General features: G+C 41.7%; 3 protein-coding genes across 14 annotated transcripts; 1 reads left to right on the top strand and 2 right to left on the bottom strand.

Moving 5' to 3' along the window:
• Positions 1 to 38,043: 38,043 nt before the first annotated feature.
• Positions 38,044 to 126,982, bottom strand: WDR89 (WD repeat domain 89). 12 transcript variants are annotated; one of them, XM_050952680.1, is made up of 4 exons: positions 72,774 to 72,906; positions 71,446 to 71,575; positions 69,047 to 69,152; positions 38,044 to 39,795 (listed from the first exon to the last, which is right to left on the bottom strand). In XM_050952680.1, the coding sequence occupies exon 4, from the start codon at positions 39,753 to 39,755 to the stop codon at positions 38,598 to 38,600; it is 1,158 nt and encodes a 385-aa protein (XP_050808637.1). In that variant the 5' UTR covers positions 39,756 to 39,795; positions 69,047 to 69,152; positions 71,446 to 71,575; positions 72,774 to 72,906; the 3' UTR covers positions 38,044 to 38,597. The 12 variants fall into 12 exon arrangements, 9 of the variants coding, with proteins under 9 accessions (XP_050808637.1, XP_050808639.1, XP_050808642.1 ...); XM_050952682.1 differs by lacking the exon at positions 71,446 to 71,575 and adding an exon at positions 69,467 to 69,610; XM_050952685.1 differs by lacking the exons at positions 71,446 to 71,575; positions 72,774 to 72,906 and adding an exon at positions 75,459 to 75,503.
• LOC127050980 (histone H4-like) lies at positions 45,759 to 47,541 on the top strand. The gene has a single exon (XM_050952770.1). It carries the CDS (start codon positions 47,230 to 47,232, stop codon positions 47,539 to 47,541), a length of 312 nt encoding a protein of 103 aa, XP_050808727.1. The 5' UTR covers positions 45,759 to 47,229.
• SGPP1 (sphingosine-1-phosphate phosphatase 1) lies at positions 95,797 to 127,846 on the bottom strand. Its single transcript, XM_050952666.1, has 3 exons — positions 126,914 to 127,846; positions 105,249 to 105,338; positions 95,797 to 102,595 (listed from the first exon to the last, which is right to left on the bottom strand). Exons 1-3 carry the CDS (start codon positions 127,601 to 127,603, stop codon positions 102,044 to 102,046), a joined length of 1,332 nt encoding a protein of 443 aa, XP_050808623.1. The 5' UTR covers positions 127,604 to 127,846; the 3' UTR covers positions 95,797 to 102,043.
• Between the last annotated feature and the right edge of the window lie 16,333 nt (positions 127,847 to 144,179).

The following is a 144,179-nucleotide window of genomic DNA, read 5'->3' as shown; positions in this document are numbered from 1 at the left end:
ACTTGCCCTTTAAATGCCCCAGGAATTTTTAAAATCCCCTTCCTGTTTGCTCAGCCAGGTGTGGAGTGTAATCAATGAATCTTTCCAGGTGACCATGCCTCCACGTGCCAAACGAGCCCCAGCATGGAGCAATGGCAAGTTGCTGGACCTTATCAGTGTTTGCTGGGAGGAAGCTGTACAGTCACAGCTGTGCTCCAGCTGTAGGAATTACGATACCTATGGGCAGATATCAAGGGCCATGCTGGAAGGGGGCCATGACCGGGACGCGGTGCAGTGCAGGATTAAAGTGAAGGAGCTACGGAGTGCCTATTGCAAAGCCTGTGAGAGAAACCACTGCTCTGGTGCTGCCCCCACGACCTGCCATTTTTACAAAGAGCTGGATGCGATACTTGGGGGTGACCCCACCGCCAATCCGAGGACCACGATGGACACTTCAGAGCAGGGGGGGCAGGTGGAGGCGGGGGGGGAGGAGGAAACCATGAGTGAGGGTACTGGGGTTGGGGGAGACTCCCAGGAGGCATGCAGCCAGGAGCTCTTCTCAAGCCAGGAGGAAGGCAGCCAGTCGCAGCAGCCGGTACTTGGTGAAGGACAAGCAGAGGAGCGGGTTCCCGGTAAGCGGCTTTTATTTTCTGGATGGAAATGTTTCGGGAGAGGAGGGAGCATTAGGGCTGCATGCATGCATGCCTAGATGTGGAATAGCCCATTGATGTGGTCTGTCATGTCGCGGTAATTGGCCTCAGTAATCTCTTCAGAAGATTCAGCCAGAGCGGGGGCAATGCACTTCCGCAAGTTTATAGGGAGAGCCACTGTGGTCCTTGTCCCAGTCAGGCTAACGCGTCCACGCCACTGTGCCACGAGGGGTGGGGGGACCATTGCTGCACACAGGCAAGCTGCACAGGGGCCAGGGCGGAATCCGCATTGCTGTAGAAGACCCTCCCACTCTTCCCAAGTGACCCGCAGCAGCGAGATAGCTTCAGGATTAACTCCTGTGGAAAATGTTGGAAGTGTGTTCACTGTAGGTGCCCCCTGCAGCAGTTTGCTTTCCATAATGCACAGAAACCCCTGCACAGCCCTGAAGCAATCAGTGCCCCTTACTCACCATTTCGGGGCTCCTGTGGGTTATGTGCACTCTCTGTGGTATGGGAAAATTATGCTAAAGTGAAGACTGTAAACTCCTTCACTGTCTGGGAATAACTGTCTGAGATATAAACAATGCTGCCTCTGTTAACTGTAGCCTTTTTTTCCTTTCCACAAGCGATCTTGAGTTCTCAGCTGCCCGTGTTAACAGCAGCTCAGAGACTCCAAAACCTGCGGAAGAAGCCGCGAAAAAGCAAAGACGACCTGCTGCAAACAGTTATGGATCACTCTGCCAGAGAGAATAAAAAACTGCAGGACTGGAGGGAAAGGGAAAGCAGGATCCACCAGAGAATTTTCCTGTGGCTGTGTCATAGGAGTGACACCTTTTTCAGAGGAGCGTTTTTCCTGTGCACATTTATTTCAGCATTTTCCTATGTACCTTTTGCACCTCTTTTCTTAGGCAGCTCCTTGTGGTATTCTCCAGATTTCCCCAACAGCAGTTCAGGGATTACAATTCTTGAGTTACAGTTGACAAGAAATGTTAGAAACAAAAAGAGGTTCTACAAATATGTCAGGGTTTGGCTACACTTGCAGCTGTACAGTGCTGGGAGTTAAAGCTGTCTTTGTACAGCTGTGTAGGGAAAGCACTGCAGTGTGCCTACACTGACAGCAACCAGTGCTGCAGTGTGGCCACATTTGCCGCATTTGCAGCGGTGTAGGGAGTGGTGCATTATGAGCAGCTATCCCAGCTTTCAAGTGGCTGCAACGTGCTTTTCAAAATGGGGGGGTGGAGTGTGACAGGGAGTGTGGGTGAGACAGAGGGAGTGGATTTTTTGGAGCTGACACTCTGTCAGCTCCCTGGCGTGTAAGTTCTGATCCTTTCCCCCACCCTTCTCTCACTAAATGCAAATAGCCTTCTTTGTTTTTTTCCTCACAGACCAGATAAGCAACTGTTCCAAAACGGACTCCCCCGCGCCCGCAGTGCTGCTTCTCTCCTCAGGCAAACACTAGCTGTGGACATTCCAAAGGGATCCCCCTGCCTCTGCTCATTCACTGCAAACAGTAGCTGTGTTTGTTTTTCAGATAAGCAGAGAGTTCACAACAAAACAAAGAGTGTTATCTTCACTTAAAAGCATTATGGGAAGGTTCCGGAGGTCAGTTACAGCGTAGTAAGATTAATCACTATTTACACTGGCACCCCAGTGCTGCAAGAGCAGCACTGTTCTCTTTATTCCTCTCGTCGAGGTGGAGTACATGCAGCGCTGTAGCCAGGGAGATATAGGGCTGTATGTGCCTTGCCAGTGTGGACGGGGAATAAGTTACAGCGCTGTAAAGCCACCACCAGCACTGTAACTCTCAAGTATAGCCAAGCCTTTAGACAAAAAAGAAAGATCAGGGATGGTCCATTGAGCAGTGGATCCACACAAGGTGAGCTGGTAACAGAAGATGATAGGAAGGCAGAGCTCCTCGGGGCCGACTTTGCTTCAGTCTTCTCACAAAAAATAATGTGGCTGGATGACTAGTGAAGTCACCATAGACAATAAAGGGGAAGGGATGCCAATCAAGATAAGTAAATTGTCAGAGATCTTCTGACAAATTTGAGTGAATTCAAGTCAAGAGGGCCTGATGCTGTTCACCCCAGGATGCTGAAGGAATTAACTGAAGAAATCTCAGAGCCTCTAGCAATCATATTTTCAAACTCATGGATGACAGTAGAGGTCCCAGAAGATGGAGAAGGACTAACATGTAGTGCCCATCTTTAAAAAGGGAATAGAGGAGGAGCCAGGGAACTATAGAGCAGTCAGCCAAACCTCGATACCTAGTAAACTATTAGAGCAAGGTATAAAACATTCAATTTGCGAATACCTGGAAGATGAAGGGGTAATCTCTAGCAGTCAGCATGGATTTACTAAGACCAAATCATGCCAAACCAGCTGATTTCCTTCTTTGACAAGGTAACTGGTTTGGTGGATGGGGGAATGCAGTGGACATAATATACCTGGACTTTAGCAAGGCTTTTGACATAGTCCCACATGACATTCTGCTAAGTGAGCTGAAAAAATGCAGGCTTGGCGGAACTATCATTAAGTGGATATATGGATATATAATTGGTTAAACAATTGCAGACAAAAAGTAGCTATTAATGGAATGTCAGATTGGAAGGAGGTCTCAAATGGAGTTCCACAAGGATCTGTTTTGGGTCCAGTGTTATTTAACATCTTTATTAATGACCTGGATGTAGGAATAGAGAGCATACTCATCAAATTTGCAGATGACATGAAGCGGGAGGGGGTTGCAAACACTTTTGGGGGATAGACCTAAAATTCAAAGGGATCTTGATAAATTGGAGAACTGAGTTCTAGACAACAAAATGAAATTCGACAGACACACACTTAGGGAAGAAAAAACAAATGCACAAATACAGAATGGGGGATAACTGGCTTGGCAGCAGCACTGCTAAGAAGGATGTGGGAGTTGTGGTGGATCACAGCCTCAACATGAGTCAGCAATGTGACGCTCTTGCAAAAAAAGCAAATGCAATTATGGGTTGTTTTAACAGGCATAGAGGCAAGTCACAGGAGGTGATAGTACCACTCTATTCAGTGCTGGTTAGGCCTCAACTGGAGTAGTGTGTCTAGTTTTGGTCATCAATGTATAGAAAGGATGTAGATAAACTGGAAAGGATCCAGAGGTGAGTGACAAAGATGATCAAAGGGATGGAATGCGAGTCATGTGAGCAAAGGCTGAAGGAACTGGGTATGTTTAGAGTGGAAAAGAGAAGATTAAGGGGAAACATGATAGTGGTCTTCAAATACTTGAAAGGCTGCCATAAAAAAGATGGAGAAAGGTTGTTCTCTCTTGCCACAGAGGGCAGGACAAGAGGCAATGGGTCCCAACTACAGCATAGCAGATTAGATTAAATCTCAGGAAAAACCTCCTAACTGTAAGAACAGTAGGACAATGGAATAGACCACCTCGGGAGGTCGTGGAAGCTTCTTCACTGGAGATTTTCAAAAAGAGGCTGGATAGTCATCTGTCTTGGACGGTTTAGACACAACAAATCCTGCATCTTGGTATGGGTTTAGACTAGATGACTCTTGCGGTGCCTTCTAACCCTATGGTTCTATGATTCTATACCTCTACAACCTGCTGCTGTGGAGACATAACAGGTACATGGGTGTGTGTCTGCAAGGTGTCGGTATTCCTTTGGCTCCTTGTCTTACTCAAAGGACAGAACTCCTGTTTACAGTTGTGCATTTCTGTTGTAAAAACTACTAGAGCATCAAGATGGTATAACTTGTTATACCATTTTCACCAATAGAACTGCAGCTCCAGCACTGACTACAAGTCACCTGAATCAAGCCCATTGTCTCTTAAAATTTAGATCTAATTTGAATGCCAGCATTTCTAAGGGTCAAAATAATACATTAATTCAAAAAGCAGATGGTTTTAGTAATAGTTTCACATAAATAATGCTTGAATTAAAGAAATCCCTAAATTAAAGAGAGCCTAGGATTTGGGGTACCGGAGAGGATGAGTGTCCTATTATAGAATTATTAAACTAAATGTCTGATTATGGGAATTTCAGTGTTTTGTGGAAAATCTCACTAAAATCACAGCTCTCCTAGATTTGCATGGTGAGTGCATGATGTAGCAAGGTAAGTTCATGAAGAGAAATTGAAACCAGCGGTGGTTATATTGGAAGTGTTTAAATGTGATGCTGTGGTAGTTGCTGAGAAGTTGTCAACCGTTTGGCCATTTGGGGGTTGTGTATACTTGTTACGCTAGTTGTCCTATATTTGCACGTGACTTGTCATAGCAAACCGATTACAGCCCTTCTCCAGTCAATCTAGGCTTTTATACTGTGCTCATCACTATTGTATCTGATTGCCCTAAAGATTCCTGTTTCAGGCAGGTGTTATATTTTTAAAATGTGGTCAGCCTTTTAGGCTGCTGTTCTTAGGGTGGGGATGCAGAGAGTTATGCAAATATCCCAGCTCAGTCTCTCTCTACAAAGTGTCTGCTGAGGATCAGCCACACTACCAACGGTGTTGTTTATAGCCAGAACATTCCTTTTAATTTATTTACTCTCCTCCAAAGAATAAAAAAGGAACTACGCATAATAAGTGGTGGCTTAAAAGCCCTTATGGAGTGCTTACAGCTCAGACATGAATTGTTGGGCAAAAGTCGACATGGTTTCTGTAAAGGGAAATCATGTCTTACTAATCTATTAGAGTTCTTTGAAGGGGTCAACAAACGTGGACAAGGGGGATCCAGTAGACATAGTGTACTTAGATTTAAAGAAAGCCTTTCCCAAGTCCCTCACCAAAGGCTGTTACGTAAATTAAGTTGTCATAGAATAAGAGGAAAGATCCTTTCATGGATTGAGAGCTGGTTAAAAGACAGGGAACAATGGGTAGGAATAAATGGTAAATTTTCAGAATGGAGACGGGTAACTAGTGGTGTTCCCCAAGAGTCAATCCTAGGACCAATCCTATTCAACTTATTCATAAATGGTCTGGAGAAAGGGGTAAACAGTGAGGTGGCAAAGTTTGCAGATGATACTAAACTGCTCAGGATAGTTAAGATCAAAGCAGACTGTGAAGAACTTCAAAAAGATCTCACAAAACTAAGTGATTGGGCAACAAAATGGCAAATGAAATTTAATGTGGATAAATGTAAAGTAATGCACATTGGAAAAAATAACCCCAACTATACATACAATATGATGAGGGCTAATTTAGCTACAACTAATCAGGAAAGAGATCTTGGAGTCATCGTGGATAGTTCTCTGAAGATGTCCACGCAGTGTGTAGCGGCAGTCAAAAAAGCAAACAGGATGTTAGGAATCATTAAAAAAAAGGATAGAGAATAAGATGGAGAATATCTTATTGCCCTTATATAAATCCATGGTATGCCCACATCTTGAATACTGTGTACAGATGTGGTCTTACCTCCAAAAAGATATGCTGGCATTAGAAAAGGTTCAGAGAAGGGCAACTAAAATAATTAGGGGTTTGGATTGGGTCCCATATGGGGAGAGATTAAAGAGGCTAGGACTTTTCAGCTTGGAAAAGAGGAGATATGATAGAGGTATATAAAATCATGAGTGGTGTGGAGAAAGTGAATAAGGAAAAGTTATTTACTTGTTCCCATAATATAAGAACTAAGGACTACCAAATTAAATTAATGGGCAGCAGGTTTAAAACAAAAGGAAGTTCTTCGCACAGTCAACCTGTGGAACTCCTTGTCTGAGGAGGTTGTGAAGGCTAGGACTATACCAGGATTTAAAAGAGAACTAGATAAATTCATGGAGGTTAAGTCCACTAATGGCTGTTAGCCAAGATGGGTGAGGAATGGTGTCCCTAGCCTCTGTTTGTCAGAAGGTGGAGATGGATGGCAGGAGCAAGATCAGTTGATCGTTAGGTTCACTCCCTCTGGGACACCTGACATTGGTCACTGTTGGTAGGCAGGATACTGGGTTGGATGGACCTTTGGTCTGACCCAGTATGGCCATTCTTATGTTGATTTAAAGTTAACTCCTACTAGGTAGTTTAGAAAGACTACACTAAGAACTATTCAGTACCTATTAATTCACTGTAACCTGTGCTAAGGACAATCTCCAGTGAACAGCCCAGCTTTCTAACATTTCCCCAGAGTTTGCAGTGCTATAGTGTTTAACCTTTAATTGAAGACCACCTCAGTTGGGTACTTGATCTGTGTTGTTCTTTTGGGTGGTTGCTTACAATAAATTCCACTATATTTCAGGTTGATAATTATGCTTCAAACATAGGATTACAGGAATGCTTCTGTAATGGTCATAGTAGAATTCTAGCACATTCCAAAATAACTTGAGTGTTAATATCTTTCTATAAAGTCTCAATTTTCAGTTGCATTAACTTTTTTACTCTTTTGCTTGAAGGTGTGGCAAGCCTCTACCGGTGCGGTTACATATTTCCATCAGTTTTCAGGAGATACATGAGCTAATCAATTCCCATTATTCTGGGACAGTGTAAGAGAACACTAGAGAAAGATAACATCATGTAGTTTCTCCCAGTTTTAGGCCAGGTCAGATGCGTCTTGCAAGTTGAAAAGAGAAATAAACTGTGACTAAAGCATAGGCCAAGGACGCAGGGGAGCTGGTATCTGTTCCTGGCTCTGCCACAGAGATTCTGTGCCACTTCAGGCACGTTGCTTAAGCGATCTTTAAAACAAGGCTAATATTTCCCTCCAAACAAAGATGTTGTGTGAGCTAATTAGTTAGCCCCAGATACTCAGAGGTAGTTAGATTCATAATGTCCATTGAAATCGATGGAAGTTAGGAGCCTAAATACCTTAAGAGAACCTGGGCCTTAGTGTTTGAAAGGCACCTTGAGAGTCTCAGATGCACAGTTTCATAGAGTTGCAAAGTAGAAGTAAGAAATTGAGTTTATAAATGATTATTATTCACTTGGGGCCTGGTTTACAGTGGTGTGTGTATGTATATATATATATATATATATATATAGCTGAAATGGAGATGAGTGTTCTTTCCCCTTCATAAGTTCTATTCTCCTAATTTATTACATTTTAATGCATTCATTTTTAAATGGTGGGGTCGGGGTTTGCACTGATTTTGTTACAGAATAAAATTCTATTATTTGAAACATAATTAATCTTTGTCATTTCATACCATATGCTGGCTGGTGCTCAACAGTTCTGAAAGTGACCATTTACCTGTTACTACATGGTGTCACATAACACAAGATCATTCACAAACAAAATTCCAGTCTTGTGAGTAAAAAATGCCAGTGTGCCTTCAAATGACCAAAGGCACATTCAACTGTCATTCTGCACCCGCTGAGCCGGTAGTTGAAGTGCTCCCTTGGTGCTGTTAAGGTGCCCAGTTTACAACTTCATGAGCAAGGGGTAGACCTAGTTCCCCGTTGTCAGTACTGGCCTTTCAACATTGCCAATGGTAATATGCCAGTTGGGAAAGAGAGTCCCTGCTCGCAGTTTTCTGAACAGTCCTGTGTTCTTAAAGATGTGGGTGTCATGCCTACACTGATGTCGCTGAAGCATCCCTGGTGAGCCACCAGCGCTTGCATAACTACAGAAAAGTAGCCTTTTATGTTGATGTGGTCTATGGCAAGTGGTCTGATGCCAAAATATGGACACACATGCCATCTATCACTCTCCCCGCATTTCAGGAACACCCATGGTTGAAAATCCATCCACTATGTCCTGCCCATTGCCAAGAGTTACAATCCTGCATATCAGGAGGCGATTAATGGCCCGGCACACTTGCATGATAATGGCCCCTGCGATGGATTTCCCGACTCCAAATGGATTCTTTGGCATTGCAGATTTCCACAGTGCTATTACCACTTATTTGTCAGTGCACCTTTAATTTTGGGGTCCTTGGGCTGGAGGTCTGTGGTGAGGTTGGCACACAGATCCAGGAACATGACCTTGTGCATCCAAAAGTTCTACAGCCACTGCACTTCATCTCAAACCTGCATGATGATTTGATTCCACCAGTCAGTGCTTTATTCTTGGGCCCAGAAATGGCACCTCACCATCTGCAGCTGCTTAGTGAATTCCACCAACAACTTTGAATTGGTTTTCACTATATCCCTCAGCAGGCTGTCCTTCAAGGAATCATCATGGTTCCCATTCCTCTGCACATACTCCAGGATCACGCATCTTGTGCTTGCAACACTCATGCCAATAGTGCAGAGCTGTGCAGGCTCCCTGCTTCTGTCATAGATGATGGACAGTAAGGAGGGTCATGCAGGTTTGGGATTTTGAAAAAAAGGTGTGAAAATTATGGGATATAGATAACATTATGGGAAGGAGACAGTTGCAAACTGGGAAGTTGACTCCATGCTCCCAGTCAATGCTGCACAACTCATTTCAGCCTCATCACGCATTGCCAAAACATCCCAAAAGACAGAGCACTGGATGATGACAAGTTGCATACCTAACCATTGTGCACTGCACTCTGCATCATTACCAGCACTCCTGGTGAGTACATGCCCCACTGACACAAGGCGCCAAATATGCATGCACATAGCGATGAACAAACTGCAGCAGCTATATGCAATGTAGACATGGCCTTACTTTAGAAGTTACTATTTTTCATTGCTCTGGGAAGATTTGAAACTTTCTGGAATACTAGTGGCCTTGAAGTGCTCTCTTAGAAGAGGCAGGTAAAACAAATCCATGGAGCTGGACTGGCAACAGGCAAGTGAAGAAAAGTAACATCCACTTAAGAAACTGTTCTCCCTTCTTTCTCACTCTTTTAAAGAAAAATCCCTTCTTTATGTTAGTATTTTCATACGATGGTGGATTGCTGCCACTTTGGATTTGATGCATCATGTGGTTCCACATTGGGCAATGTTGCCAAACCAAGTAATCATGTTAAACTTTTAAAAGTTGCATGTATTTTATATAATAATTTAGGAATAACCACATGGCTGGAGAAATGAGGAGAGGTTTTAGAGTTAAGAAGGCTTTGGGTAAAACCTGGGCCCCAGTAGCAAAAGTCCTATTGACTTCAGGGGGGCCAGATTTCACTCTTAATTTCTAATCCTCATTCACCACTGACTTATTGTGTGACCTTGAGAAAATCTCTTCATCTCTCTGCTTAGTTTCCCCTCTAACACAGGGTAACAGTACGAGTTTACCTCATAGGACTGCTGTTAGAATTCAATAGCTGATGTTTGTAGTGCTTTGAACATGCCAGTTGCTGAGTATTATTGGTTTTGCCAATCCATGGGAGAAGCAGTAAATGGACACTGTCCAAATCACTCCATTTGTGGAGCAAACACTCCACATTTCTTGATGTTTTCAGTTAGCTGTATTTGGAGTGGAATATCTAAAGCTTATAGCGAATAGGAAAGGTTGATCAAACACTCAGAGATGTATTCGGGACTTTGAATTTTGTATGATTGTTTCATAACTGAAGAACAGTGTTCTGCTCTCTGAATGGTGGCATTCACTGCTGTGGTACTTGGAATATTGGCAGCTGACTGTGCACGCAGCCCTGTCACGATCTGAAGGAAGGCTCAAGCTGTTGATTTTGTATTTAGAAATTACACATTTAGGACTCAACTTTCAAATGTGCCTAACCTAAATTCAGCCCTTCTGAAAGGTAGGGGGCAAAGGTGGTGTTATGACCCCTCTCCATCTCCTTTAATCCTGGGGCTGCCCAGGGGCCAATGTGAGCCCTGGCCTAAATTAGAGCAGCCTCCGGCTATTGAAATATGTGTAAATAGAAATAAAATTTGAATAAAACAGTTCTACAAGTATTTCATTCCATAGTAGGTGGGCACGTATAAACACAAAATGCTTCTATGCTCTAATATGTAATGAACCCTATTTTTTGCAACATTTGTGACCTGTGTAAGGAAAAAAGGACAATTATGGGACCTTGCTCATAGGAGTAGTTCTTCTGTCACTGAACACAGTAGACTATTTGCCTGCATAAGGGTGGCAGGATCAGGTGCCTAAATCCTTGAACTGTTACCATTTTACCAAGAATATTGGCATCTAGTGGTGTTCCACAGAAACCCCTGTTAAATACACGATGAGATTACTGAAATCTGTGTCTACGCATCCAATACAGTAAAATATAGGAATTCGGAATGATATAAACTTAATCTTTATATGGGACATAGTATTAAAGCACATTAAAATATGTAGCAAAATGACACTGAGTTAGCCGTAAGGTTGGGTTTGTTGTGCACAGTTCTAGGTTACCAATACAGACTATGTTGCTATGTGCAGAGCTCACGGTAAGTAGGAATTTACAGGCTGCAGCGGGTTAGTGTTATCAGCTGTTATTGTTTGTTTCCTTCCCTAGAAGATGCCAGACCCCAACATTTAAAGAAAGAGGAATGAAATAACAATTGTAAAATAGAGATGAAAGGAAGAAGTGAAAGGAAGAATTCTTAGGGCGTGTATTCATAACTATTTGGCAGTGTAAATATACTCATAGATTCCGTCTTCTGGTGCTGTGTCCTAGTCTACAGCACAAACCTACAGAAAGCTATAAGAAGAAAAAAATAAGTTGTGTAATTGTCAATTATGGGTAAACCCCAAATCTAGTTATAGTTGGTTTTGGGGAGGTTTTTTTTCTTTTCAGTCAGCAGTTTAAAGGAAAGGTCCACTAATTAGATATGTCACTTAGGTTCAATAAAAGTATTTACTAAATTAGAATATTATAATGTTCCAAATTTGCTGTAGAAGAACTTGTAATTGTTTCAATATCTCAGGTGAATAAAGGGTGTTTGTGTGTCATTGTGGGGTCTTCAGTCTTTATGCCAATCTTCCCCAACTCTTTTTACTTCTAAGAAGGCCCCTTTGCTACTAGGATAGGACTGAAAAAATCTATTTCACCAGGCACTGAACATAAACAAGGTTCAAAGTTGGTGTGTGGTAGTGGAAGACAGAATTCTACAGAGTGCTGAGGAACACCACCACCCATCTCGATAGATGAATGCCCCTTGGGCACAGCTGTCCGGGTGGGTGGGGTGTAATGGTGGTGTGCTAGTGGGTGAAGCTCACAGATTTTACCCATGACAACCTTTCAAAGGCTGGTGCACCCACCACAAAAATCACCAGAAACATTTTATTTCAGAACAAAATTCAGGGACAGTTTTACACAGCAGCAAGCGTACAGGAAATTGTAAGCGCAGTAGTTCTCCAAACTATTTCAGAGTCCTACACATTGAGGTCTCTGATTATCTACAGATATTCTCCCACAACTGTCCCCCAAAATAAGTATTTTCTTTGCTGATACCGCCGATGTAACTTTGCAGGACTGAGGCATTTGTTTATCGGTTTTTGGAAGTAGCAGAAGTACTCAATGTTTTGCTTGTTTCAGGAGTTAAGTTTTAAAAAAATAGAGAACCTACATATGTTTGCATATGTAGGAACTTTAGGTTTTCCTCATTGCCACTAATATCTACTGCAGAATCTCTCTCCAGACTTCCTTTAATGGGTGTCATAGGCCATCACAGCCTTTCAGTACTAATCCATTGTTTCTAAGAGGACTATTTTTCAAGGGTTGTCATTGGCTTTAACGCGTGAAATAAAACATAGTTAAACTCCTATTGACCCAAACTGACCTGGGGGTGGAGGGCTTCCATGGTTTTGTCAAGCTTCAATAAAATGAAACATGAACCTGTCTTCTTACTTCTGCTTCTTTGTACATAGCTTACAATAGCAACAAGCACAGTCTTGCTTCTGTGTACCTTCATCTGCATTTTCTCACTCACTTACTCCAAGTGTGACTTGTATTAACATATTTAGAAATGTTAAAATATTTCATGAATCTATACAGAGTTATTAGGTTTGTAGCAGCCACGCTAAAGGGAATGTGTCTGCCAAAATGGCCAGGAGTAATTTCTTTCCTCGATAATCAAAACACTCAGTGAATAAAAGGATATGTCAATTTAGTGTGGAGACATTTTTTTACTGAAGAAAATGCTTAACGTCACACTAAAGTGGTTGGTAGACCACTAAATAAATACAAGTGCATAAACAGAATTTTTAAAACTTTTCTAAAAAAGCCAATCATTTTAATTTCTACACAGAATCATAGAACTGTAGGAGCTGCAAGGAACCTCAAGAGATCATCTAACACACACACGTGCAACCACCCTGAAGCAGGATGGCCCTAGTCTCCCTCAAGGAACACTCATTTTACTGCCACTTCCCAGTGGGAAGCCTCATTTGCTGAGATAGGACCTAATCCTGCAAGATGCTGAACACACTAGAAGTTGCAGGTGCAAAAAAAAAGCGGAGGGGGAGGGGCATGCTTTTTCCATATCTTCCTTTCCCAAACACATGGTTCCATGCTCTCCAGAGGTCATCTATCCAAACCTGTTTCCTATGCTATGCTGCTGAGTCTGGACAGGCCAAAAATTCATGTGCCATATTTTATACATGGGTTGGATAAACTGAACTTCAAAAGCTACCTATGGCAATACTGGAGAGAGATTTGGAAGAGGCATGTATATGTGTGTGTGTGTGTGCGTCTGTCCATCCAGAAAGCTGTGAGATGGAAGAAGAATCTTCCATAGTAGTTTTAGTGTCTGAGCTGTGAACACAGTTGTAAGGATTTGAGCATTCTTATGCTTTGCTAGCAAGAGGGGTGAAAAGTTTTTACTTCTGTTAACTCTCCATACTTTTAGTATATCATAGATTGTGCCTAATGCTAAAATTTATAAGAGACATGGATCATTTCAGTAGAATCACAGAAGTAAGTTTTGCATATTCCTCAATCCTAAAAGTTAATTTTATCTGTATAGCTTTTATGATTATGAACTACATGCTGCAAGTGTGGAACTTTCATTTCCAAAATATTATGAAGTTTCTGAGGGTTTTTTAACTTTAAAAAAAATGTCTATAATTCTGGTCTCCAGAATTCTGTATAAAACTAGTCTACAATTCCCCAGATCCTCTTTGTTCCCCTTTTTAAAGATAGATATTTTCCTGCATTTTATGTCCCTTGCTGGGTGTAGCTCATTTTGTGCCTTAGCCTTTCTGATTTTGTAACTACATTTTTGTTCTATTTTTGTGTACTCCTCCTTAGTAATTTGTCCATGTTTTCACTTTTTGTAGGATTCCTTTTTATTTTCAGGTCATTAAAGAGCTCCTGATGGAGCCATGTTGGAATCTTACTATCTGTTCTGTCTTTCCTTTGCATCATCAGGATAGTTTGCAGTTGTTTCTTTAATAATGTCTACCTGAGAAACTGCCAGCTTTCCTGAACAGAGGTTTTCTTCCCCATGGAACCTTACCTACCAGTTCTCTGAGTTGGTTAAAGTCTGCTTTTTTGAAGTCCGTTATACTTATTCTGTTGCTCTCATTTCCCTCTTTTCTTAGAATCATGAAATCTGTCATTTCATGATCACTTTCATCTAAATTGCCTTCCAGTTTTAGATTTGCTACCAGTTGCTCCCTGTTGGTCAGAATCAACTCTAAAATGCCTATCCCCCTGGTTGCTTCCTCCACTTTCTGGAACAAAAATACATGCCAAGAACTTATTGGAAATTTGGTGTTTTGCTGTGTTATTTTTCCAGCGGAAGTCCGGGTGGTTAAAGTCTCCCATTACTACCAAGTCTTCTGTTTTGGATATTTCTGTTTTGTTCTAGAAATGCCTCATCTACCTCCCCTTCCTGATTTGATGGTTTATATGGTAGACCCTATCAGGAAATCACCCTATTTTTTTAGCCCTCTTATCTTTATCCAGAGACTTTCAACTAATCTGCCCCCTACCTCCTGCTGGACCTCAGAACAATTGCATATATTCTTGATTTACCCTACCTGTCATTCCTGAGCAAGCCATTTCCCTCTACACCAATATTCCATTTAAGAGCCATATCCCACCAAGTGTCTGTGATGCCAGTTAAGTTATAATTTCGCTTATGGACTAATACTTATAGTTCTTACTGTTTATTCCCTATAGTCATTGCATTTATGTGTCGACATCTGAGATGCTGAGCAGATTCCCCCATTTATTTCCCTTTTGTTGCTCCTTTGACCCTATTGTAAATGTCTATGTCTACCCCCACAACATCCAGCAATCTGTTGAGGTCACCTTTTTTTTATGCTTATCTGTGGGCTTTTGTCCCCTGCCCTATTTGAACCTAGGTTAAGGCCCTCCTCATTATTAGCGTGCACAAAGGTGCTCTTCCCCTTCTTGGTCGGGTGGACCTCATCTCTTCCCAAAGCTTAGCTCAGCAAAGACAAGGTTAAGGGATGACTTGATTACAGTCTGTAAGTATCTACATGGGGAATAAATATTTAATAATGGGCTCTTCAGTTTAGCTGAGAAAGGTGTAACACAATCCAGTGGCTGGAAGTTGAGGCTAGAGCACTGCCCAATGGCCAGAGTCAATAGGAGAGGGATTGATGGGCCACCTCCCAAAGCGGGCAGCTGAGGTAGGGAGCCCATGCCCTCCCTACTTCACTGGGTCCCAGCCCAGGGCCCTGTCACCACTAAGTTGACAGGGAATCTGCCTGCAACACGCCGACTGCTGCAGGGACACTCGCTAGTCCTTTCCTGGGCTACTTCCTACCATGACTCCTGTAGTTGAAGTCAGAGTGTCTTCAGAGTCTCTGGGCTCCTCAAGCGATGACTGCAATCTCCCAGGGGCATCCACAGACACCTGGGTGCCTGCCTGGGCCTCGGCGTCTCCTGCTCCCATGATCCAGAATCCTAGCTGCTCCTTGGCTGGAGCCAGCAAGGTACATCCTTCCTCCTCAGCAGTCAGCCCAGACTGAGCTAGGCTGCTCCCTTTTATACTGCAGCAGCAGTTGGAGCATGCCCATCAGGGTCGAGGGAGCATGGCTTCCGCTGCTAAGAGTGCAGCCTTAGCACCTTCCACTCCAGTGCGGGGCAAGTACACCCCATCACACACCCTCCCCCTCAAGAGGCCACCTGTTAGTGTCCTTCCTTCTCCTCCTCCCTACCCCACCTCGAAATCTGCATTGGCTTAAACCCAGTCGGCGAAAGACACGGAAACCGTACAGCTGTAGGAAGAGGTACCAACACATGGTCCAGGCGTTGATTCTTTCATGTTATTGAGCCAGTGGCGGGGCATGTGGTCTGTAATTAGCTGGAAGGGGTTCCCCAGTAACTAATAACACAAGGCCTCCACTAGCTACTTCACAGCTAGTGCCTCTTTCTCAATGGTCAGTTCAGTGGTGAGCAGCATTTTCAGTGAGTGGGGAACCCTGCTTGAGACCTGTTTGCCTCAGAGGAAAACAAGAAGTGCAACATATACTGCTCCAGGGGAGCTCAAGGACAGTACTTCCGTGGCGATGCTCTCCTACTGCCTTAGACAGATCACTTAAGCTATGTCTTCCCTCCCATTCCACTACTACTTCAGATTCTAAGGAAGATCAGACTGGACAGGGCACAAGTCATCCTTGTTGTTACCATCAAATGGCCAAGGCAATTCTAGCTTCCAAGTCTACTACAAATGTCTACCCATCTACCTGTCAGTATTCAGTCTTTCCCAGATCTCTTGACCCGGGAGAGTGGCAGACTAAGGGTATGTCTATACTACCTACCAGATCAGCAGGTAGTATTCGATGACTGGCCTGCCACCCAAGGCCTGTGAAAGTGGGATCATTGTCCAGGATGAGTTGTAGATCCCTGAGGATGCGTTGGAGGGGTTTTAGCTGGGGACTGTATGTGATGGCCAGTGAAGTCCTGTTGGTTTCTTTCTTGGGTTTGTCTTGCAGTAGGAGCCTTCTGGGTACACGTCTGGCTCTGTTGATTTGTTTCCTTATTTTCTCGTGCGGGTATTGTAGTTTTGAGAATGCTTGGTGGAGATTTTGTAGGTGTTGGTCTCTGTCTGAGGGGTTAGAGCAGATGCGGTTGTACCTCAGTGCTTGGCTGTGGACAATGGATCGTGTGATGTGCCCAGGATGGAAGCTGGAGGCATGAAGGTAGGCATAGCAGTTGGTAGGTTTTCGGTATAGAGTGGTGTTAATGTGACCATCACTTATTTGCACCGTGGTGTCTAGGAAGTGGACCTCCCGTGTAGATTGGTCCAGGCTGAGGTTGATGGTGGGGTGGAAGCTGTTGAAATCGTGGTGGAATTTTTCCAGAGTCTCCTTCCCATGGGTCCAGATGATGAAGATGTCATCAATGTAACGTAGGTAGAGAAGGGGCGTGAGTGGACGAGAGCTGAGGAAGTGTTGTTCCAGGTCGGCCATAAAAATATTGGCATATTGTGGGGCCATGCGGGTGCCCATAGCGGTGCTACTGATCTGGAGATATATATTGTCATCAAATTTGAAATAGTTGTGTGTGAGGATAAAGGCACAGAGCTCAGCAGCCAGTTGTGCTGTGGCATCATCAGGGATACTGTTCCTGACAGCTTGTAATCCATCTGTGTGTGGGATGTTTGTGTAAAGAGCCTCTACATCCATGGTGGCTAGGATGGTGTTTTCTGGAAGGTCACCAATGCATTGTAGTTTCCTCAGGAAATCAGTGGTGTAACGGACATAGCTGGGAGTGCTGGTGGCATAGGGTCTGAGTAGAGAGTCCACATATCCAGACAGTCCTTCAGGGAGAGTGCCAATGCCCGAGATGATGGGGCGTCCAGGATTTCCGGGTTTGTGGATCTTGGGTAGTAGATAGAATAACCCTGGTCGGGGCTCTAAGGGCATGTTGATTTGTTCCAGTGTTGGTGTAGGGAGTGTCCTGAGTAGATGGTGCAGTTTCTTAGTGTATTCCTCAGTGGGATCTGAGGGAAGTGGCCTGTAGAATTTGGTATTGGAGAGTTGCCTGGCAGCTTCCTTTTGGTAGTCAGACCTGTTCATGATGACAACAGCACCTCCTTTATCAGCCTCTTTGATGATAATGTCAGGGTGGTTTCTGAAGCCGTGGATGGCGTTGCGTTCTGCACGACTTAGGTTATGAGGCAAGTGATGTTGTTTTTCCACAATTTCTGCCTGTGCACGTCGGCAGAAGCATTCAAATGTGTAGGTCCAGACTGTCATTTCGACCCTCGGGAGGAGTCCATGTGGAGTTCTTCTTCTTGTGCTGTTGGTGGGAGGGTACCTGTGTATCAGTGCGCTGTTCAGTGTTGTCCTGAAAGTATTGTTTTGAGTCAGAGACGGCAAAAGTAGGCTTCCAGATCGCCGCAGAACTGTATCATGTTGGTGGGGGTGGCAGGGCAGAAAGAGAGTCCCTGAGATATGACAGATTTTCTTCTGGGCTGAATGTGTAGTTGGATAGATTGACGATATTGCTGGGTGGGTTAGGGGTACCACAGTTGTGGCCCCATGAGGCAGGTAGGAGTTTAGACAGCTTACAGACCTTTTTCCTTTGTAGAGAGGTGAAGTGAATAATGTAAATCTCCTGTCTTATTTTAGTGAAGTCCGTTTGTATGCAAGTTTGGTTATTAATGCGAGTCTCCAAGTTGGAGAGCTCTTTTTTGATGTTTTCCTGTTTGCTGTATAGGATGCTGATCAGGTGGTTCCTCAGTTTCTTTGATAGAGTATGGCATAATCTCTCACTGTGGTCTGTGTAGTATGTAGATAGCAGTGGATTTTTTACCTTTAGTCCATTTGGTATGATGTCCGTCCGTTTGCATTGGAAAGGAAGATGATATCAGTCTGTTTTTGTGCAAGTTTCTTCATAAGGTTGATGGATTTCCACTCTATACAGCTAAATGCAGTGCCTTGCATGGTGTCAAGTATCAGAGGGGTAGCTGTGTTAGTCTGGATCTGTAAAAGCAGCAAAGAGTCCTGTGGCACCTTATAGACTAACAGACGTTTTGGAGCCTGAGCTTTCGTGGGTGAATACCCACTTTGTCAGATGCATGTAGTGGAAATTTCCAGGGGCAGGTATATATATGCAAGCAAGCTAGAGATAATGAGGTTAGTTCAATCAGGGAGGATGAGGCCCTGTTCTAGCAGTTGAGGTGTGAAAACCAAGGGAGGAGAAACTGGTTTTGTAGTTGGCAAGCCATTCACAGTCTTTGTTTAATCCTGAGCTGATGGTGTCAAATTTGCAGATGAACTGAAGCTCAGCAGTTTCTCTTTGAAGTCTGGTCCTAACGTTTTTTTGCTGCAGGATGGCCACCTTAAATATACAAAAACCTGTAGGAGAACACTTCAACCTCCCTGGCCACACTATAGCAGACCTTAAGGTGGCCATCCTGCAGCAAAAAAAATGTTAGGACCAGACTTCAAAGAGAAACTGCTGAGCTTCAGTTCATTGTTGTGTTTAAATGGAAGACTGCATTTACCTCAGTTAAGTTAAAAAGTTGTGATGTGGTTTTGTCTCTTTACAGGAGCAACGAATCTTCTTATTTCACTGAACTGTCCAGCTGAGGTCTGGACTCTTCAAGGAACATGGTTTTGAGGAAATTCAGGACTGGAATTGTGTTTGGGTCATCTGGCTGCTTGTAACCAAGGCCAGAGTGGGGCTGTAGACAGGCTCCTGTCTAATTGTGCAGATCCAAAGACCCTTGCCCTGCCCCCAGCTCACCCCTTCTCCAAGTCCCATCCCATGCCACCCTTCTCCAAGGCCCCACCCCTGCTCACTCCATCCATCCCTCCCTCCCTCCATCACTCACTCTCCCTCTCCTTTCCTCAATTTCACCAGGCTGGGGCAGGGGGCTGCGATGCGAGGGGCTGTGGGCTCTGGGAGGGAGTTTGGGTGCGGGCTCTGGGCTGTGGCAGAGGGTTGGAGTACTGAAAGGGGTGCCGGGTGTGGGCTCTGGGAGGGAGTCAGGGTGTAGGAAGGGGTGTTAGGCTGGGCTTGGCGGGTATTTGGGTGCAGGCTCGGCTGGGGCAGGGGGTTGGGTGCAGGAGGTGTTGCAAAGTGCAGGCTCTAGGAGGGAATTTGGGTGCAGGGGGTGGGCTCTGGGAGGGAATTTGGGTGTGGGGTGCAGGCTCTAGGCTGGGGAAGGGGGTTGGGTTGCAAGAGGGGGTCGGCACTTACCTTGGGTGGCTCCTGAAAGTGACCAGCACATCCCTGTGGCCGCAGCTCCTAAGCAGGGGGACCAAGGGGTCTCTGCGCACTGCTGCCCACAGGCACTGCCCCACATCTCCCATTTAGGCGCAGTTCACAGCCAATAGGAGCTGCGGAGTCAGTGCTCAGGGGAGGGGCAGCACACGGAGACCCCCTGCCTTTCCCCCAGGGGCTGCAGGGACAGTGCCAGCCGCTTCTGGGAGCAGGGCTACAGCAGGCAGGAAGCCTGCCTTAGTCCCAGTACATCAGACTCTTAGCACCCAAAATTTTAAGGCTTGGCTGAAGTAGTCTCCGGGAGATAGAGCATGATTCCAGGAGACTCATGACGAAACCAGGAGGGTTGGCAACCCTACTCCTCAGATCAGAGCTGCTAAACAAGGGCTGTCAAGAATACAGACACTCAGGGTGTGACTTGCATGCTTCTTACAGACTGAGAACATCCCAGGCTGGGAGCTACAGAAGCAAGGCATTGTAAGGCACCCAGAGTTGCAGGGCAAGTGGTGAAAACCCCTCACTGGTCTGCATTGTCTCCTGAACCAGAACAACCACAACAGAGGGCAAACAGACATCCTTTAAAAATTGGAAGTCAGATCCTACTGAGGAAAATAGTAGAATAAACTCTGACAAGTCAAGTGTAAAAAGTATAATTAGGCAGGTCAAAAAAGAATATGAAGAGCAACTAGCAAAAGACACAAAAACAGCAAAAAAAAAATTAAAAATACATCAGAAGCAGGAAGCCTGCCAAACCATCGGTAGGGCCGCTGGATGATTGAGTTGCTAAAGGAGCATTCAAGGCAGGCAGGCATTATGGAAAAGCTAAATTAATTATTTGCATCCGTCTTCACAGCTGAGGATATGAAGTCGATTCCCACACCTTCGCCATTCTTTTTAGGTGGTAAATCTGAGGAACTGTCCCAAATTGAGGTATCAGTAGAGGAGGTCAATGAAGAATAGCCACACTATCATCACACACACCAGAGTGCAAGGATTGGCATAGCTGATGAATGACCACAGAGTTATGGCTCGGTATCAGCATGCAGGCACTCTGGCTAAATAAATGCTAAACAAAATAATACATAATGGCCTGAGCTTTCAAAAAGATTTTAATTACAGGAAGACCACCACCATTCCTTTATTGCCATAATACTCTTTGTACGCCCTTCAGCAATTAGGCCAAATTCATTTTGAACACATTAACTGTAAGAATTCAAATTATAACACAGCAATCAGTTTAATTCAATATACATGCAGGCAGACTGACAATCTTAAGAGATTCGGTACCTCCTCGTTATTGGTGTACTATCAAAAAGTATTCCCTCATAAGGACCATTCTGTGATCTTCTGACAAAAGAAAGTTGAATTCAAGCAAGTATTTTCCACTGGCATTTCTGATCAATAAACAGTCTGGTAGTTGGTCAATTAGGCCCGACCAGATTTTAGTTACTAAGGGCTTGTCTCCATTTACTGATGGATCGATACTGCCACGATCAATCCACTGGGGGGTCAATTTAGTGGGTCTAGTGAAGACCCGCTAAATCAACCGCCGATCGCTCTCCCGTCGACTTTGGTATTCCACCAGAACGAGAAACATAAGATAAGTCAATGGGAGAGTTTCTCCCGTCGACCCAATGCAGTGTAGACACCGCAATAAGTCACCCTAAGGTACATCAGCTCCAGCTATGTTATTCACGTAGCTGAAGTTGCGTAACTTAGGTCAACTTAACCCCGTAGTGTAGTCCTGCCCTGAGGCTCATGAGCAATTGAAGAGATTTAGAATGGAAATCTCTTCCCATCTTTAGCTATAGCATTCAACACTGCAGATATCAAGGGCCTGATCAGCAGCATTTACATGAGCAATCCTTACTCTCACAGGTAGTCCCAATTAAGTCAATGTACCTTTGACTTCAATAGGACTGTTTTAATGAGCAATGAATATTCCCATAAGGTTTGTGAGATCTGGCCTTATAATTGCTAATAGCCTGTTTATATCACTGAATAATCTTATTTCAAAATGACTTTATGGACCTTTCACTGCCATAGGATTTATTGTTCTTTCAGCTAATTAATAAAAGCAGCAATTTAACATGACATCAGATTTAGCTCAGGCCCTGTTTTGAAGTAGAGATCTCTGTTAAACTTAAACAAATCAAATCTCAGACTGTCTGACTGTAGAGTAATTTTATTTTCTATGTCCTGTTGAGCAGAGTGTTTCCTAGAGATTCTAAAACATAATTTGCAACAAACACACAGTATGGTGCATAGCAACTGACCATTTGCAAGCAACTTACTGACTATCTACGGTTTCATGGTTTCTGATGTGGAAAAATTCATTGTACCAATAAGGGTTACATAGTTTGATCCCCTCAGGTCACTGCATTCTCAAGAGTACCATGCATCAATCCTCAATTCTCTGGAATTTAGTGCAGGCGAGCACTTCAATCTGTCATCATCCAAGAATCAAAGAACTGAAGACAAGGCTCTCTCCCCACCCCTACGTTTTAAAAACACCTGGTGAGTATTTTAAGTCTCTGATTTTCATAAGAGTCACCCACATGTAACTGCTTCAGACCTCATTTGGGATCATTTGCTCACATAATTGATCAGATTTGCATGTGGTAGTACGATATTTGCAGGCACAACGGATGTGAGTGTGTTTGTATAAGTGTACTTATCACACTCTGCTTGGCACAAACACATGTCCAGAAGTGAAAGTATTGGGGGAAATAGTGTACTTTATAGCAAGGGACTATCTCACTCCTCATTCTCTGGAGAATTCATGAGACCTTCATCCCTCAGTCTGACCTTGTTGTGTCCTTCCACAAGAGTCATCTTTCCAATGAATTCTAGAAGCTTTCCTCTCCAGGGCTCATATCCAGCTCCCCTCCATCCCAATTAAAGTCAGGGAACTCTGGGTACGTCTACACTACAGGATTATTCCAATTTTACATAAACTGGTTTTGTAAAACAGATTGTATAAAGTCGAGTGCATGCAGCCACACTAACCACATTAATTCAATGGTGTGCGTCCATGGTCCAAGGCTAGCATCGATTTCTGGAGCGTTGCACTGTGAGTAGCTATCCCATAGTTCCCGCAGTCTCCCCCGCCCCTTGGAATTCTGGGTTGAGATCCCAGTGCCTGATGGGGCAAAAATCATTGTCGCGGGTGGTTCTGGGTACAGCCTCACCCCTCCCTTCGTGAAAGCAGCAGACAACCATTTTGTGCCTTTTTTCCTGGGTGAACTGTGCAAACGCCATAGCACAGCAAGCATGGACCCTGCTCAGATCAATACCGCAATCGTGGACCTTGTAAACACCTCACGCATTCTTGTGCAGTCTATGCTGAACCGGGACCTGCAGAGCCAGGCGAGGAGGCGGCGGTGGCTACGGCAGCGCGGCAACGAGAGTGATGAGGACATGGACATAGAATTATCTCAAACCGCGGGCCCCTGCACTTTGGAGATCCTGCTGGTAATGGGGCAGGTTCTAGCCATTGAATGCCGATTTTCGGCCCGGGAAACAAGCACAGACTGGTGGGACCGCATAGTTTTGCGGGTTTGGAATGATTCCCAGTGGCTGCGAAACTTTCGCATGCGTAAGGGCACTTTCATGGAACTTTGTGATTTGCTTTCCCCTGCCCTGAAACGCCATAATACCAAGATGAGAGCATCCCTCACAGTGGAGAAGCGAGTGGCAATAGCCCTCTGGAAGCTTGCAACGCCAGACAGCTACCGGTCAGTTGGGAATCAATTTGGAGTGGGAAAATCTACTGTGGGGACTGCTGTGATGCAAGTAGCCAAAGCAATCATTAAGCTGCTGCTACGAAAGGTTGTGACTCTAGGAAACGTGCAGGTCATAGTGGATGGCTTTGCTGCAATGGGATTCCCTAACTGTGGGGGGGGGGCGATAGATGGAACCCATATCCCTATCTTGGCACCGGAGCACCAGGGCACCCAGTACATAAACCGCAAGGGGTACTTTTCAATGGTGCTGCAAGCACTGGTGGATCACAAGGGACGTTTCACCAACATCCACGTGGGATGGCCAGGAAGGGTTCATGACGCTCGCATCTTCAGAAGCACTGCTCTGTTTAAACTGCTGCAGCAAGGGAATTACTTCCCAGACCAGAAAATAACAGTTAGAGATGTTGAAATGCCTATAGTTATCCTGGGTGACCCAGCCTATTCCTTGATGCAATGGCTCATGAAGCCATACACAGGCAGCCTAGACAGTGGTCAGGAGCTGTTCAACTACAGGCTGAGCAAGTGCAGGATGGTGGTAGAATGTGCATTTGGCCGTTTAAAGGCGCGCTGGGGCACATTACTGACTCGCTCAGACCTCAGCCAAACCAATGTCCCCTTTGTTATTGCTGCTTGCTGTGTGCTCCACAGTCTCTGTGAGAGTAAGGGGAAGACCTTTATGGTGGGGTGGGAGGCTGAGGCAAATCACCTGGCCGCTGATTACATGCAGCCAGACACCAGGGCGATTAGAAGAGCACACCAGGAAGCGGTGCGCATCAGAGAAGCTTTGAAAACTAGTTTCATCACAGGCCAGGGTACGGTGTGACTGCTGTGTTTGTTTCCCCCTTCATGAACCCCCCCCTTTATTGACTCCTTCCCTGTAAGCAACCCACCCTCCCCCTTCGATTACAGCTTGCTTAAGGAAATAAAGTCACTATCGTTTAAAAATCATGTATTCATTATTAAAAAGTCATTATAAAAAGAGGGAGAGAACTGACAAGGTATCCCAGGTGTGGTTTGGGAGGAGGATAGGAGGGAAGGAAAAGGCCATTAAACACATTTCAATGTAATGACAGCCTTTTGGTTGGACTGTCCACAGGGGTGGAGTGGACGGGTGCACGAAGCCTTCCCCCACACGTTCTTACACATCTGGGTGAGGAAGATATGAAACATGGTGAGTGCTGAGGGTGGTTACACAGGGGCTGCAGCAGCACTATGTGACCCCGCTGCTCTTCCTGAAGCTCCACTAGACGTCGGAGGATATCAGTTCGATCATGCAGCAGCTCCAGCATTGCATCCTGCCGCCGCTGATCTTCCTGCCTACACCTCTGATTTTCCTGCCGCCACCTCTCATCTCGAGCATCCCTCCTATCCTCACGTTCGTCCCTCCTATCCTCACATTGGTCCCTCCTGTCCTCACGTTCACTGGCATCTTTCCTGTACTTTGCTACCAAGTCCTTCCACTCATTCAGATAAGCTCTTTCATTGCGGGTTACTTCCATGATTTCCGAGAACATTTCGTCTCGCGTCTTCTTTTTCCTCCGCCTTATCTGAGATAGCCTTCGGGATGGAGTAGGGAGACTTGAAAAATGTGCAGCTGCATGAGGGAGGGAAAAAAGGGAGAGAAGTATTTAAAAAGATACATTTTACAGAACAATGGTTATACTCTTTCACAGTGAACAACACTATTCACCTTGCATAGCACATGTGATTTCACTACAGTGTCGCATTTTGCATCTTAATATTGAGTGCCTGCGGCTCTGGTGTTACAGATCTCACAGATGCAGGTCCGGGCATCAGAATTCAGCTTGCATGCGGCCATGGTAAGCCATTGTCTTTCGGCTTCTCCAGCCTTCATATACACAGTGCCCTCTGATGCTTCTTTCCTGTTAACATGCAGCAGCAGAAGCCAACCCCCTCCCGCATCCAATTCTCTAGGATGATTGCTTTACCCCTCCCCCCACTGCATGGCTGGTATCATGGAAGATCACTGCTAATCACCCCCCTTTCCGCCCCCCACTGCGTGGCTGGTAGCTGGGAAGATTCCTGCTAGCCAAACGCAAAAAAGCTCAGCGCTAGCCTTCCTCCCCTCCCCCCCGCTTGGCTACGTGCAAGGAAGGATTTCTTTTAAGCAACAGCCCAGTAGGAAAATGGCCATCTCTGTCCCCTTAATTAAATTCCTGAATTTCAACCAGGTTACCATGAACGATATCACTCTGCTGAGGATAACAGAGCGAGATAAAGAACGGATGTTTCTTGAATGCCAGCAATCACCGGGACCATACGCAGCTATGCTTTGTCATGCAATGATACCCGATTACTTGCTACATGCATGGCATGGTAAAGTGTCCTACCATGGTGGACGGAACAAGGCTGCCTTGCCCAGAAACCTTCTGCAAAGGCTTTTGGAGTACCTCTAGGAGCGCTTCATGGAGATGTCCCTGGAGGATTTCCGCTCCATCCCCAGACATGTTAACAAACTTTTCCAGTAACTTTAGTGGCCGCGAATGCATCCCAAGCCCTCATGGCAAATCAATCATTAAAAAACGCTTGCTTTTAAACCATGTTTTATATTTACAAAGGTACACTCACCAGAGGTCGCTTCCATGGCTTCACTGTCTGGGCTAGTGGCTTGGGAGGGCAGGGAGGGTAATTCCGTCTGGGTCACAAAAAGCTCCTGGCTGTTGGGGCTAACGGAGTGCTGTGTGTTTGCTGCAAGGTCGTCCTCCTCTTCCTCCTCCTCCTCCTCATCTTCCCCCTCCGCAGAATCCTCAGCCATGGTTGAGATTACAACCCCCACCTCGGAATCCATGGACAGGGGTGGGGTAGTGGTGGCGCAGCCCCCTAAAATTGCATGCAGCTCAGCTTAAAGGCGGCATATTTTCGGCCCTGACCCGGACCTTCCGTTTGCTTCTTTGGTTTTCTGGTAGGCTTGTCTGAGCTTCTTAACTTTCACTCTGCACTGCACTGAGTCCCTGGTGTGGCCTTTTTCCATCATAGCCTTGGAAATTTTTTCAAATATTTTTTCATTTCGTCTTTTGGAACGGAGTTCTGTTAGCACTGAATCCTCTCCCCATATAGCCATCAGATCCAGTACCTCCCGTGCGGTCCATGCTGGAGCTCTTTTTCGATTCTCAGGAGACTGCATTGCTACCTGTGCTGATGAGCTCTGTGTGGTCACCTGTGCTGATCAGAGCTCCACGCTGGCCAAACAGGAAATGAAATTCAAAAGTTCGCGGGGCTTTTCCTGTATACCTGGCCAGTGCATCCGAGTTCATACTGCTGTCCAGAGCAGTCACAGTGGTGCACTGTGGGATACCACCCGGAGGCCAATACCGTCGATTTGCGGTCACACTAACCCTAATCGGATATGGTAATACCAATTTTAGTGCTACTCCTCTCATCGGGGAGGAGTACAGAAACCGATGTAAAGAGCCCTTTATATTGATATAAAGGGCCTCGTAGTGTGGACGGGTGCGGAGTTAAATCGGTTTAACGCTGCTAAAATCGGTTTAAACGCGTAGTGTAGACTAGGCCTCTGATAATGAGACTCCATCCCCACTCAAGAGGAGTGGGACCTTGAAGGGGAGGACTCAGAAAGAAGTTTCTAGAGGGTTCCAAGCTCTGCACAAGGCAAGCCACAGAAAACTGTGCTCTGGCCACATCCAGACAGTAACAACTGCAAAGCATGCCAAAAAGTAAAAAAAAGAAAAAAGAAAGAAAAGAAAAAGTGCAAAACAATCCCAAAGGTACTTGTCCTCTGACTCAAACTTCACCTCCTCTGTTGAGAAAGGAGAACTTTCAGGATCCAAATCTGAGCAGGACTTGAAAAAAATGCAACAATATTATATCCCCCTCGAGAAGTTTGAGGTCATCTGCAAAAAGATTGTGGTCACCATCCAGATCCAACCTGAGCAGGCTCTTGCAGATGAGCCCCCAAACAAACACCTTTCCTCAAAATCCTTCCCAAAGGCAGCAATTCTTCAGCACTCCTTTGAGGATGTGATCAGAGAGGAACTGGAAAAACCTGATAAGAGATAAACGTATTAACAAGCACGACCACAGATGCAAGAAACAAATAAGGACAGAGATCACCCACACATCAGCTGCATACTTAAGGAAATTTCCCTGGCAACAGCATTCTTGGCTGACGCTGTAGTGGACACAATAAGATTCTTACCTGGGGCTATGGCATGCAGCTCAGCAGCCAGGAGGCATATATGATATATGACTTTGCCCCCAGAAGATAGACACTCATTCCAAGCAAGACTATGTTCCTCTAATTCACAGAATCTTTCCTCTTTGGAGAAAAGTTATATAAGATAGTGGCAGAAAACTCTGCAAAATTAAAGCAGGCCCTCCCATCTCTCCAAGAAGGGAGTATAAGCCCACTTTCTGGCAGCCACTCTCCTTTCACCCATCCTCTTCACAGAAGTACCAGAGAAAAGATACTAGATACATCAAGGGCAAATCTTGGAACTGAGGCTTGAGCAGAAAGCCCAGAGCTGGTCCCACAGCTCTCAAGAGCCCAGAAAACTATCCCACTACATAAGAAAGATGGGAAGTATGGTAAGAGGCCACTCTAGCTTAACCAGGAGATCTTCAGTGCTCTGAAACTCAAAATAGAGTCCTACAGAAAGTGGAAACTAGTCAAATTACAAATGATGAATATTAACAAACACCACAAGTGTGTAAAGACAAAATTAAACTAGCTAGAGATATTGAGGGTAACAAGAAAATATTATACAAGTACATGAAAAGCAAGAGGAAGACCAAGGACAGGATAGGGAAGGGAGAAAGACAATAACAGAAATTGTGGAAATGCCAGAAATCCTAAACAACTATTTTGTTTCAGTTTTCACCAAAAAGTTTAGTAGTGATTGGAAGTCTAATATAGTGAATGCCAGTGAAAATGAGGTAGGATCTCTGGCTAAAATAGGAAAAGAACAAGTTACAAATTACTTAAGACAAGTTTTAAAAAGTGGAAGTCAAATCCTAGTGAGGTAAATGGAAAGGAGCATAAACACTGCCAAATTAAGTGTAAAACTGTAATAAGAAAAGCCAAAAAAGAGTTTGAAGAACAGCTAGCCAAAAACTCAAAAGGTAATAACAAAATGTTTTTTAAGTATATCAGAAGCAGGAAGACTGCTAAACAACCAGTGGGGCCCCTTGATGATTGAGATACAAAAGGAGCGCTTAAAGACAATGAAGTCATTGCAGAGAAACTAAATTAATTCTTTGCTTCAGTCTTCACAGCTGAGGATGTTAGGGAAATTCCCAAACCTGAGCCATCCTTTGTAGGTGACAAATCTGAGGAACTGTCACAGATTGAAGTGTCACTAGAGGAGGTTTTGGAATTAATTGATAAACTTAACAGTAACAAATCACCAGGACCAGATGGCATTCACTCAAGAGTTCTGAAAGAACTCAAATGTGAAATTGCAGAACTATTAACTATAGTTTGTAACCTGTCCTTTAAAATGGCTTCTGTACCCCATGACTGGAAGATAGCTAATTAAATGCCAATATTTAAAAAGGGCTCTAGAGGTGAAGCCGGCAATTACAGACCAGTAAGTCTAACATCAGTACCGGGCAAATTAGTTGAAACAATAGTAAAAAATAAAATTGTCAGACACATAGAAGAACATAAATTGTTGGGAAAAAGTCAACATGGTTTCTGTAAAGGGAAATTGTGTCTTACTAATCTACTAGTGTTCTTTGAAGGGGCAACAAACATGTGGACAAGGGGGATTCAGTGGACATAGTGTACTTAGATTTCAAGAAAGCCTTTCACAAGGTCCCTCACCAAAGGCTCTTAGGTAAATTAAATTGTCATGGAATAAGAGGGAAGATCCTTTCATGGATTGAGAACTAGTTAAAAGACAGGGAACAAAGGGTAGGAATAAATGGTAAATTTTCAGAATGGAGACGGGTAACTAGTGGTGTTCCCCAAGGGTCAGTCCTAGGACCAGTCCTATTCAACTTATTCATAAATGGTCTGGAGAAAGGGGTAAACAGTGAGGTGGCAAAGTTTGCAGATGATACTAAACTGCTCAAGATAGTTAAGACCAAAGCAGACTGTGAAAAACTTCAAAAAGATCTCACAAAATTAAGTGATTGGTCAACAAAATGGCAAATGAAATTTAATGTGGATAAATGTAAAGTAATGCATATTGGAAAAAATAACCCCAACTATACATACAATATGATGCAGGCTAATTTAGCTACAACTAATCAGGAAAAAGATCTTGGAGTCATCGTGGATAGTTCTCTGAAGCTGTCCATGCAGTGTGCAGTGGCAGATAAAAAAGCAAACAGGATGTTAGGAATCATTTAAAAAAAGGATAGCGAATAAGACAGAAAATATCTTATTGCCCTTATATAAATCCATGATACGCCCACATCTTGAATGCTGCATACAGATGTGGTCCCTCATCTCCAAAAAGATATGCTGGCATTAGAAAAGTTTCAGAGAACGGCAACTAAAATGATTAAGAGTTTGGAACGGTCCCATATGAGGAGAGATTAAATAGGTTAGGACTTTTCAGCTTGGAAAAAAGAAGACTAAGGGGGGATATGATAGAGGTATATAAAATCATGAATGGTGTGGAGAAAGTGAATAAGGAAAAGTTATTTACTTGTTCCCATAATATAAGAACTAGGGGCCACCAAATGAAATTAATGGGCAGCAGGTTTAAAACAAATAAAAGGAAGTTCTTCTTCACACAGCGCACAGTCAACCTATGGAACTCCTTGCCTGAGGAGGTTTTGAAGGCTGGGACTATAACAGGGTTTAAAAGAGAACTAGATACATTCATGGAGGTTAAGTCCATTAATGACTATTAGCCATAACGGGTAAGCAATGGTGTTCTTAGCCTCTGTTTGTCAGAGGGTGGAAATGGATGGCAGGATAGTGATCACTTGATCATTACCTGTTAGGTTCACTCCCTCTGGGACACCTGGCATTGGTCACTGTTGGTAGACAGGATACTAGGCTGGATGGACCTTTGGTCTGACCCAGTATGGACATTCTTACGTTCATGTGTTCTTATATGTCTTCAAGTCGCAGGGCAGGAGTAGGCAACCTATGGCACGCATGCCAAAGGCAGCATGCGAGCTGATTTTCAGTGGCACTCACACTGCCCGGGTCCTGGACACCAGTCTGGGGGGCTCTGCATTTTAATTTAATTTTAAATGAAGTTTCTTAAACATTTTAAAAACCTTATTTACTTTACATACAATAGTTCAGTTATATAGTATAGACATAGAAAGATCTTCTAAAAATATTAAAATGTATTACTGGCATGCGAAACCTTAAATTAGAGTGAATACATGAAGACTCGGCACACCACTTCTGAAAGGTTGCCAACCCCTGCGCCAGGGCCTGATCAAAAACATCCTAGAATACTCAAGGAGCTGACTGAGGAGATATCTGAGCCATTAGCGATTATCTTCAAAACTCATGGAAGAGGGGAAAGATGCCAGAAGACTGCAAAAGGGCAAATATATCTTGTTAATCTAGAAAAAGAGAAATAAAGACAACCCAGGGAATTACAGACTAATCAGCTTAACTTCAGTAGGGGAAAGATAATGGGCAAATAATCAAGCAATCAATTTGCAAACACCTAGAAGATAAGGTAAGGCTGCAATTTAGTCACAGAGGTCGTAGAAGTCACGGAATCTGTGACTTCCAGTGGCCTCTGTGACTTAAACCTATGGTGGTCAGGAACTGCTGGGTACTTCCCCCAGCTTCCTGCAGCCACAGCAGGGGACCCCCCTAGGTCTTGGAGGGTGGTGGCAGAGAACCCCAAGCTCCCTGCCACTAGGGACAGCACTGCAGGGGAACCCCAAACTCCCAGCAGGTGGTGGCAGGGGAACCCGAGTTCCAGGCCACCAGGGATGGCTGGGAAACCTCGAGCTCCTGGCCACTGCGGTCGCTGGGGGTGGTGGGCAGCTCTGGGCTGCTGCAGAGGAACCCAAGCTCCTGGCTTCTGTGGGTGGTGGGGAACCCCAGAGCGCTCAGCTCCCACAAGCAGCAGGGGACATCCGGAGCTGCAGGCAGCAGGGGACATCCGGAGCTGCAGGCAGCAGGGGTACCCTGCAGCCTCCAGCTGCTACAGGCAGCCCCATGTCCCTATAGCTGCCCCACTTGAAGTAGTGTGGCAATCCACAGATCCCCATTTTGTCAGGGATAGTTTTAGTAAAAGTTAGGGACAGGTCACGGCTTCTGTGAATTTTTCTGTTTTGCCTGTGACCTGTCTGTGACTTTGACTAAAAATATCCATGACAAAATCTCAGCCTTAGTGATAAGTAATAGTCAGCATGTATTTGTCAAGAACAAATCATGTCAAACCAACCTAATAGCCTTTTTTGACAGTGGAACAAGCCTTGTGGATAGTGGGGAAACAGCAGATGTGGTATATCTTGACTTTAATAAGGCTTTTGATACCATCTCACATGGCCTTCTCATAAACAAACTAAGGAAATACAACCTAGATGGAGCTACTGTGAGGTGGGGCATAACTGGTTGGAAGACTGTTCCCAGAGAGTAATCAGTGGTTCACAGTCAAGCTGGAAGGGCACAGCAAGCAGAGTCCTGCAGGGATCGGTCCTGGGTCCGGTTCTGTTCAATATCTTTATCAGTGATTTAGATAATGGCATCGAGCAGCGGTTCTCAAACTTTAGCAACCCGAGGACCCCCATTTTGATTTAAATTTTTTCATGGACCCCCAAGTCTCCCACACTCAGCCCCAGATTCTGCCCCCACCCCGTCCCTTCCCCCACCCCTGCCCCTCTTCTTCCCATCCCCCTCCCAATGTGCCTCATTCCTTCTCCTCCCCCTACCCCACCCTCCCAGTGCCTCCTATACACCAGAAAACAGCTGGAGCACTGGGAGGGAACAGGAGAAGTTGATCAGTGGGACCAGCAGCCCCAGACATGATCCCTCCCTTGAGCGTGCCATGTCCCCACTCTTCCCATGGACCCCAGTTTGAGAAACGCTGGCATAGTCAGTACACTTCTAAAGTTTGCAGATGATACCAAGCGGGGAGGGGTTGCAAGTGCTTTGGAGGACAGGATTAAAATTCAAAATGATCTGGACAAACTGAAAAAATGGTCTGAAGTAAATGGAATGAAATTCATTAAGGACAAATGCAATGTACACCAATTAGGAAGGAACAATCAACTGCACACATACAAAACTGGGAAATGACTGCCTAGGAAGGTGTACTGCAGAAGTGGGATCTGGAGGTTATAATGGATGACAAGCTAAATGTGAATCAACAGGGCAACACTGTTGCCAAAAAAAAAAGGCAAATATTCTGGGATGTATTAGCAGGAGTGTTGAAAGAAAGACATGAGAAGTGATTCATCCGCTCTTCTCCGTGCTGATAAAGTCTCAAATGGAGTATTGTGTCCAGTTCACGGTGCCACATTTCAGGAAAGATGTGGACAATTGGCAAAAGTCCAGAGGAGAGCAACAAAAGTAATTAAAGGTCTAGAAAACACGACCTATTTGGAAAGATTGAAAAAGTTGGGTTTGTTTAGTCTGAAGAAGAGAAGATTGGGGGGGGAGGGCGCATCTTAACAGTCTTCAGATACGTAAAAGGTTGTTACAAGAAGAAGAGTGAACAATTGTTCTTGTTAACCTCTGAGGATAGGTCAAGAAGCAATGGGCTGAAATTGTAGCAAGGGAGGTTTAGGTTGGGCATTAGGAAAAACATCCTAATTGTCAGGGTAGTTAAGCACTGGAATACATTGCCTAGGGAGGTTGTGGAATCTCCATCATTGGAGGTTTTTAAGAATAGGTTAGACAAACACCTGTCAGGAATGGTCTAGTTGTTACATAGTCTTGCCTTGAGTGCAAGAGACTGGACTAGATGGCTGCTTGAGATCCCTTCCAGTCTTACACTTCTATGATTCTGTGACAACAAGCAAATGTACCTCTGCCCAGACCTGACTGTAGATGACAGAATTTTCCACTTTTCGGAGGAATGGTCCATGTGGACCACAGACATGTGGATAAGTGTTAACTTGAATTTTAGAGGGCTGGCTTATTATAGGCTTGCCAATGATTTGACCAGAAGATAATTAGCTTCTTATTCCAAAATCAGGCTACAGAATTAGAGAATGTAGAGAGTTCAATACTTCGTACAGACCCTCGGGGTGTGCAAGGACATTCACACTGAGGACAAAGCCAAGCTTTAGAGAGATTTATTAAAATAAAGGAAAAAGTTTTCAAAGTTTCAAACCACAATAAAAAAGAAGTAATACGGTTCTATAGGGACTTCTGGTACCATCCCTTACAACAGCTACTTAGATTAGCATATTCACACCCTTCTTTGGGGACCTGGTAGTGGGAGACAAAGGACCAGCCTCGTCTATGACATGCCAACTGAGACCGATGGTCCAGGTTCCTCAGTCTCAAGATCAGGGTCAAGTGTTGAGTAACTCAGCTATATTGCAAAAACTGAGCTAACAGCTAAACAAAAGAGAACTTGAAGCTAAAAGAAGGTAGCTCCATATGTTGGTTTACCCTCTAATAGGGTCTTGGCACTATCCTAAATATTCATGTCAGTGCCCATCTTCCATGTCCAAATCTTATTTCCTCAGCCACATAAATCTTAGGGTACACTTACTCTATAGGCTAGTATATTCTTACATTTTAATAACATCTATACATATTAATGCCAATTATCTCATTCTTGAAACTATCACCTTTGCCTGAACCGTTACTTCCATGTTCTTGTGATGTACCTTGTGGTTACTGGTATCCCAGAATTTTAGTAAACACATTCCATTCCCCAAAATCAAAAAGGGTAACCTGTAGGCCATTTATCTATGCCAAAGGTTAATCCATTTACAATAACTTGCTCTAGCTAATCTTACAGGATACAAGCCTATAGGTTTTCTGCATTACAGCCATATATAATGAAATAATGTCTGCTGAAATTACTCAATACAAAAATATAAGCCAAAATAATATAATCGATCAAGCCAATAGAGAAAAACAAATATAATATAGCAGGCTAGCCCCGTGGGTTACAAGTGAGCAAACCACAGGCTTCACTCCATCCCTTCTTCATCCAGACTCCTTTATATAGTGATTCTGCCCAGCACAAACTGATCTGGAATGAGATCTCCCAGCTCATGGACATAGGAACAATGGAAGGAGTTCCCTTAGAAAAAAGGTTTTCAGGATTCTACTCCACCTATTTGTTGTTCAACCTATTTGTTGAGTCAGAGCCATCCTCAACCTGATGAAGCGGATGAAGACGACAGAATTCCAGATGGAGATCCTAGCTTTGACGGTATCATCCCTATCCCAATGGGAACCTCCTAACTTTAGTGAATCTGGCAGAGGCATATCTCCATATTCACATATGTCCATACCACTACAAGCTTCTGAGGTTTACTTAACAGCACAGATCAATACCAGTACTGAACTTTCCAATTTCAGAGCCACCCAGAGGGAAATCACATCCTGTTCAGTTAGACAACACAAAATGAGGCTAAAGTACCATTTGTTGAAAAATCCTTATTATCTTGAAAACATTAGCAATATTTAATTTAGCTTCATCCAGTGGGGAGTTTTAACTCCAGAAAAAGCGTATTTTCTCAGTAACTGACAACTGTAAGAAAATAAAAATATTTCAGTGGAATTTTGAAAACAGAATTATTTTTTGAGATTTATATCATACAGTAGACAGACTTTTTTTTTAAAAAAAGCAGGACTGTAGTTTGTAGCACAGAGCTAAAGTGAAATATATTCACTTCCATTGTGGCTTTTACCTGCATAATTTTGTCACTGCCACAGTTCTCTCTCAAGTGTTTATGATTACAGTGGAGTAAACCATTGCTTACACGTCTTTTCTTGGAACCAGAAAAATAATCAAAATAAGAAGCTAGACTAATGCTAGGGCTTCTGCATAAACTAAAACAAACAATGTCAAGTGATCCAGCCTTAACATTTGACTTGCTTTAAAAGAATTCCAATTCTGATGAGGAATATTTTCTAGACTCTGAAAATATTCTCAAGTTAACTATTGTTCTTAGGCAATGCAGGGTGGGAAAATGACTCTGAAATACTTTACTCTGCTCTTACAGATTAGACTAGCTAATAAATAGAGCACAGGTTAGTTGCATTAACATTAACCCCATTTCAAGAACAATTTTGAAAGTATTCGTATCCCTTTTTAAAGTATAAAATTTTGACTTCTTCAGAAATTTTAATTATTGGTATCTTGTAAGAATCACCACTAAAATTCATATTAAGGAATAGCGAAGAGTCCTGTGGCACCTTATAGACTAACAGACGTATTGGAGCATGAGCTTTCCGACGAAGTGGGTATTCACCCACAAAAGCTCATGCTCCAATACGTCTGTTAGTCTATAAGGCCACAGGACTCTGCTGCTTTTACAGATCCAGACTAACACGGCTACCCCTCTGATATTAAGGAATGTGTCAGAAGAAAGCCATTTAAATGAAGTACAAAATGTATTTCTAAAAACCAGTGGATACATTAAGAAACTGATACTAATGATAAATTAGTTTCAAAAAGTGTATGTTAGTAGGGAGCCACTGGAATGGGACAGTGACCGTTAAATGGGAAAACAGGTGTTCTGGTAGGAACCTACATTTAGGCATACAGAAACCTACATTTCATTACCTGAAATGATCAGGTAAGAACTTTTCCATTTTGGTAGCAGCAACTACCACAATTCTGTTATGTCTGGACTGCTCCCCTCCATTCTGCAGTGTCCAGAGGCGGTTCAAAGCTGTGACACAGCGTGTGCTGGCTGTGCCTCCTCCTCCCACTTGCCACCAGATGAGTCATTCCAAAGCTGTGTAAAACTCATAGAAAGATATTAACAACAAATGCCAACTCAGGCAACTGTCTGCATAGTAACTGTCCAAATAAAAAGCTGAGCCCTTGGCTAACAAGCCATCCAGGATGGGTAAATGGTGGGGGAAACTACTAGCAGAAAGAAGCATGATATTGATGTTGAAAGTGTCCTTCAAATGAACAGTTAGTGCTAATAAATGCAATGTAATCACATCTTCATCATGACCAAAGGACAGATATGAAGTGAGCATAAAGCTAAATATCCCCTGAGAAGGAAACTTGATGCATGTGTATTTGGAGAGGACTCATTTCCACAGGAAATTAATCCAGGTATGTTTGTAACATCTAGTAACCACACATTGTGGTACAGCTGAAAATAAATTACCCATGATGCATAGTGAATTAAACACCATTTTTACTTCAAACTACAGGGTATTTTCAAGTTTAGATGCAGTCTGTAAATATTGTCAAAGTACTTATGTATTAAATTTACAATCATTTTGATTTCCATGCTCTCTCTATCCTGTAAAATACCAATTCTTACATTTGTTTACGCTTCACTGAAGCATAGTCCTTATCTGTTAAATCTAGAGTAATTACTTACTGATACATTTGATATGAATGTTACTACAACCTTAGGGAGGGCAGAATACAATAAAGGCAACTTTCAGAGTCAGAGGCACAGAGGTTCAAAAGTGCCAGTGCAGCAGAATGAGACAAACACCTTAGGAGGTACAAGGTAATTTTTACACCACCCAACAGCAGTTTGGTGAGATTCCTGAAATCTCATTGCCAGGGCCGCCCAGAGGGGGGGGCAAGAGGGGCAATTTGGCCCAGGCCCCGGGCTCTGCAGGGGCCCCCACGAGAGTTTTTCGGGGCACCTGGAGCGGGGTCCTTCACTCGCTCGAGGGCACCAGAAAACTCTTGCGGGGCCGGGCCCCGGAGCTTCTTCCGCTCCTGGTCTTCGCTGGCGGGGGAGTCCTTTCACTCCGGGGCGGAAGGACCCCCCGCCATTGCATTACCGCAGAAGCGGGACCTGCCGCCGAAGTGCAACCCGGTCTTCGGCGGTAATTTGGCAGCGGGGGGCCCTTCCATTCAGGGACCTGCCGCCGAAGTGCCCCAAAGACCCGCGGCGGGGGCCCCCTGCCACCGAATTACTGCCGAAAAGCGGGCTGCACTTTGGCAGCGGGTCCCGCTTCGGCGGTAATTCGCCGACGGGGGGCCTCCGCCGCGGGTCTTCGGGGCACTTCGGCGGCGGGTCCCAGAACAAAGAGCCCCCCGCCACCGAACAGGGCCAGCTCTAGACATTTTGCCGCGTGGGGGGCCCCCTGCCTGCACGGCTCTGGTGGACCTCCCGGAATCCCAGGCCCCCGGAATCCTCTGGGCGGCCCTGCTCATTGCTTCACTGCTCCTAGAGAGGTGTCCAGAGAGTAGTATTTGTGCTGTAAAGAGCCTAGTTACTTAATGTGCATATATTGCAGGGCAGAAGCTAAAGGGGGTTAAAAAGAAACTCTCTATAGGCAGGTTATTCCATAACTATATTCTGAAAGTTTTTCTGAATCTTCCTATGAGGCATGTGGGATGGCATGTCAAAAATAGGTAGTGGACTAGATGGAGCATTCGGGAGATCATGTGCATCAATTTCTATGACCCACTGAGACTGACATACCTCCTTAGTCTTTATAAGTCTTCCAGGTCAGTATTAAGATATATTACCAGGATAGCGTGGGGTAGCTTGCAATTTTCATTAGATTGGAGATTTTTTTTCTAATCAAAACACCCAAATATTGTCAATTATAAACACTTTTCATAAGCCTAAAAAAGGCTACAGGTACTTCAGATATAGTAAGTATTACTATTTTCTAGGACAAACACACACACCTGCTATAAAGTGTGTTTTGTGAACTACTGTTTATATACTTGTAATTAAACAGTGAGATAATCATGCAAAACAACACCCTTTCTCTATTTCATCAATAAGTACTTCCTCTAAGAATTAGTAAGTAGAACTAAGTCTTTAATATATTTAGCAATTTCATTCATTAAATTATCTGTAAGAAAAAGATGGCTACAAATCTGAAATCTTTTAAAATATGTCCAAAACATTTCACTGTGGGCAATAATATAAAGTATATAAGTTGCAGGCTTTTATTCTAATCCAAGATCTCTGTGCCAATATTTTTTATTTGATATAATCAATGATATAAAAATATACAATATTTAAAGACATACTTCGTTCAATGAATACAAAGTAAATGTTTACCCTTTTAATAAGTATCAGTTGCTTTTTTTAAAAAAGTTATTCACATGATAAAGTGAGGGTTATTTCTAGGTAAAATTTACATACTAAATTATATTTGCCACATAGTGCTAATAAATCATCACCCCAAATATATTGCTCGGAACAGTGAATAACTCTACAAATTTAAGAGTCCCCTTTTCATAATTTTACTTTTTCTTGCTTTTGAGAGAGTTTCTGTGAACTCTCACTCGCTGCTGAACAGAGGAAACAATTTTCATAGATGCCTTCTTTACAAGGGACCTTTCCATAGCTCCAGGTTTCCATAGCAACAGCTGTGCATCCTCTCCACCAGTCAACAAAGATTCATCTGTCATGTTCCAGTAGAATGAGCGAACTGTAGCAGAATGCCCTCCATGAAGGGTGCCCGCAAGGCTCAGTCCATCAATGCCACAGTTTATTAGGTGAATGTTTCCCATAGCTGTTCCACCGACAACAAACAATTTGTCTGCCTTTTCATGGTACAAGCCACCTATCAGATAGTTTAAGTTGCTATTTTCAGTGAAGACTACTTCTCTGACATCTGGAATCTGCAACAATGTCATTGGTTCCTCACTATCTATTTGAGTAAGATCCCACCAACAAAAGCCTTCCGTATGAGTCATGCAATATACCTGTTTATAATCTTTCCCAGACCAACCAATAAAACTTACTGATGAATTTGAATTACAAGTTGCAATCAAAGCATCATCTTCATTTTCCTTGTTAATATCAAACACATTAACCAATCCGTCAGTTGATCCAGACACTACCAAATTGGGTTTGTTAGGATGGAAGCATATTTTAGTGATATCATCATCGTGAGTCTCTGAATAGGTTCCTAAGGGCTCTTTAGCAGTGCATGCATAGTTTGTATTACTTCTTGCATCCCAAAACACCATGAATGTGTCTTCAACTTTTTCTGTCCCAGCACAAACTATAAGATCACTGCAATTAATGTCAAAGCTGATGAAAACATTTGAAGGATAACCACTGAATAATTGTATAGTTTTCTGAGTAGCTAAGCGAGTATCCCAACATTTTATTGTGCCATCACTGCATGCTGAAAACAACATATTCTCACTTGTATGAGCAAATCTGACTCCATTAAGTAACCCAGGATGGCCACTATACTCCCTTAGCAAGTGTAATGTTTCTCTATCATATACTTTAATTGATTTATTGGAACATGAAACAGCAACTAAGTGGTTGCTTTCTGCTAGAACAGATTTTGAAACATCTATATCCAGTAAGTAAGTGGAGTCTTCAGTTAGTGCACAACGTTTTGCTATGCACAGATTAGCAAACTGTTCTTCAATCTTCTCCATAGTGGTTGTCAGAAAGACTGTACCCAAAGCTGGTAGGAATCTGCAATACATCAAATCCCAAATATATTATTTGAATTAAACAAGTTTCAGTTATGCAGAAATTCCAGCTCTTACAAATCTCCGAAACAGCATCTTTCACAACAGATCTCACTCATAAAAGTAGGTTTAAATTATTCTTACACCACAACTACTGGCATTTGATACATACGCAAGAGGACAAAACAGAAGTAAGTATGAATACAGCAGCCTGCTCCATCAGGAAACCATTTTGGTAAAAAGTGTTTTAAGATAAGTATTTAAACTAAGCCTATAAAATCTTGAACAATTGTTCTCTTTGTGAATCATCTGCAAGTTGTTCTAGCCAAATTTGCTTAATAATACTCCTAAGTAGGAAAGCAATGTTCTTGACAAGTGAAAAGACACTCGAGTCAACACCCTAACTTGCGGAGCTATATTAATATTACCTGAAATGCTACTTGGAAGTATGATTGTCAGCTGGGGTCAGATTTGCCTAAGGATGGCAATATACGTGCCCTGTGGAGTTAACAGAAAAGCTTAAACAGGGTAGATGCCTAACTCCCATTGGTACCTAGTTAATGGGAATTAGGCACTTAACCTGCTTCGGTGCTTTCCTAAATCCCATGAGGCTTTATCTGCATTTTTACACACCTAAATATATTTGTACATCTGGCCCTTAGTGCAAAGGATAAAATAAAGAATTAAAATACAATGAACACTACAGTACATTTTTGTTTAAAGTAATCCAAGGTAGGATAAATTAGGAGTCATGGGATGAAACTGAGCAACAGAGAACAGCTTTTAGATTGTGGAAATGTCACTGAAGATCAATGGTGAATGACCTATATCAAACCATTTTTAAAATAGATTGTACAAAGCACTTAATACACTGTGGATAAAAACCTTACATTCAGATGCAACTTTTTCTGTGACATTATTGAACTGTCCTGTAAATCTAAGATATTTCAGTAAAGTGTACAGGTCCTAAAATGTGCAGATTACACATAAAAAAATAATTTCCTAACATGAAAAAAATCCTATTCTAAAATATATGAGGTGCCCTACAGGAGATCTCTTTTTACCAAGCATATCCTGTTTTCTACACTATAAAGTAGTAAGAAATTGTGCAACTGCAGTAGAGGGTTGATGCCAATTCTGAATCAGAAAACTTAACACAGCCTTTAACTTGAGATAATGTGCCATAATGCCCCATTTCTAAGTTTCTGTCCTTTTACAGACTTTGGCCATTATAAAGGAACAAAAGTTTCTGAAATTTCCTTTGGTTACGGAAACTTAACAGAAGTCAGACCATGTGACTGGCAAAGTTTACAGGATGGATTGAGCTTTTCTTTTTAAATAGAAATCAGCAATAATTTCAATAAAAAATTATCTAATTGAAAAACCATATACCAAGTTCTATGTGCCCAATTCTCCCTCCAGTGCCCTTCATCTTGTATAGATATTTATGCCACTGTAAATTGAGTGTAAAACATTATTACAATAACTCCCACAGACTTCACTCGCAGCTTTTGAAGACCCAAAAGACAGCAACTACTTGTGTTAACTGACCATTTTGCATGGGCGGGGGATTTGTGCAGAGGAAAGGGAATGACTGTCAGGAGGGAAGTGTGTGCATGGATTACAAGGGAGAGCAAGGGAGGGCTATATTACTTGTTTTAGTTAAACCTTTTAAAATTTCCATGAAAAAAAAATTATTAGCTAACATGGGTTACCATAGAATGTTCTATAATATATCTGGAGTTTATATTGTTACGGGTTTGTGTGTAGTGCTTGGAAACAGATAGTTTGGGGGTGGGGAGGTGTTCATAATGTGTAAAATATTCATCTTATGGTGAAACAATCAGGACCAAATTCACACCAAACATCAGTTTAAGTACACACTTACACTCACAAAAGCTTAATTCCCAAATGACAAATAATCTCACAAAACTATTTGCTTCAGTAATATCCTGTGACAATAAGGTCCCCAGGTTAATATTCTACATCAAAGCAACCCTACAGAATACATCTGCAAGTGCATTTTTTGCTACGAAATGCAGACATCCTGTGGAAACTCTCTTTCTCCCCAGAGAAAGTACAATATTCTGTCTGGCACAATGGTGTGCACAAGCTTAATCATCACAGTTTACTTCTTCCAAACCTTTCTGGATAGGTCTTCCAGATTAGGAAAGTGTTCAGCAATGCAATTACATAAACACCAGTCAGTTCATAAGCACTGTTCAGTAGACTGTAAGTTCTTCAGAGCAGGGACTGCAACTTACTCTGGGTTCGTTAAGCTATACCTACCTAGATAGTGCTTTTTCAAAAATAATTATGTCCTTCCTCTTCCTTGACATACTAATAGAGTGAAAAATACTCACCAGATAGTTTTATAACAGTACTTCAAAGATGAGGCAATGGATTAAAAAAAAGACAAAAGACACAAACTATAGTTTTGAGAGGGAAAAAAAGTGGCTTAATTATTTAACAATGCTCAGATAAATCTGTGATCTGCTTTTTTTTTTAATTAAGGGAAAAACATGAATAATTTTATTAGTATTGGAAAGTAGAAATGGATCATGGCATATTTAATCAAGATCACTGAAGAATTACAACAGAAACTTATGTTTTAAAGGAGTATTTCCAAATTTGTGCCTGCCTGTGGACACAGGAGGGAAGGGGTCTGCAGAACCTGGGGTAATCTCTGAACTGTGATGATTGCAGAACATGTATATAGTGGGTCCCAGCCAGATTCTGTTTGTAAGAAAGAGGTAATTTTCCATGCTGACTTAAATTTCGACCTCAAAATAATCAAACCTTTTTAGACCAGAAAGGTCAAGTAAACTCAGACAGACATTCTCCTGACAAATATCAGCCATTTGGAAAGTAACCTGTGATTGTTTAATATTACTGACTTTGATAAAATATATTATTCCATGTGCAATTTCTGCAACACTCATCTTGTGTGTCAAAAATTTTACTAACACAGGGAAATGTCAAATTATAGCCTACAGTGTGCACAGTCTGCAAGTTCCTACTTCAACTTAACATATTGGGGTTCTCTAGAAAACAGAATGGCCTGGGGGCTCTTCTAGTTGTTTACTCCAAATTTTACAGTTGCAGTTGCTCTGAAATACTGGGGGGAAATGTTTTCATGTTTTCCAGAGAGATGTAATTTATATGTACTGGAAGGTGAGGGGGTATGGTCTTTCAATTCTATTTTCAATGAAATGGCTGAAAGGGGTTTATGCTGCACTTGACAGCTAGCATGTCACCAAAACCTGTTATACTAATATGCAACAAAATCTTTGTCTGGTGAAAAATACTTTAGTCTATTATGAATTCCTGATCGAAGGTTACATAAACAATTCATGCTAACTTCAGGGTGTAGCTGCCAGCCCTTCCTTTTCAGAAAGGGAAGTCACTGTTGTATTTTGGTGGGAGAGTTTAAATAGGAGGAATAGGATGTGTGTTAAATTTATGAGATAAATAGGAAATAATGATCTTCCAAGCAAAACAGAAGATAACTAACTGTTGGAATGATGCCATTTACAAGACTATATAAGGCAAATGATGCTATGTACTCAAGATTATAGTCTGTGATGCAGTGTTAGCACACCCTCCATCTGCCAAGCCTGCCACAACTTTGCTACTGTTTCAACAGGTTTACTAATGTTTTGATCTTAGATACAGTAAAGCACCTATGAGATTAGCAACCAGGTGCTATCCTTGGAAAAGAGGGTGCACAGTTTGTAAATTAGGTTTAAAATTAACATGAAAGGAAATTTCCAACTGTTGTAATTTGTAATTTTTTTTATAAAGTGTTTTTTATCTGAATTGTAGAAATGTGGGGATGGAAGGGACCTCAAGAAGTCATCTAGTCCATTCCCCTGCACTGAGGCAGGATGAAGGTATGTTAGCAACAAGAAGGTGGTCAGGGAAAGTGTGGGCCCTTTACTGAATGGGGAAGGCAACCTGGTGATAGAAGACGTGGAAAAAGGTAATTTACTCAATGCTTTTTTTGCCTCTGTCTTCATGAACAAGGTCAGCTTCCAGACTGCTCCACTGGGCAGCACAGTATGGGGAGGAGGTGACCAGCCCTCTGTGGAGAAAGAAGTGGTTCAGGACTATTTTAAAAAGCTGGACAAGCACAAGTCCATGGGGCCGGATGAACTGCATCCGAGGGTGCTAAAGGAGTTAGTGGATGTGATTGCAGAGCCATTGGACATTATCTATGAAAACGCGTGAGGATTGGGGGAGGTCCCGGATGACTGGAAAAAGGCTAATGTAGTGCCCATCTTTAAAAAAGCGAAGGAGAAGGATCTGGGGAACTACAGGTCAGTCAGCGTTACCTCAGTCCCTGGAAAAATCATGGAGCAGGTCCTCAAGGAATCAATTTTGAAGCACTTAGAGGAGAGGAAAGTGATCAGGAACAGTCAGCATGGTTCACCAAGGGCAAGTTATGCCTGACTAACCTAACTGCCTTCTATGGTGAGATAACTGGCTCTGAGGATGAGGGGAAAGCAGTGGACATGTTATTCCTTGACTTTAGCAAAGCTCTTGATATGGTCTCCCACAGTATTCTTGCCAGCAAGTTAAAGAAGTATGGTCTGGATGAATGGACTATAAGGTGAATAGAAAGCTGGCTCAATCGTCGGGCCCAATGGGTAGTGATCAATGGCTCCATATCTAGTTGGCAGCTGGTATCATGCGGTGTGCCCCAAGAGTCAGTCCTGGGGCCGATTTTGTTCAATATCTTCATTAATGATCTGGAGGATGGCGTGGACTGTACTCTCAGCAGATTTGCAGACGACACTAAACTGGGAGGCGTGGTAGATACACTGGAAGGTAGGGACAGGATACAGAGGGACCTAGACAAATTAGAGGATTGGGCCAAAAGAAACCTGATGAAGTTCAACAAGGACAAGTGCAGAGTCCTGCACTTAGGATGGAAGAATCCCATTCACTGTTACAGACTAGGGACCAAATGGCTAGGCAGCAGTTCTGCAGAAAAAGACCTAGGGGTTACAGTGGACAAGAAGCTGGATATGAGTCAATTGTGTGCCCTTGTTGCCAAGAAGGCTAATGGTATTTTGGGCTGTATAAGTAGGAGCACTGCCAGCAGATCGAGGGACATGATTGTTCCCCTCGATTTGGCATTGGTGAGGCCTCATCTAGAGTACTGTGTCAAGTTTTGGACCCCACACTACAAGAAGGATGTGGAAAAATTGGAAAGAGTCCAGCGGAGGGCAACAAAAATGTTTAGGGGGCTGGGGCACATGACTTATGAGGAGAGGCTGAGGGAACCAGGATTGTTTAGTCTACAGAAGAGAAGAATGAGGGGGGATTTGATAGCTGCTTTCAACTACCGGAAAGGGGGTTCCAAAGAGGATGGATCTAGACTGCTCTCAGCGGTACCAGATGACAGAACAAGGAGTAATGGTCTCAAGTTGCAGTGGGGTAGGTTTAGGTTAGATATTAGGGAAAACTTTTTCACTAGGAGGGTGGTGAAGCACTGGAATGGGTTACCTATGGGACTGCTGGAATCTCCTTCCTTAGAGGTTTTTAAGTTCAGGCTTGACAAAGCCCTGGCTGGAATTATTTAGTTGGGGATTGGTCCTGCTTTGAGCAGGGGGTTGGGCTAGGTCCCTTCCAACCCTGATATTCTATGATTCTAACTAATCCTAGACTAGGGGTAGGCAACCTATGGCACGTGTGCCGAAGGCAGCATGCAAGCTGATTTTCAGTGGCACTCACACTGCCTGGGTCCTGGCCACCAGTCAGGGGGCTCTGCATTTTAATTTAATTTTAAATGAAGCTTCTTAAACATTTTTAAAACCTTACTTACTTTACATACAACAACAGTTTAGTTATATATTATAGACTTATAGAAAGAGACTTTCTAAAAACATTAAAATGTATCACTGGCACGCGAAACCTTAAATTAGAGTGAATAAATGAAGACTTGGCACACCACTTCTGAAAGGTTGCCGACCTCTGTCCTAGACCATCTCTGACAGGTGTTTTTCCAACCTGCTCTTAAAAACCTCCAATGACAGGGATTCCACAACTTTCCTTGGTAACCTGTTCCAGTGCTTAACTATTCTTATGGTTAGCACATTTTTCCTAATATCTAACCTACTCTCCCTTGCTGCAAACTAAGATGATTAATTCTTGCCACACCCTTGGTGGACTTGGAGAACAAATGATCACAGTCCTCTTTACAATAGGCTTTTATATATTTCAAGGCCATGATGTCCCCCCTCAACCTTCTCTTCTCTAGACTAAACATGCCCAATTCTTTCAACCTTTCCTCACAAGTCACATTTTCTAAGCCTTTTATCATTTTTGTCCTTCTTCTCTGGACTCTCTCCAGTTTGTCGTTTGTTTACATCTTTACTGGCACCATTATGGTTTTCAAAATATGCAGCTGGTTGACCAACCCCACGAACGCACACAGCAACATACTGGGTGGATCAGTCTTATTGTTTAATCTGGTTGCTCACTCCCCAAACCTACAAGGCTCGTAAACAGAGCTCACAACCATTACAAAGAAATATGGCACAGGTGGTTTCATTTTTATTTATAATGCTGAAAGCCTCTCCAATTAAGTAAAGGGGAAAGACTAATTTATTAATTCCTGATTTACACCTTCATCATCTATCTCTAGAATTTATATATATAAAAGCCTCATCTTGTACTGAGAACACCAAGTAGAAAAAAATATTCCCTATACATTGTCAATTTGGACCAAATTTTTCATTTCTGTGGAAGCAGGCCAATATCTTGGGGAAAACAAATGCTATATCATCACTACTTGAATTTTAACCAGTAGAGCTCTTGGAAGGACTAGCAAAACCTCATGATACAACCAATGCATTAGATCCATGTCCTTCTTGCAGGTGGAAGTTAGTAGGGAAGTACAGGGCCCAGTACTGAGTGATTGTAAGTGCCGTTGTAATAACTGGGCCAACAAATTTACCATAATTGTAAGCTCAGTTGTAAAAATTATAACATTCTTTACTGAAAGCAAACAGGTGCATGAGAACCAGACAAAGAGACTAATTTAGTCCAAACATAATAGGAAACACTGATATAATTCAAGGACTGTGTTGAAATCATGCTTGGTTTAAAATAAAAATAAAAAAATAAAATAAAAAAAAGAGGGTGCAGAGGGAGAGATGTGGAATCAGAAATTAATTGACCAAAATTGGTGTGTCGGATATTAGGCCTAACTGATGGATAAAATAATGAGGGGGAGAGCTGTTCTTCCCATCACTCCCTTTCTGGATACTTGAAGAAAGACTTTGGGACACCTGGGACACCAGATCTTCTTCATGCTAATGTTAAGTGATGTCCTGATCAGACTGGGCCAGAGACAGGTACCCAGATAACATCACCACTTCTACCGGCTCCACTGAATCCAAACACACAGCTTTGTTTGTAACTAGCAAATATGTCTGGTCGTGGTAAGGGAGGCAAGGGTCTCGAGAAAGAAGGCGTTAAGCGTCATAGGAAGGTGTTCAGGGATAATATCCAGGGCATTACGAAACCCGCTATTTGCCGTTTGGCTCGTCGTGGGGGAGTGAAGCGTATTTCAGGGCTCATTTACGAGGAGACTCGCGGGGTGCTGAAAGTGTTTCTGGAGAACGTGATCCGAGATGCCGTTACTTACATCGAGCATGCGAAGCGGAAGACTGTTACTGCTATGGACGCTGTTTATGCATTGAAGCGCCAGGGTCATACTGTGTATGGATTTGGAGGCTAAGCTGTGCCACTAATTCTCTGAATCCAAACCACCACCTGAGACAAAACAAGATCAGACTTTACCATCAGCAGCAGCAGCAACAGCAGCTCCAGGCCATCTCCGCTAAGTTCTTCTCTTTTCCCCAATAGGACAATTATTACCGTCTTTGACACCATCTAAGAGACTGTCAAACAAGGGGGTTGGGGAGGAGGGGTTCCTTCAAAAAACTCTCTCCAGCAAACAGGAACAGGGGATGTTGTAAAAATGAAAGCCTTACTTAATATTTTACATTTCAAATGCTTTAACTGTTTTTACTTCTTTTCAGTCTCTCTTAATACAAGGGTAAAGGATTTTAAATGGTGTTTGCCATGGTGCTAAGTAGTCTGAGGTCTCTGTATACCAAACCATGAACCATATTTAGCACTGTTTAAAGTTGGACAGTGACTGGGTTATGTTAACATCTCTGGCCCGTTTATTCCATCTATATTAATACAACAGTGCTTCCCATAAAGATGGCAGCTGCCAGCTTCTCTTTAGAAAGCACGAGTATGGGCTATGTTCAGGACGCCATGTTTTGACCGTGACAATATGGCTAATCACTGCTCTGTATCTAATCTTCCCTTTGTAGGTAAGATTATTGAAAAGTTGTGTTATAACAGCCCTCACAGTATCCAGTTACGTCAGAGATCCTTGACTGCTGTGAATATGGGTATGCATAATGACTATCTGTGGTGATCAATGAGAAACAAGTGTCCAAGCCAGTATTATAAAGTGAACTGTCTTTGACGCAGTTGATTACAAAGTGCAAACCGTGCAGGGAGCAGACAGGGCTGTGCTTCTACAGCTTTGTTCCTATCTCCAGGGAAATCCTAGATGTAGTCTTGGGCAATTACCCCTCTTCACCCAGTATACTCTCATGCAGGGTTCTGGATTGAATACAAGGCCATTAGAAGGAGAACAAGGAAGCACTGGTTGTCCTGCCTGCAGGATGAAACCCAGCTTTATGCTTCTCTCTCTTCCAACTCAGGCGGTGTGGAAGAATGCCTTTTCCAGTGACTGGGTGAGATGGAACACCAACGTTTAGTAAAGACACAGGCAACGTTGATTAACTGAGGAGAGCAAATGGAAGATCTGACTGAAGGGATTTGGCCACCATTTGTAACTTGTATTTCCTACCTCAGAATCTGATTGAATTCCCAGTTATTGTTAAAGTGATCAAGTTACAGCAGTTTTATTTTTGGCTAACCAAGAAGTTGTGACCTTGTATTTTGGATGTGGACTTGGCCACTTATCTATGGCTTTGTCAACTCACTATCAGACTGTTACAAAGTGTTCCCTACTTGAAGTTAACTCTTACATCCATTCAGAAGCTGAAGCGAGTACAGAATTCAGCAGCCTACTTTTTAAGCAGAGTATCTCACTTTAAGTACATTTCACCAGTGCTTCATTATCTTCACAGGCTGGCTCTGGGTTTCTGGGAACACTTTAAGGTATTAATTTTGACCTATAAAGCCCTATTAAATGGCCTGGGGTCTGCTCACCTGAGAGACCCACACCCTTATGCCATACTGCAACAACTGAGATCAGCAGAGGCATCCAAGTTGCAGCTTCCTTGATTGAGAGAGAAGCAGTTTTTTGCAGGGCACTTTCTGTGAAAACATGCCAACTTTCAAGCTTTTACACATACCAATCTGAAACAACCTAAATCTGTGGCCCTTGGGGGTACGATGAAAAGCTTTTGGGGGCAGGGGAGAGTAGAGAGAGGATGGAATAGTCCCCTGAAGGGGAATACTGGAAGGGAGGAGGAGAGGGTGATATCTTTTTGATGTATAGGATAGCTGTTTATTTCTGATTTATGGTGGAGTTTGCTTCTGATTTTCCCTTACATTTTTAAAGACTCAAGGGAGCCAAGTGTCTGGGTTAGGTAAATTAGAATTCTAAAGAAACAAAAAATATCTGTCAATTTTGCAGGGCTAATATGTAGTGTTATCAGAGCATATATTGTAATGTTCTATGGTTGGCATGATAGTTATAAACAGCATTTCCCCAGCTAAAGAAGACAGATCAATGAGTCATTTTAATCCAACAAGGTTTTCAAAAAATAACCCGGTGATTCATAAAGTAGATTCTGTCTCTTTTTAGAATGGCTCATGGGAGTTGTAAGATTCCGCAGTTCTTCCCTTGCTCCCAAAAAGGAACGTCAGTGCAACAATGTATACAAATTAAATCACCTCTCTGAAATACACAGTGGAAAGTGGGAAAAATGAGCTGTTTGTCTTAGAAAGGTTTAATCAGTATGTAAGAGTAACTTATCAATAGGCGAATAGAAGCATTTATTAAAAATGAAAACAACCTACAGATTTGGCAGCCTGCTCACTGCAGGTCAAAAACCAAACATGGCAAGTGGTTTGAACAACTGCATGTGGAATCATGCTCAGTTCTTTCCCATTCTCAGCAATGAAAATAAATCCTCACTCACTCCCTTTCACAATTATTAGACATTAAAGAAAAAAAATGAAAATGAACAAGCAATCACTGGCCAATGTAAAGCAGTCCACACAGCCGCAGCAAATGTGTGGTTTGCATTTTACAGTGCAAACACCAAGCACAGCATTGGTTTAGGAGAACACATTAGCATTTGCACAATATGCTCCATTTTTACTCACAGCATAATGCTTTCTGGAACCTCCCATATCATCAGCGCCAGTGAGGAAAACAAGGTAAATCAGCCAAGTCTACTAATCAGTAAAAGGAAGGACAAGTAGACTATTACTCAGTATATTACAATTCCTTGTACACAAAGGGGTGCCAACATGCTTTACAAACAACTGAAGAAAGGGTTCCAGCTCCAAACTTACAAATTAAACAGCCAACAAGATTTAGGATGGGGGTAAGATGTAACAAAAAACAAGGAACAGAGGTAAACATAAGTATGTGCTTTGAGAGTTTGTGCTATTTGTAAATACTGCAATTGATTTTGTTAATCTTACTGAGGTAAGAACTACAGAGACACAGGCTTACTGGAAATATGTTTTAAGGAGAGACTTGAGGTGAAGAGGGTAGAGGTATGGCATATCAGGCAGAGAGGGAATTTCAGGCATAAGGGGCTGTGTGGAAAGTGCAAAGATGAGACAGAGAGAACATGCAAGAGGCAATTAATTGTATGGCTTGTGCAGCAAACAGGTAATCACAATGATGAATCCAGCCCAGACATTTGTTTTTTCCTTCCAAACAAATCAGCTAGGTCTAAGTTCCAAGTGGCATGTCAATGGCAGTAAAAATGAATCTAGGGAGATTTTTTAACTGTACATGAGAGAAAATTATTACTCCTAATGGGCAGAAGGGAGAGACAGACAAATAATGTGGGAGTGGAGGAGAAAATATAAACCTTTGTCATTCAGCAAGTCCAATTCCATCTCTACTTCCTCACAACATGTGTCTTAGGAGTATGATCCGGCCCAAGAACAACAGTAAAGGCTAAGGGATAGGCAAAAGGAGCAGGGAAGTAGGCTTAGGTACCAGGGGCAGGAAAAGGAAAAATGTAAATCAGACAACCAGAAGAGCATCAAGGAGAAAGTCACAAAGGCTTAGTACAGGCAGTGGTTCTCAACCTTTTTGGATTTAGGACCCATTTGTAAATGTTTATGGCCTGTCATGATCCAGAAAATAGTCCGGAGGTAGAGGCTCTGGGGTAGTTTTGGTTGGATCTTGCCCCCTGGGGACCTTGGGTCTTGCCTGGCACTCACCCCACAGTGGCAGCTCCTGTGCTGTGGGGCTGGCTACACTTGGCTCTCTGCTCCAGGCATTGCGACCTCTGGTGGTGTAGTGCCACTCAGGTTTGGCCCCAGCCCACTGACTGGACCAAATCTGTTGAGTGACGTCATGACCTGGTTCATGGGGTTGCAGTGACACTCAAATTTGGTCTACCTGGACTCCTGTCATCATTGGCCTGCTAAACCCAGGGTTGTGAGTTCAATCCTTGAGGGGTCCATTTAGGGAACTGGGGTAAAAATCTGACAGGAGATTAGTCCTGCTTTGAGCAAGGGGTTGGACTAGATGACCTCCTGAGGTCCCTTCCAACCTTGATATTCTATGATTCTAATAATGGCTGGGGCAAACCTGAGTGGCGGCACTGGGACCCCAAAGGTTGCAGCGCCTGGAGCATGAGATAGGAGCCACAGGAGCTGACACATAACCCTTTGAAACATTCTGGTGACCCAATTTTGGGTCCCGACCCACTGGGTGAAAAACCCTGAACTAGAGGCTCAATGAGAACTAGCGGGAAAGAAGACTACCTCTGCAGCAGGGTGCACTTTCAGGTTTAAACTATTGTAAATGGTGGATTCTCTGTTCACCTGAAGTCTTCAAATCATGCTGAGGACTTCAGTAACTCAGCCAGAGGTTATAGCTCTATTACAGGAGTGGGTTATAGCTCTGTTACAGGAGTGGGGTTCTGTGACCTGCAAGGTGCAAGAGGTCAGACAAGATGATCCCGTCTGGCCTTAAAGTCTATTATTCTACACAAGAAGGGAACGAAAACAGTTTTGTACCCTAATCTTGTTGCTTAGAAACATTCCCATCAATAGAGAATATGACGTTTTTTCTTCATCACTATACAGGATTCACAGAGATGGACCAAGAAAATGATGTTTGCATCTGGATTAAATTTAGATAAAGTTTTGGGTTAGTCAGCACCAATTTGTTCTAGAGCAACTTTGCTCCAAAGAAAGATGGAAGTTTTAGAAAGTCAGTTGTTCATTTGAATTTTGGCTGCATCCAGACTGGGGTACATATTCCATTCTAATTTTGGATTTGATGTGAAACAAATATTGTACATATAGGCATGGATGAAGAAAATTCAAATATATAGCCTGGCCCAAATTCACCATTCTAATTCTGGCCATCTCTATTTACATTATAACTGAGCAGGAAAATTAACAGAGAAGAAGTACAGGGAAGGGAAACTGGACAGGAGGTGAAGCACAAGTTGGAGACCTACTGATATAAAAACATGAGTTAGAAAAGGACAGTTAATAGCAGCAAATGGAATCACAAAGCAGCACATGAAAGGATTGCTCTCCCTAATAAGACTACATGAGACACACACATAGAACAAAATTCAGACTATTAGGCCAGATCCATATTAAGTGACTGCAATAAATATTAAGTGATTGCAATACTGCTTAAATAACCAAAGGAAGTTTTAATTCAGAAAATTTTAAATATTTAAGAATGATATTGCCATTAAGTAGAGTGCCAGCTGTGCATTTGGCTCCGGAGGGCTATGCAACAGAAAATTCTAAATGCAACAATGGCCAAAGTGTTAAATGCCTTTTTGCTTTAGTTTACACCCAAAAAATTAGCAGCAATTGGACAACTAAACATAGTGAACATCAGTCTAAATGGGATAGGATTTGAAGCTAAAATAGAAAAAGAACAAGTTAAGAATTACTTAGACAAGTTAGATGTCTTCATATCAACTGGGCCTGATGAACTGCATCCTAGAATACTTCAGGAACCGGCAGAAGAAATCTATGAGCCATTAGCGATTGATTATCTTTAAGAACATGTGGAGAACAGAAGAGATCGAAGAGGACTAGAAAAGGGCAACTATAGTACCTATCAAGAAAAAGGTGAATAAGGACAACTGATGGAATCACAGACAAGTCAGCTTAACTTTGGTACCTGGGAAGATAAAGGAGTAAATAATCAAACAAACAAACAATCTGTAAGTACCTAGATGAAAATAAGGTAATAAATAACAGTCAACAGCCCAGAACATGTGTCAACCCAACCTAATATCCTTTTTTGACATGGTAACAAGCCTTGTGGGTAGAAGGGAAGTAGTATATGTAATATATCTTGACTTTAGTAAGACTTTTGACACTATTTCACATGACCTCTTAAGCAAACTAGGGAAATATAGCTTAGATGAACCTCCTATAAGGTGGTTGCACAATTGGTTGGAAAAGCGTACTCAGAAAGTAGTTATCAGTGGTTCACAATCAAGCTGGAGGGGCATATTGAGTAGGGTCCCACAAGGATCTGTCCTGTATCTGGTTCTATTCAACATCTTCATAAATGATTTGGATAATAGCAAAGAGAGTACATTTAAAGTTTTCAGAGGATACCAAGCTGTGAGGGGTTGCAAGTGCTTAGGAGGATAGGATTAAAATTCAAATGATCTGGACAAACTGGAGAAATGGTCTGAATAAAACAGGATGAAATTTAATAAGGACAAATGCAAAGTACTAGACTTAGGAAGGAACAATCAACTGCACAACTACAAACCTGGAAATGACTACCTAGGAAGGAGTAATGCAGAAGAATGATCTGGGGGATTACAGTGGATCAAAACTAAATGAGTCAACACTGTAATACTGTTCACTTGTTTTGCAACATCATTCTGGGATATATTAGCAGGAGGGTTACAAGCAAAATATGAAGTAATTCTTCCACTCTACTCAGCACTGATAAGGACTCAACTTGAGTACTATGTCCAGTTCTGGTACCACACTGTGGAAAGATGTGAACAAATCAGCGGCAATGCCTCTTGATGATGCCGCTTCTCGGCAGCATTTCAATGGCTGTTTGTCCGGCAACCATGCTCCTTGGTGGCTGGTCATCCGGCACCCGCCACACAAAAAGGTTGGGGACCATTGGTCTAGATAATACTTAGTCCTGCCTCAGTGCAGGTAACTGAACTTGATGACCTATCAAAGTCTCTTCCAATCCCACATTTCTATGATTCTAGAAACATTGCCATTTTATAGATGTGCAAAACAGAGAGATTAAGTTATTTGACTGGGTGGCAGTGTGGATTTGCCATGGGCCATGATCTTGAAAATCTATTTGCTAATCCTGGTTTTCATATGACTTACTGTATAACTTTAGGCAGCTGCTGTTTTCAAATTGGATTATAATCCTCATTTTTAAATGAGAATAATGATATTTGCTTACTTCACACTGTTCCTTATGTAGGAAGTATTAGTAAGTCCAGTCAGTGGCAAAGCTGGGAATGGAGCACTGTTCATTATGTAAGCCACATGGCAAATGTGAGTCACTTCCTGTGATGGGTCAGAGGAGCTCCATACCAATAAAGGAGGAGTTAAGGAGAACCTTTTAGCTCAGCTAGGTATAGCTGGGCAAGGCTATGGCCACTGCCAAGCCTGGAGGAACAAAAGGAGACAGCCTGGCTCAGTTCAGGGCTGACTGACCAGGAAGGAGCTCTGCCTCTCTTTACTTAAAGAGTTGTGGAGACAGCCTTGCTAGCTGGAGCAGCCACTAGGAGGAACAGTTAGAACTCCAGGAAATGAGATGCTCAAATCATAGGCCTTGTCTATATTACCACACTAAGTCAACCTAAGTTCCGCTACTTCAGTTATGTGAATAACGTAACTGAAGTTGACGTAGCTTACGTCAATTTACCACAGTGTCTACAACACTCTGTGTCGATGGGAGATGCTCTCCTGCCAACTTACCTTACTCTTCTCAGGAAGCTGCAGTACCAGAGTCAACAGGACAGTGCTTTGCCATTGACTTAGCGGGTCTTCACACCAATAATTTAGCATACATATGCTTAATTTAGCAATACATATGCTAAATACTACACCAATAATTTAGTGTACATATGCTTTGCGGTACCAAAGCTCATTCTTTTAAACCCATGGTTACAGCATTTTCTGGATGCTTTGCTTTTCATGCAACCATAAGCTTAAAATTTGTTCCTACTGTTTACAGCTTCCATTGAGAAAACTGATGAGAAATTAATCTGAATTATCCTCCTCCTCCTCTGCAGATGTGGTATTACTACTCCAACTTCGTATTCTGAAAAATATATTTTTATTCAAGCTATCATTTTTGTAACACTACACCAATGTCAGTGCCTTAGTCACAATACCATTTTTTAAGAGTAAACACTTACTTATCCCTATTAATAAGGAAACAAAAATTTCCTCAGTTGTTTTCCCAGGACTTTCATAGGGCACCTCTGATCAACCTACACAGCTGGTCACACCTTGAACCTAGAGCCTGGATTACATATCGATACAGAAGAGACCACAATGCAGCCACTGCTTTGGATACACTATTACCTCACTAAGGCAGTGGTGAAAATTCTCTAGTAACCAAACAACTCATGATCCTAGTCTGCACACAAATTCCCAGGGAGCCCATCAAATTCCAAAACATGGTAAAAGTCAGCAGCACTCCACCTACAGGTCAAATAATTAAGGCTCTGGTGAGCCATTCTCCTCTACACATAGCCACTGAAGTTCTGAATCCCAAATGACGGCTTCCTCCTAACTGTCCACACAAATCTCCTCGGTTTTCTGACAGTCTGATCTGGACGACAAGAAGAAAATGGCACAAAACAAGAAGCTTAAACATCAGTGGCATCTAGCCCTTCTATGTGAAGCTAAAGTGCTGCAATAGATCTCCTCAAATGAGGTACTGCATGAAGTATGGTTGAATAGCTACTTGAAGGGTGAGGATTAGGTCAAAAAGTCCCCAGAACTATCTAAATCCTGTGGGGTCTTGTGGAAGGATATATTTAATATTCTCTATAGCGGTAAATGCTCAGTTCACAAAATCATATTACATGACACAGAATCGGTTGAAGCCTTAACCTTCAAACTCTTCAGATATTAAGTGGGAGTTCTGCACATGGAGAGCTTGCAAATTTGGGCCTTGTCACCAGTATCTCTCAGTCTCACTGGTGATCTAGAAATGTAGTGGTAATTAGTAATCCTGGCTGGGTCTGATGGAGTTTAGTCAGAATGACCAACCCCAGCTGTGGAGAATCAGAGAGAGGATTATTTAAACAGCTGAATTCAGTCAGGGAGAAGACCCAGGAGACAGGAACAAGAAGAGTTCCCTCTTTGAGAAAGGCCTGGGAAAATTAGGCTGGAAAAGAATCAAAGGGAGCAAGACAGGCCTGCAAAGAACAGAGAAATCCCTGAGGTAAACTGCCAAAGTCCCTGGGGGAAAACGTGCTGGAGAAAAAACAGCTTAGGAGAAATTCTGCAGGATCTAGCAGTATAGGCAAAAGCAGAAGATAATTCAGAGAGGCCTAAGAGGGACAGAAGAATTATTAGCTGGACTCATAGTTGGACTCTTATTACCCCTGGAAGAGGAGTGAACTTTTATGTCACTTGGCCGGAGGGCTAGGCCACAAAACACCCAGATAAAGACTGTTGGGAAAAGACACAGACAGGCCACTGTGGGGCCAAGAAAGTGGTCACATGGGGGAGAGGGGGGTGGGACAGAGATACAAGAGGCAAAGTCCCCTGCAATATAGTGCCCTGATGCCAGAGGAGTACTACAGCAGTAAGAGCAACCTATTACAGCTCTTAATCTACTAAAATAATTTCAGTTGGCAATTTAGAATGAATAGATGACGTTAACAGGTATCCCCATTCCTTTATCTGGAACATATGACATATTATATGCATTATACACACACAAAAATCTCACTCAAACATGCACGTTCAATTATCTGATATCTGGAAAACCTGTCTTATAGTGAGAGATTTAAGGAGTTTACTTGGTTTATCCTATAGACGGTTAAGAGATGATGTCATCGAAGTCTGTAAATACCTACATGGACAAAATTTCTAACAGTAGAAGATTTTTTAGTGGACAAAAGCATAACAAAAATCTAATCTCTGGAAGCTGAAGCTAGACAAATTCAGACTAGAAATAAGGTTAAAAATTTTAACATAAGGATAATTAATCATTGGAACAGCTTTTCTAGGGATGTCATGGATTATCCATCCTTTGAAGTCTTTACATCAAGATTGGATGTCCTGCATAACATATTCTGCAACTTAGCCAGAAATTATGGGCTTGATCCAGGAATTATTGGTGACATTCTATGGTCTGTGTTATGAAGGAGATTAGATTAGAAGATCACGGGAATCCCCTTCTGGCTTTAAAATGTATGAATCATAATTATGACCTCAAAATTTTTTAAGGTCCGAATAACACATTACACACTTTCAAACTGACATTGTATCTTTCAATAAAATAATAATCTCCAAGGACAGAATCTGAGTATATTTTGACCAACTGAATGCAAGTGGATTTGTATTAAAAGTGAAAGGAAATTCGTCACACAGTTAAAGAGTCTGGGTTTATTTTACTTATCGTGTTGACTGGAAATTCATTAGTTATTACTATTATTTATTAGATTGACTAAGTTAGTAAGAGTTGTGTGTTGTGAATTCCCTTTTAGTTTTCTTTAAGTGTGCGTGGGGAGGACGGGGAGGTAGCACACAACACAGCATAGGTAGTAATCTTAGGGTATGTCTACATCTACAATTTTGCAGCGCTGGTTGTTACAGCTGTATTAGTACAGCTGTATAGGGCCAGCACTGCAGAGTGGCCACACTTACAGCAACCAGCGCTGCAAGTGGTGTTAGATGTGGCCATGCTGCAGCGCTGTTGCACACCACGGGGAAGGAGACCTGCTTGGAGGGGGGGTCGGGGAACGCCAGAGCACACCGCGGGGAAGGAGACCTGCTTGGAGGGGGGGTCGGGGAACGCCAGAGCACACCGCGGGGAAGGAGACCTGCTTGGAGGGGGGGTCGGGGAACGCCAGAGCAAACCGCGGGGAAGGAGACCTGCTTGGAGGGGGGGTCGGGGAACGTCAGAGCACACCGCGGGGCTGGATACCTGCTTGGAGGGGGGGTCGGGGAACGCCAGAGCAAACCGCGGGGAAGGAGACCTGCTTGGAGGGGGGGTCGGGGAACGCCAGAGCACACCGCGGGGATACCTGCTTATTCCACGGAGGTCAACAAAAACGCTGGTGAGTGTCTACACCTGATGACCAGCGCTGGTGATCCAGCGCTGGATCCTCTACACCCGAGGCACGACCGGGTGTACGGCCAGCGCTGCAAACAAGGAGTTGCAGCGCTGGTAATGCCCTGCAGGTGTGTACACATCCTAAGTTGCAGCGCTGTAACCCCCTCACCAGCGCTGCAACTTTGTAGTGTAGACAAGGCCTTAGTGGCGAAAGAGAAAGTAGCGGCTTGGGAATGGGGAAGGCAGCAGTGAGGTTGTGTGGCAATGTCCCAGGGTAGCAGCGATTTCAAGTTGTAAGTATGTAAGCAGGAGCAGGGTATAAGGTGATATGGGAGTTTGAGGAGCTCAGGTACAGCGCCATCCTTAGCCATAGGCAGAATAAAGGTAATGCGGTGAGTGGGGCTTCGTACAGGAGAAGCAAAAGTGCAGATAAGGATTAATGCTTTTCCTGCCTTCTCTGCCCAATAGACTACTATGATTAGCAACACAGAGACTCTTCTCCCTGGCAAGTCGTAACAAGTGCTACACACCTCCATGCTCCCCCACATTCCAACTCTTTCCCCATCTCCTGCAAAAGATGCATTAAACTTCCTCCTTGTTCCCAAAACTGCTGAGCTACACAATGTTTGGCAACATGAGTTCCATTGTGATTCATCTACAGATGAGTGCAGCAGATTTCTGGCAATGGAAAACCACAAAAGGCTTGTCAAATCCAGACCGTGCCCTCTTTTTTTTTTTAATGAAGGTGCAACCTTGTTTTGTCAGCACAGTTTAGCTGAAACCCCTCCTTTTCACTAGCCCCCTCCCACTACTTCAGTCTCTAATAATGAGTGTGTCCAGGAGAAGAGGTGGTTACAGCAATTTGGGCCAACAAATCTAGCTATGAAGGAGGCTGTCAAGTTGGGAAACAGCTGACAGATTTGAACAATTCTACTGTCTCTTTTTGGCAGAGATCAAATTGTTTATGATGAATGTGGAGAATAACTGACTAAATTATGATTTCAAAAGCAGTATGTGTCTAAGGTAGGGGTGTGTGTGTGTATGTATGTGTGTGTGTGTGTGTGTGTATATATATATATATATATATATATATATACACACACACACACACACACACACACACACAAGTTATTTAGCTAGAGGATCCCTTGCCTCCTGGGATGCCACTTCAGATTTGGGGGGTGGGGTGTGAATTTAACCATGATTTCAGGGGTTACTTAGACACCCGAAAACTAGCTTTTTTGCAGATAATTTAGAAATTATCTAATTCCTATATAAAGAAAGAAAAATATACATACATAAACACCAACTATACATAAACACCAATTAAAACCATATTTTAGGTAAATTTAGCAAATGTTCCCAATCCCAAGCCTTGAGGTATCAGTTCTGGAGCCTTAACACAGATCTCAGAAACACAAGTTTGACACTTTGTATTCTATCTTTAGTGGAGATAAATAAAAATAAATAAACTCTGCTTGCCCCTGCAATTTTTTTTAATGTCTTATGTTCAAATTATGAATAGGAGAATGAGACAATTTATTCCAGGAATGTTTAAAGGTAAATAAATTATTAAAAACAATCAATACCACTCCAGATATGAGCTAATATAATGGATAATGGCATGGCCTCATCTTGGAAAAATTGTTAATGGCCTTGTTGATATCCAGGTGTTCTGAAGCTTCACATTCACAGACTAAAATTACCAAGTCACTTAAGCATTCATCTCCCATTGTGGATCTTAAATAGTCCTTTACTTTCTTGAGCACTGAGAAGAACCTTTCACATGATACTGTAGAGACTGGAAGGCTCAACACAATATCTACACTAGACAGAAAAGACTGGTAACCCATTGGAATGTCACTGAGAAAATTCCAGAATTCAGAAATTGAAGTCAATTTTATTGGTGCAATGTGCTTCTTGGCAACTTCAACTTCTGCATCCAGATCACAAAAATTGATGCCTGTTGATCCATACTGATCTGCAATTATTGTCAATTTCTCATAATCAAGAACATTTTCACTTTTTGGGTCACAAGCCGTTAGTGCAGAAAGTAAACTGGAGTTGAAGGTGAATCCTCTATCAAGCTCAGCAACAATTCTGTCCAGAACAGGATAGTAGAAATCAGATTTTATAGTTTTTGAGTGCTCTTGGGAACATCATGTGTCAATGACTGACTCAGTGTACTAGAAACAAACAACAAGGCCAGATTGGAGGATACTTTGTTAGATCTTCTTGCCATTTTTTTGTATTGCTGTGCTGATCAGTTCCAACTGCCTGACCCAGACTAGCAATTTCAAGTTCCTTGGCAATGATCTCAGCTTCATCACATAGTTCTTTCCATTTGCTTTCAGATGTTCTTATTTATTGAAGAATAGTAACATTGCTTGCTACTAATTCCATGGCACTTGATAAATACAATTTTTTATTCTGCAATTCTTCTAAAGCACTATTCAAAATTTTGAATATTCTTTCCAAAACCAAGAGATTTAACAGAAAGGGATAGCTCCTTAGCCTTACCATCAAGCCCTTCGCAGAGCTAACTGATGGTCCATCAGCTCTCTGAACTGAAATTGCTTCCACTGTTTCCACTACAGTGCCATAACTTGCATGCATTTTTCAGAGGGAGTCACACTGCTATGACCAGTGAGTCTCACGTACTGTACCTAGCTCAAGTACCTTCTGGCCTAGCTCCTGCTGTGCCTTAAACAGTTCATGGTGCTTGTAACTACTGCTAAAGAAGACGTACAGTTCCTTGGCAAATGCAAAGACTTCCTGATACTGGGTGATGCTGCAATATGTATCTACAATGACAAGATTAAGCCTGCGAGCATGGCAGTGCACATAAAGGGCAGGCATAATCCTTTCCTGAATTTGAGCTTGTACTCCTGTTAAATGCTCACCCAGATAGAAGCTCCATCATAGCACTGAACAACAATATAATTAATATCAAGCTTCTAATGCTGTAGTTCTTCAATAATCATTTTTAAACATATTCAACATTTAGGCCATGTCTACATCTAAAATTTTGCAGCGCTGGTTGTTACAGCTGTATTAGTACAGCTGTATAGGGCCAGCGCTGCAGAGTGGCCACACTTACAGCAACCAGCGCTGCAAGTGGTGTTAGATGTGGCCACACTGCAGCGCTGTTGGGCGGCTTCAAGGGGTTTCGGGGAACGCGAGAGCAAACCGGGAAAGGAGACCAGCTTCGCCGCGGTTTGCTCTCGCGTTCCGCGAACCACCCTGCAAACCGCAGGGAAGGAGACCTGCTTGCTCGGGTTCGGGGAACGCGAGAGGAAACCGGGAAAGGAGACCAGCTTCGCCGCGGTTTGCTCTCGCGTTCCGCGAACCACCGTGCAAACCGCAGGGAAGGAGACCTGCTTGTTCGGGGAACGCGAGAGCAAACCGCGGCGAAGCTGGTCTCCTTCCCCGGTTTGCTCTCGCGTTCCCCGAACCGCCGAGCAAGCAGGTCTCCTTCCCTGCGGTTTGCAGGGTGGTTCGCGGAACGCGAGAGCAAACCGCGGCGAAGCTGGTCTCCTTCCCCGGTTTGCTCTTGCGTTCCCCGAACCGCCGAGCAAGCAGGTCTCCTTCCCTGCGGTTTGCAGGGTGGTTCGCGGAACGCGAGAGCAAACCGCGGCGAAGCTGGTCTCCTTCCCCGGTTTGCTCTCGCGTTCCCCGAACCCGAGCAAGCAGGTCTCCTTCCCTGCGGTTTGCAGGGTGGTTCGCGGAACGCGAGAGCAAACCGCGGCGAAGCTGGTCTCCTTCCCCGGTTTGCTCTCGCGTTCCCCGAACCCGAGCAAGCAGGTCTCCTTCCCTGCGGTTTGCAGGGTGGTTCGCGGAACGCGAGAGCAAACCGCGGCGAAGCTGGTCTCCTTCCCCGGTTTGCTCTCGCGTTCCCGGAACCACCCTGCAAACCGCAGGGAAGGAGACCTGCTTGCTCGGGGTTCGGGGAACGCGAGAGCAAGCCGGGGAAGGAGACCAGCTTGATTACCAGAGGCTTCCTCAGGTATGCTGGGATACCTGCTTATTCCACGGAGGTCAAGAAAAGCGCTGGTAAGTGTCTATACTTGATTACCAGCGCTGGATCACCAGCGCTGGATCCTCTACACCCGAGACAAAACGGGAGTACGGCCAGCGCTGCAAACAGGGAGTTGCAGCGCTGGTGGTGCCCTGCAGATGTGTACACCTCCTAAGTTGCAGCGCTGTAACTCCCTCACCAGCGCTGCAACTTTCTGATGTAGACAAGCCCTTAGATTTTCCATGTGGAAGCAGCCCAGAACTCATTCCTGAATGATTCCTTTTCGATAGTAGCATAAAAGGAGAGAGAGTTCTTTTTTTTTTTGATGCATCGTTAGTTTCATCAACAAGGACAGAAAAATACTTGACTTGTCCAACCTCTTCAGTGATGCTCTCTCAGGGCTTCTGCTGCAGAATGTATTAAATCATTCTGGTACTGGTGAGAGGTACAGTGTCTGTGACACTATATGGAATTTGGAGGACATTTTAGGATATTATGAATACCAATATTGTAAAATTGCAATGAGTTGTGCCAGATATGCCATGTAAGATATCTGCAAAAATGTATAATAATCTTGTTCATATGTTTGTATCACCTTTGTATTACAAGTCATAGATATGTACATATGTCTGTATTTCAAACCTATGCTATGCTTCTGGGTGACACCCCTAGACAGTCTGGCATCAGCACTGCCTAGCCTGCTTGACGGCTCATCAAGAAACATCAACTGTACAATTAACCCATTGAAAGGGTCAAGGGCTACAGCTTATGACTCAGCAAGGCATGCAGGGGCCTGCCTATGGATAGAACTCTAAGGCTTCCAGGCCAGGTGCTGGGCAGCTTGTGTTTGGAGCAAAGGACGCACAAGCCACATGGGGGGGAGGGATAGCACAGTGGTTTGAGCATTGGCCTGCTAAATCCAGGGTTGTGAGTTTAATCCTTGAGGGGGCCATTTAGGGAACTGGGATAAAAATCTGTCTGGGGACCTTGAGCAGGGGGTTGGACTAGACCTCCTGAGGTTCCTTCCAACCTTGATATTCTATTAAAAGACTACAAAAGGCAGCTGCATCTTCTCCATTTTGTCTTCAGTCCTGCTTCTTACCTCTGGAGTAACCTTTGTTCAAACAAAGCTCTGAACAAAGGACTGAATGACCCATCCAAGCTGTGAATGTGGTCCAGAGGGACTTTCAAGCCAGTAAACTCATCAATACTCCTAGGAGCCTGATACATACAAAGATTCAAAGTTCATGTATGTGACTGCTTTACCATTTAACATCTTTCTTCTTGTTCTTTTTTCTTTATAATAAATCTTTAGTTTTAGATATTAAAGGATTATCTGGCAGTGTGGTATTTTGAGTAAGATCCAAACCTATACTGACCTGGTAACATGGCTGACCATTTGAGGTCAGAAGAACATTTTGTATATGTGAGCAGAGTTTAAATAGTTTCTCACTGTACTGGACCTGTGTGCTGACTGAGAGCGAGAGAACTGGAATGCAATAAAGGGGGCTCTGTATTTCCTTTTTCAGCTTCTCAATAACCAGTGTGGGGGATTAATTTGTGACTGGCTGGGGAGTTTAACTTCAGGGTTACCCACCAGTCTTGGGATTATCTGCTCTCCCTTTTGCAGCCTGCCCTGACCTTGGCATTTCTAGTAACGCCTGCCCCAGGCACACTGGATCATAGTGTCAATACTTGCTTCTTAGTCTATTCAAAAGGCTGGGCTGAGTGGAAGCAACCAGCTCAAGAATTTCCATGAAATTGCCATGATTGCTAGAGTTATGTATTTCATCATGCCCTGGAAAAGCTTTACCATGAAGACCATGGATACCTTTAAGAGTGTTTCAACATGCTGGCAGTTTTCAGCTATGGCAGCCTGACAACTGGAAACAAGTTGATCTGCAACACTTTTCAAACCACTGATCCTAAGTTTCAACTAGTTTTGCCATGAAATGAAAACTGCCGTATGCCTGGAACTGAATGCATATTGTTTTAAAAAACTATGAAAATCTTCCCATTAGTTAAAGCTATGCTCAACGAATGTACTGTTGTTGAACTGTTCTCCTGGTCCAATTGTGCTTTGAGTAGCAAACTGATGGCATGGAAAGCAAAAAACAGAATCCTCTACAACTGAGTATTCAATAAAGGGGTACGAAGAAAACCAACTACAGTTGAAACGTCCACCATTTGTAGGACATGAATCCACCTTAGTTCCTCTTTGTGCAATTAAATAAGCTGTGGAGATGATGTTTTTCCTGTCATGAACAGGTAAACTCTGTTTAATAAAACTTTCTGTCCCCGATGGTAATGTCAGAGCATACGGGAAATCCTTAGATGTGTAGTTGCTGGCCATTGATATACTGCCACAAGGACCATTATCCTGTTTGTTTTTTCTGTATTGTCTGGAGGACAATGTTACTTGAGGAAGCATTTGCACAGTTCATTTTCAAGGATAGTTCTTTATTGTCACAGTTTTCATGGTCAGGGGCCTTTCTTTTAAAAAAAATGATAAAATATTCCTCTGCTGTGCTGGTACAGATGCCATTGTACACGGGAATTAAAAAAAAATGAACTTTTAAACATAAAAATCAAATATAATAAGAATAGTGTAGATTTTATTTTATTACTATATTTGTATTAAATTAAATATTATTTAAAGGCAACACAGCAATGCTTTTCAATGAGGCAGTGAATACTTGTGCAACTAATGAAACAAAAACATATGAAACAAAAATAAAAGTTTTTTTTTTTTTTTTTACTATTACATGGAAGGCTTGGAAATTATTGCTACTTCCTACTCTGATTTGGTTTATGGGAGCACAAGTGAATCAGATGTTAGGGAGTGTATTAGTGGTGAAGAGAAATCATTCTGCAAAATGAAACCAAAGAAACCAAAGGAAAAAATGGTCAGTCAAATCAGAAGCTGTATAAGCAGGATAGCTGTCTGCTTAACACCACTAGATACCCTGATCAAAATATAAAATTAAAGGAGACATCTGCCTATATACACAGAATTCAACAAGGAACTCTACATGGAGGTATGCATCAGCTAATAGGCTATCGCACACTGAAGCAATAACTGGCTCTCTCTCTGTAAGGGCTGGTCCACATTACGGGGGGAAATCGATCTTAGATACGCAACTTCAGCTACGTGAATAACGTAGCTGAAGTCGAATATCTAAGATCGGATTACTCACCCGTCCTCCCCGCGGGGGATCGATGTTCGCGGCTCTCCCTGTCGATTCCGGAACTCTGTTGGGGTTGATGGAGTTCCGGAATCGATATAAGCGCGCTCGGGGATTGATATATCATGTCTAGATGAGACGCGATATATCGATCCCCGAGCAATCGATTTTAACCCGCCGATACGGCGGGTAGTCTGGACGTAGCCTAACAGACACACTCTGTGTTATTGCCTTTATCTACTCCAATGGTTCTCAAACTTCATTGCACTGCAACCCATTACTGACAATAACAATTACTACACAACCCCAGGAAGGGGGACCAAAGCCTGAGCCCACCTGAGCTCCACTACCCAGGACGCAGGGGCCCAAAGCTCGAGCCCCACCATCCTGTGCAGTTGGGGGCGGGGGGGAGCGCTGAAGCCCAAGGGCTTCAACTCCAGGTAGGGGGCCTATAACCTGAGCCCCGCTGCCCAGGGCTAAAGCTCTCAGGCTTTGGCTTCGGCCCTGAGTGGTGGGGCTCAGGCTTCGGCCCTGGACCCCATTAAAATGGAGTTGTGACCCACTTTGGGGTCCCAATTCACAGTCTGGGAACCTCTGATCTACTCTATTTTAGTCAATTGTTTTTCACTCCACTAAAAATGTCTTTACTTAATTTTAACATACACAATTAAGTATTATTTTCTCTTTTATTAAGAACAGGGATTTATTTTTCTTTTTATTTTGGCATTTACATTTACCAGTCACAATCATGAACATGACTCACTAACACCTGACTCCATCGTTACTATTTGTATCAGACTTGGAACCGTATTTATTTCTTTCAAATGTTAAGTTATTTTACAGATATAATTAAAAATACAATCTGAAAATATGCAACCTTCATCTGCACAATGTCTAAACTTAGATATTTCGCTAATGTCAATGACACTCATCGATATTAAATAGTTGCTTTATTTATTTTTTTCTTGAAATTGGCACTGCTAAGGTGAGTACAAGCTAAGTTTACATTCTAGAAGGCTACTACTATTTGATTGTACCACTTTAAATAATGAATGACAACGCAGAAGATGGTAATAAAAGTAATGATAATTATTCCAGCCAGGGAAGGTTAGACATTTTAGAACTCACTGCTCAAAGAATTAAATTTAAGCATAATTTTCTCTCTCAAATATAGAGACCAGTAAAAAAAACCTAAAAACAGTACTGTAATCCTTAAACTTTGAAAGAATAAAATTACAGAGAATATATCTGCATTGCACATTTTGACAGGAAGTACCAAGAAGTGACAACAACAAAATCCCCTAAACTAGTTAAAAACTATAATAATAATTTTTTTTTAATCCCTGGCCTTTTATTGTGTGTGTTTTCAGGCTGTCAGGGCAACAAGTGTTTACTTTGTAAGAACTTGAGTTAGAACATAGGAACATTATGAGTTCAGAGAGTTTAAACTTACTTTTACTCTTTTATGTAATTCAAATAAACAAGGTATTGCGTTATAAAATGAAGCAGACTCTGCCTGAAGCCTGCCTGTGAACTTCAGTGAATACTGAAGTGATGGACTACAGAATCAAGTGAATATGATGTAAGCAACTTAAATGGATTTTTTTAAAAATTGAAGTAAAATAAGAGACCAAATAATGGCACATCATTTAAAAAAACAAACAACAAACCAAACTTACCAGAGAGGACGGAACACAATGTCTAAAAAAGCAGAATTCTTCCAACCTCCACCAGTGTGTGTGTAGACACAGGACTGTTTCAACAGAATTGACACCGTGAGCTAATAAACTTCCCGCTGAAGTGAAGAGCACCAAGAGGTGGTGGCTGTGGATTATGGGATATGTAGGAACAGGCTCAGAAAATCAGCAAAAAGAATGTGACTGCACAAACGTCACATTTTAGATATGTGTACTGTTCGTAAAATTACAATGTGGTATGAAACATGGCGAGGGGGGTAGGTGCCCCTCCTGCCCTCCTGGAATGGCGCCTTTCCCCTGCCTCTCCCACCCCCAAAAGCCTTCAAAATTGTCAGGGCAAAATTTGAAAAAGAGAGCATTATTAAACGTCTTTTCTGCAAAGTTTTCTTAAAAATATTACATAGAAAATTCAACTGTCTTCTTCCACATTTGGAGACTATTTTACTCACTAAAGTGTGAAACAGAAGGATTTTAGTCCTGAACTAAGTGTACATCTCAATTCAACTTTAACTGGAGTTCCTACCGATGCCTTCATTACATGTGCGAACAGATGTCTCAGAATGTCTCATCAATGGAACATGTTGTTTCCTAATAAATCCACTTGGTGTCACTAACTGACCATCAGTCAATGAATATTTGAAGCACCATCTTCATGAAACTAGAGCAGGGGTAGGCAACCTATGGCATGTGTGCCGAAGACGGCACGCGAGCTGATTTTCAGTGGCACTCACACTGCCCGGGTCCTGGGGCCACTGCATTTTAATTTATTTTCAAATGAAGCTTCTTAAACGTTTAAAAAAATTTATTTACTTTACATATAACAATAGTTTAGTTATATATTATAGACTTATAGAAAGAGACCTTCTAAAAACGTTAAAGTGTATTACTGACACGTGAAACCTTAGAGTGAATAAATGAAGACTCGGCACCCCACTTCTGAAAGGTTGCCAACCCCTGAACTAGAGAATCAAAGCTTGTAAAGAAGTAATTTGATAGAAGTAATGAAGAATTATCTAATCATTACAAGAAAATGTGAACTACCTTTGGACAATCATGCAATTCTAATTCCCCTCACTGTCTTACTAGCACACATTACTGTATTTGGTAAATGAAAAATTATCTTCTGTTTTTGCGATTACAGTGAAGACTTAAAAGAAGTCTTAAACATTTCTGACAACAGCGCTGCCATCTCTCACAATTTCATCACGAATCTCACCATATTTATTGTTTTTGTTAGAGACTCAATTCTTGGAATCAAGTGATTACATGAGAATCTCAGCTTTCATTAAACAAGTAAGTTTCTGGCCCTCATTGTTGGGACACAAAGCTTGAAAACATGAGCTCAGTATATCAAGTTAGGAAACTGGAATGCAAATAAACAGCCCAACATTTTTTTTTTTAATTTCATGATTTTTAAGCTAATCTCATGCTTTTTGGAGGGCCTGAATCAGATTTGTGAACATTTAGGGTTGAGAGTATCAAGACAACGATTCCAAATTGAGAACAGGTGTTGCTGTCTCTAAACACAGAAGTCATTTGTCACACAACACACACCTGTGTTTGCACTTCAAACATCCAGCAAGTGTCAAAGTCCACACCAGACTCTACAACAGATGTCATGCTGAGATACCACCCCTTCCCAAATTAATATCGTACTAGCATTTTGGGCCAAGTTCCCAAAACATAATGCAATTATGTAATATGCACCCTATCTGTTCAGCTGCTCAACTAATTTTGTCTTAAATCCATTATTCTCCCTCTGGGGTTGGTGCACACAATACACTAACTGTGGAAACTGCATAAACTAAAACAAATCCACTTACCTAATACAAGTTTTGCAGAATTTTTATCAGGTTTGCTAGTAACAGACATGTGTTTATTGAAGACGTATTAGTGCTTTCATAACCCATCTGTTCGTCCTTTCAGATCCTGGAAGAAAATCACAATGCTAATTTCCATAGCAACAGACATAATCATATGCTTATTAGATTAGGTTCTCCGATTATCCAAAATCACCAGTTTCTGAACCTGCCTATCTGAGGAACAGCCACCATATCGCCCTGTCTAGCAAACAATTTGCCAATTTTAGTTTATTAGTGGGAGTGATAAATAATGAAGAGGACAGGGGACTGATAGAGTGATCCGGATTGCTTGGTAAACCAGGCACAAGCAAACTACGTGTGTTTTAATAGGGTAAATATAAATGTGTACATCTAGGAACAAAGAGTGTAGGCCATACTTACAGGATGGGGGACTCTATTCTAGGAAGCACTGACTCTGAAAACGATTTGGGGGTTGTGTTGGATAATCAGCTGAACATCAGCTCCAAGTGTGACACTATGGCCAAAAGTACTAATCCAATCCCGGGATGCATAAACTGGGGAATTCTGAGTAGAAGTAGAGAGGTTATTTTAGCTCTGTAGTTGGCACTGGTGAGACCACTGCTGTAAAACTGTGTCCAGTCTAGAACATACAATTCAAAAAGGATGTTTATAAATTGGAGAGCATTCAGGGAAGAGCCACAAGAATGATTAATAGATTAGAAAACAAACCTTATAGAGCTAAATAGATTGATCTCCTTGAGTCTAACAAAGAAAACATTGAGGGGGTAACTTGATTACAATCTACAAATATTTACATAAAGAAAAAATATTTAATAATGGGCTCTTCAATCTAACAGAGAAAGTTATAACACAATCCAGTGGCTGGAAGTTGAAGCTAGACAAATTCAGACTGGAAATAAGATGCAAATGTTTAAGGGTAAGAGTAATTAACCATCAGAACAGTTTCCAAAGGATCGTGGCAGATTCTCCATCACTGCCAATTTTTAAATCAAGAGTGGATGTTTTTCTAAAAAATACACACTAAGGATTATTTTTGGGAAGCTCTTTGGCCTGTGTTATACAGAAGGTCAGAGCAGACAACAGTAATGTTCCTTTCGGGCCTTAGAATCTATGACTTTATGAGGTCACTTTGCCAATTTGTTAATTGCTTACCAATTATAAGGCACTTATTCCTTTGTATTTATTAAGTCTTGTTGAAAAGCTGTGCAGGAGATTTTGGCAATAATGGACAGATCTGGAAACAAGAAGAGTGTGATAGTTCTGGCTGTATGAGGGAAGGAGATGGGTGTTCACAATTACAGACACTACAGAAGTATAAAAGAAAACTTTAAGACTTTGCATGTCAATAGAAAGTGCTGCTAAGGCCAAATAAAAAATAAACCATGAATGGTTTCAGCAAATGATGAAGAAGAGGAGCCTTTATTGAACATTTTGTTACATATTTTTCTTTAAATTGACTCCCAATTATATGAATGATTCTAGTGTTCGGGTAGCTGAGATCCTATAGTACTTCACTACAGAACCAAGCAGAAGCAACAGCAGATTACAATAAAATACAATCTAAGTAAAACAAAAATAAAATATAGATCTCCCCCAAATATTTACAAATAAGAGTTTATTCCAAGTAGTAACTGAACCCCAAACTCTAAACTATGCCTACAGTCATTCAAACAATGACAGCATAGTAATAACCAGACATTGCATATGATTTAGTTTAGTGCATTTTAGTGTCACTGAAAGAGATACTGACAGCATTGGCTAGAACCAAAAAGCACATGCAGTTCCTGGACAAAATTTTACATGGGCCGAGATCCTCAAATACCTTTGAGGATCTGGGTCATGTTGTTTTGACAGCACCACAGTGCATCCAAGCTATTCCAGTATTCATCTTTTGAGAAGACTTCAAGTTATGTTTAGCGATATGGAAAACTGTCCCTGAAGAATTGGTTTTCCTGGTGATCAAACTAATGTTTAAAAAAATTGAAGGCTAATGCATTACAATGCCATGTCACTTAATTAGCTTCCATGATATCTCTGTTGCAATATAATGTATATATCCAATTATAGGACTCAGTTCATGAAAGCACTTGTGTCTGAGCTCTATTGAGTTCAAATTAAACAGGTGCTTAAGTGATTTTGTGGACAGGAATGTTTCTTGAATATGGGCCCCAAAAATTAACTGCAAGTGCTATACGCTGGAAGTCAAATGACAAAATAAAAATCTAAGATTAAAACTAAATTCTTAAAGATAAATTGCTGATAAGGTTCATCGTGTCATTTTAAAACCTAACCCCCTCTTACTCGGATGATTCATTAGTGTTACTTTCTCTACATCTGACACATGGAAACAGTAAATGATTAGCTTAATTCAACCTCACCTCAGTTTTTGACACTGGGAACACAGGATATAAAATGATCAATAACCACCAGAAAACACTCTCTTCCTGAACTTTGAATTGAACTCTGAATTCCTGAGAATCATCATTCCTCTTTATGTGTAGCAAATAGCTGTGAAACAGACCAAGGAAGTATGTCTTTCATCAACCTCTACTGGCTAGGTCACAGAGGACAACAGCCTACTACTGCTACAGTTAGTCAGCTCACGTGGCAAGAGGTCTGTGCTGGGCGGGTCTAAAGATTCCAATTCTACTCATGACCCATGTGATGGTCAATATGGCTTCTGTTTTTTTCAGTTTGCTTTCTTTAAAACTTAGGAAATTTGTTCAAAAAGAATGTTAAGGTTGCAAAATTGAACAGTCAAAAGTGAGGAAATGCCAGAATTAAGGTTGCCTCCACAAAGTTAATTTGGCCCCCTTTTGCTTAGGCATTATGACAGTCTTTAATTACATGGTCATACTGTTACAGGGTCCTTTGGAAAGTATGTACTGAGTCAGGAGCTGACAGCCTGAGACTCAACTCCCCACCAATGTGTGTGCATTGAAACCAATTAAGTAAGTAGAGCTATGGCTTGACCACCACAATAAAACACAATGTTGGTGAAGGATAACTGAAGTGGTGTGACAGACCCCATCTCATTCAATGCACAGGATGGACAGTACTCAGGGAATGAACCAGGATTGTATAATGAAGGAGACTTATCTGTAGGACCCCTACCTCATCTATTACAGAAGTAGGAAGTTATGCAGCAAATGAGGCAGGGGATTCAAAGAAGAAAAATGAAAGTGTTGTTTCAGCTGCCTTCACCACCACTCTGGATAACTGGATTCTATCCTTCCCTCTATCATGCTAGCTGAGAGATTCTGGGCAAGTCACATAAACCAAAATTTTCCACAGGTGTACAGGCATTTTCTGTGTACCCAATATGAGATACCGGGGGATTGAGTTGCAGAAGTGCTTAGTATTCTCAGCTGCAACTCAGTAGGACCTGTGGCCTGATCATATCAAGGCCTATAAAACTTTTATCATCCTTGACAATTTTGGACTTCACTCCCCATGTGTAAAATGGGGATAATAAATACATATCACCTTACTTCAATGGATATTGTGAAGAAATTAATTCATGTTTGTGAAGCATTATCAGATACTAGTGATGAGTACCAGAGAAAAAAACCGTAAGAAAATTAATAATTCCATATCCAATGCAGAGTTTGAATGTTGCAGTAAATAAGGCATGAGATTATACACTTCTGAGTAGGATCAAAAAAAATATTGAATAATTGCTCTCTTAGGCCATGTCTACGCTTACCTCTGGAGCAACCGATCCAGCAGGAGTCAATTTATCGCATCTAGTGAAGATGCAATAAATCGACCACCAAGCGCTTTCCCGTCAACTCCGGTACTCCACCGGAGCGAGAGATGCAGGCGGAATCGATGGGGGAGCACCGCAGTAAGTAGATCTAAGTACATCGACTTCAACTACATTAGGGGTTCTGTGGAAAAATATTACATACTGGTCAGAGATGAGAGGCTGATACGGATTTTTTTTTTAAAGTCACATATCCAAGTCTAGTGGTAGAGTTATAGATCACTTAGTTTCATATTTTAGGGAAGTATGTGCTGCCAAAGGATTTGTGCAGTGTGTAGCATGGTATGCTACTGCGTGTGATTTTATCTAACAGCCAAACAATTATAAAGAACAAACAGCATGCTTTATTATGTAGGTGTCTTCACAGATGTATCACCATCTAACATTTCTCTCACAATTGTTGCCCATTTGTAACAGAAAACAGCTCAAGTGTTCTCATCAAATGGTTTGATGCAGAATGAGAGTTCACTCTGCTGTAATTCATAACTACTTATGGGGAATTTTAACTAATCAATTCTGCTGAAGGAACCCTATTCTTTCTAGATAGGCATTATTGACATGGCTGGAATATTCTTCAGCTGGAGTGTACAGTCTCTGCCCTCCCCTGCCTCTTGAAATTTCAACCAAGTTATTAAAATGTTTAAAATACGGTGTAAAGATAACAGAGTTGTAGCAGCAAATACCAAGAGGACTTCAGGACCTTTACTGGTCTAGATGTAGACTACTAGGTATTAAGTATAGCATGAACTGATGAAAGGTTGGACTGAGTAGCATGCATCTGAATTCAACTGCAAGTCTCACATCTCAAATATAGATCTAGTAGAACATATCCTTCTCATGGCATTGTAGGTTTAATATTATTTCTACAGTGCCTTATGCAACTAGTACACTTAAACAAAAGACAGTTCTTTCCCTGAAGAGTTTACCATCTAGAAACTGATAACCCAGAATCCTTTGTGCCATCTCCTTAGATGCACTGCTAAACTCAGAATAAACGTATGAGAAATATTCGTGAAATATTATTTGCATTGCTAAAGAAACCCACTACATATAACTGCAAAAAAAAAACAGGGATAGGCTCTTAGAAGAAGAAATTTGATAAGTAATGGGCCAAGGGGAATAAAATACACCAAAGCCTACATTCATATATAGGACAGCATATTTAAGGCCAATTCTGCCTTTGCTTCTGTCATATTGACTTTGTCAGAGCAGTATGATACATATGAATGTACAGCTATAGTATGTCAAACCATAATCAGAATTTAAAAATATTCTCAAAACCCCATTAACAGCAGTAGGGGCTACTCCTTGCACATTCATTTGGAAACTAAAAGTTCAACAGTGCTCAAGGTGTTTCTATTTTGTGCCATTTGTAAAATTTGGAACAGAATACTGTACAAGAAAGTTCTGATACTGGTGGTACTGTAGAGTTAAATCATGGTTTTCTCCCACTTCAGTATACAGGGATCGTGAAGATATGAGAGAATAAAGGAAGCATATTTTTACCGGTGTGTTCTCAGCAACATGGATGCTATCATAACTAAAGAAATTAGAACTATTTCAACTTAGTTTGGCTGAAAGACGAGAGGTGAATATGTTGGTGATCAGGACTGTCTCTCTTGTTCCAAGGAGCAGCCTCAGCAAGACAGCTCTGAGACTAAATGTATTTCTCAGTACCGGCCAGGAATAAAATCTCATAAAACTGCTATCATATTCTTTACCAAACAGCATATGGAAGACCAAGAGGCTGGCCAGTGTTTATACGTATGTGAGAAAACCTTCAGCTCCAATTTGTACATGTTGCAATCAAGATATTTTTCTCATGGGACATTCTAGACAACATCAGAAAGGGTATGCTGTACACAGAGATGTGTAATATCAGTAATTTACATCTGATGAGAGATTGGAACCACCAAGGATTATTCAACGTCAGCCAAGATGTCAGCACAAGCTGGGCACCATCCAGCGTGCAGGCAACCAGCATAGTCTTTTACTGCTAGGATCATGAAATACACTGTACAGCCACCCCCACTTCTCCCTTCCCCCTCGACCCTGCCCCAGAACCCAACCCACCCCCACACAGACCCAGCCCCAGAGCCCCACAAACCCTGCCCCAGCACCCCTCCCCCTACACACAAACCCTGCCCCAGCACCCCTCCCCCTACACACAGATCCTGCCCCAGAACCCAACCCACCCCCACACAGACCCTGCCCCAGAGCCCCACAAACCCTGCCCCAGCACCCCTCCCCCACACAGACCCTGCCCCAGCACCCCTTCCCCTACACACAGACCCTGCCCCAGCACCCCTCCCCCTACACACAGACCCTGCCCCAGCACCCCTCCCCCTACACACAAACCCTGCCCCAGCACCCCTCCCCCTACACACAAACCCTGCCCCAGCACCCCTCCCCCTACACACAGACCCTGCCCCAGAGCCCTACGCCCTTTGACTCCCCGCAACGGGCCTCCCGCCCCCGAACTAGCTCCCGGCTCCTCTCACACACCAGTTCAACGCCCTGCGACCGCCTCTTCCTCCTGTCCCCCACCCCCCTTCCGGCCCGCTCGCACCCACACGGGCGCGCCGGGCCCGGGACAGGGCAATGACGTCACCTTGAGCCGCCTACCTCGCTCCCTAGCCCCAGATAGACACGCGCACGCTGCACGCCTCACCCCAACCCCGTCCCGATCCGCCGCTCACCCTACCCGGCTGCTGCCCTCAGTCCCGCCCCGCCCAGCCGGCCATTGGCTGCGTCTGCGCGGGGCTCGGGCCAGCTCGGCTCTCACGATTGGGTATCAGCTAGGGACCGCGGGCAGTGGGATTGGTCCGGAAGGAGGTGGGGGGAGCCTCACCGGGCTGTGGGCGGGGCGGCTTGGCACATAGGGGTCACCCCTCCCCCGGGGGGCTTGGCCCGGATAAACCTGCTGAGAGGGTGTCCGGGAGAAGCAGGCCCATGGGGCGGTGCTATGAAGAGTCCCAGGCCGCTGGCCCGCCTACAGCCCGGCTGTGTGGGTCAGTCCCGGGACACCCCAGACAGGCCCAGCTGGGCAGTGCCATGGGCCCAAAGCCACCATGTGCTGACCAGGGGGCAGTGCTGTGACAGGCCACACCTACGCCGAGAGGCACCTTTAGGGATAGCAGGCGTCCGGTTTTTGGGTCGGAAGCCTGGTCACCAAGGGACGCAGGCGGCCCCGGACAGCACTGCCACCCAGGCTGTTAAAAGTCCGCTTGGCAGCGCTGCAGGGCGAAAGCAGGTTTCCTGCCTCTCCTGGCACCGCGCTGCGCCCCTGAAGGAGCCAGCAGATAAGACTCCTAGATCAGGTAGCCAAGGGGCTCCGCAGGCTCTCCCCACCCTGAGCATTGGCTCCACACTCCCATGGGCCGGGAAACACCCTCAGCATTTTTCATGCCCATATGTAACTACATCTGCTGCCATGGAGGCCTCTCTGGCTGTTGCTGTGCAGTACATTCCAGACAGAAGTGGGTAGGAAGTAATATATTTTACTAGACCATCTTCTATTGGTAAGAGGCAAACTTTCAAGCTTACACTGAGCTCTTCTTCAGCTCCTAAGCTTTGTAAAGCTTGAGAACTTCTCTCTCCAATAGAAGTTGATCCAATAAGATATTACCTCACCCACCTTGTGTCTTTAATATCCTGGGACCAACAGTGCTACAACTACACTGGCGTCCCTCAGATCCGCACAACTACAGCAGGGACACAAGTCATTTTTCCAACCCCAAAAGCCCAGGTTCCTGCTACTTGAGCTAAAAGAAGATTCTGCAACATTACAGTGAAAAGCTTAAAAACACAAACTCTAAATGCTCTAATACCAAAAGACAAGTCAAAATAATCCAAAATACATATTTAAAAAAAAAAACATTTCTAAGCCAATCCCATTATTTTTGGGAGAGTAGAGGTAAGGAGGGCTGCTGATTTTTCCACTGTTTGTAGTTGATAATACAGCAACATTTACAGAGTAGGGAACAGAATCTCTGTGCATTAAATTAAGAATTTTTAAAATAGTGGTGCATTTGAATTTGCACTCTTCATTTGCATCTGATCTAGATTTTAAGTGGGGACTAAGTTTTCCTTTGTAGATGTATGGGACTGAGGCAACAAACAGTGTCAACAAAAATCATAATTGCCAGTAGTGAGCATGGAAACCTAAAATCAGTGGGATTATAGACTTCAGGATCCAGAGATGTAGAAGATTTTATAGGATCAGGATCTACCAACATGTGTGCCACACAGAACAGTGCAGGCTTGAGAAATCACAGGGATATTACTTAGGAAATCCAAGTAGGAGGGTAGGAGCAGAAGCAAAAGGAGAGTACATGGCAGATAGAGATGAGATAGTCACTCTAAGCTTAAGGATAGGCTAAGACAAATATTAACAACCCCCTCTGACAGAAAAAAAAAAGCTGTAGGTCAGTATTTCCTCTAACTTTTTGTTATTACATTTTTCCAAATGGGGGGTGGGGTTAAATATAAACATTCCAGTAATAAAAAAAAAGTAGAAAAGAGAAACCAATTTAAAACTCAGAAAAGCCAGAACAAAAAAAAACCAGCCTTCCATCTACAAATTATATTAGTACATTTAAGTAATTCTCCTTATTTATTTTACCAATACCTAAGCTTATAGAAATTGAAAGAATTTTTAAAATCAAATCTACCTTTTAGCATTCAAGTTTTTAATTTACATTTTTTCCCCCAACACCGATTAGTGGAAATGACTAACCTCTGATTTCATAACTTATTTGTAGTCAGTTTCATGTTCTTTTGCAATAACTGAATGGTGTTAAATATGGGTTACAAATATTGCAAGTGAAAATTTGTTTTTAAAATAAATGTATTTGCAGCATGACTTTTTTAAAAACAGTATAAAAATATTTCCATTAGTTTAGTTGCCACTGCCAACACATGCACACATCCAAACCTTTTGAGTCACATTTGAGCTGATTCTGTACATTTTAATGTTTTTCTGACATGTAAAACAAGGACTTTAGCTAAAGCCAATAATGTGGTCAAGTCACACGGGTAATAATTGTAGAACCATGCATAGTTAACACATGACTTGTTCTTCACTCTTGATAAGATTTTTTTTTTTTTTTTTTTTTTAAATAACCCTGGTCACATAGGGTAAGCAGAAGTTGACATCAGAAAGCGAGAGTACTGACTATTCAATTACACTGGTCTACAATTTTTGAGAATTCATCTGCTTCAGAGATAAAATGTGATATTTATTATGTATTTTGATGTGCTGAATTCAAATATGACAATTAAAATAACTGATTGGCTACTGTTTAAGATATTTAAGTTTTTACATTTTATGTCTATGTATATTGTGTAGATAGTAGAGTTTTAATCATAAATTGTAAACCTAGGTCTTTTCATGTGTTTATGGTTGCTTTACATGATAATATTTCATCTGTCCTGTTTATGTAACACTTTAAAAATCAGCAAAAGGGTTATATAAATCAAATTGATTATGAAACAAAAGGCAAAAAAACTATTATGTGCATAGTTTAGTCCTATTCAGTGTCTACTCGGCGCTTTTGGGCTTGTCTCTTGTATTCATTAAATGGAGCATCTCTTGTCACTGTCCAGCAATAGTCTGCAAGCATTGATGGGCTCCATTTGCCCTGATAGCCTGCCAGGAGATTCCACTGCTGTAGTCTGGAGCCCAACAGCTCTGCTTTACTCTTGGGTAGTTCCAAATCCCTGACAAGGTCATTCAGTTCACCTTGTGTTATGAGGTGTGGTTCAGAGGAGGAGGATGGGAGAAAATGTGGGTCCTGTGACATTGATGGTTCAGGACCAGAAGTTTCATCCTCTTCCTCGTCTGACTCAAGTGAGAATGATTCTGGTACATCAGGAACCGGCAGTCCTTCTCCGTGGGGTACTGGGCGTATAGCTGATAGAATGTTTGGATAATGCACAGTCCACTTTTTCTTCTTTGACACACCTTTCCCAACTGGAGGCACCATGCAGAAGTAACAATTGCTGGTATGATCTGTTGGCTCTCTCCAAATCATTGGCACTGCAAAAGGAATAGATTTCCTTTTCCTGTTCAATCACTGGCAAAGATTTGTTGCACAAGTGTTGCAGCATATGTGTGGGGCCCACCTCTTGTCCTGATCTCCAATTTTGCAGCCAAAATAAAGGTGATAGGCTTTCTTAACCATAGTGGTTATACTGCGCTTTTGTGATGCAAAAGTCACTTCACCACAAACATAGTAGAAGTTATCTGCACTGTTCACACAAGTACGAGGCATATCTGCTCACTTTGGCTAAACAGAAATGTGTCCCATTGCAAAATCAAACACTGACAAATAAGAGAGCACGACACTGTATGATTTCTAGAGCTGATATAGGGCAATTCGTTCAGCAGAGTGATGTAAGCTTCGTTATGATTGCATCATCCATGACTTCTAGGAATAACATGATGCAATTCATATAATGTATGACGCAATACCAGCTTCAGATTGCAGCATTCATTGTTTTGCCTAAAAAGCAAGTACTGTCCAAACCCAGTCATAAATTTATTCATAGATCCAGTCAAAGATGTATTTTAGTCATTTCTGGTTTAAATTGAGATCCCTTCCCTTTATAACTCACTTATCCTCCGCCATTCCCAAGTCAAGGGTCATATATACTGACCCAATAGCATATCTTGAAAACTAGAGCCAATCAACAATTTTAAGCATCATTTTCGTTCTCAGTGACCTAGAATTAGTAAAGTTGGACTACATTTATTTCAGAAGCATTTTGGCTGTAGAGCAGTGTTATCTGTCAGTGAAAAGCAAAGCTTAATTTTTGTGTACCCTTGAGTAGCTAGAGGTGGAGATACTTAATGTTAATAAATGTAAACTTTTATTCATGCTGCAGTACGACCATTAATCTACTCATTTCACATTACAGTGCAGTTACTTTGTTATTTAGTTATTCTGGCAGCATTATAATTTGTTTTTATGACTACTAGAGTGCATTCTTATTTAGAAACATCCTGTGAAATATTGTGAGAAACAGTAAACTTTCTTTGTAATTCACAACAATGTTGATATTCTGTGACCCAAGATTTCAGTAGAGATACATTTATTTCTAAATGGTTTCTTATTGGTGTACTGTATTTGGTATAGCTTTCTGCATTCATGACAAGTTACAGACAAATAGCTTACTTGAGTCAGAAGCCTGCTATCCATGCAGACATCGCTATTAGTAGTGACACACAAGACAGGGTGTTTTTTTTCTTGCAACAGTTGTTTCATGGGTCAGATTTTTTTCTAAGGTGTGCATTTAAAATCTAACAGTATACAATGTATAAACACAGTACAGCCATGATAAAGACCTTAAATCACATGCTTAGTTCTGTAGCGATATAACAACCTTTCAAAATTGCTAGGAAAATATACAAGCTCAAACACAAAATGTACTCTGCTGCCTTTGACTATGATTGATCATGAAATACTAATGATGTTTTACTAATTTCAGGTGAGTGGGTAAGAGGAATTTTTGCAGACTAATATAAAAATGGTCCGGAAACAGACATATACAGTCTAAGGGCCTGCAAATCCAATCTAGGTGGGTGGACTCCCATTGAAGTCAACAGGATGCTGCACAAGTGCAAGAGTCTGCCCACCTGACTCTGCAGGATCAGGGCCTAAGTAATTAATTTTGCAACAATTAATTTTGTAGAAGACTGAGTAAAATCCTGGCTGCATTAAAATCAGCGGCAAAACACTCTAAAGTCTATGTATAGATTGCTGGACGACATAATTTTGAAGACTTTAAAACATGCTACATATATTTTGTGTAACAGCAATGAATTTGATGCAGTTTCTATTATAAATGTTACTTGGGTTGCACTATAAATTGACAGTTTTGAACTGAGAAATATTTTTAGATTAACAACCATCAACAAACTTGCTGGGATGTTTAGCAATGCTTTTGGCCATATGCTTAACCAATTCCTCTTCTCATTGTTCCCATTGTAAAAGCTGCTACAAAATCAATTATATCCTCCTACAGTTGTGAAGGTGATAATTAGTACTCCCATCTCATTCTGAAAAGTATTGTATTAAAATATACCATTTTCTGAATGTCATACCTCTGCTGCAGAGTCAATCTAGAACAATAGTCAATTTCATTTTTATTGCTAGTTAGATTTACTTTTTTAAAAAATACATTGTTCAAGTTAGGAACATATGAACTGACGTACAAAATCAGACCAGTGGTCCATCTTGTCCAGTATCTCATCTGACAGTAGTCCAGGAGCAGATGCTTCAGAGAAAGATGCAAACCCAAACCCCATAGTGTACACTTATGGAATAACCTGGCTATAGGTGATATTCTCTCTTATCCATACAGTTAGTGGTTGGCATGTCCTCTGAAACAGGAGAAGTTTTCATCCCTTATAACTTTTGTCATTATTATTCTAATGTAGTCAGGAATATTCTCACTGTTGCTGTATTTATGTAGTCCTTTTGTGGAATCTTCGAGCTGATCGCCTTTTCCAAGTAAACTCTGTGGTCTTAGCCGAGAGAAGATAGTCACTCCCTACCATCTTACTTTCCCCAGCATCCCCTCCTGTTTCCAATCCTTTTTGCTTATATGGATCCTGAACTGTAGAGAGGCCACCAAAGTGCCCACGAAGAAGGTGACAGACAGTACTGTGGAGATACTAAGATCTTCATATGGTGGATGGGGCTTGGGTTGTTGGGAACAGTCTGCCCAGTTTTGTTTTATACAACAGGGTTATTTAATCTTACATTGGCTTCCTGAGGAGCTCATGAGTAACTATGTAAGTATTCAAATGAGAACTCCTGTGGAAGCATTTTTATTGCAGGATGGAGAAAGTTAGAAAATATTATCTAATACAGGAGGCTGGGAGCTTTGAGTTGACCTGCTGAGAAAATAGTTGGTATCTCCATTCTAGTATTTGACTTTGCAATAAAATGTCCTTTTATCATCGTTTTTTGTACATAATTAGCAAAAGTACATGATTTACTCAATTCTTGGTTGCAGTTTCTCAAGTGCTTTCTGAGCACTTCAAGTGAAAATTATTAAAAAATAAGTATTTAAATGTCTATATTATGCTTGGGGGCTTGATGAACGCCATGCACTCCAAATTTGCTTCATTTTATATTGTCATCTGCCAAGCTGTCCATCATGTGAAAGTGGAAATCTCAAATGACTTACAACAAAAAGATTTTTTCCCACTACAAAAACAGAGAGAATTGGGTACTTAAAAAGAGAAATAAAACCTAATTTTAAATACAGTCTTCCCCATTCCCCGCATAACCTATTATTTAAAAAGCAATATGCACCTGTTGAAAGTATCTACTGCTCTGAATTTGTATCACTGATTCCTGAGATGTATCATCAACAATACATACCAGATTCTTTACAAAATTAGCACTAAAAAGGAAAATATACAAGTCGTCCCGTAGATGGCCAAGAAAGCTACCAACCAGCATACTAGAGTAGGGTGGCTCTTCAATCCAAGAAGCATGGTGTCCTTTCAGTATGTCAGCCAGCAGACACTGAATAAGCATGGAAACTAAAAATAAATCAGACACACATGAGTTTCTTATGATGGTGAAGAAGACAGCAACATGTTTAATCAATAGGTGAATTACTTAAGATGCTAAATTTTTATATTGTTCACTGCCGTTCAAAGTGGCTGAGAACATTTATTGACAGAATTATTAAGTGTCCAAGAATTATCTTTGAGTAAGTATTATAAAATATAAATAGAATACCTGCTGCACCAGAGTTGTCAGAGACTTAGTTAATCAATGTTAAAACACTTGAAATCCTTGAATAGATGGCACCGTAGAAATGCAAAGTATTATTACCAACATGAATAGATGTAATAAATTCTGGGGAAGAACCAAATTTTCAACATTTGGTAAAGTACATTCTACATCTATAGCACTGAACAATTCATCTCCATTGCAGTCCTTGTCCATTACTGAAGAAAGTGTTAACTGAATTTTATTTGGACTTCAAAAATAGTTGCGTAAACAGGATTGCTTGCTTTCCTTTGACTTCCTTAAGCAATTTGATATTTGATTTTCTGATTTCCTATATATGACTATATGTACCTCAATACTAGAGACCATGGGCCATACTGTGATAGTAATTAAATAATTGGATATTATAATGAAAGAGAGCGGCATGAGTCCCTCCACTCAACCACTGCCTCAAAACACAAGATTCTTGTCTTTATCTTCAAGGACTGTCCCATCTCCACCCTACCTTTCAAATTTTCTGATCTTATCATGCAATTATTCCTTACCTTTGCTCTACCAACTATAGCACTAATCATCAGCCATTTGCCCACTTTTCCTACAAGCACCGTTGTACTTTCTCCCATGCTATATCTTACGCATGGGGAAAAGCTCCCCCCAAAAATCTACAAAGCCATATACTCCATCAGATCAGTCCTTAGAGTTCACCTTTGCCATGAGGCCTACAGAACACTACCACCTAATAATGGCAAGCCCATCTTGTACACCAACATCCTACCTCTCTCCCAGATTATTTCACTTACCCGTTGTAACCTGTAAGAAAAAGGTCTTTAAGGCAGTGTGTCTTTTAATATATATCTACTCAGTACCTAGCACAATGGGAATCTCTCCTGGTGGGGCCTCTAGGCACTACAATAATAAAAATAAATACTGTTAACAGAATGCATTTGTAAATTGTGCACATATGTAGGAGCAGGATTTTATAGTTGTACTATGGGAATTAATGTATGATTTGATTTCATCCTGCCAGCCACCCTTTTTGAATAGCAGAAAGGAATGACCCTCTGGAACATTGGTAGAAATGCATCTGACAGACTGCCAGTGTCTGTACTGATGTTAAGGCAGGGACAGACCAGAACAATCTTTATGACTGAGTATGGTCACTCTTTTGTTTTAGGATAAGTTATAACTATAGTTTCCTATATGTATTAGAAATTAGGCACTCTAGTTAAATATACATTTCTTTATTTTAAGGTTTTAGTAAGTATCTGAGAGAATCTTGTATTGCAGTGGTCCTCAACCTTTTCGTCTGGCGGGCGCCAGACAAAGGACCATGGCAGCGGTGGAGCATCCGCCGAAATGCCACCGAATTTCTGCAACATTTCAGTGACAACGCCTCTCGATGATACCAGCGTCATCGAGAGGCATCGCCACCGAAATGCCACAGAAATTCAGCAGCATTTCAGCAGATGCTCCACCGCCAGCCAGAATGTGAACGCATTTAGGTGCCCCCCCGGGTGCCTGGCGCCCATAGGCACGCGTTAGGGTCCCCTGTTGTATTGTATCTGTGTTAAGGAGATTAGAGGAAGGCTTAATTTACAATACCTTTTCTTGCTCAACATAAAAACTGCTGTATACCTTTGAAGATCTCTGTAAAAGATTGGTTGTGTGAATGAGGAATGTATGCATCAGAAAAAGAAAAGGGGTGAAGGGCATTGTTATAGCCAGATGGTCAAGGAAGGAGTGAAGAGACTTAACGACACCAGAGAAACATCAACGCGCATCCATAATGAAGGAAGGGCAGATTGATGTCCCTGAGGTGCAGGCTGGCACCCCTAAGGACAAAACAATTAATTAAATTGAAACCAGGACAGGATGACCCTCTCAGAGGTGTACTGGAATGTTTACATCAAAAGATAACACAAGTAACCACTCAGAAACTGACACACCAAAATCCATAGACTTCTACAGAGAAAAAAGGACTACTATAAGAACAGGGTGCTTTGCCATAGCACTTTGGGTTCGTCTTTCCCCACTCCAGGAGCATTGGACAGCAAGTGTCAGAGCCCAGCTCCCCTCTGCGACCAATGTGGCTGACCACTAGGTTGATCCAGACTCTGGACTGGTAACTATAAACATCAACTGGCAGGAGAGAGAGTGTGGGTGTGTGTGTGTGTGTGTGTATATATATATATATATAAACAAACACTGGAAAGCATGTGTTAACTGCTGTATTCTCAATAAATGTGGCATTTTTGCCTTCTCCCTTATAAAAGATCCCGTGTGCTTTGTATAGAATAACACATTGTCATAGTGATAGGGCTACTGCACCTCTGCCCCCATTCTGGTGTCTCTGAGTGCACCCCCCTCAGAGGTTAGGTCTTGTGCATTTACCTCCTCAGGGGTGGAATTCCACAGTTCTGCCATTCTTTGACTGGAATCTGGCAGCTACAGTACCTTATATATCAGTCATGCCTATCCAGCAGGTCCAACTGGGTTTGGCATCTACAGTTCTTCCCTTCATCAATATGTGACCAGTGTTACATACAGTTGCCAGCCAGCTTTCTTAAAACTAAAGTATTGTTTATTCCCACAGTAGGAACAAAGCCTAAGAGAAAAAGGATTTTCAAAACAAATAGTCTACACACATCTTTCTTATTGAAGGCTTCCCATTTGATGATAAAACAGGCAGGGTGTTTGTGTGTCAGTTTGGTTTCCCAGCACACCCATCCCAGCAACTACCGTCCTCTCTCCCAAGAGTCCCTTTTTAAACTGCACTAGTCCTTCTGATCATCTTTTGTTGCTGGGTCTTTTCCTATCCAGTGTTTTTCTTAATAACCCATTCGTGTTGACTGAGGAGGGGCTTGTCTTGAGCTGTTGTTTTCCTTCCTGCTTGTTTGTCCTGACAAACCCCCCCATTACAAAACCAACATGTTCATATAATAAATATTCCCAATAACTAGGTTATACATTATTCACAAATTACTACAACGCAGCTGGATCAGCATTCATGTTGTAGTTCCCGGCAGCACCCGGCCCGGGAAGCTAATGATCCAACCAGTGGTCCAAATTTGGTGATGAATCTTGGTCACATGCCACTTGAGGCACACTACAAAGAAGACACAGCAGCTCTAATTCATTCACACACACACACACACACACACACACACACGAACTACATCTTATCCACTGACAAATTATTCTTCCTCTCTGATGGAATTATCAGTTATTAAGTCGACCCAGTTTTGAATTGCATTTTTGTTGGGGAGGTTATTTTTATTTATTGACCTGGGGCCTGATCCCCTTGAAATCAACAGACATTGAGAATATTAGCATCTGTCATGATTGGGCTTCACAATTTCAAATTAATAGGAGAAAAGCATTGTATATTTGGACCAGTTACAATCTCAGAATTGCTATATTACCATTATTATAAACAATGCATTCACTAATAAGCATTTGCATTGACTAGCAAGGGGTGGGAGCCGTGTCCAGACATGCCCATCAATGGAAAGAATTGAATCAAAGAGCCAAACCTAACTATAATAATTTTATATTTTTCCTTCAACTCTGTATTAATGAGGTTAGTCAGCTTGAAGTCTAGACACGATACTGATACAGTAATGAGGCCAACTCAGCAGCAGCTGTTGCTATAACGTAAGTGGGATGGCACCCGCATGTCTGCATACTAAATTGGTACTGTTTGTGCTCTTACCACTATACCAAAGATATTGGCAGCAGTTGCATTTTCAACTCTTAAACCATTTAAGAGACTGAATTTTGGCATATCACAGCCTCAGTCCTAAATAAATATTTTTAGTTCTTAAAACAAAGTCAGTGACAATTTCAGTTATACAAACTAAAAAAAAAAAGTTGTAGTTTTTACAGTCATAACTAAGTCAGTTTAGTTTAAATCAGTGATGAAAATCCTTAGTAAATCATTGGTCCATAATTAATCAGTCGTTGGTGGTTTATTTTCTAAAACATGAGGCTACTTGATTGATAGATAGATGGATGTAAGCAGAGTCTGAATAAGCTCTCCCCTGACATCTAGTGGTGAGCTGTGGAAAAAGACTTCAGGAGCTGTTCTTGTTTGCATGGGCACACTCGCTTTGCCTAGGTGCTCAGCATCATGGGATTTATTGCCCAAATGATCTCGTGGCTGGTTTTGGATCCCCAGTCTCCTTATTAATGGAGTAGGAGTAATAAAGGGTTGTTATCTTTGTTGTGTGAACCGAGGGCAGCAGAACTGTACCTGGCAAACCCTGATAGAGGGACTCACCCTCAACTGAATGGTACTTGCTAAGTAGGAGACGTGGTTTCCAAAGCCCAATTGGAGGAGAGGGGTGGTAGATAGGTAGGTACTTGTACCTGGTGGTGTAGGCCCTGTTTAAGGGTCTTAGACATCATTTGACTGTTTCTCTCTCCACAGCATAATAAAAGAATAATTTAGATTAAATTGAGAATCTTGTTTTTCTAGTGTTTCTATTGCAAGAGACTGCCCAGTATGTACCAGCCCTGAGGCTCCCCCACTAATACAAGTACTGTAGTGCAATCTCTTTATTGTGAAAGTGCAATTTACAAAAGTAGATTTTGTTTGTTACAAAACTGTACTCAGAAACAAAAAGTCTACTCAATCCTACTTCTTGTTCAGTCAGTCATGAAGACAAATAAGTTTGTTTACATTTACGGGAGATAATGCTGCCCACTTCTTATTTACAATGTCACCTGAAAGTGAGAACAGGCATTTGCACGAGCCTGTTGTAGCCGATGACACAAGATATTTATGTGCCAGGTATGCTATACATTCATATGTCCCTTCATGCTTCACCCACCATTCCAGAGGACATGCTTCCATGCTGATGATGGTTCTCCTTGATAACGATCAAGAGCAATGCAGACTGACGCATGTTTATTTTCATCATTTGAGTCAGATGCCACCAAAAGGTTGATTTTCTTTTTTGGGTGTTCGGGTTGTGTAGTTTCCACATCAGACTGTTGCTCTTTTAAGACTTTTGAAAACATGCTCCACACTTTGTGTGTGTCAGATTTTGGACAACACTTCAGATTCTTAAGCCTTGGGTCAAGTCCTGTAGCTACTTTGAGAAATCTCTCATTGGTACCTTCTTTGCGTTTTGTCATATCTGCAGCGAAAGTGTTCTTAAAATGAAGAATAAGTGCTAGGTTGTCATCTGAGATTGCCATAACACGAAATATATGGCAGAATGCAGGTAAAACAGAGCAAGAGACATAATTCTCTCCTAAAGAGTTCAGCCACAAATTTAATTAATGCATAATTTTTTTAAATGAGCATCAGCATGGAAACATGTCCTCTGGAATGGTGGCTGAAGCATGAAGGGGCATACGAATGTTTTGCCTATCTGGCACGTAAATACCTAGCAATACCTGCTACAACAGTACCATGGGAAACACTTGTTTTCATTTTCAGGTGACACTGTAAATAAGAAGTGGGCAGCAGTATCTCCCATAAATGTAAACAAACTTGTTTCTCATAGCGATTGGCTGAACAAGAAGAGAGACTGGGTGGACTTGTAGGCTCTACAGTTTTACATTGTTTTATTTTTGAGTGCAGTTATTTTTTGTACATAATTCTACATTTATAAGTTCAACCTTCATGATATAGAGATTGCACTACAGTACTCATATTAGGTGAATTGAAAAATACTCTTTTTTCCAGTGCAAATATTTGTATGAAAAAAATATAAAGTGAGCACTGTATACTTTGTATTCTGTGTTCTAACTGAAATCAATATATTTGAAAATGTAAAAAACATCCAAAAATATTTAAATAAATGGTATTCTATTATTAACAGAGCAATTAATCACACAATTATTTAGTAGCTTGACAGCTATATACACATACACACATGCGCGCATGCACGATCAGCAGACTTAAATATTTTATTTAACTCCTGGGGGAATTCTGCACCAAAACATTAAAAATTCTGTGCACAATATTTTAAAATTCTGCAAATTTCTGCACATTTTATTTGTCAAAACACCACAATATAAACACTCTAGTTTCAATTATTTTGGTAATTTATTTCAAAAATACCTGTCAACAATATGTCAGCAATACAGACAACAGCAAAGAAGATTCCCCCAGGAGTAGAGAGTTAAAGAAACCCCTATGGCAACACAGTTCCAGTTGAAGGATGCTGGAGAGGGCTGTGTAGGGCCCACCAAAGCCTAGCCACAGGGCACGCCCTGCCTAGACACCAGCACCCCCAGAGCCTTTACTCCCCCCAGCTTCGTTACTGTCCTGCTGGAGGATGTGGTATGCTGCAGCCCTGGCCTTACTTGCCCTTTGCCATAGCTGGGCCTCTCGGGCCCTTTCCTTTCCCTGGTAGAATGAGGATCAAGCAGAGCGTGCAGCCTTCCGCCCAGCCAGGCTCTGTAAAGTCCAGCAGCCCCCTAGTGATGGCCAACAGCCGTACAGCCCCAATTCCGCAGGGGAAACAGGGAATTCTGTGAAATTCTGCATTGTGCAGTGGCGCAGAATTCGAGTAATATAAATGAAATGTACCCATCAATTACACAGAAAGCCCCAATAGCAGAGACTTTCAAGCTCCAGGTTATTGATTCAAATCCATCCCCAGTTAGTAGTGACCAAAGTCACTGTGCTCTGACAGTCATTCAGCGATCTGCAGTAAGCAGGTGATTTCAGTCCATTGTTCAGTGCAGAAGTAATCTTTTACAATTGGCACTTATTTTTGGCAGTTGTAGCAGAGAGGAAAAGGGCTGAATGAACATCAAGAATGATGTATCTACACTAGCGATAATCAAACTATGGCCTTTGGATCATCAAATGTGATGGCTAGTAATTTGAGCCTGCACCACTGAAGTCAGTGGAAGTTTTACTATTGAATTCAACAGGAGCAGGAGCAGGCCCTAAATGCATATATAGGAGTTAAACTAACTCTGCTGATCACGTAAATATACAGTTAAAAGTAGATAAACAAATGGCCACTGAACTACAATTGCTTACATGGAAAAGTATTTTAGCTTCATCAGTGTGATACAGGGTTGTGGTTTTGATTTTGCAAGAGCTCTCACACTGCCTTCTCTTTTGCACTTTATTTCATTTCCCCTTCCCCCTGCTATTTCTTTTAGCAGGGAGAATCATCACCAACATGATAGCCAGCTCTCAGCAAACCACCGAAGCATTCTATTACTACTGGTGGTCCACAAACTCCAGTGACACAATAATGGAGTGCTATATAACAATTTCTCAATAGTGTATATTGACCTGATTATTGGACTATCAGCTCTAACTAGCCTGGCTTGACACCCTACGCTAGCCTTTAAAACTGGTTTGATCAGGAGGGACAAAAAACCCAGCAACAATGAAAAGAACAAAGAACTTCGCACTGTTTAAAAAGATACTCTTTCTGGGTCCCACAGGAAGTAGGTTGAAAGATACTCTGCACAGAAAAGCATAGGTGTATCTGAAAAAGTAAGGCCTGCGTAGGTCACCAGTATGGGGTGGTAGTACTGTTGCTATAATAAACATACATGTAGGTTGTTTCTTATTTTAAAATCCCTTTTTCTATAATACTTTGTTCCAATGTCTAAATAAAAATATTTTGCTCTAAGAAGACTGTTGGTCAGTGTCATATGTCACAGGTTCCCAAAGGAAGAAATTCAGATACCGAAAACCCAGTCAGAACTCCAGGGTGGTAAGCAGTAGATATGCATAGGATAACCTGATCAATGTACCAGTCTAATAGTGGAAGAAACTGCAAGACTCCATCCTGAGAGAGGTAAGGGGAAGAGGCCTACGGCTGAGCTGTGTGTCCTCAGAGGCCAAAAGGGGCACACATGCACTAGCCTCAAACATGACCCCCAACTTGCACCCATATTGAAAATCTGAAATTGTAATAGCTCCTGTTGTATACATGTGCTCCACAACACTGAAGTCAACTCTAATAGAAGTTTGAGATTTTTCTTTTCAATTTAGTTTAGAGCAGGGCTTTAAACATTTTTTGGTAAAGTCGGATTTTTGTAGATGTATGTGTAAAGCAGTCATGGAACAAGGAGAAGTCTACAACAGACTGTGCTCTGAAAAATGATAAAGGGTTCTTGTTACTAGCAGGTTTGATTTTCTATATTTCAGATGGCCTGTGTTTTCAAGATGTTTATAATGTAACAGTTGATATGTTGCTGCTGCCATAAAAAATATTCTAAATCACTAAAGAAAATTCAACACAGAAGTTCTGTCCTCAAGTTTGCATTTTCTGCATTTGTTGGCGTGTGCCAATTTTACGCTTAATTAAATGCAGATTTCCAGCTAGAACAGAGTGCATATTGATATCAATGTAGATTTGCTGTAGCTATATTTGCATTTGTTTTATGGTGGGAAGGTACCCAGAATAGATTAGGTACCCAGAATAGACTCCCAGTTGGGAGTAAGCCACACTACTGTGGGTCTGGAATCCACAGTCTTAACACAGGAGCCAGGCAGTAGTGTGCAGGGAAAGAAACATGAACATTGTACTTGCTTCACAAAGTCTACAAGAAGAAAGTACTACACATACCCTTCATGAGATTTGCAGTAGCACGCATCATCTCCCTAGGAACCAAAGTTACCCTAGGAAAGAGGAAAAAAAAGAGAAACAGGCCTAACTGCAAGAAATCTAATCCAATGCCAAAGAGATGGCAAGAGCCTCTCTAAATGTTTTAATTGTTAAAACTGACAGCAAACTGATGGTCAGTTAAACCCTTGGGGAAAAACCCAGAAATAAAGAAGAAAATTAGCCAAAAGCCAAGTAGATTTGGCTGCCACAGGGAGCTTCTCATTCATGAGTGGTAAAAAAGGAATTGGCATTTGGAGGTACCAGTGGGCTGCTCCATTTCCGCTGCAGAAGCAGAACATGATGGCAGCTGATGTGTGTGAGACAGCAACCCTGAAAAAAAATATCTTCAGCTTCTGAAACTTTCTGCCTGTTTAGCTCTGGAGCAGGGGTAGGCAACCTATGGCATGCGTGCCAGAGGTGACATACGAGCTGATTTTCAGTGGCACTCACACTGTCTGGGTCCTGGCCAATGGTCCAGAGGGCTCCGCATCTTAAATTTAATTTTAAATGAAGCATCTTAAACATTTTAAAAAACCTTATTTACTTTACATACAAACGTTTAGTTATATATTACAGACTTATAGAAAGAGACCTTCTAAAAACATGAAAATGTATTACTGGCAAGCGAAACCTTAAGTTAGTGTGAATAAATGAAGACTCGGCACACCACTTCTGAAAGGTTACCGACCCCTGCTCTGGAGGCTTGAAACCCAAGTAGAACCCTGTAATGATGGTACTTTTAAAGAAACTTGTGTTTCTCAGTCACTGGATAAATAAATAGCCAGACTTTATGCTCTTGATACAACCCTGAAAAAGAGACTAGTAATTACAGCATGGGTCCTAACTAAAGGCCCCACCTGCAATGATTCTCTGACCAGGAGACTGCAGCTTCAGAGTAGAATTTTCAAAAGCACTCAACATTGGCCTAACTGCTCCTTTTGATATCACTCGTCAAATTCTCATTGACGATAATGGGAGCAGTTTGGTCAATGCTGAGCAGTCCTGAAAATCCCATTCTAAGTGAGTAAGATCATTTCCCGGAGAACTGCACCTTGATGTGGTGGGAAGGCTTGTGTGCTATAATGATCCTCAGAGCTATGCCAGAGGTAGTTATAACTCCTGGTTGGGTCACCCAACCAAGACAGGTCAAAGGGTAGGAGCCTGATAACAAGCAGTTCACTGGCCCTCCAGATCTGGGGGTTGAGTGATAGGCCAAGTTATAGACATACAAAAAGATAGCCTCTATGGCAAACAGCATGTCTTGCAGAAATAACGAGTCTTGGTGAAAGCCATCAGGAAGTCAAGTGTTTGAAAAGTTCTTTACTAAAAGGTAAAAATACAACTATGAAAATAGGTTTCTGAAACATTTGAATGATGGCTGCAACACCAAAAGTTGTACAGGTGATGAAAGAAATGGATGAATATAATCTCAAATCCTTGGAGTAAGCAATGTTGATGGCCAGGAACTGATAAAAAGCAATTAAAAATGAAAATAAAATCATAAGATACTCAGGAAGTAGCACCAATTGTGACTTCCAAAAGAGAAAATCACTTAGATTGGGAACCAATACTCAATTGCTCTGAGTCAGGCTTTAAACACAGTACATGAAAATGACAATTATACAATGTTATGCACAGACAAACCACTATGATGATGATGAACTCAAAGGACAGATATAGAGCTGCCTACAAACTCTGACAATATTTCAAGCATGACATTCATCTGCTTAGAAATGGAGGACTTCAATGCCACGGTTAACAACAACAAGAAGAGTGGAGAAATCAATGGGCAATCACATATTTGGTTCCCAAAATCAGAACTGTGAAAGACTAGAAGAACTGTACTTGTAGGGTGACCAGACAGCAAGTGTGAAAAATGGGGACAGGGGGCGTGGGGGTAATAGGTGCCTATATAAGACAAAGCCTCAAATATCGGGGCTGTCACTATAAAATTGGGACATCTGGTCACCCTATATACTTGGTATCTGTGGTCATCATTGGTGGAACACTATTCCCACAAAAAGATATACATAAAGTAACTTGGAATTCCCCAGATGGAGCCACCAGTAATTAGATTGACAATCTACATATTAGAAAGAAATTTAGATCAACACTCCAGGATATAAGAGTATACAGAGGAACTGATGTTGGAAGTGACCACAATTCGCGTACAGCAAGACTGAAGATAAACTCAAGAAAAACAAGAAATCTCCCAAAAGTACCAAGAAATTTTACAGCAAAAGGCTAATGGATACAGCAGCAGATTTGAACTGAAAAATCAATTTCAGGTGCTACAAGACTTACATCCACCACAAGAAGTCATCATGGACATGTCATAGGGCTTTTTCTAAGCAAACCTCAAGTCTGGATAACTGAGGATATGTGGAACTACGTGGGGGAAAAGGAAACAAGTCAAAGCAAACATTAACTACTTAAAAATACCTATCAAAAAAGCAGTAGCGGAAAAAAAAATCTATATAAAACAGCTAGAGATCCTACCATGCACCAGGCTCCAGATGCTAGTTTTGGCCAGGCTGCGGAGGAATGGGACTTCCTCTTCCCCTGCATGGACTGCTCTTGGGACTGGGTCAGATCCACCTCCAGGAACCTCGCTCAGCTATGGGAAGTTCCACAGCTGCTGGGGGTGGGGGTGGAGATGACAGCTCTGAAGGCAACACCGCTGCCAGCAGCAGCACAGAATAAGAGAAGGTGTCATGGTATGGTATTACCACCCTTACTTCTGCACTGCTTCTGGTGGTGGTGGTGCCTTCGGATCTGGGCAGCTGGAGAGCGGTGGCTGCTGGCTGGGTACCCAACTTTGAAGGCAGAACAGTTGCCAGCTACTGTGCAGAAATGAGGGTCACAGGGTATGGGGGAGTAGTCACTTTTGTGGGGGACAGGGCCCCGTGGTCAGGGGGGCGCTGTTATCCCTTCCCCACACATACACAGCCAGTCCTGGGCCTGGAATCACGTGTTCCTACCATGCACCAGGCTCCAACATCTAGTCAGGACTTGGCTGAGAAGGGATGGGACTTCCTCTTACCCTGCACAGGCCACTCCCAAGGCTGGGTCAGACCCGCCACTGGGAACCTACCCTGGCTGCAGGAAGCTCCACGGCTACTGGCTGAGAACCCAGCTCTGAAGGCAGCGCTGCCACTAGCAGCAGCCCAGCCAGTAACTGGAGTCTGGAGCATGGTAGGAGCCCCTAGCTGGGGCACCCCCAGCCTTGCCCCTCTTTGGCTCCGGACCTAGCACTCGGGAGTTAAAGGGGCCTTGGACTGGCTGTGGGGGGCAGGATGAGGGCGACCATGGCACTCCCTGACCACAGGGCCCTGGGTGGTCACCCACATGGCCCACCCATAAGGCCAGTCCTGTCCCCAAAAAGGGAAGTCCTCCCATACCATGCAACCTTCATTTCTGCGCTGTAGCTGGCAGTGGTGCTGCCTTTAGAGCTGGGTGCCCAGCCATTAGCTGCCATCTGGCCACCCAGCTCTGAAGGTAGCAGTGCAGAAGCACCAGTGGCAATACCATGACCCCCCACACACAATAGTCTTGCAGCCCCCCATCCAACTCGCTTTTGGGTTGAGACCCCCACGGTCACACCACCATGAAATTTCAGATTTAAATATCTGAAACTGTGAAATTTATTATTTTAAAAATCTTATGACGATAATGGACAGTGAATTTAGTAGGACCTTACTTATTTTACACTAGGACAGAAAGAAGATGTTATGTCCCAGCTACCATGTAAGCATTTGCAATTAGCAAAGCATGGAGGACTGATATCAAATCCCCTATAATCAGAATAGAAATGGTAGGGGAGAAGGAATCTGTTTCCTGCCTCTTTCAGAGGTTTCTGAACTCTGATGCACTTCTTAAGGTACAACATACCATAATGCACTGATTGTTTAAGCTTCCTCACTTGACATTTTGGAAGCCTACGAGTACTAACATCTATCATGCTGACCAACACTGGCAAATTGTTTTTGCGTACTCTCCCGTCTGTCTGTATCCATCTATTGTTTTGTCTTATAATTGGACTGTAAGCTCTCTGGGACAGGGACCATCTCCGTATTCGTACAGCATCTTGCACTGTGGGGTCTTGGTCCATGACTAAGGCTCCTAGGTGCTACATTAGTAGCAAATAATAAACACATACACATCAAACCAGTGGGTTGTATCAGACATTTTGCTTCTTGGTGTGCCTGCTCTGATTCATTTTCTAGAAAGAAAATTTGTATCAGATGCTGTGGAGCAGGAGCATGCTTCTGTGAACAAGAAAGGGTGAGGAATGGGGAAGGTGGTAAAGAAGATAGGACCTAAAGTTCTCAGCAATAAAATATTTTATCTAATTTGATCAATGATTTGGCTTCTCATTTAGGGTGTGAGACACTGACAAATATGCCATATAACTATCAGACAGTAAAAATCTTGTCAATGTGTTTTCAGAAGGATTCAAAAGTTAAATGTGAAAATACCATACATTGTCATCCTAATGATTTTTACTATATGAAGAGCTAAATATATAGGTTCTCAAGCCAACAAATTTACCCTTACATTAGGCATCCCTTCTAACATCTCTCTTCTAACATGGGACAGAGAAATGACCAAACATTTGATTCCAACAGTAGTTTATTATCCAGTTATTGCAGATGGAGTTACAAATATTGTTTCTGTTATCAGTTAAAGATTAAATATTAATTCTGACAACTGTGGAGAGTGTACAATGAGTGCAAAAGCATTAACCATAATTTAAGAAATACTGGAACAGTTTTTTTTTAATCTTTAAATGTCAGGTTGTACACTATCATACAGTAACCATTATGTGATCTTGCAAATAAGTCAGGACTTATGCTAGCAAGTTTGGGGTTTTTTTTGTTCTCTAAGTGTTGAGAGGCTGGCAACAGTTTAAAAAATATATTATTGTTTACTGAAAGAGTTTGCTGGCAGCCTCACAAAATGAAGGAAGTCTATAAAATATATTTTATATTGAATATTTGCTTTCATTAATGAACACAACAACATTAATGGGAGAAAACAACAAATGATTACACTCCCATATGTATCTAATTCTGTGAAATTCCTATTTCAACTGCAGTATACTACAGGATCCCGTAAACTCAAGTATAGGCCAAATTCTGACATCACATTTATAGACACCAAAATCTGGTCCAAAATCTGCCTATGAGTTTTTATTTTTGAGAGATTTTTTGTTTGGTTGTTTTTTTGTTTATAGGGTGGTGGGTTTTTTGTTTTGGTTTGGGCTTCTTTGTTCTTTAAAGTTACCAGTTCCTGAATGTACCTAATTTCAGTTATGCCGTTTTGGGGTGATCTGAATGAAGTCATGAAACCTGGTGGCTATTTTAGTAATAACAACCTTGACATTCATTAGACTTTCAAAACCAAAAGAAAAGTAACTATAAAATTAAATAACAAAGATCAAGTACTACTAAAACCCTCTAACTTAATAAAGCCCTTATTTGCAATGAAAAATAAATAGCTTTAAAGTAAATTTTCCCATTTAAATTTTAAATATGTTCTGTTCTTCATGGACCTTGCAAGAAGTAACTATTAACTAGGCTGCCTATACATTGTAAACACAAATTTGTTATCTATTTCTTCTGGTGAGTTCTCCCATCCACATCTAGTTTATTTCCAGATCAAAACTGAATGTACCAAAGTTTTAAAAACGCCAATGTGTGTGTTTTAAAATCTTCTGTGTTACTGGTGGCCCACCAGTACACCTATGAAAATTTTACAATGGCTACTTAAAGAGCCAAATTTATATTTTGGAACCATTATTACTGAATGATAGGTTTTATAAAACCTGTCTTCATTGGTCAGTAACTGCAAATAATTTCCAAAATAGTTTCCAACTTGGAATTGGCTCTAGCACATCATATTTGCAATTTAAAGACAATATTTCACCAGTACTAAGTGCTACTTTGCCTAATCTGATTTTATTTTCCAAGTTAAGGTGTTTTTCTTCCTTTTGATTCAGAAGGAAGTACTGTATAAAGCTAACCAATGCAAATTATCTGAAATTATATAATAACTAAATCCAGAGTAAATTCTGAACAGGATCAGCTATTTATGCCAAAAATGCAGTGACCAATTAAGCTTTTATCAGTTGTTTCTGAATAAAGAAGTGATGCAAATCATTCAAGGAGCCTTCCTGACAGGAATGCAAGGCTGTAAGAAAGACCAATTTTCTTTCAACTGCTTCAAAGTCACTTCTAAAATGTCAGTGAATTTCACAAGGCAAAACTCTCTGCCATTAAAAGAACTGAATAGAGTTCATTGGCCTCAACATGTTGAAGTTTCCCAGTATATTAATTCTTCTGCTTTATGTATTATTCTGAGATCTTGTCCTTCATCATCATAATTATAATACAAAAGGGAATCCACTTTTGCAAATATAGTACTAGTTCCAGATAAAGAAAACAAATAAAATGAAAAAAGAAGACAGTTGTGAAATTGGACTGAGTCCTATACGTTATTCTATAAAAAGTAATCACTCAATTCTCAAAAATGAGTATGTTATAGTTGTATCTTATAAGGTTAGCTACTCCACATGCACAGTGACATACGTCTGCATACTACAGCAGGGTCAAGCCTTTAAAGGTTAATTTTCCACTCAGTATGCATGGACTTGGATTTAAAAACTCCCAGCTAAGTTAATGGGAGCTGGGCATCTATGTCCTCCCATGTGTTGACTACTAATACCTTAAAATATTTGAATTAAAAATCTTGCCTGTCTTTCATATTTAGAAAGCAAATACAGAGATAAAACCACTTTTAGCACAATAGATGCATTTACTTACAGCATGCATGGCTTGTTCTCATGAACTTGAGCCACTAACAGCCCTTAAATATTTACAAGTTCAAAATGACAAAATCTTTACATAGGTAATAGAATGTTTGTATTTGCTTACAAATAGTATAGGACCCTCTCTGGGACATAAAACCAGGAAATAAGTAACAAAAACACAGAAGCAAATTTAAAATATAACAGCAAAAAAGAAAAAATGACAACTTTTAAAATCTGGACAATTAACACTGTTGTGGTTAAAAAAAGTACATTAGAGATGCGATTTTTAAAATATATCTTCCTAGCTTTCAGAAAAAAGCTATACCTAAAAGGAAAAGTCCAAGTAAACTTAAAACAAAGCAAAAGTTACTTTTGGTTTGCCAATTTACCTTTAAAATACCTCTTTTTTAAAAAAATGCTATTAGCAAATTAAGTAATAAGGCAAATATGATCAAACGCTTAAGAGCCTTGTACATGACTGCATAAAAACAAACCAGCTCAACATTAGTTTAGGAAGCAAAAGTGGTAGTTATACTGTAAACATGAAAAAGTTACATTTTTTTAAAAAGACAGTGTAATACATATATTAGTCTTATTTAAGCGCCAGGCCAGAAATAACTTCATCTTGCTTTCCATTCTTAAGGCTGACATACAAGCAATATTTTAGAGCCTCTCTGGCCTTGTGGAAAATTCTTTGCTAAATTAGGCCCTATATTAACATTATTTTCAGTCGTATTTAAATTGCATATAGTAACCTAAAAAACCCAACTCAAATATAATAGTCTAATATCTTTTAGTAATGGATGTAGCTCTACTTCTTTAGAGAAGTAGCATATTCCTAAAAGTTTAAATAGTATCCGGAATTGAGAAACGTTTTCTAGTACAGTTATATCTGAATAATTAAGTTCTCATACTACCTCATAAAAGTTCCACAAGTTCTTTCAAGTGTATTCCCACTCTGAAGAGACTGCTAACCACCATCATTTTAAAGCATTTTTTTTTTAATTTTGGTACAAGCTGATATTCCAACTACAAGCCTTTGTTTTTTATGTTCATCTCCCATGATAAAGGGATAGAACGTCTGTTTAGGCCAATTAAAACATTCACGTTATATCAACTGCCAAGTGTTAATTACAGATTTGGAGGAATCATTTTGGAAAATATAACCACAAAACAAAATTAGACTTTCAATCAAATGTTCATATGAACTTTCTTTAAAGTTCAACTTTGCTAAAAGTTTGCATTTCTGCCTCATACCGCTTTCTGTAATTGCATGGCATCTTCTGTTACACTACCCACAAGATCCAACCCCCTTATAAAACATGAAAGAAAGGTTTTAATATTCCATTTTCATGTAAACTCGAATAAGCAGCAATAATCTAAGGACAGGATTGTAAAAGTGCTATATAAATTGACATTTGGATGTACATTTTTCCTGTAGAATAAACTACTCTGTGCATGAGAAATGACATTTTAAAACTATCAAATGCAATGTACAAAATATAAACATATACAGAGTAACAGTAGAACAAACTACAGTGCCATTTTTCCTACTCTGGAAACCATGACTGCATGTGATTTTATAGCTACTACACACTGAGCTTTCTCAGCAACTGAGATTTCTTTTGCATTCATGGTATAACAGTGCAGCACAACTATAAACTCAGCCTTAAGAGCAATCCCATGCTTTGAATTTCAAGTTCCTATAAACCATGAGTGTATTTTTTTACTTGGAACAATTAGTTCTTGTACAACTGCCCTTTTGTACTACTATTTAAACATTCTTCACTAGAACAGTAAAGCCAGGCAATTTAAAAGAAAAGGAAGCCATTCTAAAAATATTATTTCTACCTCTAGCAGGGCCAATTTAATATTACATGAGCTACAAACTATCTGTTCGGGGCTTTAAAGGAAGAAAGCCTTTTTATATATTCTCCCTAGTTATTTGCTCAGAACATGCAAGTATAAATCCAGAACCATACCAGTACAAAAAAAAAACTCCTCTCTCAACACCTTGGAAATGGGATTTAACTTCTACTGCACATTAAGCACAAAACTGTAATAAAGGAATAGATAGAAAATCATAAATACACAAATACACAAGTACTGAAACAAGCTAACCAAGTTGGGTTTTTTTGCAAGCTAAAAATCTCTTCACCTGTTAGAAAGAGTTAGTGGTTTAACCCACTGAACATGGTGGAATACATTCATAAACAACAGTGCATTCTAAATGCACATCTGAAAAGTTCAGATGTCAGGGTACCATAAGAAGATCTACTGACTGGTCTAATAAGAAAGAGATAGGAAGTCAGTCAGTGCCTTTACTAAGTTTTGTTAATATACATATTATTAATAGAGTGTGGAGTTCATATCTCCAAATTAAAAAGTTTTAATTCCAAGTAATCCTCAACAAAACTATACCTTAAAATGAATAGCTAAGCTAGAACAGAAAGCTTTTAATCAAGTTAAGGTTTTTCCTGAACATATAATATGGATACACAACACAAGTTATGTCTTGTCAGAATACTGCAACATTGCAACAACTCCTGACATATCGCTTAGGCAACACGTGAACCTAAACAATCATATGGACAAAATGAAATTCAAATCCCAGGTTCATGTAAAATTAGATAGTCTGAGGATTGCATCTTACTTATCAGCAGAAAAGAGGGTACTATAAAACTGAAAAGTGCATTACTGTTATAAGCCATTCAAAACAACCCCGATGTGCACAAATAGTTTATGCATTCACAATGCTGTTGTCTTTGCTTCAAACACTTGGTTTAATTTATTATAGAATGATCACAATGAAATTTGCTTTGACCTTTATATAATTTTGTCTAGGTATGGGTAAAAGTGGTAAGACTTCTTGAACTACAATATATGCAATTTGTGCATAAAATTTATATAATTTTTTTAAAGCCAAGATAAGAGGATCTCTTCTTAAGTACACCTCTAAAAATAGTGGCCCTTTTAAAATCAGTTTGCAATAACAAAACAAATGAGGCCATTTATAGCTAGGGTGTGCATTGTTATTGTTTATAATTTCTTACTATTGGACATACCTGTCCAGTATATAAACTATTAAGACAATTTGCAGAAAAATATATCCTCTACCAGTAACTGACAATGCACATAAAAAATACTTACAAAAGGGAATTATTGTCCATTCACAACCTGTGGAGCTTAGTGATTCACTGTTTAGCTCATTCCATCTATATAATTTTAAATAAGCTAAATTGTGATCAGTATAGTTAAAATTAACCATTCTAATATGTGGACATCTACATTTAAAAATATCTGCCTAATTACGTATGACTTAAAATAAAATTAGCTGTCATATTTTTACATCACAGTATATAGCATTTCTTAATTTAGCAACAGAAAGGCACAATTATTAAGCCATAAAATACAGTACCTGAATCGAACAGTTTTATTTATACCTAAAACCAATGTCAACCTAGACATTTTATTTTGTGGAAGGAACTGAAGGAAATAACTTCAGTTTTTACAACTCATCTCACTGCAAGTTTGGTCCATTAGAAATGCCATCTATATAAACAACTGAGTTTGGGGAAGAATGGAGGAAAACACATAAGCTGTTCCATTAGCTGTTTGTTGTTCAATAAGTGGTAAGTTATTATGAAGTGACTTAAATCAAACACAAATGGAACTTTCTGATCAGCTGTCAGACACCTTTGCAATATGCCAAAGTACAGTATGATGTATGTTTTACTATGTACGTGTACACACACATATATATGTACTGCATGTATATACACACACACACACACACACACCTCATTAGAGCAATAAGAACAGACATGGCATTTAGAGAGTATAGCACTTCTCAGGAGAGTAATTTTTGGCTTTTGGCCCGACACCATACCTAAGATGTGCAATTTCCTTTAAATGCAGTGCCTGTCCTATATTGCTGTTAAAGTCCCTGCTAAAGCAAAGTTCACAAGTCTGCCAATAGCGAACAGGTGCACATTTTTTTACATTTAGCAACTACCTCCCTTCTTCCCTTGTCAAGTGAATAAGTCTACATCAAGAAAGACCAATAAAAAGAAACAGGCAAGGAACCAAAAACATGAGAGAAAACCCAACCATTCCATATGTAATATAGCGATAGGGTAGTTCAACCTCCATGCGCTGCCGTGCTTGTCGTATATCATCACATGGTATAGAGAACATTTTACAGGCCAGTGGGATGGTGATTTTCTTCATCACTATTCTTGTTAACAATAGCAGTACTACTCCAATCAATAACCGCAATATGGCTTTTCCAAATAAAGTCACAGTGATGGAGGGAGGAATTAAAGGCAATGTATCTGGGGAAGGATCTTGCATTAGACCCAACATGTAATTAAAATGAGATCCACAAGCAACTCCAGCACCACAACCCAGAATCTGAGCTGTATCTCCTCGTGATGTGCTCCAGGTGTCAAGAGTGAAAGAGAAAACCCCCAAGGCTAAATGAAGACTGATGATAATTAGTGGTGCATACTTGTAAGTTAAATTGAAGTTATCAATCAGGTCCACAGCTGGATGGAAGACAACCAAGATGAGAATAGCATACAGAAATCCAGCAATAACATCCTGTTGAGAGGAGATAAGATACAATCATTTAGTATGATTACTTTATTTTTAGGATTTCTTTCATATCCAACTTTGAAGTAACTATTTCAATAATTCATTTAAGATTGTAATTTACATTAGCATGGAGAATAGTTTAGTTGCTTTGTAGGTAGAGATCCTTCCACATGTTTGAAATCTCCTTTTTCTTACATTTAACCCTTCATAATGTATCTAGTTTTGTTCTAATAGTAGGGGAAGGAATTGTACTTGCTCCTTTTCTAATGCAATGTACAAAGAGCCTAAGATTCAGCAGAGATGGTTTCTGGGACTGGTTTTCAAAGAAGTGGTCCTAAGCCCCATCTGAAGCTGCCAAGTTCTGGTATCTGCACTCCTAAGAATGAGACAAAGGTAAAACCCACTGTGAAAGATTGCCAAGTAGGAATGGAATTAACAGCAACAAAGTTTGGTAACTTTAAAAAAAAAAAAAACTAGCAGATAGTGTCACAGTTAGATATTACTAATAGTCACTAGGCCTACAACAGAATTCCTTAGCAAGTACACTCTGGGATTGCAACAACAAAGTACTGATATCTCTATTTACAGTATGTAGAAATACCCAGCTGTAATACGTTAGGAAGAATCCATTTATTTGAATACTAGTTTGTTATTCAAATGATTCTGCTGTGTCACAGACTTATTGTTATACACTTCTACCCTGATATAACGCGACTCGCATACAAGACGGCAAAGCTCTGACATGCTGCTCTGAGCAGCATATTAAGGGTGCTGGGCCAGGCTGGGGGGTTCGATAAGGGGCAGAGGGTCTCAGGAGCGGTCAGGGGCTCCCCCCTCCAGGGCATAGGGGGCAGGAGCTGTGGGAGGGCACTTCTGGAGGCCCGCAGTCTCGGAGTGGCCCGGGGGATTAGCGGGGTGCCGGGAGCAGCCCACTGTGCTTCCCTTGCCCTGGCCCCATCCGTGTCGCTCAGCTCCTCCCACACACTCACCAGCAGCAGCAGAAACAGAGCAGCCCGGCACCAGCCCGCTCCACTCCGCCAGCTCACAGCCACAGTGCTCCGCTTCCCGCTGCAGGTGACTATGGGGGGGGCGTCCTTTCCCCAACCTCCCCACACTCGGCTGCAGCTGGAAGCGGAGCACCGCAGCTGGGAGGCAGAGGAGTGGAGTGGGCTGGGCTTGGCTGCTCCGCTTTCCTCCGCTTTCCTCCGCTGCCGGTGAGTGCCTGTTAGGGGGTGGAGAGGCAGATAGGGATTGGAACAGTCAGGGGACAGGTGGGTTGGGTAGGGGGTGGGGTCCTAAGGGTGATTAGGGATGGTGGTCTCTCAAAGGGACGGTCAGGGAACAAGGAACAGAGGATATAACGTGGTCTCGCCTATAATGCGATGAGATTTTTTTTTGTCTCCCAAGAACCGCGTTATATTGGGGTAAAGGTGTACTTGTACTGAATATGCTTTATTTATTAAGTATTTTGTTTTTTTTTTTGTTTTTAAAAGGGGACTGCCCTACTTGGGTAATTTTTGATATATCATGACTAAGAAACAAGTTGACCTGCCAGATGTATTTCATAATTTGGTTACCACGTTTGTGAATTACCAAAGTTGTGTGTTTGAAAAAGGGTTACTCCATCAATGCGTGTCTTTTTTGGTGCTATAAAGCCATCATCGTGCTGCATTACTGACTGTTAATACAAAGGCAGAAGCAGCATAGTATTAGTCTAATCCATACAAAGGTATGTCACAAAAATAGGATTATGACTAAGAAGAAAAGCAGCAGTGGAAATGGGAGGGAGAAGCTCTTTGACCATGCAGATGTCTTCCAGACTATCAAGGCAACACAAAACTACTGACCAAGTACATTCTCTTCCCAGTGTGCAGTAGCATGAAAGTCTTATTCCCTTAAATAAGATTTAACTTGATGCTTTTGCAAAGTGCCAAGGCAACAAGTGAAAGCTGAATGAGCATGGAAAGCTTTCCTCATGCCCTAACAAAAGTATTTCAACCCTTCTCTGGATGAGCTATCAAAGAGGGAGGGGGCAATTTTGTCCCTTTGCCTGTTAGTCCTTGACTTCTGCTCTGAAACTGCAAACAAAAGTGCCAATTAATTTTAATTGTGTAAATAATCTATATAAGTTAACAAGCTTGATATGGAATTTTTAACCATAATATTGGTCCTTCAACCAGTCTTACTATGTGAAAAATGCTCTATACAATTTATTTTGTTTTTAAGTATCTGTGGTGAAAATGTTTTTAGTTACAAACCCAATCAGCAATAAACTATTACCTCTTAATAAGGGCACACATTTTGCTAGTTTTAGTTAAGTAATTATTTTAAAAAATTATGTCAAAAGCATCTAGGGTTCTAGACAGCTGCCTTTTCTGCACACTTATAAAGTTACTAGGTAAAATCTTTGTAGACTGCATAGTTTTTCTATTTGCTAATAAATTATATAATTATAAACAATGTATTTCATTTAAATTTAACAATAGAGTACTGGATCCACATATAGTAACATATGCTGAAAAAAGCCCCGCAGATTACCACAGTGCACAAGATACCTTAGTGTAGTTTAAATATCTGAATATTACAGAGGGATATGAAAGCAGGTATATGTTGTCGTCATTACGTAAAGTAACAAATTTATGTGTGGTGTTTCTCTTACCAAAATTGAGTGCATTCCCATGTAAATTCGACTAAAACAAACCAGAGAACACCAACAGATCACAAGAATCAGACCATACATAGGAGGATACTGGAAAAAAAAACAAAAAAGATTGTATTAGAATCATAAGCCATAAGTACATACTCCATGAAAATGATTTAGCAATGAATAACTATACCACACTCAGATCTCATATTTCAAATACCATTTTAAACTACACAGAACAGTTCTAATAAAGTTAGCTAAAGCCTACAGCCCGGACTGAGGGGAGTGGAACATTTCTCTGATTTACGGAAACATTAGTTGTTTCCATGATGTATTAAATCTCCACAAAAAGGAGTTCCAGCATGTTGGTGCTACAAAATCATTGCATACTATTTTCCCTATCCTAAAGAAAGCCTCACTTGTTTGTTTCCTTACCAATACAATCTCTTCCTCATTCCCTTTCTCTCCAAGCATCTTGAGTGAGTCTGTTCTTCCTCTCCTTCAACTCAACTCTTGTTGACTGACTCTCATATCTCTCACTCCGGTGATAATTCCCCACTCCCCAAATCCCAAGAAACTTGCTTCCACTGATTTCAATGAGTTTTGAATCAGGTCTCCAATGCTCTCAACTCTTCTTTTAAAGTCCACTTCAAAAACTACTTCTACTTTCCACTATCAAGTTAGGTCCTGACCCAGCAAAGCACTTAAGCATTTATGCAACTTTATTAAAGTCAATAGGACTAAATCACATGCTTAGAGCACCTAAGTAGTTCTGAAGTTGCACACATGCTTAAGTGCTTTACTGCATCAGGGCTTTATACGCTAGTGCTGTTTACTATTTCTCCTCTTGCCCAAGGCTCCGTTTTTACTTAAGTGTCAGAGCTTACATCATTTCCTCACTGTATGTATAAATTTATTTTAACTCTTGTCTCTCTTTCCTACCCCCTTCCCTATGTCTGCTTTTCTATTCTATTTACAGTACAGGCACTGCTGGGCAGCACCATGTTTTTTTAAATCAATTAAGGATCATACAAAGTTAGAACATAATGAAGGTATGTAATAAAATTATAATACTGTAACACCATCCCTAGGAGGAGTGCAAGGCCTGGAGCACCAATTCGTCTCGTCCAGGACTGACCACACCGGCCACTCACACCAGCCCGCAGGGCACCCCAAAGCACGGGGCTCAGAGCAGTTGCCCCGATTTGCCCTACCCAAGGGACAGTTCTGAGTAAGGATGTAGGTTCTTGAGAGTAGAGACAGAGTTTAAAACATTTTGGGCACTATTCACATATTATCATCATCATACCCAACCAACTCTGTTTTGGAAGTTTGCATCAGATTTTAATATTCAAGTCTAAATGCTTTTTGCTTTTGGTCTCTCTCAAGATCAGGCTAGGCAGTTGGTCATTTTTTTCCTTTGTCTGTCCACTTGGGCCCTGTCTATACTACAAAGTTTTGTCGGTAAAATTTATGTCGCTTTAATTAAAACCGCTATTGCATCTCCTCACTAGCTCACTGTGTCGGTAAAGTGCATCCACACGAACAGCTCTTGCATTGACACAGAGAGCAGCATGCTGGAGTAGCTATCCCACTGTGCAACTGGCAGCAGGGTGCTTTGAGAAGGGTTTGCAATGCCTCATGGGGCAGGTACAGCATCACATGATGCAGGTTTCTCAATCTCATCATTCCAGGGGCATCCTAGCAGATTGTCAGCTTTTCAACTGAAAGGGGTGAGGGGGAGGGAAAGGGTAGTGGTGTGTCTGAGTGGAGGAAGACAGCAGGCTGACCGACCTATCCAAAAGCTAAAAAAAGCTTTACGCTTTTCATCGAGGTGGTTTTGTTTTGCCACCAAAAGTAGCTTTGTACTGTGTACACCTCCCATTTTGTCAGCAAAAGGCAGCTTTTGCCAACAAAACTCAGTTGTGTAGACAAGGCCTTATTCTCTTATCTGTTAGATCGCAAGCTTTTTATCATTTTCTGCCTGTTCATACTGTGCCTAGCACAATGGGACCCTGAGCTGGTTTGCCACCATAATGTTTAAATTATTATTACCGTCATTACTTCCTAACATTATTACAGGAGAGGAGTAGCTGTTACTGGAGAGTAATGCTACCTAGATTTTTACAAGTAATCCTTGCTAGAATCTTTCACCCGATCATACAGTACTTTTTGTTTGTCTGTGGAAAGTAATAGAAAGAAGAAAAGCCTTATTTTCTAAAGAACCAGAACATGCCTATAGTGGTCATGCACAGACTAAAAGTTTAGACTGTATTTTTAATTACTGGCTCTCTTCTAGGAGGTACAGAAAATCACTCATCTTCCAAAATCTATCTGCAAAATGACAAAGTTATATCAGCTACAGTACCAACGCTCATTGCTTATTTTGTTACAACAGACCAACATTTGTACCTGAAGTTGAATTAAACTTTTTTTTCCTCCCCAACAACTAACTAAGCAAGGCAGAGGCATAAAATAACTGACTATGAAAAAAGCATGCTGCTTCTCTGAAAAGTGACTTTAAAAAAAAAAGTGTGGTTCCATATTTATTTGACAGTTCCAGATCAACTCTGCTCAGTTTATCAGTAAAAACATTTATTTTAATCAGCAAAATCAGCAGATTAGGCTGACTGTACACCAGATCCTTGAGTTTAAGACAGTGCTTCATTTGGGGGGGTGGGAGGGGTAATTAAAAATAGAGGTATTTTAGAGAAGGCACCACTGCTTTTAAAAAGCTACAGTACAGCCTCAGTATGAACTGATCAGTCAGCCACATATCTCATTTGGAACCAGAAGTATGCAATCGGACAGCAGAAGAGATGGGGAGGGAGGGAGGGAAGAAAGAAAGAGCAAATACAGTACAGTACTGTGTTAAAAGAAAGCTACTGAAAAATAAAGGGAAAGCAGTATTTCTTTTTCTGCATAGCTCTGCAAAGCTGTATTAAGTCAATGTTCAGCTGCAAACTTTTGAAAGAAATCACCGTAACATTTCGTTCAGAGTTATGAACAACCTCCATTCCCAAGGTGTTCATAATGCTAAAGTTCTACTGTATACTGTAAATAAGCAAACAATTTAAACTAATTGAATATATGAAATGGAATATGATTTTAGAACATTTCAAAATTTAAGTTTGGACCCTGCAAAAATTATGCCCATAACTGGACCTCTGCTTGTTCAGTTCATAGTTCTGGAAAATTTATACCTGTATGAGAAATGTTCTACAATTCAATACAAGTAAATCATTCATCTGAAGTTAAGAGTTCCTAAAATCAAAAATGGTATTTAATATTCAATAGGTATCAAGGAACTGGTAAACAAGATGCATCCAAGATGACAAATCCTTAGTGGCATTGGAGGTCTCCTATGATCTAGTAAAATTATTTATAATACAATATCCTGTGACAAGGTACAACACTGATAAATTACTGTTGTGATTAAGCACTCCAAAGAGGTACTCCACATCAGTTTTACTGATTTCAAAGTAGCAATGACAGGAGAGAGACTAGTGCTAACCTATTTTATGAGAATAACTTGCTAACAATGTACCATCTGACATTTTAAGAAAAAGCTAAGGTTGACAGAGGACACCCAGTAGGTGCAACATCCTTCGAGTCAAAAATACAACACAGCACATTCTCCATTTCCATTCAAAATGCATGCTGCAATCTACAACACATGATGCTGCTGCCACCAAGTATTTAAACAGTAGTTGCACTAACCCTTCAAAAGACACCACTTTAATTAAGATGGCTATATGGGTTTATTCATACTCAAACTTCATGATGGCTATATGGGTTTATTCATACTCAAACTTCATGAAATGTGTTTGTAGATCCAAAGAGTTTTCAGATTGTGATCAGAAAGTGTTTTACACAATATTGAGTTTACCCATCTGTGAAGTGGGAAAAATAACGTATCACAATATTTGTACAGTACCTTGCAATCTTTTGTCAAAAAGAGGACATAGTTTACTGTCTGAAGATTTTACAAGCTTTGTTAAACAATTAATTGTCTGCATATTTTTCAAAAAATGGTGGTAGTGCAGGAAAACAGAAGTTATATTTATTCAAAGGAGTGTTTAGAATTACAGTTATCCAGAACACTTTAAATGTTTTATAACCATCTATTCCATGAGTCACTCATCTACTACAGCAAGACTGCATTAAAAGCAATCTAGAAACACTAATTAAACCTTTGCTAGCATCCTTTTAATGATACATAAATAACTCAGATGCACTTTTGCACATTTTACAAGATCCTTAAAAATATTTTAACAGCCAAATAAGTCTATTGAGGAGACCCACTATTTCAGAAATACTTGCTGCAGAACCAAGTCTTTCAACTCCCACTCGTGGGTGACTAAACCCTCCTGCTGAGATAAGCTGCCAAATTGTTTTGAGCAGTCAGCAAATGAAGGGATATCAGACTGACTCAATGGAAAAAAAAATACTTCATGCCAACAAAAGAACCGCTTTCCATCATAGTGGGGCAGATGCTTCCCCTTTTTGCTGTTTATATAGTGCATTACAATTGGATTGTCTGTTAGGACCTGAACAGTGGTGCACCAAAGCAAGGGTAGGAAAGTCTTGCAAACTAGACAAACAGTTCTGGACTTCTAATTTATTTGTATCACTAAGACTGCATCCAAAGCCACAAAAACCTCCTGTATTTGGAGGTTGTCCTACTGTGCACCTCAGTCCTGCTTGAACACATCTGTTACAATGAATCTAAGGGGGCAGGTGGGTGGAATAGAAGACCTTGACAGATCTGAAGGTCTGTCCACCAACACGGACATGGCAGCACTTTTGGTACTTCTACCAGTAGTCCATGCTGTGCCTGATTGGTTGATAAAACTAATATCAGCCCCCTGAATAGGATGGAGGTGGAGTCTTGAATATGGAGTCCTGAGGACATGCTGCCATATGATCTAGTATGGTGAGGCAGACTGTCACGCATGTTTTTGGCTGACAGAGGTTTGAAATGAAATGTTTTATTGTACAAAACCTCAAGGAAAGTACACTTTAGATAACACTTAGTCCAACCTTGCTCCTCTGAGAAGGATAAATTTGTTGCAGTTGATTGTGAGTCCTATATGGGAAAACAGCTGAAGAACTACCTGACTCTCTCTGTTGGGAAGTGTGCCCATTGAATCAACCAGTTATCAGGAAAGGGGAACACCTGAAGGCTGTGTCCCCTCAGACATGCTATCACCTCAGAGAGGCATTTGCTAACCATGTTTGAAGCTGCTGAAAGACTGAAAAGTAGGCTTCTCAATTGGTAATGGAGTCCATTGACCATGAAATAGATATTTCCTATGAGCCAAATGAACTGCCACATGGAAATAAGCTTCTGTAAGTCAAGTGTCACAAACCAATTCACAGGCTTATTGGAAAGGATTATTGAAGAAAGGGTAGCCATCTGAAATTTGAAGCAGCAGATGAATTTGTTGAGATGTCAGATATAAATATTAGATGTCAACCTTCTTTCTTTTTTGGAATGAAGAAGTAGGGGGAAATAGAACCCCTTAAAGCAGAACTCTGAAGGCACCCTACTGAAAAAGAGTTTATCCATACACAGCAGGCTGTTGTGATAGGGGGTCCCTGAAAGGCGATAGGGTGGCAGAGACTGAAATTAAATTTAATATCCTTTCCAGACAATATCTAAAACAAGTTTCAACAACTCTAAACTTCATAGACCCCAAGCTGGTCTAACCTGCTCTGTGGCAGAGAATCAGAGAACATAACTGATTGTGCGTTTTCAGTTTCTGCTCTCTCCCCGCTACCTTTTTATGATCTGCATGGCTCTCTGGGGAAGGGGAGCCATCCTTCACTAGGTACTCTCCTAGCTTCAGACAGAGCCATTCAAGTTCCTGTGCTGCTCTCCCAGGGTGTCCCATAGTATGGCAGGAAATGTGTGGGAGAGCAGCTGGCGTTAACTCTCCTCCCTCCCCTGTGACATAGTGTGTGGCCAGTGGGGAGCTGCTGCAACAGGAAGGGACAGCACCCACTATATAATTGCCAGCTCACCCCACAGCTGCCCCTGAGGCTACAGGCGTAGTGGTACAAGGCAGCTGGGAAAGCAGTAACCCTTAACTCTTCCCTTTAGTGGCAGAGTTGATTCAAACACTTGACTTTTTAAACGTAAGAGTATAGCTCATGAAATGCATTAATTCCAATTTTAGCAACACCTGCAACTGTCTCATGCTATAAGCCTCAGCTTCTGGAGTAATGAAATTGCATAAGCAGTTCAGCTTCCAACTGGAAGGTGTGCAGAGGAGAAGGGGAGAATGTTTTTATTCTCAAGGTTCCTGGGGGGTGGGGGTGAGGGTGGGGAGACACTTGAAAACACAAACCTTAAAGGCTCAAAGCCCAGAAGACCAAAAAAAAAAAAATTAAAAATCTCATGATTTAAAATAATCTCATGATTTTGGAGAAACTGACATGATTTTTTCATCACTTGTGGTTAGCAATACTGAATTTATAATCAAATATAAATTGTTTAAGATAGCTGCCTGGAAGGAAACTGAATATTACTGATTTATAGAAAGAACTCCGCTGAGTTTGTTTCTCCCAGTTTGCTTGCTTATTAAAAGGTATCTGCATTAATCTAGGATCCTTAAAAATTCATCTGCTCTTGTTGCTAATCCTTAGGAACACAGAAGATGAGACAACACCAAGTCACCACAAACATTATCCACTGATCCAAGGACCATTGGAGGCTCAACTCAAAATAAAAATAAATGAGATATGCAGGCATTTATCAAAGTTAGGGAGAAACCTGAAACAGTCTGAACATACTCCATTCACCTTGACCTTTACATAAGGAAGCCTGGAAAATTATGATATTGTCTTCTACAAACCACATAAAGAGAACTTTAATTCTTTAAGATTTTTGTTAAAGCATGAATGTCAATACTTTTCTTGAACACACCGCATGGAAAAAAATCTTTCAAGATTCTGTACATTACATTATTGGGAAGGAAGAACATGTTTCATTTTAACTGGTATGTACTGAGAGCCCAGAAATAAACAAAATTTCAAACTTTTTAATAGAAGTTTTGAAGTCCTCAGATTAAGATGGTATACTGTTTCACAACTCATAAAGGGCAAGACATTTTTCTTAAACTACATATTTGCAAAACACTGTATTGCGCAAAATAGAGTGCAGTTCCTTTTATCGTTTGAGAAGAATCATTAGTTTTACAAAGCCATAAAAGGAAAGCAGTCACAAGACACACGGCATACTTCCAAGATTAGTTTAGTTTCCTATATAGCAAAAATAATATCAGTCTGATAAATTTAAGAACTGTGTCCAGTACAGACCACAGTAGCTGTTTGTACAGGAGTACTGCAGGTGCTAGGAGTCAGACAAAATCTAAAACTTGTAAAATGTATCAGAACTCTTATGTACTCCAGTTGTCTTTGGGGAACATGCTTAGGATTTTAGCTAAACAGGAATCCCAGACACCTCAGCTTTCCAATAATGGCACAGATTGATACTTGGATCTTTTCCATAGTACTAGCAATTTCTACTTAAGTAGAAAGAAAATGCCAAAGTAAAGCCACAAAATTACAGTAATTTCAATATGTGGTTCCTTAAGTAAGAAAGTGCCAGATCAGCAGAGCTGCAACAGCATATGAGAAATTCCCCTATGGAAACGTGCACTGGCATCCAGGAGATAAGTTCAAATCTTATTTAATCCACATACTAGGGGTGTGCTTCACTGCTCTTCTTATTAAGCAAGACCTCAGGAGGCACACAAATGTCATTCAGAATATTTTCACAGAAGAAACGTGTGAAGATCTGAAAGGTTCCCAAGATCACTTCTGGCACAGCTGGGAACAGAAACCAAATTTCATGCATTTGGCCACGCTGTCTCTCAGAAAGATTAGACCAAGTCTTCATACTTGGCTATACTTTCATTAAAACGGGCTACTCCTGCATCTCCACCTCTGTAAGACAATGCGAGACATACAGTGAATGATAATCTTTAATTACATGATTCCATGCTTTCCTCTTTGCCCCTTTGGAGTGGTGTTGTCAAGACACGGGTCTAGGACAGTGCTTCTCCATTGTGGGCCACATCCAATACTACCTGAATGGCCCTGAGGATGCCACATGGGGTGCAGCTCTGTGCTGATTGGGCCGCAAGCAGCCTGTGGGCAGCCAATTGAGAACCACTGATCTAGGACCTTAGAGAACTGTATTCCATACCCAGCTCTACCAAAAAATTTCTTATATGATGCTAAGCAAGTCATTTAAACCAATATTTTCAGAGGTGGCCACTGTTTTAAAAACTAATCTTATGCTAAAATAAAAATGTTACCTCAAAACTTTAACTCCAGTCACATACTTCTCTATGGGCTTGTCTACATCAGAAAGTTGCAGCGCTGGTGAGGGAGTTACAGCGCTGCAACTTTGAAGGTGTACACATCTGCAGGGCACCACCAGCGCTGCAACTCCCTGTTTGCAGCGCTGGCCGTACTCCCGTTTTGTCTCGGGTGTAGAGGATCCAGCGCTGGTGATCCAGCGCTGGTAATCCAATGTAGACACTTACCAGCGCTTTTCTTGACCTCCGTGGAAGGAGGAAGCCTCTGGTAATCAAGCTGGTCTCCTTTCCCGGTTTGCTCTCTCGTTCCCGGAGCCCCGAGCAAGCAGGTCTCCTTCCCTGCGGTTTGCTGGGTGGCTCCGGGAACGAGAGAGCAAACCGCGGCGAAGCGGGTCTCCTTTCCCGGTTTGCTCTCTCGTTCCCGGAGCCCAGAGCAAGCAGATCTCCTTCCCTGCGGTTTGCTGGGTGGCTCCGGGAACGAGAGAGCAAACCGCGGCGAAGCGGGTCTCCTTTCCCGGTTTGCTCTCTCGTTCCCGGAGCCCAGAGCAAGCAGATCTCCTTCCCTGCGGTTTGCTGGGTGGCTCCGGGAACGAGAGAGCAAACCGCGGCGAAGCGGGTCTCCTTTCCCGGTTTGCTCTCTCGTTCCCGGAGCCCAGAGCAAGCAGATCTCCTTCCCTGCGGTTTGCTGGGTGGCTCCGGGAACGAGAGAGCAAACCGCGGCGAAGCGGGTCTCCTTTCCCGGTTTGCTCTCTCGTTCCCGGAGCCCAGAGGAAGCAGATCTCCTTCCCTGCGGTTTGCTGGGTGGCTCCGGGAACGAGAGAGCAAACCGCGGCGAAGCGGGTCTCCTTTCCCGGTTTGCTCTCGCGTTCCCGGAACCCCCCTTGAAGCCGCCCAACAGCGCTGCAGTGTGGCCACATCTAACACCACTTGCAGCGCTGGTTGCTGTAAGTGTGGCCACTCTGCAGCGCTGGCCCTATACAGCTGTACTAATACAGCTGTAACAACCAGCGCTGCAAAACTTTAGATGTAGACATGGCCTATGATAAAACACCACATCATACATTTCAGCAATGCACTGATGTTCTGCAACATGTAAATGTCTATTGATGTCAGAATTAAGGTTTCATAGTACAGTGAGATTCTGAGGAATGAGGTGTTTGTTCTGTTACTGAACACGTTGGAAGACGTATTGAGAGAGGAGGCGTCTGTTAGTGAAAGTGGTGAGTGTGATGAATAGGGGTTATGGTAGGCTAAAAAATAATCATCATAATTGACATTTCTTTGGTTTTAAGGGGTTGTGAGTGGCCATTTCCTTTAAGGAACCTTAGCTAACATTTTTTGTGTAGGAATTATATTAATGAATGACATTAGATGACGTGCTAAGTAGGAGAAAAGAAAGTTAACAAATAAGAAATTCTCTGCCATGGAAAGGCCACTGGTGTAGTAATTTTCCTATTTCACTCATATTTGAATTCCATTTGTTCAAACTCATAGCTATTTAGTTTCTAGTGTTATCCATGAAAAATAAATAAATCTATTTAAGACCACAGATGGACCAGACTAGTGTTTATTTACTGTTTCCTTCTTATATCCAGATTCTTTTATTAGGATTTCTGAATGAACTGAATTAAATAAGTCTTGAAATATTTCTTAAAGTCTGGACGATGGTAATGAACAATTTTCTACTAATCCAGCCACCACTGACAAGAACTCTCTCCAAAAAGCCTCCCCACCTTTCCTCGTAAGAATTTTTTCAAAGATAGCAACTGTTTCACCTGGATATCAGTCTTCCATGATCTCAAGCAAAGATGAAGTCTGATTTCTGCCTACAGGTATTATAGTTCCAGTTAAAAACCTCAGGGTATCCACGAATATATCCAATATAAAAAAGAAGCTGAGGAAGTCTATTATAACAACTTTAAATTTGCTAGGTATGCTGTCTTTTAGGTATAATGAGAATGTCATAACACAGCTGGCAAAAAAGTGTAAACTAATGTCTGGCCACTGCTGGCAATTTCTCCAGAGACTTATTTATTTGACCTCAGAAACAAATGCTGCAAAGTATCATTGTTTCCATAAGTAATGAAGGCATGGCAATATGTACTTTACAGATCTGATTTTTCCTTTTCAAATCCCTAGATGTTCATCTCTCATATATTATACCTCCTGTTTTTATTGGGAAATTCCCATTCTGTTTTAATTGCATCCCTTAAAGTAGGTTAGCAAGCTTCCGGTTGGATCCACACAGAAAATATTGCCCTTGAAGTGCCCTAACTTGAACTTCTCCCCCTTCTGACTGAATGCCAAGGTTTTTAATCACTTAATCATTGTTTGAAAACATTAATAAGGAGACAATCTGTCTTGGAAGAATATGACCCAGGGTCAGAAAGTTCCCCTTCCTTAGTGGAGGAGAATACCAAAGAGGACTCTAGATAGCCATTTCTTTTAGTTTAGACTCCAGTTTTCTGTATAAGTGGAAAGGAAATTCTGCTTTAAAATAAAAAAGTGTTTTCCCTTCCTTCTCACTTAAAAAAGCCAGGCCTTTTTCAACCTTCTTTCTAATAGTAAGGTTCCAGCATGAGAACAGGGTTCCAAATGTTGTTTTGTTGTGTGTAGTACAGTAATTCTATGTTTGAGAACTAAAAAAAACTGATTTTAATCCATTTAATCACATTAAAATTCACATTTTTCCCCTTTTTTCTATCCTCTAAATGTAGGCTATAGCAGCCAAAGTAGTTGAAGGAAACAGTATTCTCCTCCCTCAGAAATGGCAAGATCAGAAGCTTCTGCTAGCTAAACTCTCAGGTAACTTTTACAGAGCTTTGACTGCAGAGATAACCTTCCCTTCACATCTGAAAGTTTAATTATTTTCTTAAATCTAGACAGAAACCGCCAATGCCTTGGCCTGCTGTACTAAGCTTTGCTATCACAGAGTGAAAGTTGACCAGAATCATGTCAGTTTTCACTAATAGGCAACTATGAGAACTAAGAATCAGGTCATTTGCACCTTCCTGCTGCTCACAGAAATTATGAGAAGCAGACAAACTGGAGATATCCCTGCTGCCGCAGCAGCTGTCAAGAAGAGGCTGGGCAGGGCTCCAGGACAACATTCAGGACTATAAGCATGGGCTCCAGCAACTAGGCAGGAGGCTCACCTGGCCTTCTGCTATTGTGCCTCATCTTACACACCCCTCACGTGGTAGGGAGCTGCCACTTATGACAGTCCTAGAGCCTCTGTCTGGGTAATTTTACCATGAGGTGCTGCCAATGTTTCCTGGAAGCTGTCCTGCTCAGGGAGGAAGGCTGCAGGAAATGCTGTCTCAGCCTAGAGCCCTTGAGAAGGGCCTGGGTCACCACAGAAGTCCATGCAGGCACTCAATCAGCAGAGGGAGGTGCATGAGACAGTGTCCAGCTTTCTTTCACTTCTTACCCATGATGCATTCCACACGGATAAGCATGGAGGGGAGGAATAGAAAAGGCAATTGCCTCTGCTGATAAAAGCAGAACCTCAAGAATTTCAACCTTGTTTTCCCTCACCCCCACTTCTTTATATATGTTCTGTAGCAGGTCTGTCTGCCTGCAGTTTAAGGGTATATCTACACTGCAATTAAAACACTGGGGCTGGACCATGCCAGCAGATTTGGTCTTGGACTAAGGAGCTGCTTAATTGTGATGCAGATGTTCAGGCTCAGAACCCAAGCTCTGGGACCCTCCGCCCCTCACGGGGTCTAGAGCCCAGGGTGCAAGCCTGAGCCCAAACATCTACACATCAGTTAAACAGCCCCGTAGTCCAAGTCCTATGAGCCCAAGTTAGCTGGCACAGGCCAACTATAAGTTTTTAACTGCAGTGTAGACATACCCTAAAGAGGAAGATGAAATCTGGTGATTTCTTTGTGGAGGAGACACACCTCCCTTACTGCCAAGTTTGGTCCACCTCCAATGCTGCACATAACTGAGTCATGGATCTGTGGACCAAATAACTAATAATTCACTTATATTAAAAAAAAATTACTCCATGCTTTCCAGAGTTAGAAACTAACTGATTCAAGGTATTTATAAAATAAGGGTAAATTTGAGAAGTTGCTGGGTGCCAAGTGCCTATGGACGCTCAGCATCTCTGGGGATCAGGCTCGAGACAAGACTCCAGAAAATAATTCAGATAATGAAAGCTATAAGATGATGATTAGTGATAACAAGGAAGAACTGTTACACTATCATTACAAGATTATGAGGTGCAAACCTTATGAAGGGCATCTATAATCATTAATACAACACATTTCTCAAGATCCTAAAGAAATCATATAGTTTGTCAAAATCTCTCAGTTCTGCTAGCTGCAAGTAATATGGCAAAATACTGCACCCTTACTGTCACTACAGTTTTTGGTAGACAAGCCCTGAAAATATTAACTACATATTTGTGCCAACCACATGAAGTCATGAGAATATGACAAGATGTGTATGTAGATTTTTTTTTTTTTTTAAACAAGGATTGGTCATATGTGATCTGACTGACAATTTGAATTTAAAACAATGTTTGCTTTGTTATACATAATGAGGCTATGGATACTTTACCAAGTAAATAAGTTGCAACTGGTGTCAACTTATAGATACAAACTCCTATGATTTGTAGTTTTACTAGCTGTTCTACTATTAGTAGACTAACACACACATTTGAATACACATTATTAAGCATATTTCATAAAACTTTCAAGAAAGAGAATGTAAGGAGCTTATTTGCATGTACAGTATATGGCCATTCATTATTGAAGTTTGAGTATTTACCTGTGAATTTATAAATTAAACATGATCCTGAGAACTTCACAACTGTGTCAGTTATTTCATCTGACATTACAGTATAAATAATATGATTCTGCTGGGGAGAAATTTTCCCATTATACTGAGAACTCAGTCAAATTGTGTGGCAAAGCAATAATAGCAAAGTGAAGAGTATGTAGTATATAACTTCTAGGTTATGTAGTGGTGATAGGATTTTAGTTAATTAAAATACAGGGTTATTCAATGTATTTACCTTTAACTCTTAACTGGGTTGTTTTCCTGCACTGAAATTTCAAGAGAGGAACAAATCTAATGCGCTTTTATAGATTTAGTAAAAGATAGGCAATCAAATATGAAGTAACTATGTCACTCATTTTATTTATAGTTTCCTTAAACTAATCAAATATAACACAATGCAATGTTTAAAACAAGGTTACAATTGAAAACTCAATCAACATATCAATGGTTCAACTTATCTGGCTCACCAAATACTACGATTGGTAATTAAATCATTTATCAAAATTCACAAGAATTACACTTCAATACTTTACAGGAAAGTTATGGAAGAATGATTAGATTAAAAGAAAAGAAATCTGGCTAAAAGTCTGCTAAAGACAGAAGCTGACTCTTGCTTTTGTTTTAAGGGAGTATAATATGTAAAATTATTTCTTTATATCTTCCCACTGAGCTGTTCCACCTTAAGTTTCTGAGACCATACGACCCAAGTTAGATTTTATTTACTTAGCTTAGTCACCTTCCCACATTAAAATACACTGTCTGCATCTTCCTGACACTTTTATACAGATGCAGAAATTATTCTTATAATCAAGCACTTAACGGCTTTGGAATAACACTTTTAACCAATATAATTTCTTACTAATTAGATAACAGATTTGGGGATTTTTAGTGTCTTCCTAGGGAAAAGGTTAGACACACACACACAAATAGAATGTCAAGAGAATTCAGACATCTCTGAATTCTATACAAATGCACATGTCTTTTTCTTAGAGTCTCTAATTAACATGATCGGTCTTAGGTGAGAACTAGTTCTGATGTTGCAAAAAATTTGAGCTTCTTTTGCATGCAGGGTGATGTTTGGGCTCTTCTCTCTCAGTTGTGACTTCAGGCTTGGCTCAGCTGATGACTAGTCTTTAAATTTCTTCTCTGGATGACAAGTCCAGGAAAGAAAGCAGGACACAACTTCGGGCATTGTTGTTGATGCAAGAGAGAGTCCCCTTACTTTCCTTCTGCATGGCTAGTCTTCTAGGATTCTGTGCCCTCTTGCTCTACCTTGGGGACCACCTTTCTACAATTAGGGTTTCAGCATGTTGGCTATAGCTCAACGTGGTAGTAATTCGGTATCTCAATCTGAGGTGGACATTTTCTTCCAACATCCATGGTGACCATAAGCAGAACATATGAGAAGGAGCTGGCAACAGACTTCTAACAGAATATGGCCCATTCTCACTTTGCTAAATATAATTAGTAGTGTGTAGTCCACCACCCTTTTACTAATTTCCATTCATTTGTTGTGACTGTTAGTAAGCATGACAAGGGGAAAAAAATGAGACTCAAAAAATGGGACCTAGCACAAGATGAGTGCCTGGCCTACTTCAGAGCCCTTTCACCTAAAGCAGCTCTGATTTCAGTATTCCTTATTAATGCTAAACTTAATTTTACCAAATAAGCCCTGGCCAAAGTTTCCTACAGATAGATGGAGAATCAACCATATCTCAAAATGTACTGTAGATGCAGAGGCTGTCACGATTAAAGTTTTAGTTTAGCTCTTCTTCAGACAGACACATATAGAAAAATTAATCCCAGTAATGTGCCTTGATTCAACTGGGATGAAAACATCCCATAGGTTATTACATATTATTATGTTTTGCAGAAAAGCAAGGGTACTGCTAGCTTTGGAAAAAGCAATTAAAATTTGTTTTAAGCTTACCAAAGATTCCCAATTGTCCATTTTATTAATCTATGTCTTTTAAACACAGGCTGTATAAGAGCAAGAACAAAAAGTTAAGCCAATAACCTTGATGAGTAAGATAAGCATAGTTTTGTTTCTTTATTTGCTAATGAGCAGAAACTAAATAAGTCAATTGCCATCCGCCAGTCTGTTACTGTACAATTTAAATTTTCACACTAGCTGCTACACACTCTATCCAAAGAGCAGTTGTACACAAAAATATGTACACAATTTATATGCAACGTACCACAATATTTGCTAACAGCACTGTTGGGGGGGGGGTTGAATTCCAAATGAAAGCACAGGGAGTTACATGCATGAATACCTATATCTCAAGATAACTCAGGTATGGTATGCCATCTACATGTTTAAGCACACTCCTATTTCCTTTTCCTCCTCATCTTCATGCAAATTCTATGCAGACTTTTACACCTGGAACTTTCTTCCTGACCTTTTCTGGCTAATAATATATGTTTTAAAAAAATTAAGCTTTTATTAAGTCATCAATGCATATGCACTAACCAAGACATCCATATTATCTTATTGTTGTAAATCTTGTTCTCCCTCCTCACATTTCTCACTGGACAGGAAGCTAAAATGCGACAATTTGATTCTCATTAAAGTCCATGGAAAAACCACTAACAAAAAACCCAGCCACCCTAATTAGCTTACATTAAAGGTCTTCAGCATAACAAATAAAGACGATAATAAATGTTGGTTTTCCGGGCAAGGAAAAGGCAACACAGAATTATTAAACAGATGTGACTCTTCAGCCATCATATATTTTCACAATCCAAATCTATTTGCGTCATTCCAAAATCTCACTGAACAGCCAAAAAACAAAACTAGAACAGCTTTCAGAAATCTCAATGAACAATCTTAGCTTCATGTAGTTTACATTTTTATATTAAACAGCTGAAGGGCTTGTTACGTAGCCATATGTATAAGGGAGTCAGGATTGTCAATTTACACTAATTCAAACCTGCCTAATGTTTACAGGTGTTAGGAAAGATGGTATATTATGCAAATAGCCTGAAAAAAATTAACTGAGAACTAATCAATTTAATATTCACACAATTATATTTTCTTCATGTTAAGTGAATTGTTCCTCTCAATACTAAGTGTAACTAGATAAGACATCATACATTTTTAAGTGAGTCATTACAGTGACTCAAATCCAAGTGAGTAATAACTAAAGCTCTTCATGGCTAGATCCTGTCATTACTGTAGAGCAGCTTTGGCCTTACCCAGCCACTGGAAGATTCCATCTCCATACTCAGAGTTGTTCTGAGGTGGTCGAGAGAAGCTACAAAATCTCTTACACCACCCACTCATGGCTACTAGAGCAGAGGGAATGACCCAGTCTTCCATAGACACCACAATTACTCTTTCCTGAAACAACCCTTTACGACTATTGGCCACCAGCATAATTTAGCAAATCCACAGGCTGCTCCAGTTTGCAGTATGAACTGTACTTGTGCTTCCCCAATCTGGCACTAAGGTACCAAAAAAAAAAAAAATAAATAAAAAAATCACCTCTGCAGCAGCACTTCTGAGCTGTGCAGAGTCTGAAACTGAAATGTGACACATGAAAATACCAAGTTTTGAAAGTTTGTTTTTGTACAGATCAAACTCATTCTAATATAAAATATTTTCTAAAATCAGGTTAACAAGTACTTGTTTTCAAGTACTCTCCAAAGTTGATGAAAATTTTCATGAAATGTCTGTTAACTGTTTACATCATACAGTGGTTTTATATTACCTCTTACCCCCATGGCACTTTATAATATTTAAAATACTGAAGACTGGTTGAAGATTAGAGAGTGCCTGTATTTTCATTATTGTGGTAAAATCATATTTAGAAAAAGGTGTGTGAATGCAGATCTTGATATAGACTAGCAAATACACTTTTTTTTTTTAAATCATCATCTATGGCACCCTTATTTCCAGTTGATCAGTTTTCTTTACAATTTTCACCATCTACTGTATTAATATCCACAACAGTGTTTCTAAATTTCCATGGATAGATTTCATCTGCTTTGTATTTCAAAGTCACCGAGTAAAATTATAAAGTTTGTTTACTAAAGTGGAAAAACCCACAATTTAATAATAAAATGAAGGGATTTTTCAACATAATCCTGTATAGCTGAAATAGAGAGCTCATTAGTCAAGTTCCTATATAGTGTCAAAGTAAGTAACAATTAAAAAGGTACATATTACAAGAGGACAGAACAGTTAACTATGATGAAGTATTACCAAACAATTTTTTTTCTTGCTGCTAAAAGATCAATACTGTTCTTTTGGAAACAAGAATCCTTTAAGGTCTCTCTGGTTGTGCAAAAGAATTCAAGCAATACGGTAAAATGTGGGATATTTGCAGACCGTAGGTTAGGGCTCCATGTGTCACACTCTAGGTAGAGATCTTTGAGCCCTGGCAATAACATACCAAAATAGAATACTACACCTTTCAGCTATCACACACAAAAGATGGGGATTACTACTAATGAGGTCCCCTGTTGTTCAAAGCTCTCCCAAGCGGTAACTGAATTAAACTGCCTGATTCCTGTCAATCCACTATTTCCAGAGTAGTAAAGAGAACCAGTGTTTTATTTACGTTCCACTTTTACTTTACGGGTAAACTATGTGGAGTAGCAGAAATATTAGAGTTGCCTTCCTGAATCCAAGGACAGAAAATAGTGCATCAGTTTATATTTGATTCACATTTAGAATGTTTCTTATGGCTATTATGATAACAGGAATTTTCTTTTTAAATTCAAGCTTCAACTCTGTAGAAGTTAATGGCTAAGGCTCTTTTATTCACAGAAGCTTTACCAAGCTCTACTTCAGGGGTCAGCAACCTTTCAGAAGTGGTGTGCCGAGTCTTCATTTATTCACTCTAATTTAAGATTTTGCATGCCAGTAATACGTTTTAACTTTTTTAGAAGGTCTCTTTCTATAAGTCTATAATATATAACTAAACTATTGTTGTATGTAAAGTAAATAAGGTTTCAAAATGTTTAAGAAGCTTCATTTAAAATTAAATTAAAATGCAGAGCCCCCTGGACCGGAGGCCAGGACCTGGGCAGTGTGAGTGCCACTGAAAATCAGCTCCTGTGCTGCCTTCAGCACATGTGCCATAGGTTGCCTACCCCTACTCTACTTATTTGTTAAAGAGAAAAGTAATGAACAAAATTCCATTAAGAACAGCATTCTATGAATGCAAAAGAACTGCACCTGGTAGAAGGTAGCAGCTAGGAGTAGTAGTTTTATGTACTGGGATGAAAAATACCTTAAAAAAAAAAAAAGTACTTTAAAAAATATTTTAAATACTATTAAGTATCAGAGGGGTAGCCATGTTAGTCTGGATCTGTAAAAGCAGCAAAGAGTCCTGTGGTACTTTATAGACTAACAGACATATTGGAGCATGAGCTTTCGTCGATGAAGCGAGTATTCACCCACGAAAGCTCATGCTCCAAAACTTGTTAGTCCATAAGGTGCCACAGGACTCTTTGCTACTTTTAAATACTATTAACTTTCTTCTGCTGAAGAATAAAAGGCATCTCTGCAGAGTTGTTACCTACAATATACACTCATTTTGCCCAATCCAGCACAACTGAAGTCAAAAGGAATTTTGTCATGGTCCTTGATAGAAGCAGGATGTGACCCTTAGCAAGAAGATTCTGCCAGGTTTTTTAAAAACAAGTAGGGTTTCTCAAAGGCAAGATGGGTGAGATAATATCTTTTATTGGACCAACTTATATTACCTCACTCATCTTGTGCCTCTGAAATCCTGGGAACATCATCACTGCAAACAATATATGTTTTCAGGAGAGACTTAAGTTTAGTGACATGAAATTATTAATCTAATTTTAAAATATTCCTTTGGCAATATTAGCTCAGGAAGTTAGTGCTAAAAATTCATTTTATTAAAAATGTTTAGTTCATAATACATGATGCAACGAAATCCATCAACAGAGCACTTCATTACTATATAAGAGACATGAGTTCAAACTTTTAGCAAAGTCTGGAATTATGATGAATGCAGTACACCCAATTGTACAGTATAGAGAGAACCTCTAAACTGCTTCATAGCAAATCCTTATAGCTAGCAATCATGAGCAGCACAAATAGGCTTCAGAAGGAAAAAACACTGCCGCGTTCCTTGGTTAGATATCAATCTGCAATAAAAGGCCTAGTATAAGACAATAAGCACAAAGAGTCAGAGCTGAGGTTCTGAAGATTCTCAATATCTAGATGCAAAAACAGAGATCCACATAAATCAAACTCCTCTCCCCAACAAGAATAAAAAATATTTAGAAGTGTCAATGAAACTACTTAAATGTTACTGGCCAAACTTTTATGTGAAGTCCAGCACATTTACTCCCAGCATCCATTTTCTATATAGTTTCTGAAGCATCCTAATCTGATTGTTCAGACTTCTTCAGATGACAGATACTATCCTGAATAAACTTTAGTTTCAGTGTGCTCTACTATTCAAGCAAATAATTTTATATGAAATTAAGTTTTTCATAGAATCAAGAGATGGCAGAGCAATCCATTTAAAAGATGCTGGTTTACTGAAAAGGTTAAGCGTGGTTCTACTCTGAATAGTGACAACAAACCAAACCAAAGCATGGGTCCCATGTTTGTCATCACTTGAGTTTTTATAACAAATGTAGTTAGTTTACCAGTAAAAATATTATTTCTCTGCTTGCCAGTGCTGCAAAGTCACTCTGGCAATAAAGCTCAGCTCTGCTTCCCACACATCACTACCAGCATTGCCTTCATAGGGTTTACACCGATACAACTGACTAGCATTAGTATCATACCCGGTGTAATTGTAGTCTTGTCAGTCCCACCTTGCATTTAGCTGTGATGCTCAGAGTACCTTTTCCAGACCTGAAAAAACTCCATATGGCTCAAAAATTTCTCTCTCTCACCAACAGACATTGGTCCAATAAAATATATTACCTCGCCCACATTGTCTCTCTGGCATTAATAAGTTATTCTGTTAAGGATATATAGAAAGCAATATAACTCAGATCATTCTCAGACTGTCAGCTCTCCAGTGCTAATGGGGTAAAAGACAATAAAAAATATTTTTCTGTCACTAAATAAGCAATTGTGACTGAATGTACATGTTGTTGAATAAGGTCCATTTTTAATGATTCACTCTTTATAATGAAATTATAAACAGTTACTAATAAGTGAAAATATGTATTTCATAAAGCAAACCTTAACACCTTGATCTATCACATGCTTGTGCACATCAAGTGGGTGGGAACTTGGTGTGTAGTGGAAGGCACTTGGCCTTTGACTTAAAAAAAAGTGTAGTTATTCTGGATACCTACACTTTTTGGGAGTGGACTGACTTTTACCAAGATTAGTTACTGCACTTTGAATCTCAGTCTTTGTTTAAACAGCATTACTTGCATATTTCTGAACCTTCAAACAGCTCTCTACTTTCAGAATACCCATTTCACAGACGGAGATAAAAACACAAGTGTTGTGCTATGACAGTAAACAGCCAGTGATCATTAACAGCATTGACTGAAAAGATAACGGTTCTTTAGTCACTAAGCTGAAAGTATCTCAGCAATTTGCTGCACTTCTTAAAAGTTATACAGCTATATGAAAAGCAGTACAGATGGCAGACCGTCTGAAAATGCTAAACATGTTGCAAGTAGAAATCAATCCCTTTTACATAAACTGGATATAGAAGATCTGTATCCTCCAAATACATAGCTGTTAGAAGTTTCAATGCACTGCATGTTAAGTGTCTATAACACTTGCTATCAAGGAATGACCAAAAAAACTACCAAAAACTCTTGTTGCTCACCTGCCCCTGCAAGTGGTGCAAGAAAACTCCAGGATCATGTATTTGTAGAGAATTTTCTAGCAATATGTTCAAGAGCAAAAATTTCAGCAATACCTACTGCAACTGAAAGCATAACATGATCTAATTATCCATAGAGTGCAATTTATCATTTAAATTGACCTTGTTGATTTAAGATGCAATATACCAGAGATTAAAATTTAGATGAGAGAAGGGCAAACCTGAAAAGGTTCAGAAATCAGTTCCTGATAAAAATTAGTACTTCTATAGTTGTGCAGCACTTTGAGGATTATTTATACCTTCAACATCCAATTATTAAACTAAAACAGAGTTCAAGGAGATGCCAAGGACAAGTAGTAAATCAGAAGCAAAAGTAAGATTATCACTGAACTCTAAAATTCCTAGTGCTCTGTCAGCCAGTTAATTAAACCAATCAGCCTGCCAAAAGATCAGATGCTTGTACAAAAGTTTACCCAAACCACTTGAGGCTACAAAAGTCTCACAAGAATAGGGTGCAGACAGAGATTTAGAGCACACTGTGCACATTGTCACTATTCAAATAAAAGCTGGAAATACTAGAAGTCTCTCTCCTGCTATCTAAACACTTACCTGGATAATCAAAAAAAAGTTCAGTTCACATTCATTTTTAAGAATAGATGATTTGGGGGGTTGGGGAGGAGAACAGGTATTGTATTTTATCCAAACCAGTTCACCCTTCCCATTAAGGCAGTGGAGTGTATATCTCGCTATGAAAAAGGGAGGGCATTACCTGCCACCTGCCGTAGCTGAGCAGGACGAGCGCCAGAGGGATGGCAGTGCCCGACATGGCGTGGGTGGAGGGCATGCTGTACTCGGAGTTGTAGAAGACTTCCAGCTTCACCACGGGAGGGGAGGCAGGCCGTGGCCAGCGGATCACATCCTTGGTGCACTGGCCCAGGTACATAACCCAGACCCAGACGATGATGAGCCTCCTGCCTATCCAGGCGTCCAGGTTCCAGATGCAGAAGGGGAAGAAGAGGATGTAGAAGAGCTCGTTGCCCAGCTCCGTGCCCAGGTTGAACAGATAATAGAGGAAGGGGTTGCGGATGGCGATCTCCTGGCAAGCGGCTTCCCCGGTCAGGGAGTTGCGGCGCGGCTGCCTCCTCCCCCAGGTCTGCTGCGGGGGTCCCTGCCCGCCGGCTCCCCCGGGGACCGCCCCGTTCCCCAGCCCCTTCGGGTGCCGCTTCTCCCCGCCAGCGGCGGCTCGGAGTCGGGGCCACCTATCTCCTTCCCCTCCGCCGGTCACGGCGAGGCAGCTGCCGTTGGCTAACGGCTCCGGCTCCCCGCTCTCCTCAGCGAGGGGAGGGGAGGCCACCAAGCCCGGAGGCCCCTCCACCCCGCAGAGCCGCTGGAAGTCGGCCACTTTCTGCGGGTCCTGCAGGTCGGCAGCGAGCCGGGCCAGGCGCTGGAGCAGAGCCATGCTAGGAGCCGGGTGCCGCGGGGAGTCTCTCCCGGGCGGGGGATCTCTCCTGAGGGGAGCGGGGACTATGCCGGCGGGGGCGGCCTCCAGCGGGGAGGGGGCTTAGGCTCTACTCGACCCTACAAACCCGCCCAGCCGGCCGTTGCGCCTTCCCGCTACGCCGCTGCAGCGCCGGCCCGTCGGTTACCCTCCCGTGACCGTCCTGACTCAGCCGAGCCCGGCTGCCCCGCCGTCGCGCGCACCCCAGCGCCCTCCTCCTCCAGTCACCGCTCCCCGCCCCTCCGGGTGCGCGCGGTCCCACCACGGCGCCTGCGCAAAGTTCTACTGGCAACGCAAGAGCACTGACGGTGCGAGGCGCTCCTGATTGGCTGTGCCCCCCTTCTAGGAGAAAGTGCGACCAATCACAACTTTGTTCTGAGCGCGGGAGCGGCCAATGAACTTTGCCTGCTTCAACCTCGCGCGAGTGTCACGTGGAGATGTCCAGAGAAGCTCAAGGGTAGGGGGTGGACTGGGCAGAGGAACTTTAGCTTCTCAGCAGGCAGGAGGTGTGCTGGGGGGAGGGGTTCACCCCCAATCTCCATCACCCAGCAGGAACAGGGAGAATAGAGCTGCCCCTCCACACCGCCTCCATCACTCCGTATAGAGGCAGGCAGGCGGGCGGGCGGGGGGGGGGGGGGGGGAGGGGGGCGGGGACAAGCGGCCCACCCATATCTATCACCCACTATGGGGGGGGGGGGAAGCTGCCCTCCTCCTCCACACAACCCCCCTCCCCACCTCCGTCACCTAGTAGGGAGGAGAGGGACTGGGGTGAGATGAGCCCTCCAATACACACACCGCCACGGAGCATGGAGAAGAGCCTTGAAAGTAATGACTTATAAGGCCAGAAGGAATGAAGTAGGGGGAAGGATGTCTGGTTCAAAGAACAACTAATTAAATAAAGGCAAGTTTCTAAAAAGACCAATAGGAGTAACTGCAGATGGGTTTAAATCAAAGAGAATCTTAAAATGAGCCAACACAGCTGAGTGTGGGCCTATGGTAATAAAGATAATAATAACAATGCTAGTGTGCCAATGTTCAAAAAGGGCAAGTGTGATGACCTGTAAACCTGAGGCTGTCTCCCATGTGTCCCCTGGTGGCCTCAGGACAGCCCTGCAAATGCCCCCTTGCATCAGTTTCCCTCTTGGTTCATCAGATAAACTCAGTACTGTACAGCATTTGGAGTACCTAAAAAGCCCTTTTGTGGAGTTAATTTATTACCAAAAGTCCCACTACCATAAAGCAGAATTCTCCCAGTGCAGTGCAAACAGTATATTAGTCTCAACAGTCCAACACCAACTATGGCTCTGGGGTGTCTCACCATGCATACCCCAGCTCTCAAGTGTGGCTCTGGGGTCTTTCACTATGCCTCATCCCAGCCCTTCTACCTAGGGTGCTTCTCTGCCCTATTTCCTTCCCAGATATGGCTCCAGTTCTTGCCCAGATACACCACTAAACTCACCCCTTCATTTTTCCCCAGCCTTCAGTCCTCTCTGGCCCTCCAGCTCAAAGAGTCAGCAAGTATCTACCTCTGCTACTCCCATCCTTCAGCCCTCCCCAGCCCTCTCTCTAGCCTGGAGAAATTTGTAGGTGACTTTCCTGCCTTCAGCTTTCACTTGCTCTGACTCCATTGCTCTCTAGGGAATTCTAACTGCTCCCCACTTCAGAGAGATTACCTCTCTGAAGGTCACAGCCTAGCTCTGCTTCAGAGCTCCAGTTTTGGACTCCTCTCTCAGCTGTCTGAACTCTCATTTACAACTCCCAGGGGCAGCTCTGCCCTCCTCAGTACACCAAATTAGGACAAACCTGGACTGGAACAGGAGAACTGAGTTCAGTCTCATTTAAGGGGCCAGCTACCCTATCACTATAAGTATCTATAGGACAATTACCCTGACATCAATCCTCGGCAAAACAACAGAAGAGCTGATATAGGATTGAGTTAAATTATTGCTACTTTATTTAAATAGGTTTAAAAGGTTGCAACCTTTTCTTTCAGGAGTAGATCTTTCCACTGTTGTTCATCTTTTGTAGTGTTAAGATTAGACTACTGCAATGTGTGCTACATGGGGCTATGCCTTAAAACTATTTGGAGACTGAAGCTTGTGCAGAATACAGCATCTGCTTTATTGAGCAGGGTATCTTGCTAGGACCATATAATTCTGGGTGCTCTGGGATCTGCCCTGGCTGTCCATTGCTCTCCAGTACTGAACCTTGTACATTACTTTCTTAATAAGCAATCTGAAGTATTAAAATTAACCATCTCTCTACAAGAAAGTCATCACTCATGAATTCCAGTGATTACTTCTGCATTCGAAACTTACAGGAATCCAACTATCTTTAGCAAAATACATAATGAACCAATGTAGCACTTTATTTAGATAAGGTCCAACTATTATCTTACTCTGCAGGAAGTAAAGAGAATAGGCAGTTTTGAAAGAATGAGAAGAGAATGCAAATGAGAAAAAAGAATAGGCAGTTTTGTCCATTTCCTTATCACTATGCTGTGAACTTTACACACTGCAATAAAGAGGGATGACACTAACTGCTAAAATCCCCAGATACTGACTGTGGCCTGAATGATGCAATTATTCTTGAAACACAAATTTCTATGGAAACTTTTTTTTGGTGAAAAATGCAGATTAATATTTCACTAATTTCTGCTGAATTTGCCAAATTGTTTCAGCTGGAAAAAAAGAAAGCCAAACAAAAAGAAAATTCTGAAAAAATAGAAATGTTTTGTTTTGACATTTTCAGAATGACTTTTTATTTCAAACTTTCCTTCCATTTTATTTGTAAAAACGTTTTAAGTTCAAAATAGAAACAAAATGTTTTATTTTGGGTCAAATGAAACATTTATTTCAGCCCCAAACAAATTTTTGTTTTACTTTTCAGTTCACCAAAAATATTTCATTTCAGGTCGACCTGAAACTGTTTTTTTCAATTTTTCACTGCTGCCAACGAACCAAAAAATTAGTTATTTGCACAACTCTATTTACAGTTTCACATTTTTCTTTCACACAGTGTTTGCTTTTATTAAATTTTTCCTAAATGATTGGTGTGCTACAGAATTGCAAAACTTTTTAGTCAAGGCATCACTGTTTGCACACTATTAAAATGCTGTAGTATGATAAGTTCACTGCCTATGTAAAAAATCTGACTTTGCTGGCTAAACCAGATAGGCCAAAAAACTGATGTTCCAAATAACATGAATTTGATGAGCTCCAAGTAGCAGCAAAACCAAAAGCACAAAACTTGTTAAAACAATGAATACTTTACTTCAGAATCAGAAGATCATTGTCAAGGCCTCCTCTTATTTTTCAGAAGTTTTCACATGCACCTGGTTTGGGAATGCAAAGAACTTTAATGACCAGCCATTTACATACAGATGTGAGGCACAAATTGTTATTGTCGGTATAACAAACACAAAAGAAATGAAGACGAATAATGAATAGGCCGATATTGGAGGAGTTCTCTCTGTCATATCAGTAATCTTGCTTCCCCATCCTGGTGCCTATATTTCCTCCAGTGGGCATGCATTAAACGACTTAAATCCTCATGCCAAGGAACTACTTGATCTCTAGTTCACACTTAATGCTTAGTGAGCTTCTCAAACTAGATAGTCCTCCACCTATCTTGCCTGCAGGGCCTGGTCAGGTAGATGTGCTCTGAGCATGCCTACTGGATTAGGCCCCACAAGTAAAATAGGTGGGGCAGAGGGTTCTCCCCATATATCCTACAGATCATTGGTTAGAGCATTCACTCAACCCATTGGATTAGGGATCGTGGGGACCAGCAATTAAATCTCTAAACCCTAACTTTACTGTGAATTGCTTAAACTCATGCCTCTACACTGTGGCCCATTGTTAGACATTACTATGTCAGGTATGCCATGTCTAGCAAAGCTAGATTTGACATAAAGCTATCTAGTAAAGCTTTCTCAGGGAAGTGAGAATACTAGTGTAGGACAAGTACATAGGTTTTTCCAGCCAATGTAAACAATCTACGCCTCCTTTGCTCCAGGAAGCAAATTTTTTGTGTGCCACCAACATAGGCTCTTTGCTTGACTTGGCCTGTATTTTTGGCCTATGCAGCAAACAATGACAGCTTCTTCAAGGTGACTCTTTCAAATTAACAGTGTCTTGCCTGTCTCTCAGATTTTTCAGTTTCTAAATGACCTTCATGTATCCTTTTAAACATATTTTCCTGTAACACCTTATGCATCACCATTCAGGTATCTTTAAACAGAACCCTATCTAGGACTGAGAGCGCCCCTCTAAATTTGTTTTAGGGACTGGGAACATGCTGTCTGGACCCCCCTGTGCTAATATCCTTAATCACTTACTGGAAGTTCTCATCCTGAGCTGTTGCTCTGGAAATCACAAGTCTACATTTTGTCTGAAACTGCTAAGGGTTTTTGAAATCAAATTGGCGTGTACAATGTATAGCTTTGGACTTTGCTCCACTGCATGTTTGTCAAATGCTCTAGAAAGTGTGTCTGTGTGGAGGATGTGAGAAATTTCTGCATTATTTGTATAAAAAATATACATAACACAGTTTCCCCGCTCACTTTGGAGTTGTTAGCTCCTGGAATTGAAGGAGTTAATTTCTTTCCTGAGGCAGGGGACTGGGTAGGAGTCAGATAGGCAGTGGGCATATCATTTGGCAGGAATAGATTATCAAGAACTGCCAACATATGTGTATAGATACTTGGAGATAGAATGGAAGATAAATGACTGAATATTAAGTTTTAAAGATGTATGCAATGTTGGTGTTGTCATGTGGGTCCGAGAAAATTAGAGAGACAAAGTGGGTGAGGTAATACTTTTTATTGGACCAACTTCTGTTGATGAGAGAGACAAGTTTTCAAGCTTCGACCTGTTCTTCAGGTCTGGGAAACTTACTCAGAGTGTCACAGCTAATGGTTTCTTGAGATGTGTTAACTACTTATGCTAGAGGTTCTCACAACAAATTTTTGGGTTGTCTCAGATTGAGGCCACCACCTCTTGCTGGTGGCCACTCTAACAATTCTCCTTAAAATACTTAATTAATTTTTTTGGGGGGGGGAAATGCACATATACATGTCCAAATCATTGTAATTTATTTATGTAGGTTGCTTGCTTTTTTTTTTTTTTGCAGACTCAATAATTAAAAATAATTTACAGTTGTTTCTCTTCTTTACTGGCTCTAAACAGAATAGAAACACAAATAAGGTGATTTGCATGTTTTGCTTTTTGAATTGCTTTTTTTTTTTTTTTAGACTTGCTAGCTAGTAAATCTGCTACTGTGAAAAGTGACATTTGTATATTTGTTCATATCAATTTTCACAACACACTTGCTAGTCGCTGGGAGGCCGTGAATGATATTAACAATATCACTTTTCACAGCAGACTTACTCAGCCCGGGCAAGTTGGAGACCAAATTAAGCCCTGGATGGGGAGTGCTGCATGGCTGGGGACTGGAAGAGGCAGCTGGGGCCAGGGGCAACATGTTGGGGGTCAGCCCAGAGCTGGATCCAAAGCCCTGCGGCTGGGGGATGGACCCTGCTGTCACACGGCCAGAGCCTGCTGCCCACCACCCCAGGGCTGAAGCCTGAAGCCCAAGCCCCATTGCCCCCAGGAAGGTAGGGAACTCATGCTGGCCGCAGACTCCTACAGTGTTTGTGGCTCCTGAAGGGAACATGGACCAGCCCCTGCTGATGGTCCCAGGGGAGGGGCTGCTGCTTTGCCCCGTGCCCCCCCATCACTGCCCAGGAGGCTGTGGCCACAAGAAAAGCCCCCGGTGGCCACTTGTGGCCATGGTGGCCACATCTGAGAAATGCTGTTCCATCTTGCATTTAGCTGTGATACTCTGAGTAAGTTTCCCAGACCTGAAGAAGAGATCAATATAAGAAGAGGTCAATATATGCTTCTCAGTCACACCAACAGAAGATAGTCCAATAAAAGATATTACCTCACCCACCTTGTCTCATTAATTTTAAAGACTGCCAGCAAAGGGAGATAAAATATGTGAAAACAGCAATGTGAAACAAAGAGCAGCTGGGATTCAGTAGACTGCAGCCCAGTGCAGGGATAGATAGAATCCTGGACTCTTAGGATGACAGAGGCAGATAATGCTGCCAACATGGACATGTATACAAACTTTGTTTTTCCATTCTCATGTAGGGACCCTTATGTACTATATTCCGGCTGACTAATAAATGCTGGATTGTTTCAAAAAGGCTGTCCTGGGTCACTGCAAACATCTGCTGGTCATGTGGCTCCCAAGAAGGTAAGTCTCCAACACAGGTCTGAATTCATTTGGAGGCACCACTGTGAGAACAGAGATGCTGAAGCCAAAGTCTCAGTCTCAGAGTTATGAAGCCGTGGGATTCTCCCTGGCAAAAAGTAGAGGCATAGGGCCCGTGTTCCCTGTAAGCTGCGCGGTTGGGCGGCTGCCCAGGAGAGATTCAAGTGCCATGCAGTTGATTAACAGAGCCACACACATCCAGCCAGCAGCATGTGTTCAGGTGCCCCTCCTCTACCCCGCTGTTTTGCAGCCAGGTTGCTCCTGGGATCCTCCTGCTGGCTATGCAGAACAGGGGGTGGGGGAAAAAAGGATGCTGATGTCAGGGTGTCCCCCTTTCAGTCCCCCAGCCCAGCACCTGTACCCCATCTCCACAGAGCAGGGTAGAGGGGACAGGGCTTAGAACTCACAGCAGCTCCGAGGTCTGAACAAGCCTTCAGGTGAGTGAGTGCCTTAAAGAGACAGTGTACAGTCTCTCAGAGACTTCCTCAGCAGGCAGCAGCCAGCACATACAATCTCTGTCTGTCTGTCTCTCTCTCTCACACACTCTGGCTCTTCCCCTCCCCTTTGCCCACATACCCCAGCTCTGCAGAGCAGGGGAGGGGGGACATGGTTCAAGAGGAGGACAGCTTACAGTGAGTGCCTTAAAGAGACAGCAGATGGGCATCCCTCAGAAACTTCCCCAGCGAGCCAGCACACCCAGAGTCTCTGTGTCTCACACACACACAGTCTCTGTGTGTCATACACAACGCAGTCTCTGTGTGCATGTGTGTTTGTGTATCTCTCTCTCTCTCTCTCTCACACACACACACACACACACACACACACACACACACACACACACACACACACACACTCTCTGTGTCACATACCTCCCAACACTGTTGTTACTTCTTGGTGCTTCCCGCAATGCACATATATTCTCTGTAATTTTATTATTTCAAAGTGTGTTATTTTAGTTTTTTGACTGGTCAATGTATTCCATAATTTTTATTTCTCTCTTACCCTTAAATTTAATTCTTTGAGTAGTGAGTTCTAAAATGCCTAACCTGTCCTGGCTGGAGTAATTATTCCTATTGGTAACATTTATTATATCTAGGTTTTTGGTTTCTACTGGTGGCGTACATCCACACATACTTTGGTTCACATAACAAAATTTATTTCGCACAAGGGTGGAAAAACTTAGAGGGAACATTGCATATGACCAGTCTCTAAAGGGGTATGCTCTCAGAGACTGCATAATGGTCAGAGGCAAAGCACACTCTGTGGATGCAGGACAGTTTGCAACCACCAAATCTCACCCAGGTTTGTATTTGATTTGCAAATCATATGTTCATTACTAAAAAAAAAAATCTCTGTATTCTTGGACAAGGGTTGCCAGCCACTCACAAACCAACAGCAGAGAGGCTCCAGCCAATTCCCTCCAGCTCCCCAGCCTTGCACCCCTGGAATATAGCATCTTGCCCTGGTCAGAAGCCTGACCAGTGTAAGGTTATTACCAAGTCTGTCTCTCCCTCAAAGTGGAAAGTTCACACACTAAGCCTTTGTAACCTGAACTGAGATTTTTGAAAAACTTCAACCAAAACACACAGTTTTAGGTAAAATATAAAACAGATTTATTAACTACAGAAAGATAGATTTTAAGTGATTATAAGTAGTGAGCATAGAGCTCAAAGTTGGTTATGCCATCATATGCCAGCAATGCCCCTCTGCTATGTACATCGGCCAAACTGGACAGCCTCTACGGAAAAGGATAAATGGACACAAATCAGACATTAGGAATGGCAATATACAAAAACCTGTAGGAGAGCACTTCAACCTCCCTGGCCACACTATTGCAGACCTTAAGGTGGCCATCCTGCAGCAAAAAAAACTTCAGGACCAGACTTCAAAGAGAAACTGCTGAGCTTCAGTTCATCTGCAAATTTGACACCATCAGCTCAGGATTGAACAAAGACTGTGAATGGCTTGCCAACTACAGAACCAATTTCTCCTCTCTTGGTTTTCACACCTCAACTGCTAGAACAGGGCCTCATCCTCCCTGATTGAACTGACCTCGTTATCTCTAGCTTGCTTGCTAGCATATATATACCTGCCCCTGGAAATTTCCACCACATGCATCTGAAGAAGTGGGTATTCACCCACGAAAGCTCATGCTCCAAAACGTCTGTTAGTCTATAAGGTGCCACAGGATTCTTTGCTGCATCTAAGAAATAAAAGTAAATTCACAATCTGAGTTCTATAAACTAAACAGGATTTGACTGAAGCAGCGTCTCACCCAGATAGATGGTACAAACAACTCACAGATCTTCAGTACACAGGCTGGAACTCTCCTCCAGCCCAGGGCTACCCTCCTCAGTTCAGCCTTTGTCCACTAGATGTGCATCCAGGTATTGGGTTATGGGGGAAATAAAAACAAGTGATGATGTCACTTCCCTCTTTTATAGTTTCTTCCAGCTTGCTGGAAAGCTCTTTGCCTGTGACATGGAGTCTACCCCTATTGGTCAAGCAGCCTCCATGTATACATGCTCTCCCTGAAAAGTCTCCATTGTATACAGTTCCTGGGATAGTGGATTTTCTTGAATGGAGCAACTGCCCCACTCCTGGAGAATGGGTTGAAAGCAGCCAAACTAGACTGATTGGGGAAGCAGCCACAGCTGTGGCCAGCTCAATCAGGGCCCAGCTGGCCCTTATAAGAGGGTTAGGGGCCAGGAGTCTCACTCTAGTCCTGGAGAGGGGAGGGCTAGTTGTCTGGGAGTAAGGTACTTGAAGTAGAGCAGTGCTAGGAAATAGGGCAAGGGAGCTGGGGAGTTCCAGCCTGGTAAAACCCCAGGCTGCAGATTTTGTTGAAGGCCTACAGAGATACTGGGGCTGCAGAGATACAGCCTGGGAACAGGCAGAGGTAGCTGGTCCTAACTCCTTATCAATGATGAGGGCCACTGCAGTCTGCCTCAGTAAGTGGGGGCTAGATAATGATGGGCAGTGGCTACTGAAGCAAAGTAGATTTAGAGGGTTGGGGGTTCCCCTGGGAAGGGAGACCCAGAATGTGGGGATACTGCTGGGGCAGAATCCTGAGGTAAAGGGCACCAGGGGCTGGGGGGGATACAGGGGCCTGAGGTTGGTGAACCACTGGCCAGCAGAGAGCCCTCTGACGCTGGAGTTGAGCCAATTCCCAAGATGACCAGCAGGTAGTAGTGCATCAGTGAGTCTCAACTCACTACCCAAGCCCACAGAATATTAATGTTAAACAGTTCAAGACTTTCAAAATGATTCCTTGCAAGGCATACTTTGTACAAAACAGATCCTAATTATATGACAGTGGTGAATATGGGGATTCCAGGGCTGCTTTGAGGTACAGAGTGCCACAGGGGTGCATCCCTGTGTACAGGGCTGGCTCTAGACACCAGCAAACCAAGCACATGCTTGGGATTGCAGAATTCCAGGGGTAGCATTCCAGGTGGTTGTGGTGGCACAATTCCAGGGGCAGCACTCCGGGTTGTTGTGTTTTCTGTTTCCCTTCAGCAGTTACGCTCTCAGAGGTTGGTTTATTTTTTGCTTGGGGCAGCAAAAAACCTAGAGCCAGCCCTGCCTAGGTACCTTCAGGGCTGCAGAGTTCAGTCTGGTGACTACAGCAGTCATGATGGGCATTGTGGGACACCTCCTGGACATAACCAAAAGAAGGTGTCTACATTAACTCTGTTGCTCTAACTGTGTCGCTAAAAACTCTATGGTGCTTGTCATTTTATTATGTTGGCACAGCAGGGCAGTTACATTGGTGAGAGGAGCACTGCAGTGTGTCCATCTCCACTGTTTTATCAACCAAAGCTGATTTTTGTTGACAAAACTGTCTAGTGTAAACAAAGCCTTAGTGTAGAAAAATACTTGGCATCAGCCATATCCCCCAAAATGTCCCCTCTTGTAGGTAGTGGGAAATGTTTCCTTTTTTATATATATATATTTTATTCTTTTGACTCTATATGCAAGTGAAGGGTTCAGTTTTTATTTCTATAATGACCAACTGTCCCAACTATAGGTTCTTCTGCTCTCTCTATGGTTCACAGAACAATGAGCCTTCCAGCTCCACTTTTAGTCTCTTCTTTTGGGTGAGCAGAACTTTCATAGAGGCATGAATTGTGTGGTGGTTGGGCTTTTTCAGCTTTAATCCTTCAGTGGGATAAGCTCGCCTCTGGAAGCCCTGGGTTTTACCTATTTACCATTCACTACCTGTGGCTTTTCTTTTAGTTTCTGACAACACATGGGCTTTTGCACTACAGTCCAAATTCAAATTAATAAATGTTCCATTTATTTTCAGGTTGACAGTCCATTCATCTGCTTCTAATAGTGTCCATTGCCCCTATGAAAAATTCACATGAGCTAGTGCTGCTGTCATGCTTTTTGTCCACACTGCATACTCTGCTGGAGCTTGCAGTCTCTTGTAAAGTCAGGTAATCCATTACATTTCTTCCCATAAACCAGGCACTATCCTGACTTGTGCTGATTGTCACAGCATATGCAGCTCCATGAGCTGTTCTTAATTAAATCTGTTTTTTAGCTCCTTGATTAAATCTGGCTTTCAGATCCATTCCTTTCTGCTTCTGGTTTTTATTCTTGTTGTATTTTGGATTCTCTATCATGTTTACAGCACCAGAGCACTGTACACCCTCCATGAGCTTCATTCTGGACTAGCTGAGTTCTCTTGCGTGGCAATTCTAATTGCTTTGTCAAGGGTTAATTCTGGGTCTTCTGTAGTCTCTAGCTGAGTGGTGGTGGTCTAGATTCCAATCACAATCTGATCTTTTATTAGGGGCTCAATTAGTTCTCCCAAAGTGGTAAGATTGGCTCTTCAGGATTAAATCAGTCACAAATTCTTTTATTGTTTTACTTTCCCTTTGTACTCCTATCAGAGACCCTATGAGCACTTCTCCTGGCCTTCCGCTAGAACTGCTGTTAGGGTAATGCAAGCCTCTGTGCTCTAGTTCTCCAGGGTGTTTCAAGCTCCTGGATCCTGAACAAAGTCCAGCCACTGTCCCAATCTCAGGTTCCCTACCACACTTTCAGTTTGCAGACCTATCTGATGTCAGTCTGTGAGTGTTGGAACCTGCTGTCCAACTGCCTAATGCCTCTGGGTACAGCAGGGACTTGTCATGCTCCTAAAACAAACCCATCCCCCAAACTCCACTCCAAAGATTTACAGTTTAACTCTTTCAGGGACACACACTTTGCCCAGTCTAATACCTTTATGCTCTTTTATACTTAATCATGTTATGCACAGGAGAGTAGCGACCACACAAAACAAACATCTGAAACTGCATTGTCCCTCACTTTCTGTCTCCCCCTTCTCTTCTGAGTCCTTGGGGAACCATCTGGGTCCAGGAAGGCAGGCAAGCAAGCAAGCTGTTCTCACTTCATGCAGGCTGTATATCGCATGCTAGTTGGGTTCTCTCCGTCATGAAGTCTCATCCTTGTTTCTGTGACCTTGCTTCTTCCTCCCCCATGCATCTTCTTTCTGACCCCCTGTTCCTGTGTGTTCCTTTATTGTAAACCCTTCCTGGTCTCTTTTGTTCACCTCCTGGTAACTTTTCATTACTCCCAACTCTCCACTCCCTTCAGACAAGCAGAGGAAGCATCCTCTCCCACCTAGAGCAAACCTGTTGTCCAAGGTGTTTTACTTTGACTAGATCGCTCACCATTGTCTCTGACAATCCTGCTAACTCATGGCGTGATCTACATACATACAGACTCTCCATTACACAGTAATTTCATTATATAATTTCATTAAATCAACAATTCAGAAGTGGTAGAGAGAGAACCCCCAAATCATCACAATCCTAAAGTTAATCCAGTAGAGTTTCATAGGTAGCTTCCTATTCCTGAGTTAACTGAAAGCTGTTAAATGCATCAAGTGCATCAGAACCTGCTGTTGTCAAAATTAAGGCTACTTCCTGATTGTCTTTCTATCTGCAAGCACTGGGTGCCAGCAAAAAGAAAGTAAAGTGCAGTTTAAATATCTTCCATTTGTCTTCCATATTTCCAGAGTTTCAGGTCTGGTGGAGCTTTTAACTTCTCCATTCTTCTGCTCAGATTGTTTTCTTAAATTTGTATTTACCCCTGGTACCATGTAGTGTAGTGATGCAGTTCCTCACATACCTCTTTATAACAAAACACGGGCTTCTGCAGCACCCCTCCCCCAGACTTTCTGTCTGACAAGCTAAACAACTTAGAGAGATGCTACCCAACACCACAGGGTATTTAATTGTATGAATATCTGGGATGATGAAATTTGCCTTGACATGTATGGATGTAATAAATGGATATTCAGGAAGACCTGGAAAAGCATGTTTCTTGGGTAGAGAGAGAGTCTGATGACAGACTCCATTTTAGCAGTTTGACATGCCAGGATTATGATAGGGAGGTGATTCATGTAAAAGGGCATGTCAGTGTGGTAGCTGGTGTTCTCTCATGAGAAGTCTCACATCTTTAGGCTACTTGTAGACCACCCTGGCTCAGCTCATCTTCGATGGGGGAAAGATGTGACAGTTTGGGTTCATGTCTGTGTCCAGGTATGAATTCCATTTGGGTTTATGAACACTAGTTATAACTGTAACATCACTGTGGATTAATTCATCTGTTTTATAGCAAGAATGTTGACATGTGGTGTCAGAAGCTGTGTCTGGAAAACTGACCCAGCTATCTGCACTGAATGGCTTTCTCCTGGTGAAACAATGGGGTTTCCACCAGCAGGGCCATTGACTTTGAATGGACTCTGTACTCAGAAACCTGTCTGGGGATAAGGGAGATAGTTGGAATTCCTCACCTTCCCCAGGCTAAGCACATGGCTGAGCGAGCTGCAGTTTCTCCCCTGCCCAAAGAGGGACAGAGTCTGTTTTAAAAGGTAGTGTTTTCTAAGGTCATGTCTACACTACACAGTTTTATCAACAAAAAGCAGCTTTTGTTGACAAGACAAACAGAGGTGTATGCCCTGCAATGCTCCTCCCGCTGATTTAACCCTTCTGCTATGCTGACATAATAAAACCACCTTGACCAGGTATAGAGCTTTTGGGGACCAAGTTGGAGCGATGCACTGTGTAGACAGAGCATTGCTTATGGTGCACTAAGTGGTCTCCAGGAGATATCCCACAATACTCACCATGACCACGCTGATGCCCTGCAGCCATGTACACAGGCATACACCCCCTCCCTCTTTAAAGCCCCAGGAATTTTTGAAATTCCTCTTCCTGTTTGCTCAGCATGGACAACTCACATTGCATCTTCCCAGCTGACCATGCTGGCTTCCTGCAGCAAACACACTCCCACCTGAAGTACACTGAAATTGTTGGGTCTGTGGGGAGAGGAGGCTGTATAGGCACAGCTCTGCTCCAGCCATAGGAACTTTAATACCTAAGGGTAGATTGCTCATGGCATGGAGGAGAAGGAGCACAAAAGGGACATGCAGCAGTGCCGTGCTAAGATTAGGGAGCTGAGGCAAGCACACCAGAAAGCAAGGGAGGCCAACTGTTGCTCTGGTGTGGTGCCAAAGACATGCCACTTCTACAAGGAGCTGCACACCATCCTTGGTGGTGACCCCACCTCCACCACCAAGACCTCCATGGATACTTCAGCAGCGTGAACACCGAGGACAAAGTGGTGGACAAGAAAATGGACTTTGAGGAGGATGAGGGTCATCTGGTGGTGTGGCGAGCCAGCACCTCTTTTCAACTCCAGACCGGGTCTAAACAGTCCAAGCACTCCAGCTCGGGTGCTCTTGATGCAGGAGAGGGGGAGTACTCATTGTGCTTTGATACTGCAGGAGAACATGATACTGCTTTTTCTTTATTTAAAAAAAAAGGAAAGAGAGGGAAAAAAAGGGTAGAAGAGGGATAAAAATAACCAACACTAGCACTATTTCCATCTGCTTCTCGTTCCCCTGTGCAACTAGGCAGAAGGGGTGCAGCAGAAAAGTTTGTTAATGTCCTGGGACTCCTCCATAGAGATCTCTGGGGAATTTTCCTGATGGTATTCTGCAATCCTCTGCCACAAGTTCCTTGAGAGATCATGCATTGTTTCTTCCCATGGTAGGAAACTTTGCTGTGCCAATCAGCAATTACTTCTGGCAAACAGCATATGGACCCAGTCTGAAGCCACATAGAACCATAGGACTGAAAGGGACCTCCAGAGGTCATCTAGTCCAGTCCCCTACACTCATGCCAGGACTAAGTATTATCTGGACCGTTCCTGACAGGTGTTTCTTACCTTCTGTGAAATCTCCATCATTGGAGATTTTTAAGAATCTCCCTAGGCAATTTATTTCAGTACTTAATCACCCTGGCAGTTAGGAAGCTTTTTCCTAATGTCCAACCTAAACCTCCTTTTCTGCAATTTAAGCCCATTGCTTCTTGACCTATCCTCCTATCCCTCCTCCTTATAACAAACTTTTATGTACTTGAAAACTGTTATCACGTGCCCTCTCAGTCTTCTCTTTTTCAGACTAAACCACCCTAGTTTTTTCAATCTTCCCTCATAGGTCATGTTTTCTAGACCTTTAATCATTTTTGTTGCTCTTCTCTGGACTTTCTCCAATTTGTCCACATCCTTCCTGAAATATGGCACCCAGAACTGGTCACAATACTCCAGTTGAGGCCTAATCAGTGCGGAGTATAGCAGAAGAATTACTTCTCATGTCTTGTTTACAACACTCCTGCTAATACATCCCAGGATGATGTTTGCTTTTTTTGCAACAATGTTACACTGCTGACTCATACTAACTTGTGGTCTGCTATGACCCCCAGTTCTCCTTCCTAGGCAGTCATTTCTCATTTTGTATGTGTACAACTAATTTGTTCTTTCCTAAATGAAGTACTTTGCATTTGTTCTTATTGAATTTCATCCTATTTACTTCAGACCATTTCTCCAGTTTGTCCAGATCATTTTGGCTTTTAATCCTGTCCCCTGGCAACCCCTCTCACTTGCAACCCCTCCCACCTTGGTATTGTCCACAAACTTCATAAGTATCCTCTCTATGTCATTATCTAAATACTTGATGAAGATGTTGAACACAACTGGTCCCAGAACTGATCCCTGCGGGACTCCACTTGTTATGCCCTTCCAGCTTGACTGTGAACCACTGATAACTACTCTGTGGGAACGATTTTCCCACCAGTTTTGCACCCACCTTATAGTTGCTCCATCTAGGTTGCATTTCCCTAGTTTGTTTATGAAAAGGTCATGCGAGACAGTATCAAAAGCTTCACCAAAATCATCATGCAGGAGCTGCACCCTTGCATCCTCGCTCACCCTCAGGTGCAAGGTATCAGCTTCTATCACTGCTGCCTGTGGAAAACAGTCCCAGTATTCAGAATAGTGTCTCTAGGCATTTGTAGTGATCCTCCTTGGAAACCACCCCACCATTTGTCCCATCTTGCCCCTTCCCCCCAGGTGAAACTCACCATGCTTAGGACTCTCATCATGCTGTGTGTCTGCAAAGGGAAAAGGAGAAAGTGATGTGCATAATACCTATGAATCAAGGCTGTGAGTGCACTCTCTCTATTGTTTCTCTAGCTTCTGCAGATGTGCCCTTGAGGGTCTCCTCCTGCACACTGGCTCCGTCTGATAAGGAGATGAACCAGGAGGAGTAAGAAAGACCTGTTTAGGGAGGTTGTGATGTTCCCCTCTGGTGTTATCTGGACCGATGATCTGCTAGGTCACTCCAATCCTTGACTCTGGGAGCCAGCCTTACCCTGCTGTGCTGTGAGAACCCCAACTCCTGGGCTGTCCACACACAGCCTCTGGCATGTAAGCTGCTCCTTGGATTGTGCAACCAAATGACACTAGCCAATATCTCTGGGCTCAGACATAACCCTAGGAACCTCCATCTTGCAGTGTCCAGTTATGCCCGCTGGACACTGCAAGCTTATATGAGTTCATCAATTTAACAAAGAAATTGATATGTACGAGGCCTGTGATCCCAAAGGGGATCTCTGACATGCTTCAAACCAAATGCATTGCTTCAGGCAGAATAAATAAACAGATTTAAAATATAAAGATAGATATTAAGTGATTATAAGTCAAGGCATAACAAGTCAGAGTGGTTATCAAAAGAAAATATAAACACGCAGTTTAAATTTCAACCCTATTAGACTGGGCAGCAATTAGATTAAGCAGTTTTTCTCACCCCACTGGATATTGCAGTCCTTAATATACAGGTTTGTTCTTTAAATCTGGGCCAATCTTCTGTGTTGGAGTCTTGTCTTCTGCTCAGCAT

The sequence above is a fragment of the Gopherus flavomarginatus genome, chromosome 5 (assembly GCF_025201925.1).
Source record: "Gopherus flavomarginatus isolate rGopFla2 chromosome 5, rGopFla2.mat.asm, whole genome shotgun sequence".
Lineage (NCBI taxonomy): Eukaryota > Metazoa > Chordata > Testudines > Testudinidae > Gopherus > Gopherus flavomarginatus.
The sequence above is the reverse complement of the archived record's forward strand: the minus strand, read 5'-3'. Positions and strand labels throughout refer to the sequence as shown.

Excerpts from the sequence above, each read along its gene's own strand:
- WDR89 (XM_050952686.1), bottom strand. The coding sequence starts at position 39,755 with ATGGAGAAGATTGAAGAACAGTTTGCTAATCTGTGCATAGCAAAACGT.
- LOC127050980 (XM_050952770.1), top strand. The coding sequence starts at position 47,230 with ATGTCTGGTCGTGGTAAGGGAGGCAAGGGTCTCGAGAAAGAAGGCGTT.
- SGPP1 (XM_050952666.1), bottom strand. The coding sequence starts at position 127,603 with ATGGCTCTGCTCCAGCGCCTGGCCCGGCTCGCTGCCGACCTGCAGGAC. Across the intron at positions 105,339-126,913 it reads TCAGCTACGGCAGGTGGCAG|TATCCTCCTATGTATGGTCT; the intron begins GTAATGCCCTCC and ends TTTTTTTTCCAG. Across the intron at positions 102,596-105,248 it reads TGGGAATGCACTCAATTTTG|GATGTTATTGCTGGATTTCT; the intron begins GTAAGAGAAACA and ends TCCTCTCAACAG.